Consider the following 144,179-nt stretch of genomic DNA (forward strand, 5'->3'; position numbering starts at 1 on the left):
AACCCATTTCCTGGGCATCTTCCCATGAAGGAACATGGTTTCTCACCAACTCAATGAGTGGTGCTACAAGTATAGAAAAATATGGGACAAACCTTTTGTAAAAGTTTGTTAAGTCATGGAAGCCCGAAATTTTTCTTATACTTGGTGGAGTGGGCCACTCAGGAATAACCTTTATTCTCTTAGGGTTCATGGGAACCCCTTGATCACTATTTGAAAAATTAAGAAAAGTATCGCAATAAAACATACCTTTTTCTGTATTTTCATATTGATTATTCCTACCAAAAAGTATGACAAACCTAAGGTGTCCCATATGAGTACCTAAGTTTGTATTGAAACTAAAAATAAGAACAAACCTACCTAATGGGTCCCTATGTACACACACCATAAAGATGTTAGGTGTACGAGTGATTTTACAAAAGAGGGTTGCACCACTTAAAACATTCATCATACCACCTATTTTAGGGACTTGGTGCCTAATAATACCTATTTTGGGCACCAACAAAGCACAAAGATTTAAGCTCTTGCGAACCAAACCCTCATCCAACAACTTCTTTACTTGAGGAATAAACTCAAGCCCGAGAGGTGTGGCTATGCTAGCAAGTGCCTTTTTACAAAAGAGAAAATGTGGAGGTTGTCTAAGAGGGAAAGTTTCTTTATTGTTTGTCTTTATTGTAATATGAGTTTCCTTCTTAGCTAAACTCTTGGAGGAGACACTTACCTCCTTACACTTCTCTTTAACCACTAATGGTTGTCCTTCTTCTTGGGGGTAGATTTCTTCACTAGATTCTTCCCCTTTTGCTTTTTCACTTTCACTAGAGGAAGGTGAAGTAGTAGCCTCATCTTGGCTACTATAAATGTCTTGGCCCCTCATAATCATGGTTTTTGTGGTGGGGCATTGAGTAGTAATGTGTCCTCTTCCAAGACATTTAAATCACTTTATAGAACTAGTTTTCTCTTGCATACTAGCCTTAGGTGCTTGCTTTTCTATTGTCTTTCCCTTATCATCTTTGGGCTTAGAAGGTGTCACCCCTAAGATGCCTTGACCTTGGTCTTTCTTTGGATAAGAGTGAGAGCCTTAAGATTTTGAAGTAGACTTCTTTTTAAGTTGTTGCTCTACCCTTATTTCCCAATCTAAGTTAGCCTCTACATTGTCCTTCCCATGGAAGTATGAGAGGTTAATGTTAGCCTCTTGAGGCTTTCTTTCCTTTTCTCTTCTATGGGAGTGAGGTCTAAGATGTGACCTATGCCTTCCTTCGTAATAGTCACGAAGTTCTTCACTTAGGCTCTTGCAAGAGTTATTACTACTATAGGAGGCATGCTTTTCTCTTTTCATTTCTTTCATTATTTTTCTTCTTTCTTCCTCTCTTATTTTCTTTCTTTCATCTTGACTTATTTCTTCTACTCTTTTTTTTCCTTTTTCTTTTCTCTCTTGTTTTTCTTTTCATAACTTGAGGGAACTTAACTCATCTAAGATTCTAGATAAAGGGTCTTTATGACTAGTACCCTCGCCATTAACACTAGATGGATGATGACTCATGTTGGTTCCTAAGTTGTGGTTCTTTCTTGTTGGAGGTTTGAAAACAAAAGGTAAAAGAAACTATAGTTGAAACTAGCCAAAATAAACACTAAAAGAGGTGTGAAAGATAAGGTAAAAAAAACTAATTGGTAAAAGGAAAGCTATCTAGGCGGTTTGACAATGAAAGGTAAAGGAAATAAACTATGAAAGTAAGCAAGAAATGTAAACTAGGCGAATTCTAAGAGTGTTTGGATGGCCACATTCAAGGTTCCCAACAAAAAACTCACTATCCTAAGGAAAAATTGCCTAAAATTATTACACACAAATGGAAGTTTGGTAACCTATTGGAGGCTCCCAACACACTTCCAATGAAAGGCCTTTTTGTTACAAAACTTGAAAGCAATGAAGGTAAGTAAATTGCAAATTACAAAATTACAAAACGGTCCTCAATTTTGGTGGTTGTTCTCTCTTTGGTGATTCACTCAATTTGGAGTGTTTCTTAGTCCAATAGCTCTTAAGGTGGTTGGCCCATTTCTTCTTGACTCAAATTCTTCAAGGGATGGCACCAATCCTCCTTCCAATTCCCTATATGGCAACCCACAACCAAGGAAACAAAGAGACAAGCAATAACCAAAGACCAAAAAAAATGAAATGAAATCTAAACCAATGAAGTTTTAACAAGATAATTTTTCAAGGATTATTCAACAATTAAAGCAATGAAACGGACATAGAAGCAAGCTAGGACTCAAAGAGAAACTTAGAATGGCTCTAGAGTAGAGAAAAAAACTATAAAAAAAAAATGACTCAACAAACCTCTAGCTTTGGCACTTGTTTTCACAGTAATTTTCAATTGAAATTTCGGAACTAAGATTGGTATAACATAGGCACCAATTATAGAATAAATTTTGAGCCAAAACAACAAGCACACTTCCCTTTCACTTTTTTTTTTCCTGGATACTGATTTTTTTGCCAACTTGTGTGATTTTTAGTATTTTTTATTTTTATCCAAATCACTTGGTTCTTTTTTTATAACTTTTTTCCAGATGTCTATCAAATTCAGTAAAAATTTCAGCTCAAAATTCGAAGTAACCAATTCTCAGTAATTTTTACAATTTTGTATGTCCAAGCTGCCAGCACCAGCGATTTTTTTTTAAGCATGGTATATTGATTGCCTTGGGCTTACTTTCAACCTTCCTATGTATGTTGAACTCACTAGGATTGTTTAACACAGTTTTAGGAGTTCAATATTCACTTAGGATCAACATTTCAGCCAGCAATTCAATCACCAAAACTCAAATTCACAATAGACACAATCATAAGGAAACCTAAAAGTTCAAGAAAAGGTTCACAATGAAAGACTCTCTAAGAATTTTGCATGAACATGTTAAGGACTAATTAACATGAAAGATTTGACTCAAATCAAATAATAGGCTAAAATAATTTCATACACTCATGAACAAATGAGTTAGACAAAGAAACAAGAAAATAAAATTCAGCACAACATAAGAAATCTTATGTGACAAGTTTCATGACTAGACATGACTTCTATGACAAAACTACAATAGGTGAACAAGTCACTCTAGATTTTTGAGGTTTTCTTCTACTTTAATATTTTTTAAGAATTTTATGGTTTAGGTTTCAGCCACAAAAAATAACAAGACAAAACTCAAAGGAACCTAAACTCAACACAATTCATGGTTCAAGAACAAGAACAAGAAATTTGAACCATAGAAAATCAAATCTAGCTTCTATAGCATGTTTAATCAGTGGAAACTCTAAAGAATCATGTTAAAAACATTTATCACAAGACATGTGAGGAGATACATGGAGAAAAAATGAAGAAACAACAATGGAAGAGAAGGTAAAGCAAAAAATATTAATGGAGGTTTAAGGAGCACCTACTTGAAGCTCTTGTGCTCTGATACCACTTGATGGAAGCTTGCTTGTGGGGCTTCTATGGAGGCTGGATCTTAGAGCTTCAATGAGGTCCTTTAATGGTGATTTTCCACCATGGAGATGCAGCGGAAGACAAAGGAGAAGAGGTGAGAGGAGGCGCCATCCACTAGGGAATAAGCCATGGAAGAAGGAGCTTCACCACCAAGATGAGCCTTGGATAAGATGCTTGGAAGGATGCTTCAATGGAGGAAAAGAAAGAGGGAGAGAAAGAGAGAGGGGGGAGCACAAAATTGAAGGAAAAATAGGGAGAGAAGTTGAACTTTGAGTTGTGTCTCACAAGACTCTCATTCATCAAAGTTACAACTAGTGTTACACATGCTTCTATTTATAGACTAGGTAGCTTCCTTGAGAAGCTTTCTTGAGAAAACTTCCTTGAGAAGCTTCTTTGAGAAAAATTCCTTGAGAAGCTAGAGCTTAGCTACACACACCCCTCTCATAACTAAGCTCACCTCCTTGAGAAGCTTCCTTAAGAAGATTCCTAAAGAAGCTAGAGATTAGCTACACATACCTCTCTAATAGCTAAGCTCACCTCCTTGAGATGAAAAGCTATAGCTTAGCTACACAACCCCTATAATAGCTAAGCTCACCCCCATGACAAAAAAACATGAAAATACAAAAAAAGTCTTTACTACAAAGACTACTCAAAATGCCCCGAAATACAAGGCTAAAACCCTATACTACTAGAATGGCCAAAATGCAAGGCCCAAACGAAGGAAAAACCTATTCTAATATTTATAAAGGTAAGCGGACTCATACTTAGCCCACGGGCTCAAAATATACCATAAGGCTCATGAGAACCCTAGGGCCTTCCCTTGGATCTCTAGCCCAATCTACTTGGAGTCTTCTACCCAATGCCCTTGCGGGATAGGATTACATCAAAGTAGTCCCCTTGTACTTGTCAAAGTCCGACACCTTGAACTTGGGAATAACCATGTTCGGGTACTAGGAACAACTCTTTTAGGTTAGCAAAGGCATAATCTTCGCCTCCTTCAATGTCCTTGAGCCTTTCCTCTATATGATCCAACTTTCCCTTTTCAGCCATAGCAGGAGGGGCTCTTCCCACCGTAAAATGCAAGGGTTGTGGTTGTGGGCGAAACTAAGGGCCCTCCAAAGTGTTTGGCATGAGTATACCACCAACTGTTTGCCCTTCAGTGGCATATCCGAGGCAAGGCTCAAAGTCCGCTAGATTGTGGTGGGAAATTTCATGTGTCTCCCCCATGGTTTGAGAGACATGTGCATGATCGTATGAGGTTGTCGGCTTTCAATGAGTATGGGAGTGGAGTTATTGACATTCTCTCTGGGAGTGTATGCCACATTGGGTGGTGTATAGTTGGGAGGCAAGCCATATGTTGGGAAGGCATGCTTGTTTTGAATTTGCGCATAATGGGGGACCGCCCGTACTTCCCAAATCTTTGCCTACCATATCTGAGGTTGGATGATTCATTTGGTTAAGGCCAGATGGGGGCATCGGGTTCTCCTTAGCAATAGCGCTGGTAGCGGCAATTGTAACCGCATTGGCTTCCATTATCTTCTTCATGCTCATCATGGCCTCCATCATTGTGGCCATTTGCTCTTTCATGGCCTCCATGTCGGCCTTCATCTGCTCTTGCGCCTCCTCGACTTTACCCATTACTCTAGCTCTAGCACAGGTTCGGTAAGGGCACCGTAAAGCGTGTTCTTTTCTTTTTGATAACAATGATTAAGTTCATTTTTATTTTATTTTATTATATATTTTTTTTCCAAGGAAAGAATGCAATGAGCAATGCAACCAATGAAAAGCATGGATGTATGAGAATGATACACAGTTGAAGTATTGCGAATTTTTACGCAGGACATGGGGTTGAACAAATTTAGATTATCAACATGGTCCATGACATCTTTGTCAAGGTGAAACTGGAAGTAACAAGGACATCAATAGTCCTAAATGTGTTTGGCAGTAGACGAAACAGTGATGTAACTCGATTCATCTTTTGCCCCAATTTTTGCAAGATGGTTACTTCCATACTTCAACTTGACTTGATGAACTTTTTTCAAAAAAACATGAGCTTAGTTCAACCCTATAATCCAAGGAATGGCAATTCTGATCGCCAATACTTCAACAACCTTTCATATGGATGAATGACTCGGGCATACTTTAAGCTATGCATGGAAAATGCAATTATGAAATTGAAATGCCCGAAGAAACATCATTTCCTAGTTAACCATGCATTAGGTACCATGTTCACTCATTTTGTTTTTAAGTGAAACGGGTTTATGATCCCAACATGGTTGGCTCATGGTACCGAATATATGCAACCAAGAATGTATCATGAATTTTCATGCTTCCCTTTTTGTTTTTGTTTTGTAGAGGAAAATGCAAGGATCACGCACGAGCGAACATGAAAACAAAAGGTATGCAGTTTGTAGAACAAAAAGTATGTTGAACGCATATGCATGATGATGCAATGACTCATGCAAAATGTGATGTTGGAATATGATAACGGACAAATGCAGGAACGATATGTTCATTATGATGCCATGAAGAGATGCTTATGTGATGCATGATATGAATGCATGCTAGAGATAAAATGCGCGAGTGATTTGATTCGCACTGATCTTTGGAGTAAAAATGCGGGATAAACTCATTTTATTCAGAAAGTTTAACTAGTCAAGATCTGAGTGATAATACAAACTTCCTAGCGGTTTCTAATTATATGGGCCATTAAGTCTATCATATGCTGATAATAGCTGAGAAGTCCGTTGATGCAATCCTACCCCGCAAGGGCATTGGATAGAAAACTCCAAGTAGATTGGGCCAGAGATGCAAGAGAAGGCCCTAGGGTTCTTATGAGCCTTAGGGTAGATTTCGGGCCCATGGGCTAAGTACGAGCCCACTTATCTTTGTAAATATTAGATTAAGGTTTCATTATTTTTGGGCCTTGTATTTAGGGCTCCATAATGTAGGTAGGGTACCCTAGAAATATAGGATTTTTCAGCCCTTGTATTTTAGGGCACCTAGACTAGTTTTTGTATTAGGGGTAGTTTTGTAATTTCACATACACTAAGTGGATATTTGATGTGTGTGGTTGGAAATAAATTTAATTGAATTGGTAGAAGCCCAATCCAATTAAATTTTAGAGGGGGAGGTGAGCATTTGCTTACTACACCCCATTGCCACATCATATAGTCACACTTTGTGCATGTCCTTCATGCTTTTCATGCCTCATGACACCTAAGCACACTTAGTGGAGAATCTTGGAATTGATCTTGGATTAGTGGGCTGAACCATAACTAAAATTCACTAATCATAATTAGTGAAATTTTGGCTCCAAAGTTTGGCTCCACAAATTCAATTTCAAATTCAAGTGAAATTTGAATTTCCCTCCAATTTTGTGTGACACTTAGGCTATAAATAGAGGTCATGTGTGTGCATTTTTTTCAACTTTGATCATTTGAATATTAAACTTCAGATTTCAAATCTCATTTAGAGCACAAAATTTCGTGCTCTTCTCTCCCTCTCCCTTCATTCATCTCCTTCTTCCTCCAAGCTCTTATCCATGGCCTCCTATGGTGGTGAGCTTCTTCTAGACTCATCTTCTCCTTGAAGTGGCGTCTCCTCTCTCTCTCCCTTTCTCCATTCCACTGTCATTCATCTTCCAAGAAGCAAAGGAATCCATTGATGAAGAAGATCCTAGGCCTACAAGCTCCAATGGAGCTTGCATCATGTGGTATCAAGAGCATCTTCATCTAGGTGATGTTCTTTTGCTTCCTCTATCTTTTTGTTCGGTGAATTCTCTTTAATTCCTTGTTCTTCATCTTATTCTCCATGTATATCCTCCATTGTCTTGTGGTTTGGTGCTGTTTAGAGTAGATTAAAAAAAAATAAACCGATTAAATCTTAGATCTACACTTGTTCTTGCATTTCTATGGTTCAAAATTTGTAGATCTACTCTTGAATCTTGTTTTTGTGTTGATTTTAGGTTCTATCAATTTTCATTCATAATATTCTTGTGCTGAACCTTTAGATCTAAATTTTGTTCCAAAATATTGATTAGAAAAAAAAAACACAAAAATCTAAGTGTAAATCACTTAATCCATGTTGTCTTAGAGTCATGTTTAGTCATAGTAATTGTCACATTATGTTCTAAGTTTGTGTTGAATTTTATTTTGTTGATTGAATTCTAGATACATTTGTTCATGTATTCTTGTCATTCTTAGCCTATCTTTTGAATTTTGAGTCTAATTCATGCATGTTATTTAGTTCATAACATGTTCTAAATCAATTCCTAGAAGTAGTCTTGTTCTTGAACTTTTTTTTTTTGCTTTCTAAGTTTCCTACATGATGCCTATGATGAAGTTGAGTTGTGGTGCTGAGTTGTGGCTGGATTTGTGAATCAAAATAAGTCTTAAGCTCTCTTTAATTGTGTTATTCAAGATAATTGAGCATAAGCAAACACAAATTGTAACTATCCAAGCCTTAAGCAACATAAACACTACTCTTGATTTCTAGGTTGAAATCGCTGGTGCTGGCAGCTTGAACATACGAACTTGTATAAATTACTGGGAATTGGTCACTACGTTTTTTCAGCCGACACTTTTACTGAATTTTCTAGACATCTGGACCAAAATTATAAAAAAAGAACCAAGCGATTTGGATTAAAGGAAAAAATAAGAAAAATCTCACAAGTTGGCAGAAAAATCAGTGTCCAGGGAAAAAAAAAAGAAAAGTGAAAGGAAAGTGTGCTTGTTGTTTTGGCTCAAAATTTGTTCTATAATTGGTGCCTATTTTATACCAATCCTAGTTCTGAAATTTCAATTGAAAATTATTGTGAAAACAAGTGCCAAAACTAGAGGTTTCTTGAGTCTTTTTTTTTAGAGTTTTTCTACTCTACTCTAGAGCCATTCTAGGTTTCTCTTTGAGTCCTAGCTTGCTTTTTTGGGCTTTTCATTGCTTTAATTGTTGAATAATCCTTGGAAATTTGTCTTGTTAAAACTCTATTGGTTTAGCTTTCATTTCATTTTTTTTTTGTCTTTGGTTATTGCTTGTCTCTTTGTTTCCTTGCTTGTGAGTTGCCATATAGGGAATTGGAAAGGAGGATTGGTGCCATATCTTGAAGAATTTGAGTCAAGAAGCAAGGGGCCAACCACCTTAAGAGCTATTGGACTAAGAAGCACTCCAAATTGAGTGAAACACTAAAGAGAGAATAGCCACCACAATTGAGGACTTTTTTCTTTGTAATTTTGTAATTGGCAATTTGCTTTGCTTTCAAATTTTGTAACAAAAAGGCCTTTCATTGGAAGTAAGTTGGGAGCCTCCGCTAGGTCACCCTACTTTCATTTGTGTGTAATAATTTTAGGCAATTTTCCCTTAGGATAGTGAGTGTTTTGTTGGGAACCTTAAATGAGGTCATCCAAACACTCTTAGGATCCGCCTAGTTTGCATTTCTTGCACTTTAATTTCTTGCTTACATTCATAGCTTATTTCCTTTACCCTCCATTGTCAAACCGCCTAGATAGCTTTCCTTTTACCAATTAGTTTTTACCTTATCTTTCACACCTTTTTTAGTGTTTATTTTGGCTAGTTTCAACCATAGTTTCTTTTACCTTTTTTTCAAACCCCCAACAAGAAAGAACCATAACTTAGGAACCAACATGAGTCTTCATTCTTCATCTAGTGTTAATGGTGAGGGTTCTACTCCTAAGGACCCCTTGTATAAGATATTAGATGAGTTGAGATCCCTTAAGTTGTGGAAAGAAAAACAAGAGAGAAAAGATAAAGGTAAAAAAAGAGTGGAAGAAATAAGTCAAGATGAAAGAGAGAAAATAAGAGAGGAAGAAAGAAGAAAAATAATGAAAGAAATGAAAAGAGAAAAACATGTCTCCTATAGTAGTCATAACTCTTGCAAGAGCCTAAGTGAAGAATTTCGTGACTATTATGAAGGAAGGCATAGGTCACATCTTATACCTCACTCCCATAGGAGAGAAAATGAAAGAAAGCCTCAAGAGGTTAACATTAAACTCCCATACTTCCATGGGAAGGACAATGTAGAGGCTAATATAGATTGGGAAATAAGGGTAGAGCAACAACTTAAAAGGAAGTCTACTTCAAAATCTTATGGCTCTCACTCTTATCAAAAGAAAGACCAAGGTCAAGGAATCTTAGGGGTGAGACCTTCTAAGCCCAAAGATGATAAGGGGAAGACAATAGAAAAGCAACCCCTTAAGGCTAGTATGCAAGAGAAGACTAGCTCCATGAAGTGCTTTAAATGTCTTGGAAGAGGACACATTACTTCTCAATGCCCCACCAAGAAAACCATGATTATGAGGGGCCAAGACATTTATAGTAGCCAAGATGAGGCTACTACTTCACCTTCCTCTAGTAAAAGTGAAGAAGCAAAAGGGGAAGAATCTAGTGAAGAGATCTACCCCCAAGAAGAAGGACAACCTTTAATGGTTAAGGAGGAGTGTAAGGAGGTAAGTGTCTCCTCCAAGAGGTTAGCTAAGAAGGAAAGACATTTTGAAATAAAGACAAATATTAAAGAAATTTCCCTTCTTAGACAACCTCCACATTTTCTCCTTTGTAAAAAGACACTTGTTAGCATTGCCACATCTCTTAGGCTTGAGTTTAATCCTCAAGTAAAGGAGTTGTTGGATGAGGGTTTGGTTCGCAAGAGATTAAATCCTTGTGCTTTGTTGGTGCCCAAAATAGGTATTATTAGGCACCAAATCCCTAAAATAGGTGGTGTGATGAATGTTTTGGGTGGTGCAACACTCTTTTGTAAAATTACTCGTGCACCCAACATCTTCATGATTTGTGTACATAGGGACTCATTAGGTAGGTTTGTTCTTATTTTTAGTTTCAATACAAACTTAGGCACTCATATGGGACACCTTAGGTTTGTCATACTTTTTGGTAGGAATAATCAACATGAAAATACAGAAAAAGGTATGTTCTATTGCTTTACTTTGCTTAATTTTTTAAATTGTGATCAAGGGGTTCCCATGAACCCTAAGAGAATAAAGGTCATTCCTGAGTGGCCCGCTCCACCAAGTGTAAGAAAAAATTGGGGCTTCCAAGACTTAACAAGCTTTTACAAAAGGTTTGCCCCATATTTTTCTATACTTGTAGCACCACTCATTGAGTTGGTGAGGAACCATGTTCCTTCATGGGAAGATGCCCAGGAAATGAGTTTTCAGACCTTACCTTGCTTCAACATACTAAACACCACTAATACATATGTTTTTGTTCTTTTTACAGGTGTTGAGGAAAAAAGCCCAGCGTTTCAAGAACCTCGGGATTTGAGGTCAAATCCTTTTCAAGGGGGAGGGAATGATGCAATCCTACCCTGCAAGGGCATTGGATAGAAAACTCCAAGTAGATTGAGCCAGAGATGCAAGTGAAGGCCCTAGGGTTCTTATGAGCCTTAGGGTAGATTTCGGGCCCATGGGCTAAGTACGAGCCCACTTATCTTTGTTAATATTAGATTAAGGTTTCATTATTTTTGGGCCTTGTATTTAGGGCTCCATAATGTAGGTAGGGTACCCTAGAAATATAGGATTTTTCAGCCCTTGTATTTTAGGGCACCTAGACTAGTTTTTGTATTAGGGGTAGTTTTGTAATTTCACATACACTAAGTGGATATTTGATGTGTGTGGTTGGAAATAAATTTAATTGAATTGGTAGAAGCCCAATCCAATTAAATTTTAGAGGGGGAGGTGAGCATTTGCTTACTACACCCCATTGCCACATCATATAGTCACACTTTGTGCATGTCCTTCATGCTTTTCATGCCTCATGACACCTAAGCACACTTAGTGGAGAATCTTGGAATTGATCTTGGATTAGTGGGCTGAACCATAACTAAAATTCACTAATCATAATTAGTGAAATTTTGGCTCCAAAGTTTGGCTCCACAAATTCAATTTCAAATTCAAGTGAAATTTGAATTTCCCTCCAATTTTGTGTGACACTTAGGCTATAAATAGAGGTCATGTGTGTGCATTTTTTTCAACTTTGATCATTTGAGTATTAAACTTCAGATTTCAAAGCTCATTTAGAGCACAAAATTTCGTGCTCTTCTCTCCCTCTCCCTTCATTCATCTCCTTCTTCCTCCAAGCTCTTATCCATGGCCTCCTATGGTGGTGAGCTTCTTCTAGACTCATCTTCTCCTTGAAGTGGCATCTCCTCTCTCTCTCCCTTTCTCCATTCCACTGTCATTCATCTTCCAAGAAGCAAAGGAATCCATTGATGAAGAAGATCCTAGGCCTACAAGCTCCAATGGAGCTTGCATCATCCGTGGATCTCCTCGGGGGCGGAGTAGGTGTCCGCCATTGCTTTGGCCTTGGCTAGCCATCGGGGAAGTTCTTGACTCCCGTTCAAGGTAAGAGCAAACCGGTCCATCCACATCACTGCCTCTTGATGTAACGAGTTGATCACCCTTCCTCTAGCCTCCTTCTCCACGTACATTTGGGCATACTCGTCTGCCACTCTATGCTCATGGGTTGTAGCTAGATTTAGTTCTTCTCGGTACTTGCTGATGATAGCTAACATGTTGGTCTCTGTTTCGCATAACCGCTGAGACAAGTTTCTTTTGGACCTTGAGCAAACCTTCAACTCATCTTTCAAGATCAAGCTGTCTACTCGTGATTGGTCCCTTTCCCTCGAATCTTGTTCCGGCCGTGCTCTTCCCTACGAGCCCTCTTGGTCTCTTGTTCCAAAGCCTTAGTGGTAGCTATATTTATATCTCTCAGTTCGGCATTCTCCTTTCGGATCTTTAGAACGACTGATCATAATACTGGGCGAGGGAGGCAATGGCCTCTGTGGAGACTTCTACCATGGCTAGGTCCCAGATTTTACCATAAGCTTTGCGAAAAGCTTGCCGTTGGAGCTGACCCATTAACTGCCCTAACTCTTTTAGACTGGTGGTCCCTAGGCTCTTGACCTTGACTTGATAGAACCTCTTTTTAAGTGAAGGCATTTGACATGATCCCATGTTTTACTAAAGTGAACAAAAATCGGTGCGAATCAAAACCCACACATCTATCATGGGTGGAATGGAAGAATGCATGAAGAAATGCATATGGCACAGATGCAATTTATGAATACAGGAGCCCAGGAAATTGTTTCCTTCTTAGATACAACGTCTTGGGGTAGCAAAGTGCCCGACGTATGTATTTAAGAAGGTGGCACAGACCCTCCGTTGGTTTGCCTAAGAGAGGGAATGTACATAGTATGACAATATTCACAAAATACAAGCAAAAGGGTACATGACACTTATGCATGGCAGTGTGAAAAAATGGCACGCAGTGTGTCCGCTTCGTGCCCTTATTCAAGGGACCTATATGGGGGAGAGCTAAAAGGGTTTTAGTGATAATCCCCAAGGTCGTCATATCTCTCTTGATGGTCTCTAGAGGTATCATCCTCTTCGAAGAACATATTGCAGCAGTAGGAACTACTGGCAACAATATGTTATCAAAGAGAAAAACTCTAGATGAGGGTTCACTGTAATCAAGCAAGTCGGAGACCTAGCATGATCACAGATTCACCTCCACTCCTTATGTTCCCACGAGCCTGGGTATAGGGCCCTCTTTCAACTCACCGTGTGTGCAAATAGTGTTGGTGTTTGTGTGCATCAAATGAATAAATATTTACCTTATGCATACGTTTTGAAACACACTAAAAGCATCAAAGAGTTATATACACAAGAATATAAGGAAAATAAAGGGAAACCAACAAAGGAGGATGTCATGATAAAACATTGCACAAGATTAAATGGCCTAACTCTCAAAAAATAGTCCTCAGTGGAGTCGCCAACTGTCGCAACCTACCCTTCGGCGGGAGCGCGACATGTGACTCGCGAGTGCGTCTTCCAAGAAAGGAATACGCGCGGAGTCGCCACAAACGTTTATTTGAGGAAAACGTCGGAAAAGACGTGATCTACGAACTTTAACTGAAAGGTTTGGGAGTTGTATTTACCCACGGGGAAGGTATTAGCACCCCACACGTCCGTCACAAGAGACGATAGCCTTTAATCAAATATACAAATATGACTTCAATTTATGTTATCTTCCTTTTTTACATTCTTATGTCTTTTTTATGCCTTTTTATATTTTTATCTTTTTGTGGTCGACAAGGGCATTTCCCTTTGCTCCTACGTATTCCTCAATTGTGATGAGAAAATCAAACCTACGTAGTTCTTTTGTGAACAAAGCGTTTTGGTTAAGTTATTTTTTATCCTTTTTTGCAAGATATGTTTTTATTGAATGAAAGGTCATTTAAGGCGTTGGACCATTAGATAATCTTTTGATTCTTTTAAAAAGTGAGAAAACATTAAGGCATTGGACCATTAATGATTTCTTTATTTTTGAAAGAGATAACAAAGTTACATATTGATTTTAGGCTTTTTAGAAATCTACATTTAACCAATAAAAGCGGAAAAGACCATTTCAAGGCGTTGGACCTTTAAAAATGGCTTTTTTAAGCGTTTACAAAAAGTTTGGTTTATGAATTGATTTTAGCCTTAGTTTCACTTTGGTTATTTGTCAATTCAATTAAGAAAGAAAAATCCCAAAGAGAAACGTCCGATTGATTTTTTTGTTTTACTAAAAGATATTATATTATTATTTTACCTCTTTTTGGTTTCCAACGTGGTTACGGCATGACCGAACGGTTGGATTTCATTTTAACAGAAATTAACAGATATTACAATTCAAATGATCGGTGGAAATTTATTTTATTTTTTGATTAGGCGAGAAAATGACTTAAGTAAATTACTAAAGCACGTCAAAAGGGGGTACGGAAAGTAAATGAAACGAGAATAAAAGTACGCGAAACAAATGGGGACCACCAAGGGTACATAGAATGAATTGAAAAGTTCGATTTCGAGAACTTACCGGTTGAAGACCAAAGAACGAATGACGAACGACGAAGAACGGTTGAAAATCTTCGCGAAATCACCCACGGAAACATTACGGAAGCGCCTCGGCTTGGATTTTCTTCATGGAAACAATTTTTTTCACTAATTTCAAGTGATCTCGAAATACCAGGAGGGCTGAACATTTTTCTCCTTCACTCCTCCCCCTATTTATAGGAAAATAGGGGAGGAGCTTGCCCCCCAGCTCGCCCAGGCGAGCTAGGTTGCTTCCTCCAGAAGCAACCGCCTTCTGGAGGAACATCCTGGAAGGCCCAAGTGGGCCCGATTTCTATTTGAACCCCCATTTTTACTAAATACACCCTTGCCCTTTTTTGGTGATTCTTTTTCCATAAAGTTACGAATTTCGTAACGATACTTGTTTTCTTTTTGTAATGTTGCGGAACCTTACGGATTACGTAATCATCCCCTTTTTTGCCTTCCGGAACGTTACGGAACTTTACAGATTGTGCACTAACACTTCCTTTTAATTTCCGGCGTGTCACGAAACTTCACGGATTGTGCTACAACGCTTTTCTTTTGGCTTCCGGCATGTCTCGGAACTTCACAAATTGCCTAACGATGGGTGCCAAATACCTCGAAGTGGTCAAACAAGGGTCGCATCCCAACAACGGATGGTCTCCGAACAAAATTAGGGTATGACACTAACCCAAACTCAAGCATACACTTGGTTTAAGCCTCATCAAAATCACCATTTAGTCTCAAATCCACGACACCAGTTATGTTTTCCTTGAAATGATGCTCCCAAACCCAGTCCACAATGTCGTTGCAACATCTTAGGTCCAGTTTGTATTCAGGCTTTCTTCTGCCGCTGCACACAACTTCCAACATCAGAACACCAAATGCATAGACATCGGTTTCAACCAAAGCCCTTCGGGTGTAGAAGCTTTCCAGCGCCATGTACCCTGGTGTTCCAACAATTTCTCTTGTTGAGTGGTGAGTTTTTTTGCTGAGATGAACTGTGCGAGCCAAGCCAAAGTCTCCAAGCTGAGCATTGAAGTCCGAATCCAGCATCACATTGCTTGGTTTTATGTCTCTATGTAGCACTCTTTTGTCACATCCATTGTGAAGATAATCCAGTCCTGTAGAAACTCCACATATAACATTGAGCCTCATTTCCCAACTCAAAATTGAATCCCCTCCAAATGTTGAAAAAATGAATTTGTACAAGCTACCATTTTGCATTAACTCATACACAAGGATGATCTCACCCTTTTCATAGCACCACCTTATTAACTTCACTAGATTTTTGTGATTGAGATTCCATATGGTTGTGATTTCTACCATAAAATCTTGCTTACTATGACGTGAGTTCCTCAAAATCCTCTTCGCAGCAACATCTTTACCATTCAATGTGCTTTTGTAAACCATGCAAAATCCTTCTTTCCCTAGTTTGTTTGATGAGTGGAAATTCCTTGTGGCAGATACAAGTTCCTTCAGCCGAAACTTATGAGGAGCATTATATGAGCTTTTAATTTCAAGCTCTATGTTGAGATCTTCCTCCACCCCTTGTTCCTTTTTGTGTTTTTTTCTCCAATAGTACGCACCAGCAAATGCTCCTCCAACCACAATTGTTGGAATCAGGATCCATAACCACAATAAATTTATTGGATTCTTCTCAAAATACTCTCAACTAGAGAAATTCCATGATCTTTTTGTGTTGACCTGGGTATATACCCCTGTGGAAGCTGAAAATCCCACAAAAACATCTTTTGGAAGCAGTTTAGAGAGATCAAGATCCACTACAAGCAATGGTTTTTTCAACCTCAAATCTGATGTAGAAACAAAAATGCTCATTTTCCCATCTTTAGCATCAAAGTAAACAGTAGCAACAACGTCAATGCCACTAGAAAGATTAACACTATGTGGTCCAAGAGGTTGTTGCTGGATGGAATAGATGCTCTTTACATCCAACCCCGCATGGTTGTCATCAATGTCTTCATCATAGTTTTTCCTTGTATCAAACTCCACTACAACTATGTTGCTTACCCGTATGCTTGTTGAGTTGACATTACCAAGCCATTGGCCTGCACTGCTGCTTGGAAGAGAAGTGTTAGATGCTAGTATGAAAGCAAATCCCTCACCACTAGGAGAGGTTATTGGATGAATATTGAAAACAAAAGTTGAATTGAATGAGGCTTTCATGCCTCTTTGACTCTCCCACAGCTTCAGCTGTTCACTATAGAATACCCTACTAGAAAGGTTTGAGGTCTCTGACCCTGATGCTTCTATGGGGACTTGAATGGTCCCTTAGTGTATGGTTGAATTTGTAGACATGCTGAAATCAGTCATGTTTTCATTGTAGAAAGTTGGATAGCTGAAATTCAAACACTTTACATGAACTACATATCCACAAATGAGACTTGCAACAATAAGAAGCCTTAGAAATTTTTTGGAAAGGATTTGAAAATTAGAAGATAGAGAATGCACATGGTGAAATGTAGCAGGATGGAAATGATTCCAAGCAACAATTTCAACTACATCCAAAATTGAAGTAGCAAATGGAAAGAAAGTCAAGTTGTATCGTTTGATGGAGAAGAAGAGAATATGAAGATCCAGTCCAGAGTAGTAGAACGAAAAATATGGTGGTGGATAACTTGTACTAGGTGTCTATTAATTGGATTTGAAACAAATTTTCATTTTATTTTATATTTTTTGGTGTTCGAAACAAGTTTTTTGTTACTAAATTATTTGGAAAGTTTCATGTGCTGAAAGGATGAAATTATAGGAAGAAAATGCAAAAATATGTAGTTATAAGAAGCAAATGCAAAATACTAACTCATCATTTGAACATACATAACTTAAAAAAAAAACACTTTCTACATTGTTTATTTGATTCTTTCCATGATCATTTTTAGTTGTCTTCAAAACTGTCGTCGTGGAAATTAGGGTCCAAGAAAACCAAGGAAAAGACCCTTTTGTCCCCTTTTTTTTGGTATTTTTCGCATTCTTGATCAAAACACTGAATGATTATCTGTTTCGTACTGTAACTAGAGTTCAACACCGTAAGTTGACTAGCAAGGATCAAAAGATCAAGGAACGATAGTCCCCGGACGAAATTAGGGTGTGACAGTTGTCCCTCTTTACTTATCTTTTATTGGAAATAAAAGGGAAGTAAAGATAAGGACACTAATTTCGTTCGAGCGACCTTGCTATTCGACCGGGCAACTGACGAAAACCAAGGAAGTGAAACCGAAAAAAACAAGAGGACATTGAAGTTTTTTTTTCAAAGCATAGAAGCAGAGGATATTGAGTCCTAAGAAGCACAAAGACAAGGATATTGAGTCCTATAAAAGACAGAAGACGTTGAAGTATTATAAAGTGTAAAAGACATAAGACATTGAAGTCTTGTAAAATGTAAAAGACAGAAGACATTAAAGATATTGAAGTCTTTGAAATATAAATGAAGACATTGTAGTCTTTGAAAGCGTAAATGACTGAAGACATTGATGTCTTTGAAATGTAAATGAAGACATTGTAGTCTTTTGAAACCGTAAATGACTAAAGACATTGAAGTCTTTGAAATGTAAATGAAGACATTGTAGTCTTTTGAAAGCGTAAATGGCTAAAGACATTGAAGTCTTTGAAATGTAAATGAAGACATTGTAGTCTTTTGAAAGCGTAAATGATTGAAGACATTGAAGTCTTTGAAATGTAAATGAAGATATTGTAGTCTTTTGAAAGCGTAAATGGCTGAAGACATTGAAGTCTTTGAAATGTAAATGAAGGCATTGTAGTCTTTTAAAAGCGTAAATGACTGAAGACATTGAAGTCTTTGAGATGTAAATGAAGACATTATAGTCTTTGAAAGTGTAAATGACTGAAGACATTGAAATCTTTGAAATGTAAATGACAGAGGACTTTGAGTCCTATGAAAGACAAAGGTGAGGATTTGAGTCCTATGAAAGATAAAAGTGAGGACTTTGAGTCTTATGAAGGATAAAGGCAAGGACTTTGAGTCCTATGAAAGATAAAGGCGAGGACTTTGAATCCTATGAAAGATGAAATCAAGGACTTTGAGTCTTATGAAAGATAAAAGCGAGTACTTTGAGTCCTATGAAAGAAGCCAATAGGTACTAGTATCAAATGGCTCAACCTTATGAGAAAGAAAAAGGTTGATTCTTTGAGAGGGCCTCTCATCCTAAACTCAAAAGATAGGACATTAGATTTGGGAAATTGGTATATAAAGAGAAATTTATGCACTTATAGCCTAATATGAACATGATTTTTGGGAAGCAGATGCATGCAACCTTCATCTTGAAATGCTAGTAATGCAAAAGGTTTTGAATCATGAAAACTGTGTAATGCTCATGACATTATTTTCCATTTTTTGATTTTGATTTTGATTTGATTTGCTTTTTTTTTCTTTTTGTGGAAAACACCAATTGACTATCTCTTTCTGAAATACGTGATAACTCATGAGGCCTCATCCTATCTTTTTGCAAATCTCTTCGAGGACTCCCTCAGAGTGTATGTTTTGTTTGATTTGGTCACTTGACAATTTTGGAGTGACGGTAATGGAGCCATTTGACATTTAATCAATCAACCGAGTTATTGATCCTAGGGTTTTCCCCTTTCATTTTAAAAACTTCAATTATTTTGCACAGCAAGAAAACATAAGGCTTTGGGATCAATCGTGTGCCCCATTGAAGGATGGCAATGGATTGTCACACTTTGCTATGTGACCAAGTGAAACTTTCCCAATTTAAGATCGTAGAGTGATGCCAAGGGTTTGTCGATCCTGCTGAAACTTGATGACATGGGCTAATCCCGAAAGAATTTATACGACAAAGGCCGCCCTTGGATTCAAAAGGAATCCCAAGGAGTCTGCATGAGCGACTAACATTAAATGTACCCTACTATCACAATTGTCTTTGGGAATTTTCCATGAGCTCCTGGTTGAATGAGTTTTCTTCTCAAATGTGCAAGTGAAAAACCTCAAGGATTCTCCTTTTTATATATATATACATTTTGTTTCAATAATCAAAAGCGTGTGAGGGTTTCATTCCAGAATCCTAACTCAAAAGAAAAATTAGTCATTCCTTGATCCACATTGGCTTTATTAGGCTTGTAATGTGGTTAGGGGTAAGAGGACTATGAAAGAAAGGATTGGAGAGGCTCAAAGAGTGTTTGAGGTTTATATTGAGTAAGAACCTTGAGAGTCTTGTTTGTACTTTTGTTCCTTTCAACTCTTGGGTCGGGCTTTATTCCTTTTGTCTTATACATTAATCCTTATTGCACTTTTGTGTCTTCCTTGTAAAATTGGGAGATATTTAGTCTCTCTTTTTCAACACTCGCCTTTGGCGGATTTTATTTTATTTTTCCTTTCATTGTTGCCCAACTTCATGCATGTGTTGTTTGCATTGCTCTTCCCGCCGATTGAGTGGTGGTTCCTACTCATGGTTCCTATTTTGTTTTTGTTGTTTTTTTAGAAAACAAATATGCTTTGGCTCGGAGGGGGTAGCAAGGGAGAAGTTAGTGTTGGGATGTTGAAACACGACCATGCGTCATTTCAAATCTTGACTAGATACTTTTGTAGTTTGGATTTTGGGACCAAACCTCTGATAAACACACTTCTGATTGTTTTTTCTTTTTATTATTTATTTATTTTTTTATTAACCCTAACTTTTGCCTAGGTCGCCCTTTCGGGTTTTCGACCTACCGGGTGAGAACTTCTGATTTGCCCCTAGGTTCACTTGAGGTTCATGCATGGTGCCTCTCATTGCCCCAGTGTAGGGCTCTGAGGTATCTATTGTTGTCTTTTGTCATGACCTTGTAGCAAGGAAAAATGAAAGAAACTGTGCAAGTTTTCAAAAATGAATTTCCAAGGACGAGAGATATTTACAGGATTTTCAATTGACAAATTAAGTCGAATGACTCTTGTTCTTGATGACTCATTTTCTCTCAAAAAGACAACTTTTAAGAATGATGAAATGAGGTCACATGAATGTCCGTACTTCTTATTTTTGATTTGAAACACAGTCAATCAAATGTTTTTTTTTACTCGTGGAGAACGAGCAATTTCCGATTGAATAGACTTGGAGTTCAACTCAGGAGCGCAGGTCACTTGAGCAAACCGACGACTTTTATTCACATTCCAGTGAAAGTTAAATAAGCAAAGATTCATTGTGATTGTTGTTTACAGTAATGGCATAAACCTGAAAATCCTAATGATTCATTGGAGACATCTAATAACAACCTTCAAATTGCCCCAAGCATCATACATAGTATCGCTTGACAACATCAGAATTCACGAGCGATTCTCCTCCTCGAATCTCAGCTAGCCTGCATCAATCAGACTTTGCACCCTATGTTTCAGGGTCATACAATGCTCAATGGAATGCCCCAAAACTCCTCCATGATAAGCACATGTTGCATTCGAGTTGTATCCTCGGGAAAATGGAGGTTGAGGAATCTTTGTTGGGATTATGGCTACCATTGCATTATTGATTAGATATGAGAGTAAATTAGCATACGACACCAGAATTGGGGTGAATTATACAGTCTTATTTTCTGGAAAATTCCTTCCCAGGTTGGTGTTTTGGTTCGTGTTAAGGGTGGTGTTTGGTATCGGATGTGCAGCAAGCGGGTTTTGTGGTTGATTTAGGGGTGACCTTTGTGGATGATTGGGTGTTCTTGTCTGATAGGGTGGTGGGTAATAAGAAGGGCTAATATTGGCTGAGTATTGATATTATTGAGCTGGTGGGAAATTTGGCCACGTAGGAATGACAGTCACAACATGGGTTCCTCCCTCCTTCTTATTCTCTCCATTTACCCCAGGCTTCCTATTCATCAAAGTAGGATAATCAAATTTGCCTTTTCTCAGACCCACTTCGATCCTTTCGCCGGCAAAAACTAAATCGGCAAAGCTTAAAGGCGTGTAACCCACCATCTTCTCATAGTAGAACACCAGTAACGTGTCTACTATCATTGTTATCATCTCCCTCTCCATCATTGAAGGCGCTACTTGAGTTACCAGATCCCTTTACCTTTGGGCATATTCTTTGAAAGATTCATGCTCCTTCTTACACATGTTTTGTAATTGCATTCTATCTGGAGCCATATCAAAATTGTACTGATACTGCCCAATGAAGGAAACCATTAGGTCCTTCCAAGAATGGACTCGAGAAGGTTCTAGGTTAGTATATCAGGTGACGGTTGCCCCAGTAAGACTTTCTTGGAAGAAATGCATCAACAATTTTTCATCTTTTGCATATGCCCCCATTTTCCTGCAGTACATCTTCAAGTGATTCTTGGGGCAAGTAGTCCCCTTGTACTTATCGAAGCCCGACACCTTGAACTTCAGAGGAATGACCACGACGAGCACTAGGCATAACTTTGCCATGTCAGCAAAGGCATAATTTTTGCCTCCTTCAATGACCCTCAACCTTTCTTCTATATGATCCAATTTCTCCCTTTCCACCATAGCAAGAGGAACTCTTCCCACCGCAAAATGCAAGGGTTGTGATTATGGGTGATACTGAGGGCCCCTCAGAGTGTTTGGCAGGGGTATACCACCAAATGCTTGCCCCTCAGTAGCACATTCGAAACAAGGCTCGAAGTCGGCTAGAGTGTGGTCTCGGGGTACTTCATGTGTCTCCCCCATGGGTTGAGGGACTTGTGCCTGACAATATTGGGGTTGTTGGCTCTCAATGAGTATGGGAGTGGAGTTATTGACATTCTCATCAGGAGCGTGTGCAACATTGGGTGGTGTATAGTTGGGAGGCAAGCCATATGGTGGGAAGGAATGCTTGTTCTGAACTTGCACAAAATGGGGGCCGCCCGTACATCTTAACGCTTCGCCTCCCTACCCTACCATATCCGAGACTAAAGGATTTACTTGATTGAGGCTAGATGGGGGAGTCGGGTCCACCTCAATGGCAGTACTTTCGGCAACGACTGTAGTCGTGTTAACCTCCATCATTTTTCTCATACTCATCATGGCTTCCATCATTGTGGTCATTTGTTCTTTCATGGCCTCCATGTCAGCCTTCATCTGCTCTTGCACCTCCTCTATTTCACTCATTACTCTAACTCTGGCACGTGTTCGGTAAGGGTGCCGTAAAGCGCGTTCTTTCCTTATGATTACAATGATTACGATTTTGATTTCAAGGAAAGAATGCAATGAGAATGCATCCAAATGTGAATGATATATTGCAAGTTTTACACAGGACATTTAGTAGAACATAGGGTCGAATCAATTCAAATTTTCATTAAAGCAACATGGTTCATCACATCTTGTCAGAGTCAAAGTGAAACTTGAAATAAAACATGGACATCAACAATCCTCAATTTTGTAAATCATTTAGCTCAATCATGTGTTGGTAGTAGCCAAAGAAGCTATGTAAACTTGATCCATCTTCTGCCCCAACTTTTTAAGCTGGTTACTTCCATACTTGACCTTGACTTGATGAAACCATTTTCTTAAAAGCATGTGCTTGGTTGGACCCATAATCCAAGGAATAGAAATTTTGACTGTCAATACTTTGACAACATATCTTAGAGATGAATGACTTGGGCATACTTATGCTATGCATGACAAATGTAATTATGAGATCGCCCTGAGACGCCCGAAGAACCATCATTTCTTGGTTAACAATGCATTAGGTACCATGTTCATATGATTTTCAATCATTTTTTAAAAGAAATGAGTGTATAATCCCAACATGGTTTGTTTATAGCTATCATCATGGTACCCAACACATGTAACTGTGGTGTAAACTTCATTCTTCATTGTGGCTTTCTTTTTGTTCTTTTTTTTTGTGTTTTTTTGTTTTTGCAGAGGCAAATGCAAGGATCATGTATGACTGAACATAACATGCGAACGATGAAAATAGAATGTATGTAGTTGGTAGAACAAAAGCATGCTAAATGAAGATGTATGATAATGCAATGACTCATGCAAATGCAATGCATGAATATGATAAATGATAAATGCAGGAATGATATGTCCATTATGATGCCATGAAGAGATGCATGATGCGATCAAGGAACAAGCCAAAGTGAGTTTGCTATGTGCCCCCCTAATTTAGGAACCTAATGGAAAGGATCCAAAAGTCCCCTTCTAGTGACAACTCCCAAGGGTGGTTTCATGTAACTTTATTGGCTTCTAGAGATATCATCCTCTTAGGTAATACATTGTGGCGATAGGGACTATCAGCGACAATGCATCACAAAAAGAGGAAAACTCCAGATGGGGCTTCACCATTATCAAGCGAGTCGGAGACTCAGCATGACCATAGATCGACCTCCACTCATTATGGCTCACATAGACCTAGGTATAGGGCCTAATATCTCAATGTGTGTGCAAAGGTGTAGGTGTCATGTGTGCATAGAACAAAAATATTTCTAACTACGAATGTAATAGATAGACAGACACACACCAAACACAATAACATAGCAAAGTTTATACACAAATATGGATAAAACAAAAGATAAAAGAGAAGAGGAAAAATAAAGAAGTCACGATAAACATTACACACTGATCGAATGACTTAACTATCTAAAAGTCCCCAGTGGAGTAGCCATCTGTCGCAACCTACCCTACGGTGAGAGTGCGGGCAAAAAGCCAAAGGTGCGTCTTCTCGTGAAGAAAACGCGTGGAATCGTCACCAACGTTTATTTGAGTGAAAATGTTAGAAAAACAAAAAAGGGGTCTGCAAATTTTGAAAATAAAGGTTCGAGAGTTGTTTACGCATGGGGAAAGTATTAGCAGTCCACACACCCATCACAAGGGACAACATCCTTTAATCGAGTGTGTGTAACGTGACTTCAAAATTATGTATTTTCCCTTTTTATGTTTCTTTATTTTTTGGGGTCAACAAGGGTGTTGCCCTTGCTCCTATGTATCCTTAGGTGCGATGAGGAATTCAGACCTACATAGTTCTTTAAGTCTGAATGTTTGTGTGTTAAATTGATTTTATGTTTTTGAAAGATTTATTTTAATTGCAAACAAAAAGATGTTTAAGGCATTGAACCATGAAACGATGTTTTAAATTTTGAAAAGCGGAGAGAATCGTTAAGGCATTGGACCTTGAAAGGATCTTTTAAATTTTGAAAAGCGGAGAGAATCGTTAAGGCATTGGACCTTGAAACGATCTTAAGTGATATTTGATAAAAAAAAAAAAGAAGTTAGTTATGAGTTGGCTTTATCTTGGTTTTGTTTATTAACTTTTGATCTCTTTAAAGACAACCTTGCAACACTAGTGATCGGTTAAGATTGAACTTTACAAAGAAAAACAAGATCGCCGATGATAGATGGAGAAGATGAATGTGCACATAATAACAAGGGGGGCCTTAAGGGTGCATAGATCACATTCAAATCTTAAAAATAAAACTAACCGACAATCGCACGATTTGACAGCACCTCAGCTTTGTTTCCTCTTCTTTCTTCGTCTTCTTTATCTCTTCTCTCAATTCCCTCAACTTCTGAACCCCTTAAAACACCCCCTAGGATGCCTACTTATAGGCAAGGGGTCACTTTGGGGCAGCTGCAGCTCGTCCAGGCGAGCTGATTTCTTTACCATGAAGCTATTTGGTGGCCCAGGCAAGCTAGAGGCTAGCCTGGGCAAGCTAGTGATGCAAGCTCCATTGGAGTTTGTAGGCCTAGGATCTTCTTCATCAATGGATTCCTTTGCTTCTTGGAAGATAAATGGCAGCGGAATGGAGAAGGAAGAGAGAGAGGAGACGCCACTTCAAGGAGAAGATGAGTCTAGAAGAAGCTCACCACCATAGGAGGCCATGGATAAGAGCTTGGAGGAAGAAGGAGATGAATGAAGGGAGAGGGAGAGAAGAGCACGAAATTTTGTGCTCAAAAGGAGCTCTGAAATCTGAAGTTAATATTCAAATGATCAAAGTTTAAAAAAATACACACACATGACCTCTATTTATAGCCTAAGTGTCACACAAAATTGGAGGGTAATTCAAATTTCACTTGAATTTGAAATTGAATTTGTGGAGCCAAACTTTGGAGCCAAAATTTCACTAATTATGATTAGTGAATTTTAGTTATGGTTCAGCCCACTAATCCAAGATCAATTCCAAGATTCTCCACTAAGTGTGCTTAGGTGTCATGAGGCATGAAAAGCATGAAGGACATGCACAAAGTGTGACTATATGATGTGGCAATGGGGTGTAGTAAGCAAATGCTCACCTCCCCCTCTAAAATTTAATTGGATTGGGCTTCTACCAATTCAATTAAATTTATTTCCAGCCACACACATCAAATATCCACTTAGTGCATGTGAAATTACAAAACTACCCCTAATACAAAAACTAGTCTAGGTGCCCAAAAATACAAGGGCTGAAAAATCCTATATTTCTAGGGTACCCTACCTATAATATGGAGCCCTATATACAAGGACCAAATATAATGACATCCTAGTCTAATATGTACAAAGATAATTGGACCCAACCTTGGCCCATGGGCTCAGAAATCTACCCTAAGGTTCATGAGAACCCTAGGGCCTTCTTCAGCAGCTCTAGCCCAATCTTCTTGGAGCCTCTTGCTCATGGTTCTAGTGATTGGTCCCTTCCTAGGGAGGATTGCATCATCCCCTTCCCCTTGAAGAGGATTTGACCTCAAATCTGTTAGTTCCTCCTCCTCAATATCAGCTCCACCTGCAAAAGGAGTTAAATCAGAAATGTTAAAAGTGGTGCTGACTCCATACACTTCTGGGAGGTCCAACCTATAGGCATTGTTATTGATCCTCTCCAAAACCTGAAAAGGTCCATCCCCTCTAGGGCTAAGCTTGGATTTCCTTTTAGTAGGGAATCTATCCTTCCTAAGATGGAGCCAAACCCAGTCACCCTCATTAAGAACTAGCTCTTTTCTTCCTCTATTGCCTTTAGTTGAATACACCTTTGTTTGGTTCTCTATTTGGTTCTTAACCCTCTCATGCATCTTCTTTACAAATTCTGACCTAGATTCCCCTTCTTTATGTATAAAAGAAGTGTCCAGTGGGAGGGGAATGAGGTCTAACGGTGTTAGGGGATTGAACCCATAGACAACCTCAAAAGGGGACTGCTTGGTGGTTCTATGAACCCCCCTGTTGTAGGCAAATTCTACATGAGGAAGATACTCATCCCAAGACTTATGGTTGCCTTTCAGAAGAGCCCTTAAAAGGGTGGATAAAGACCTATTCACTACCTCTGTTTGCCCATTAGTTTGTGGATGACAAGTGGTAGAGAAAAGAAGTTTAGTTCCTAACTTAGCCCATAAGGTTTTCCAGAAGTGACTAAGGAACTTAGCATCTCTATCTGACACAATGGTCCTAGGCAAACCATGGAGTCTCACAACTTCCTTGAAAAAGAGTTTTGAGATGTGGGAAGCATCATCCACCTTGTGGCATGGTATAAAGTGTGCCATCTTGCTAAACCTATCCACCACCACAAAGATAGAGTCTACACCTCTTTGGGTTCTAGGAAGCCCAAGGACAAAGTCCATACTAATGTCTACCCAAGGTGCAGATGGGATGGGTAAGGGTGTGTATAGCCCATGAGGCATCACCCTAGACTTGGCTTGTAAACAAGCCACACACCTAGTGCAATGCTTATGGACATCTTTCTTCATATGGGGCCAATAAAACTTTTCTTTGAGGAAGACAAGGGTCTTGTCTATCCCAAAGTGGCCCATGAGCCCACCCTCATGGCTCTCTTTCACAAGTAATTTCCTAATGGATCCTTGGGGTATGCAAAGCTTTCCCTCTTTGAACAAATACCCTTCAGCCAAATAGAATCCATCTTGGGCCTTTTTCCCACAACTCTCATAAATGGGAGAGAAATGTTCATCTAAAGCATACAAGTCCCTAATATTATCAAATCCTAAAATTTGAGCTCCTAGGGAGCAAAACAATGTGTGTCTCCTAGAGAGGGCATCAGCTACCACATTTGTTTTTCCCTTTTTGTATTTGATAACATATGGAAATTGCTCTAGGTACTCTACCCATTTTGCATGCCTCTTGTTTAACTTGCTTTGCCCTCTAATGTACTTAAGTGATTGATGATCACTATGAATGACAAATTCCTTGGAAACAAGGTAATGTTCCCAAGTTTGGAGGGCTCTTATTAAGGCATAAAGCTCTTTATCATAGGTGGGGTAGTTGAGGGTGGCACTATGAAGTTTTTCACTAAAATAAGCAATAGGGTGCCCACCTTGTAACAATACAGCTCCAACTCCCACTCCAGAGGCATCACATTCTAGCTCAAAAGTTTTAGAAAAGTCAGGAAGAGCTAGAACATGTGCCTTAGTAAGCTTTTCTTTGAGCAAAGCAAAGGCTTGCTCTTGTTTTTCACCCCAGGTAAATGCCACATTCTTCTTCACCAGCTCATTGAGAGGTGATGCAATTGTAGAGAAATTAGGAACGAACCTTCTATAGAAGCTTGCTAACCCATGGAAGCTCCTAATATCTCCCACACTTTTTGGGGTGGGCCATTCTTGGATGGCCTTGATTTTCTCAGGGTCCACTTGGACCCCATTTCTACCAACTACAAAACCTAAGAAAACTATATTATCTACACAAAAGGTACACTTCTCTATATTTGCATAGAGGGTGTTTTTCCTAAGGACTGAAAGAACTTGTCTGAGATGTCCTAAGTGATCATCTAGCCTCCTACTATACACTAAAATATCATCAAAATAAACAACTACAAATCTACCTATGAAATCCCTTAAGACATGATGCATAAGCCTCATAAAGGTGCTTGGTGCATTAGTGAGCCCAAAAGGCATCACTAGCCATTCATACAAACCAAACTTGGTCTTGAAAGCAGTTTTCCACTCATCACCCTTTTTCATCCTGATTTGGTGATAACCACTTTTAAGATCAATTTTTGAAAAGATATTGGCACCATGCAACTCATCAAGCAAATCATCAAGTCTAGGAATGGGGTGCCTATACTTTACAGTGATGTTGTTGATGGCCCTGCAATCTGTACACATTCTCCACGTACCATCCTTTTTGGGCACCAACAACACTGGCACAGCACATGGGCTTAGGCTCTCTTGGACCCAGCCCTTCTCCAACAATTCTTTAACCTGAGACTCTATCTCCTTAGTCTCCTGAGGGTTAGTCCTATAGGCTGGCCTATTAGGAAGGCTTGCTCCTGGGACTAAATCTATTTGGTGTTCTATTCCCCTTAAAGGAGGTAGCCCAGGGGGTATCTCTTTGGGAAATATATCACCAAATTCATGTAAGAGTTCTTGGACCTTTGGGGGTAAGGTCTCAAATGTAGGAATTGTGGCAGTGCTAAGGGATGTTTCCCTTGATAGGAGAAGGTAGAAAGATTGTTTAAGAAGGAGTGCTCTTTTAATATCACCTTTTGTTGCAAAATGATTTTCCTTCTTAACAATCTTCTTGGAGGAATCCTTTCCCTCTTTTTCCTTCCCCCTGGCCTTTGAAGACAAGGCCTTACTATCCTTCTTTTTCTTTTGTTTTTCTAATTTTTCTTCCTCATCCCTCTTATCTTTCATAGTTAGTTGATCTTTGGCCACCTGTGAAGGTGTTTGAGGATGCAACACAAATTTAGTGCCAAGATGGGTGAGGGTAATCTCATTAGTTAGGCCATTATAAATGATCTTCCTATCAAATTGCCACGGCCTTCCTAAAAGAATATGTCCTGCCTCCATGGGAACTATATCACAATGAACTTCATCCTTATATGTCCCAATGGAGAAAGGTACCTTCACTTGTTGGTTAACTATCATTTCCCCTTGCTCATTGAGCCATTGAAGTTTATAAGGTTTTGGGTGGGGAATGATAGTGAGGTTCAACTTGGAAACTAATCTTGTGCTACAACAATTGCAACAAGATCCACTATCCACAATGAGAGAACAAGTTTTATCTAAAATTTTGCATCTTGTATGAAAGATGTTCTCTCTTTGGGATTGAGATAGATCACAAGATTGACCTCCAAGGAGCCTTCTAACCATTAAGAGGTCACCTTCTTCATGGGGGTAGACTTCCTCACTAGACTCTTCACCCCTTACTTCATCTTCACTTCCACTAGAGGAAGGGCAAGAAGTAGTCTCCTCTTGACTACTATAAATGTCTTGACCCCTCATGATCATGGTTTTCTTTGTGGGGCATTGAGAGGCAATGTGACCTCTCCCAAGACATTTGAAACATTTAATGTTGCTAGTCCTTTCTTGGGAACTAGTCTTAGGGGTGTATTTCTCTATGGTCTTACCCTTATCTTCCTTGGGTTTTGAAGGTGCAGCCCCTAAAATTCCATGGGCTTGGTCCTTCCTTGGATAAGAGTGAGAGCCATAAGATTTTGAAGAAGGCTTTCTTTTAAGTTGTTGCTCCACTCTTATACAAAGTTGGACTAGCTCATCTAGGTCCCTATATGGAAGGAGTTCAACCTTGTCCCTCACTTCCATATTGAGCCCACTAAGGAACCTAGCTATGCTTGTTCTTTCCTCCTCCCTAAGTCCAGCTCTTAAAAGGAGTAGTTCCATTTGTTGTCTATATTCTTCAACACTCATACTCCCTTGTCTAAGCCTTTGGAGCTTGTCCATAAGCTCCCTTTCATAGTAGGAGGGAATGTGCCTCTTCCTAAGGGAACTCTTAAGATCATTCCAATACTCTACTGGAGGATCCCCATGAATCCTTCGTTCTTTAACAAGGGAAGTCCACCAATAGAGGGCATACCCTTGAAAGCTAAGGGTAGCCAATGGAACTTTTCTCTCTTCACTAATATGATGGCAAGCAAAGAGTTGTTCAACCTTCATTTCCCAATCTAAGTAGGCCTCAACATTATCTTTTCCGTGGAAATATGGGAGGCTAATGTTAACCTCTTGAGGCCTTCTATCCTTTTCTCTTCTTTGGGAGTGATGTTTAGTATGTGAACTATGACGCCCTCTATAATAGTCGCTAAGTTCTTCACTTAAACTCTTGCAAGAGTCATGACTACTATAGGAGGCATGTTTTTCTCTTTTCATTTCTTTCATTATTTTTCTTCTTTCTTCCTCTCTTATTTTCTCTCTTTCATCTTGACATATTTCTTCCACTTTTTTTTTACCTTTTTCTTTTCTCTCTTGTTTTTCTTTCCACAACTTAAGGGATCTCAACTCATCTAATATCTTATACAAGGGGTCCTTAGGAGTAGAACCCTCACCATTAACACTAGATGAAGAATGAAGACTCATGTTGGTTCCTAAGTTATGGTTCTTTCTTGTTGGGGGTTTGAAAACAAAAAGGTAAAAGAAACTATGGTTGAAACTAGCCAAAATAAACACTAAAAGAGGTGTGAAAGATAAGGTAAAAACTAATTGGTAAAAGGCAAGCTATCTAGGTGGTTTGACAATGGAGGGTAAAAGAAATAAGCTATGAAAGTAAGCAAGAAATTAAAGTGCAAGAAATGCAAACTAGGCGGATCCTAAGAGTGTTTGGATGACCTCATTTAAGGTTCCCAACAAAACACTCACTATCCTAAGGGAAAATTGCCTAAAATTATTACACACAAATGGAAGTAGGGTGACCTATTGGAGGCTCCCAACTTACTTCCAATGAAAGGCCTTTTTGTTACAAAATTTGAAAGCAAAACAAATTGCCAATTACAAAATTACAAAAAAAAAGTCCTCAATTGTGGTTGCTATTCTCTCTTTAGTATTTCACTCAATTTGTAGTGCTTCTTAGTCCAATAGCTCTTAAGATGGTTGGTCCCTTTCTTCTTGACTCAAATTCTTCAAGATATGGCACCAATCCTCCTTTCCAATTCCCTATATGGCAACTCACAAGCAAGGAAACAAAGAGACAAGCAACAACCAAAGACCAAAAAAAATGAAATGAAAGCTAAACCAATAGAGTTTTAACAAGACAAATTTCCAAAGATTATTCAACAATTAAAGCAATGAAAAGCACTAAAAAGCAAGCTAGGACTCAAAGAGAAACCTAGAATGGCTCTAGAGTAGAGTAGAAAAACTCTAAAAAAAAAAAAAGACTCAAGAAACCTCTAGTTTTGGCACTTGTTTTCACAATAATTTTCAATTGAAATTTCAGAACTAGGATTGGTATAAAATAGGCACCAATTATAGAACAAATTTTGAGCCAAAACAGCAAGCACACTTTCCTTTCACTTTTCCTTTTTTTTCTTGGACACTGATTTTTCTGCCAACTTGTGTGATTTTTATTATTTTTTCCTTTAATCCAAATCGCTTGGTTCTTTTTCTATAATTTTTTTCCAGATGTCTAGAAAATTCAGTAAAACTTTCAGCTCAAAAATCGTTGTGACCAATTCCCAGTAATTTATACAATTTTGTATGTTCAAGCTGCCAGCACCAGCGATTTCAACCTAGAAATCAAGAGTAGTGTTTATGTTGCTTAAGGCTTGGATAGTTACAATTTGTGTTTGCTTATGCTCAATTATGTTGAATAACACAATTCAAGAGAGCTTAAGACTTATTTGATTCACAAATCCAGCCACAACTCAGCACCACAACTCAACTTCATCATAGGCATCATGTAGGAATCTTAGAAAACAAAAAAGAGTTCAAGAACAAGACTACTTCTAAGAATTGATTTAGAACATGTTATGAACTAAATAACATGCATGAATTAGACTCAAAATTCAAAAGATAGGCTAAGAATGACAAGAATACATGAACAAATGTATCTAGAATTCAATCAACAAAATAAAATTCAACACAAACTTAGAACATAATGTGACAATTACTATGACTAAACATGACTCTAAGACAACATGGATTAAGTGATTTACACTTAGATTTTTGTGTTTTTTTTTTTAAATCAATATTTTGGAAGAAAATTTAGATCTAAGGTTCATCACAAGAATATTATGAATGAAAAATGATAGAACCTAAAATCAACACAAAAACAAGATTCAAGAGTAGATCTACAAAATTTGAACCATAGAAATGCAAGAACAAGTGTAGATCTAAGATTTAATCGGTTTATTTTTTTTTGAATCTACTCTAAACAGCACCAAACCACAAGACAATGGAGGATATACATGGAGAATAAGATGAAGAACAAGGAATTAAAGAGAATTCACCGAACAAAAAGATAGAGGAAGCAAAAGAACATCACCTAGATGAAGATGCTCTTGATACCACATGATGCAAGCTCCATTGGAGCTTGTAGGCCTAGGATCTTCTTCATCAATGGATTCCTTTGCTTCTTGGAAGATAAATGGCAGCGGAATGGAGAAGGAAGAGAGAGAGGAGACGCCACTTCAAGGAGAAGATGAGTCTAGAAGAAGCTCACCACCATAGGAGGCCATGGATAAGAGCTTGGAGGAAGAAGGAGATGAATGAAGGGAGAGGGAGAGAAGAGCACGAAATTTTGTGCTCAAAAGGAGCTCTGAAATCTGAAGTTAATATTCAAATGATCAAAGTTTAAAAAAATACACACACATGACCTCTATTTATAGCCTAAGTGTCACACAAAATTGGAGGGAAATTCAAATTTCACTTGAATTTGAAATTGAATTTGTGGAGCCAAACTTTGGAGCCAAAATTTCACTAATTATGATTAGTGAATTTTAGTTATGGTTCAGCCCACTAATCCAAGATCAATTCCAAGATTCTCCACTAAGTGTGCTTAGGTGTCATGAGGCATGAAAAGCATGAAGGACATGCACAAAGTGTGACTATATGATGTGGCAATGGGGTGTAGTAAGCAAATGCTCACCTCCCCCTCTAAAATTTAATTGGATTGGGCTTCTACCAATTCAATTAAATTTATTTCCAGCCACACACATCAAATATCCACTTAGTGCATGTGAAATTACAAAACTACCCCTAATACAAAAACTAGTCTAGGTGCCCAAAAATATAAGGGCTGAAAAATCCTATATTTCTAGGGTACCCTACCTATAATATGGAGCCCTATATACAAGGACCAAATATAATGACATCCTAGTCTAATATGTACAAAGATAATTGGACCCAACCTTGGCCCATGGGCTCAGAAATCTACCCTAAGGTTCATGAGAACCCTAGGGCCTTGTTTAGCAGCTCTAGCCCAATCTTCTTGGAGCCTCTTGCTCATGGTTCTAGTGATTGGTCCCTTCCTAGGGAGGATTGCATCAGCTAGGGTCCAGGAAAACCAAGGAAAAGATATTTTTGCCCCCATTTTTTTGGTATTTTTCGCATTCTTGATCAAAACACTGAATGATCAACGAACGATAATCCCCGGATGAAATTAGGGTATGACATATACATACCACAGTGATCAGACAAAGTGTAAGCAAAAGCTCCGGAAGCAATATCATAGAGGCGAACTTGGACATCCTCAGTCGTAGCACCAATAAGCATGTGAGTTGTTGACAAATTGGACATTATAACCCTATGAACCTTTCCAAGCATTTTGAAATTCACTACCGCCTGCACAATTCAAGTGTAAAGTGTCAACCAATTAAATCCAACTTTTAAAATGAGGCAAATGCTAATTAGTATTTGTTCTTTTTAGTCTTTACGATGAATTTATTGCCTAACTTTTATAATGAGGCGAATGCTAATCACCATGGTACATTAAGCAGAAATTAATGAAAAATTGTTGTAGTTAAGATAAAACCCAAGCAAATAAAAGAATGGTCATGATTGGCTACCTTTTGTTTTGATCTTTCTTGGGCTTGGGAGTGGGGCTATGTGAAGGAGAACGAGAGGAAGAGGTTCCAACCATATTAGTATACAGATAAGCACACACAATAAGGAACTCTACTATTTTTTTAACCTTATTGCTCATAAAAATAAGTTTTTCCTTATGATAATTCTTCCAAGAAACAATCTACCCTCTATAAAGAAGCACCTAAAATCATATATTTCAAACAATTGAGATCTATTAAGTGAAATTACCACTTCCATGTCAGATCAATATTGTTAAGCCATGACTAATTTCATTTTAAAATTATATTCATGTTGGTCCAGTAGTGTTGGATACAAAAATTTACAAGTTATGAAAATAACAAGGATTATATCACTGCCTAAAATTCTAACACAAAGTGCATAGGTATAAGATTTGTTGTGTCTTTAAGCATTTCATAATAAGCTTTGTAATTTTACAAAGATTGTTTGTTTTTTTAGTTTATGTTCTTGATTTCTTTTATTTGATATTTTTCAATGACCTGCACTTCATGTATGTCTAGTAAACCATTTACAAATTGTAAACATTTGGTAGGATTCTGCTAATTTTACAGAAAAATTGAAGGCTACTGCTAACCAAATTACAACTCTTGATAGAGCAAGTTCTTTCAAACCTTGTAACCCATGCTTCTTGGTTGTCATGCATCCATCATATGTTGGTTCACATTTTGTTCTGGTAAGTTGCAAAATAAATTTGGCTCAAAGATCATGAGTTGAAAAAAAAAATTGTTTCTCTTTTCCATGACAAAATTTACCAAGACAATTTTATAGGAGACAACTTTGATTTGCACGAGCAACAAAGACTTATCAAACTTCGGGTGTTAAATGGGAATGTTTGGCTTGCAAAGTTCCAGAATATTTTCTTTCTTTACTTTTCCCTCACAGATTGCTTCATTTAAGGCTTTGCCCAGTGCTGGCTCAGAACAACAAAATACAAAAGAAGAATCACCTTCAGAACACAACGAAGCATGTATATCCATGAAGAAAAACTACATAGGAGTAGAAATTTTTATTATCTCTCACTCTTTAAAAAATGTTCCCTTTGTATATACTAAATTGTGACAAAAAATTGAACAGTCAAACTTAGGGTGGCATACACACTCTGCACACAGGCACAAATGGATGCTTTCTTTTTATCTAGTCCTTAAAGGATAAAGAAATGCAACTAGACATGATGATAAGAAGAAACATTGAAAGAAAACCATAGAGTTTTGGAATTAATTGATTATTTATCATTCTACCCATTTCTCAGCAACAGAATGGAATCTATATTCCATTCCACACCACCCAAGCAACCAAATAACATATTATAATATTTCACAAGAAGGAATGAGAATCATGCATAAAAACAGTTTCGAAAAGAAATTATGTGTTTATATTTTCCTAACAAGCCAATGATAAATGTTCATTTCCAAACACAATGATTCAATACCACTAGAAGTAAATAGTAATTTTCATAAATGTCACTATGTAACATCCCATTTTTCGTAAAATAAATTAAAAATGATTTTATTCAAAAATAAATAGTTTTAGGAAAATAATGAGATTTTGTAATTAAATAAATAAAGGGAAATAGTTTTATTATTTAAAATAATGGTTTTAAGGTAAATAAAATAAATATATGTTCTTAGAAAATAAAAATGATATTTTATTTATTCATTTGATAGGAAGCAAAATAAAATTTTTGTTTATAAAATAATAAAATAAAGAAAAAATAGAGTAAATAATATACTGGATACCCTAGCTAAAAATAGGGACGTATTAGGTTAGTTTTTATATATGCGATTTCTCTTCTCTCAAATCCGTTTTCCCTTCTTCCTTTTCCAAAATCCTATCCTTTTCCCACATACATTCAGATCTATGCCAGTAAAACTACGATTCCAGACTTGTTTTCGCACATGTTCGGAACTCATTTTTGCATACATTCAAATTGTCGAGAAATTTGAACGCCATGTTCGGAACTCATTTTCACACATCCCCACCATTGGGATTTGCGAAATAATGTCTGAGATGAGACAAATGTCCCTCGAATCATAGATTTCTTTTTTTCGCATACACCTAAACCCCTTCTAGTAAAAATATGATCCCAAATTCGTTAACGGTTGGATCATCATGAAATTTAAACACTAGGTTCAAAACTCAATTTGGCACACGTCCACCGTTGGGATTTGTGAAAAAATATCCCTGGAGAGAGCAAGGTCCCTCACACGGAGATAGTAAAATGGAGGCTTCAATCCCTTCTCCTTTTTCTAATGCTTGGAAACCCTAGCAGAGCAACCAGAGGAAAATCCTGAGGAATCTTAGACAATCACTAGAGATGCCACTATCGCTATCAGACTAGACACGTGAGCTCGCTTAGAGGTAAGGGATGAGTTTATCGCAATTGGGGTTAGAATGAACATGTGTAGGGATCCTTAGAGGATTAAATTGGATTTATTTTGGGATGTTTATTGAGTTATAATTTTTCCTTTAAGATTATAAATACGATATTGTTGTGTTTGATGGACCAATTGATGTCCTGATGTGAATTGGTTGATAAAATTGAGTACTCTTGATGTTTTCATGTTTTTGAACTATGATTTTGATTCATTGATTTTGATATGATTGTGTGAAATTGTTTGAGGGGTTTTACTCTCCATGTTGTGAGAAGCATTTTTGTATAAATTGTTTGTACTTTGGACAAGATTTGTTAGATTGGCATGATAAATTTTTATATTGAGATTATGAAATTGTGATTCAAATTGTGAGTAAATAACAAATTAAACATGTGATGAATGATGAAATACATGTGTATTGAGATGTTGTGTGTATTGAATTGTGAGCTATGAATTGTGCAATCAAACAATTGTAAGACCCTTTAAGGGCAACGAGTTTTTGCGCGACGAGTATTGTGATGGGATTCACTGTGAGAACCCGAAGAGTTGAATCACTTTGAGGCACGACGAGTTAAAATGATTTTGAAAATAATTGAGTAGTTGTGTGTATTGCATAGTTCATATGTAAAGTGTATATGATTCATGAGGTGTGATAACATGTTACTTTGGGATTATACCATTGTGATTTAGACCAAGTGTATGTGATAAATTGAGTATGTATTGACTTGTAATATATATGAGCATTGAGATGTTGTGTGCATTGAGTTTTGAGCTATGAATCGTACAATCACACGACTATAAGACCCTTTAAGGGCGACGAGTTAATGCATGACAAGTATTATGATGCGAACCACTATGGGGACCCGACGAGTGACACACCGGAAATCAAAAGGAAGCATCGTTGCACAAATAGTGAGGTTCCGTAACATTTCGTAAGTCAAAAAGGGGATGATTATGTAATCCGCAAGGTTCCGTAACATTACAGAAAGAAAAGAAGTATCGTTACGAAATTCGTAAGTATCCGTAACTTTACGAAAAAAAGAATCACCAAAAAAAGGGCAGGGGTGTATTTAGTAAAAATGGGGGTGCAAATAGCAACCAGGCCCACTTGGGCCTTCCAGAAGGTTGTTGCTTCTGGAGGAAGCAACCTTGCTCGCCTGGGCGAGCTGGGTGGCAAGCTTCTACCCCAATTTTCTATAAATATGGGGAGAAGTGAAGTAGAAAAGGGTTCAGCCCCTTAGGCACTTCTCTCTTTCTCGAAATAACTGAGGAAAATTAGTTCCGTGAAGAAAATTCAAGCCGAGGCGCTTCCGTAACGTTTCCGTGAGTGATTTCGCGAAGGTTTTCGACCGTTCTTCGGCGTTCTTCATTCGTTCTTCAGTCTTCAACGGGTAAGTACCTCAAACCAAGCTTTTTAATTCATTCTATGTACCCGTGGTGGTCCACATTTGGTTTCATGTATTTTTATTCTTGTTTTCATTTACTTTTTATACCCCCTTTTGACGTGCTTAAGCCATTTATTTAAGTCATTTCTCGCTTAATCTAAAAATAAAATAAATTTCCACCGATCGTTTGAATTGTAATATCCGTTAGTTTCGATTAAAATGAATTCCGACCGTTCGGTCGTGCCGTAACCATGTTGGAAATCAAAAAAAGAGGTAAAATAATAATATAATAATAAAAAAATATCTTTTAGTAAAATAAAGCGGAAAATCAATCGGACGTTTTCTCTTTGGGATTTCTCATTCTTAATTGAATTGACTAATAACTAAAGTGAAACTAAGGCTAAAATCAACTCGCCTAGTCAAGCTCGTCCACAAAAAATAGGATTTTGAAAGTTTATCATTTCAGTTTCTTACCAAGTAAAATGGATCATTTTTAAGGTCCAATGCCTTAAAATTATCACCTTCCAAGTAAAAAGAATCACTTGATTCACGCATAAAAAAGAATTACGTAGGTCTGATTTTCTCATCCCAATTGAGGAATACGTAGGAGCAAAGAGAAATACCCTTGTCGACCACAAAAAGAGAAAAAATATAAAAAGGATATAAAAGATATAAGGACATAAAAGGGGACGTAAAAATCAAAGTCATGTTTTCACATTCGATTAAAGGCTTCCGTCCCTTGTGACGGGCGTGTGGGGTGCTAATACCTTCCCCGCGCGTAAATACAACTCCTGAGCCTTTCACTTAAAAGTTCGTAGATCGCGTCTTTTCCGGTTTTTCCGACGTTTTCCTCAAATAAACGTTGGTGGCGACTCCGCGCGTATTCCTTTCATGGAACACGCATCCCGCGAGTCTCGCGTCGCCCTCCCGCCGAAGGGTAGGTTGCGACAGTTGGCGACTCCACTGGGGACTGTTTTTAGAGAGTTAGGCCATTTAATCTTGTGCAATGTTTTACCATGACTTACCCCTTTGTTGGTTTCCCTTCATTATGTTCTTGTATATATAACTCTTTGATGCTTTTAGTGCATTTTTTGTATCCTTGAGGTAAATATTTATTCATTTGATGCACACAAACACTAACACTATTTGCACACACGGTGAGTTGAAAAAAAGGGGGCCCTATACTTGGGTTCGTGGGAACATAAGGAGTGGAGGTGAATCTGTGATCATGCTAGGTCTCCGACTTGCTTGATTACAGTGAACCCTCATCTAGAGTTTTTCTCTTTGAAAACATATTGTTGCTAGTAGTCCCTACTGCTGCAGTATGTTCTTCGAAGGGGATGATACCTCTAGAAACCATCAAGAGAGATATGACTACCTTGGGGGTTATCACTAAAAGCCTAGTTAGCTCTCTCCCTTATAGGTCCCTTAAATAGGGGCACGGAGCAAACACGCTGCATGCCATTTTTCACACTGCCATGCATAAGTATCATATACCCTTTTGCTTATATTTGTTTGTGAATATTGTCGTACTATGTTCATCCCCATGTTGTGCCTTTCGCATATGCATCATGCGTGGGTTTCGTCTTTGATCCCCTCACTTTAGCAAACCGACGGAGGGTCCGTGTCGCCTTCTTAAAAACATACGTTGGGTGCCATGCTGCCCAAACGTTGTATCCAAGAAGGAAACAATTTCTCGGGCTCCCGTATTCGTAAATTGCATCTGTGTCATATGCATTTCTTCATGCATTCATCCATTCCACCCATGATAGATGTCGGAGTTTTGATTCGCACTAGATTTTATTTCACTTTAGTAAAACATGGGATCAAGTCAGAAACCTTCGCTTAAAAAGAGGTTCTATCAAGTCAAAATCAAGAGCTTAGAGGTCACTAGTTTATGAGAGTTGGGGCAATTAATGGGTCAACTTCAATGGCAAGCCTTCCGCAAAGCCTATGGTAAGATTTGGGACCTAGCTAGGGTAGAAGTCTCCATGGAACCGATTGCATCCCTTTCCCAGTATTATGACCAGCCCCTAAGGTGCTTCACATTCGAGGACTTCCAGCTAGTGCCGACTGTGAAAGAGTTTGAAGAAATCCTGGGATGCCCACTAGGAGGAAGGAAGCCATATCTTTTCTCTAGGTTCTATCCTTCCACGACAAGAGTTGCCAAGGTAGTGAAAATCTCAGCACAAGAGTTGGACCGAGTAAAGCAAAACAGGAATAGGGTAGTCGGAGTACCAAGGAAGTGTTTGGAGGAAAGGGCAAAGGCCTTGGAAAATCAAGGCAAATGGGCTTTCTTTTATTGACATCTTCGCACTATTGATTTTCGAGGGAGTCCTCTTTCCAAATGTGGATGGGTTGGTGGACCTGGCAGCGATCGACGTTTTTCTCGCCTATCATAACCACAAGGAAAGTCCAGTTGTCGCTATGCTAGCCGACCTATATGACACCTTCGACCGAAGATGTGAAGAAAGCAATGCAAGGATTGTTTGCTGTACTCCAGCTCTTTATGTATGGTTAGTTTCACACCTTTTTCGCCAAGAGGTGAGGCATGCTTGCCCATTAGAAAGCCACCGTTCATGCACAGAGAAAGGAAGGGCGAATTGGGATCAACTCTTAGCAAGCAAAGAAGGAGCATCTGTCAACTGGTTCCCTCGATGGAAAGAAGGAGGAACCGGAGTTCTTATTTCATGTGGAGGATTTCCGAATGTTCCCTTGATGGGGACGAGGGGTTGCATCAGCTTCAATCCCGTTCTTGCAATAAGACAACTTGGCTACCCTATGAGAGGGGCGCCACTAGAGGATGAGCTCGCGCCTGTCATTTCATGAGGCTTCAATAAGACCAACGTGGAGACGCTTCAGAAGGTCCGCAAGGCATGGGGGGTGGTACAAAAGAAGGACAAAGAGCTCAGAGACAATGGACCCATTGGTGGCTACCGTGAGTGGTTGAAAGCCCACGTGCAAGGTTTGGATTGGCTCCCAAGTCTGAGAACCGCTAAGAGGGAGGAAGATGAGGCACCAGAGGAAGACGAAGAGGTGCAGGCCCTTAGGACGGAACTCAAGCAAGCTCAAATAGTCAAAGAAAGCAGCTCTTAAAATCCGAAAGGAGAATGCCGAACTGAGAGATATAAATATAGCTACCACCAAGGCTTTGGAACAAGAGACCAAGAGGGCTCGTAGGGAAGAGCACGGCTGGAACAAGTTCCGAGGGGCTCTGTGGGGTTGTAACAACGAGCTTAAACTCCGGAGGGAGGAAAGGGACCAATCGCGAGTAGACAGTTTGATCTTGAAAGATGAATTGAAGGCTTGCTCGAGGTCCAAAAGAAGTTTGTCTTAGCGGTTATGCGAGACAGAGACCAACATGCTAGCTATCATCGCCAAGTACCAAGAAGAGTTAAGTCTAGCCACGGCCCATGAGCATAGGGTCGCAGACGAGTATGCCCAAGTATACGCGGAAAAAGAGGCTAGAGGAAGGGTGATCGACTCTTTACACCAAGAGGCAACCATGTGGATGGATCGGTTTGCTCTTACCTTGAACGGGAGTCAAGAAATTCCCCGATTGTTAGCCAAGGCCAAGGCAATGGCGGACACCTACTCCACCCCCGAAGAAATTCATGGGCTTCTCGGCTATTGTTAGCATATGATAGACTTAATGGCCCATATAATTAGAAACCGCTAGGAAACTTATATGGTCTCTCAGATCTTGACCAGATACGACTTTCCGAAATAAAATGAGTTGGTCCCATGTTTCTATTCCAAAAAAGCTTGTGCGAATCAAAACACTCCTGCATTTTATCTCTAGCATGCATTTTTTTCTTTTTTTACCCACTCCTCACGTTTGGTTTTTTTAGGGAAAAACACCATAACTAAACGCGCCACAAGGCATCCCTATCGCACCAGATCCAAATCTAGAACGATGGGTGATCAAGAGGAGACACAGGAACAGATGAAAGCCGACATGTCGGCTCTGAAAGAACAGATGGCTTCCATGATGGAGGCCATGTTAGGAATGAGGCAGCTCATGGAGAAAAACGTGGCCACCGCTGCCGCTGTCAGTTCGGCTGCCGAAGCAGACCCAACTCTCTTGGCTACCGCGCGCCATCCTCCCTCAAACATAGTAGAACGAGGAAGGAACACACTGGGGCATGACGACAACCCTCATCTGGGACACAACCGAGCGGCTTACCCTTATGGATTGCCGCCCAACTACTCACCACCCGTCCTGCAAGACGATGCGGGCCATTTTGCTTCCCCCGTCCTTGAAGGGGAGCCTCCTCAACAACCCGACGAGGTCCACGAAAACCCTCAAGACTATGCCCGAAGGGATGTTGAGTTCTATCCCCCGATCCCCGAAGGGCCGGCACCCAACGCGTTGCCTCAACCCAACCTCACAGCACAACCAATAGTTTTGTCCATGGAAGGACCGCCCCCGGCAACTGAGGAGAGGAGGAAGCTCGATCTCCTCGAGGAGAGATTGAGGGTCGTAGAAGGATTTGGTGACTATCCGTTCGCAGACATGACGGATCTCTGCTTAGTACCCGATGTTGTTATCCCCCCGAAGTTCAAAGTACCGGACTTCGACAAGTATAAAGGGACAACTTGTCCCAAGAACCATCTCAAGATGTACTGTCGCAAGATGGGCGCACACTCTAAGGATGAGAAGCTATTAATACACTTTTTCCAAGATAGCTTGGCCGGAGCCGCAGTAGTTTAGTACACTAATTTGGAAGCTTCCTGTATCCGTACTTGGAAGGATCTGATTACTGCCTTCCTAAGGCAATATCAATATAATTCCGATATGGCTCCCGATCGCACCCAGCTGCAGAATATGTTCAAGAAAGAGGGCGAAACTTTTAAAGAATACGCTCAGCGGTGGAGAGACCTGGCAGCACAAGTGGCTCCTCCCATGGTCGAGAGAGAGATGATCACTATGATGGTAGACACTTTGCCAGTGTTCTACTATGAGAAGCTAGTAGGTTACATGTCGTCCAGCTTCACGGACCTAGTGTTCGCCGGGGAAAGAATCGAGGTAGGATTGAAAAGAGGAAAGTTCGATTACGTTTCCTCCACGAGTGCGAATGCCAAAAGAATCGGGACAACGGGGGCAAAAAGGAAGGAAGGAGATGCCCATGCTGTCTCTTCAACGCCCGCGTGGGTCAAACCCCCGCAGCCACCTCATGGTACCCATCAGTACGCGCAATATCACCCGAGCTTCTCGACTCACACCGGGAACGCCTCTAGTTCAGCACCTGTGCAGCCTAAGGCACCCACCCAGAGGGAAGCTCCCCAAGTTCCAACTCCAAACACGACTCGCCCGGCCGGCAATTCCAACGCAATGAGGAACTTCCCTCCGAGGCCATTTCAAGAATTCACCCCACTCCCAATGACGTATGAAGACCTCTTGCCGTCCCTCATCCCCAACCAATTGGCCGTGGTAACTCCCGGAAAGGTCTTCCAACCCCCTTTCCCAAAGTGGTATGACCCTAACGCGACTTGCAAGTACCATGGGGGTGCCCCGGGGCATTCCATTGAAAAATGCTTGGCTTTTAAACACAAGGTCCAACATTTGATAGATGCTGGATGGCTGACTTTCCAAGAGGATCGGCCCAATGTGAAAACCAACCCGCTCGCCAATCATGGAAGGGGAGCGGTTAATGTCGTTGAGTCCGATAGGCCACGCAGGTCTAAACCTTTAAGGGATGTGGCAACCCTTAGGAGGTTTATCTTTGAGGCCCTACAAAAGGGAGGTGTGATTCCCCATAGTGAGCGTAAGGAGGATTCCTGTTTGTTGCATTCCGGCGAGCTACATGACATGGAAACGTGTTTGGGAGTAGAGGAATTGTTACAGCAGATGATAGATCAAGGTCAACTGGAAGTTGGCAGTGAAGGAAGAGAGGAGCAGCACATATGCATGCAGTCCACGGATGGGAGCACTGTTGTAAAGCCCAAACCCTTGGTGATATACTTCACCAAGGGCACAGCTTCGCAAAAGCCCGGACACCCCTTGGCAGCTAAACCTGTCCCTTTCCCGTACCAAAATAGCCACGCAGTCCCATGGAGATATACACCTCCGAGGGGGAAGGAAGAAGAAGCCACCGACGTCAGCTCGTTGTCGGCTAAAGTAACAAATATCACGGGACCGAGTGGTGTGACCCGAAGCGGTCGTGTGTTTGCGCCCCCGGACCTACCAGTCCAACCCGCGAACGTCAAGGGGAAAGCAAAAGTGGTGGAGGAACAAGATGATGAAGCACCCCTCACTTCGAATAAAGATATTCCGGCGAAAGGTCTTCCGGAGAAAAAGGATGGTAAAAAGGAGGTGTCACTAGAGGAAGCCAGCGAGTTCCTCCGTATAATTCAGCAGAGCGAATTCAAGGTTATCGAACAGCTCAACAAAACCCCGGCCAGGGTCTCGCTGTTGGAGTTACTCATGAGCTCCGAGCCTCATCGGGCTCTGCTAGTGAAGGTTTTGAACGAGGCCCACGTGGCCCAAGACATCTCGGTAGAAGGTTTCGGAGGGCTGGTCAATAATATCACTGCCAACAACTATCTCGCCTTTGCCGAAGAAGAAATCCCCGCCGAGGGGAGAGGGCATAACAAAGCTTTGCATGTATCAGTCAAGTGTATGGACCATATCATAGCCAAGGTGCTCATCGATAATGGTTCCAGTTTAAACGTGATGCCTAAGAGCACTTTGGAGAAATTACCATTCAATGCCTCCCACCTAAAGCCGAGTTCAATGGTGGTTCGTGCCTTCGACGGCTCCCACCGAGAGGTTAGGGGAGAGATCGACCTCCCAGTACAGATAGGCCCTCACACATGCCAAGTTACCTTCCAAATAATGGATATTAACCCCCCCTACAGCTGTCTGTTAGGGCGTCCGTGGATCCACTCAGTGGGAGTTGTTCCCTCTAAACTCCACCAAAAGTTGAAATTCGTAGTGGAAGGGCATCTGGTCATCGTATCAGGCGTGGAAGACATCTTGGTGAGCTGCCCATCCTCTATGCCTTATGTGAAGGCCGCAGAGGAGTCATTAGAGACCGCTTTCCAGTCTTTCGAGGTGGTAAGCATTTCCTCCGTGGATTCCTTCTCTGGGCAAGCTTGCCTGTCCGATGCAGCAGTAATGATAGCCCGAGTTATGTTGGGGAACGGTTACGAACCCGGAATGGGTTTAGGCAAAGACAACGGCGTCATAACTAGCCTGATAAATGCCAAAGGAAATCGTGGGAAGTATGGGTTAGGCTATAAGCCCACTCAGGCAGATATAAAGAGAAACATCGCGGGAAGGAAGAGCGGTAGTCAAAGCTCGCGGTTGAGACAAGAAGGTGAAGGAAGCCCACCCTGCCACATAAGTAGGAGCTTTATAAGCACGGGTCTGGGGGACGAAGGTCAAGTGGTCGCGATATACGAAGAGGATGTTCCGAGTACATTGGATTTGGTATGACCATGCCCTCCTGATTTCCAGCTGGGAAATTGGCGAGTGGAAGAACGCCCCGGCATTTACGCGACGAGCATAATGTAAACCTTTACGGTTTTAAAAGCTCTATAGTTGGGCCGAGGCTTTAGAGTTTTTCTTTTGTTAAGGCTTTGTGTCTTTTGTTTTTGAATTTATAATACAAGGATCTTTCTTCATCTGTTCCTACGTCTCTACCTATTCTCATCCATTTGCATGTTTACTTCTTTATTTTTAAAACGGCAGATCCGATGACGAGTCCCTCGAAGGTAGGGACCCGCCTATCAACTTCGAGCAAGAAACGAATCAAACGGAAGATGAAGGGAATGAGGATGTGAGACTTCCCCCAGAATTAGAAAGGATAGTCGTCCATGAGGACCAAGAAATGGGGCCTCATCAAGAAGAAATAGAACTAGTAGACTTGGGAATTGGCAGTGGAAAAAGGGAAGTAAAGATAGGCACAGGTATTACCGCACCTATCCGTGAAGAATTAATAACCCTGCTAAGAGACTACCAAGACATCTTTGCTTGGTCGTACCAAGATATGCCCGGTTTGAGTTCTGACATTGTACAACACCGATTACCTCTAAATCCCGAGTGTTACCCGGTAAAGCAGAAACTGAGAAGGATGAAGCCCGAAACATCTTTGAAGATAAAAGAAGAAGTGAAGAAGCAATTTGACGCTGGTTTTCTGGCCGTCGCTCGGTACCCAGAATGGGTCGCCAACATTGTACCGGTCCCTAAGAAGGATGGGAAAGTACGAATGTGTGTGGATTATCGGGACCTGAATCGGACCAGTCCCAAGGACAATTTTCCTTTACCACACATTGACATCCTCGTAGATAATACGGCCAATTTCGCTTTATTTTCCTTCATGGATGGTTTCTCCGGTTACAATCAGATAAAGATGGTGCCAGAGGATATGGAAAAGACTACCTTCGTCACCCTGTGGGGAACATTCTGTTACAAGGTGATGTCCTTTGGACTCAAGAATGCCGGGGCAACTTATCAATGGGCCATGGTAGCTTTGTTCCATGATATGATGCACCAAGAGATCGAGGTCTACGTGGACGACATAATTGCTAAATCTAAATCCGAGGAAGAACACCTTGTCAACCTGCGGAAGTTGTTCGAAAGGCTTAAGAAATATCAATTAAGGTTGAACCCCGCCAAGTGTACCTTTGGGGTCAAATCAGGGAAATTGCTTGGTTTCATTGTAAGCCAGAAAGGGATAGAGGTAGACCCCGAAAAGGTGAAGGCTATCCTTGAGATGCCAGAACCCCGTACAGAGAGGCAAGTCCGAGGTTTCCTGGGACGCTTGAATTATATTGCCAGATTCATACCGCAGCTCACCGCCATTTGTGAGCCATTGTTCAAACTCTTACGCAAAAACCAAACCGACCGCTGGAATGAGGGTTGCCAAGAGGCTTTCGGAAGGATCAAGAAGTGCCTCATGAATCCCACTGTGCTTATGCCACCAGTACCTGGAAGGCCTCTCATCTTGTACATGACAATCTTGGACGAGTCAATGGGGTGTATGCTGGGGCAACATGACGAATCCGGAAAGAAAGAACGCGTTGTCTATTACCTGAGTAAGAAGTTCACGGCCTGTGAAATGAATTACTCTTTGCTCGAGAGAACGTGTTGTGCTTTAGTATGGGCATCCCATCGCCTAAGACAGTACATGCTGAGCCATACTACCTGGTTGATATCCAAGATGGACCCGGTCAAGTACATCTTTGAAAAGCCAGCTCTCACAGGACGAATCACCCGGTGGAAAGTCCTGCTATCCAAGTTTGATATAGTTTACGTCACCCAAAAAGCGATAAAAGGAAGCGCCTTGGCAGATTATTTGGCTCAGCAGCCTCTTAACGACTATCAGCCCATGCATCCCGAATTCCCGAATGAGGACATCATGGCCCTGTTTGAGGAAAAATTGGACGAAGATTGGGACAAATGGACCGTATGGTTTGACGGAGGGTCAAATGTTCTAGGCCATGGCATTGGAGCAGTATTGGTCTCTCCGGACAATCAATGCGTACCTTTCACAGCCAGATTAGGATTCGACTGCACCAACAACATGGCCGAATATGAAGCATGTGCCCTGGCCGTCCAGGCAGCGATTGACTCTAATGTCAAACTACTCAAGGTGTACGGCGACTCAGCATTGGTAATCCATCAGCTGAGAGGGGAATGGGAAACTAGAGATCCTAAGCTGATACCCTACAAAGCCTATATCAAGGAATTGGCTAAGACCTTTGATGAGATCTCCTTCCATCATGTTCCCCGCGAGGAAAATCAAATGGCGGATGCGCTTGCTACTTTGGCGTCTATGTTCCAGCTAACACCGCACGGGGACCTACCATACATTGAATTTTGGTGTCGTGGCAAACCCGCGCATTGTTGCCAAGTAGAAAAGGAACGGGACGGTAAGCCTTGGTATTTCGACATCAAGCAATATATCGTAAGCAAAGAATATCCACCAGAGATTGCCGACAATGATAAAAGGACATTGAGAAGATTGGAGGCCGGGTTCTTCATGAGCGGAAGCATACTATATAAGAGAAACCACGACATGACACTCCTGCGGTGCGTGGATGCCAAAGAGGCGAACCACATGATCGAGGAAGTCCATGAGGGCTCGTTTGGAACGCACGCCAACGGGCATGCTATGGCCAGAAAGATCCTAAGGGTAGGTTATTACTGGCTTACCATGGAAAGTGATTGTTGTGTCCACGTAAGGAAATGCCACAAATGTCAAGCATTCGCAGACAATGTCAATGCCCCACCGCATCCTCTGAATGTCATGTCCGCCCCTTGGCCTTTCTCCATGTGGGGAATAGATGTCATCGGGGCCATTGAGCCCAAGGCCTCGAATGGTCATCGCTTCATCCTCGTAGCGATAGATTATTTCACCAAGTAGGTTGAGGCGGCTTCCTACACCAATGTCACGAGGGGTGTAGTGGTCAGGTTCATTAAGAGGGAGATCATCTGCCGGTATGGTTTGCCAAGGAAGATTATCACGGACAATGGCACCAACCTGAATAACAAGATGATGGGGGAAATGTGCGAGGAGTTTAAAATCCAGCATCACAATTCCACACCCTACCAACCAAAGATGAATGGAGCCGTGGAAGCGGCCAATAAAAATATCAAAAAGATTATCCAAAAGATGACCGTGTCATACAAAGATTGGCACGAGATGCTCTCATTCGCGTTACACAGTTACCGAACTTCAGTACGAACATCAACTGGGGCAACGCCGTTCTCATTGGTATATGGAATGGAGGTTGTGCTACCGTTTGAGGTAGAAGTCCCATCATTAAGGATCTTGGCGGAATCCGGATTAAAGGAATCAGAGTGGGCTCAAACGCGCTATGACCAGCTCAACCTCATTGAAGGAAAGCGTTTAACGGCCATGAGTCATGGGCGCTTGTACCAGCAAAGAATGAAGAATGCATTCGACAAGAAGGTACGCTTGCGCAAGTTCCATGAGGGAGACCTTGTGTTAAAGAAAATGTCCCATACTGTCAAGGACAATTGAGGAAAATGGGCCCCAAACTACGAAGGGCCTTTTGTTGTGAAGAGGGCTTTTTCCATAGGAGCCCTGGTGCTTACTAACATGGATGGCGAAGAGCTACCTTCACCTGTGAACTCTGATGTCGTCAAGCAATATTATGCTTAGAATCTGGGGCAATTAAAGATGCCGCTGCATGTTCTTTATCTTTATGTGTTTTCTGGGTTTCCCCCAGGGATTCCCCGTCTACTGTATCTCTTGTTACAATCTTTCAAAGAAGTAAACGTGGGTTCGAGGCTTTAGTCCTCACATTGGTTTTAAACTTTGCGTTAATTTGTGATCACCTGAGCCCTTCCGCTCAATTCATGGGATGCCCCAAGCGCTTAATTAAAATTGAACCTAAATCAACTTTCACTAAAATTTGCTGCATTTGAAAACATTCATGCATACGCATACGCATGCATATTGTTGTGGTAAAACAGGGGCAGATTAGAAGTTCTCACCCAATAGGTTCCTTGCTACAAGGTCATGACGAAAGATAACAATTGGTACCTCAAAGCCTTACACTAGGGCAATGAGGGGCATCGTGCATGAGCCTCAAGTGAACCTAGGGGCAAATCAAAAGTTCTCACCCATCGATGTTTTTTTTAAAAAATAAAAAAAATAATAATAAAAAAAGGGGACAAACCCTGGAATTTCGATGGATTGGTTAAACATCAAATGGCTCCATTGTCGTCGCTCCAAAATGGTCAAGTGACTAAATCAAAAAGAACATACACTCTGAGGGAGTTCCCGAAGAGATTTGCAAAAAGATAGGATGAGGTTGCATGAATTATCACCTTTTTCAAAAGGACAGTCAATCTGTGTTTTCCAAAAAAAAAAATCAAATCAAAATCAAAATCACAAAATAGGGAAAGAATGTCATGAACATTGTACAACTTTCCATTACATTGCATTGTTTCATATAAAGTCCGCATTTACCCAAATTTCACAACAAAGGTTGCATGCATTTGCATCCCTCAAAATCATGTTAACTACATAGATTCCCTACATCTAAATGTCCAAATCTTTTGAATTTGGGATGACCGGCTCTCTCGATGAGTCGATCTCTTGCTTTCTCATAAGGATGGACCCTCGGGTACTAGTACCCTTGTCTTCAGAGGACTACACGTCCTCGCCAACAGAGGGCTGCACGCCCTCACCTTCAGAGGACTGCGTGTCCTCACTTTCAGAGGATGGCATGTCCTCACCTTCAGAGGGCTACACGCCCTCGCCATCAGAGGACTGCATGTCCTCACCTTCGTAGGGCTACACGCCCTCACTTTCAGAGGACTGCATGTCCTCACCTTCAGAGGGCTACACGCCCTCGCCATTAGAGGACTACATGTCCTCACCTTCAGAGGACTGCATGTCCTTACCTTCGTAGGGCTACACGCCCTCACCTTTAGAAGACCACACGTCCTCACCTTCAGAGGGCTACACGCCCTCGCCATCAGAGGACTGCATGTCCTCACCTTCAGAGGGCTACACGCCCTCGCCATCAGAGGACTACATGTCCTCACCTTCAGAGGGCTACAAGCCCTCGCCATCAGAGGACTGCATGTCCTCACCTTCGTAGGGCTACATGCCCTCACCTTTAGAGGACCACACGTCTTCACCTTCAGAGGGCTACACGCCCTCACCTTGAGAGGACTACACATCCTCGCCAACAGAGGGCTGCACGCCCTCACCTTGAGAGGACTACACGTCCTCGTCAACAGAGGGCTACACGCCCTCACCTTGAAGAGGACTACACGTCCTCGCCAACAGAGGGCTGCACGCCCTCACCTTTAGAGGGCTACGTGTCCTCATTTTCAGTGTGCTCCACATCCGCACCTTAAGAGAATTTAAGGTCCTCTGTCCTTAAATGCTTAACCGAGACTTGCACTCCCGATTAAGGGACCAGTAGTTTCCTTTTAACGGTTCCTGGGCCACCCCCTGATATTGGAGGAGGGCCAACTGTGCGAGTACAACCAGAGAGGGAGGCTATCACACAGCTACTATGCATACCGGGGCAAGATTTCACCCGTGCCGCTGCAAAGAGACGAGTGCGGATCATGCGCACCAACATGACCACTCTTACACAGATATAGATGACATTGCTACTTAGCAACATTCTGCCCAGCGACTGCAATGCCAATCTCCCCCTACAAAAGTATCAGTTGGTCTGTGTCATCCCGACATGGGTAAGTATGCATATGGTTCAATTGATTTCTGATACCATCTATTGTTTGCAGGGATCGCACCCACAAAGACACCCAGTGGACCTGAAGAAGTCCAACAGGGCCCTGGGGTTTCCAGCTCTAGTTACAGGCCTCTGTCGGCCCTACAGGGCGCCCATTCCCCCTAGCAAGTTCATGTCATCGTGGCATAGGTAAGTATGCACCTCCCCCAACTGATTTCTGATGTCATCTATTGTTTGCAGGGATTGTGCCCGCAAGACACCTAGTGGACCCGAAGAAGGCCAACAGGGTCTTGGAGTTGCCAGCTCTAAATACGGGTCTCTGTCAGTTCTAGGGAGTGCCTGTCGCCCCCAGCAAAGTCATTAGGCCCCCCTACCAATCGAGCTTTCATCAAGAAGTATTGCGCCCCCAGGCAGGCGCAGGGCGAAACACCACAGCAGCATTGGGATGGCCGGTAGCGGGCAATAGACACACCGCCACCACCTCTGGAGTTCACCTCAGCTCATCCACAAAAAGGTTAGAGCGTTGCCTACGACACATGGCCGACCAGCAGGCTACCAAGTCCAAAGCCAAAGGTAAGCAAAGTACTAGGTCAGTGACCGACAAGTCATAAGGTGTCCAACTCAAGACGTTAAAGAAGCGCTACTAGGAGGCAACCTAGTACCTTTTAAATTTCTGCTTGCTATTTGATCACCTTTTGTTTCTCAAGTCATATTGGGACACACCTAGTTGCTCATGATCCTAAGAATTTAAATAAAACGAGCACAAGCTCAGAAGGTAGTCATACCTCACAAAATATATGTATGCGTGTTTAGGTAGTGAAAAATACCTTAGATATGCATGTATGTAATTTAGGTAGCAAACAACTACCTCACAAAATATATATATGTATGTTTAGGTAGCAAAATACCTTAGATATGCATGTATGTAATTTAGGTAGCAAACAACTACCTCACAAAATATATATATGTATGTTTAGGTAGCAAGATACCTTAGATATGCATGTATATAGCAAAAATACCTCACAAAAATATACACATGTTTAGGTAGCAAAATACCTCATGAAAAAAAAAACAAACAAAAACAAACAAGAAAAATAAATAAACAAATGAAAAAAAAAAGAGAAAAAAGAAAAGTAAATTGTCTAGCTGAAAAACCAACATGCTTTTGAAAAGAGATGACTTCCAACTTTTCTTTGAAAAAATTCACTGATCATAACTAGTTTTTGAAAAAAAATGTGTATACACTTGAAGGGTGAATGCTGTGAAAATTTTCCCGAACGCCCGAAATGGACTCGAATGAATGCACAAATTGATAAAAGAACATATTTTGGAAACATTGGGTTGACTAAAAATAGAGGAAATGAATCATGAGCCCTAGCATCACATGACCATAAAAATTTGACACTTGAGTGTCCGCATAGGTGCATGCATGACCAGTTTTGCATAAAATTTCCAAATCATCATTTTTGCATTTGTGTCATGGAAATAATGTGGGGCATCCCTTTTATCCTTGAACCAAACCAAACCCTGACATGTATCATGTCTAGCCATTCTACAAGTCTTGAGCCGAAATCCTGACTCACCATAAACCTTGACCCAGGGTGAGAATGTCAATCCTTACCCTCGAAAGCAAAAAAAAGGAAAGAAGGAAAATTTCCAATCAAAGAGAAAGCAAAAAAGAAAAGAAAGGAGATTCCCAATCAAAGAGTGGGAGAAAGAAAAAAGAAAAGAAAGAAAATTCCCAATCAAAGAATGGGAGAAAGAAAGAAAAAGAAAAGGAAGAAGAAGAAGGAAAGAAAGCTCCTGATCAAGGATTGAAAGAAAACAGAAGAAATGTGCAGAAAGGTCTTTGGACCGGACAATATCTGAACCATACAGAATTGTCACCAAATGAACAAAAAGAAGGAAAGGAAACCATGACCTAAAGTGGTCTTCTCCCTTTAATTACCAACCAAAATCATGTGCGCTAGCGACTTCTTCACCCCGCACTAAACAAAAATAGAAAAGGAAAAAAGCCAAAAAAAAAAAATCAAAATCCGAAAAACCCACCAAAAGAACCCGTTTCCAAGGGAAGTCCTATTGATCCATGATCACGCATGTAATCTTTGATTTGATAGGAAATGATTTGTAAAATCAAGTCATGACATATCTATGGTTCGGAATTAGGATAAAAAACTTACCTGTGCGAGATTGATACACTTTGAGTGGATTTCTTCTATTTTTGTCGAACCCAGTGTTTTCTCTAAATGGTCATTTAGAAACGAAATGCTAAACATCCAAAATCTCATTTGTGGTTATGAGAAAATTTCATCAGCATACTCTCCTTCCCCGGTAGACACATTGTTTTTGGTCCGAAAAGCATATGTTGATCTGATTAGTTGGAAGTTTTGTCTCTTTACTAAAGCATGTTCGCGTTTTAGTGGAGAAAACACCGAGACTTTTTCAAGTCTCACAAGTTATCCAGAACTACGTAGGTCTGAGTTCCTCATTGGAGGATACGTAGGAGCAAGAGTCTCGCTTTTGTCGACCACACCACCTTTTGTTACCATGACCCAAGAGCTGGTAGCCCGCGGAGATACCCAAGTGGTTGTCCGCACTTTCAAAACTTTCTGTGCTATCTGTAAGACGAAAAACCTGATAGCACGCAGAGACTAACATCGTCTTCTGCGCCCTTCGTCAATCGCGGCCGACAAGCCCGTTGACACACGGAGATTTACGTCATCTTCCGCGCTCACAAGATCTGTCATACTGAATTTTGAGTCACGCTGACGGGCGAAAATACCCGAGTGGTTATCCGTATAAACATTCTTTTTTGCTGTCTGTAAGACGAAAAGCCTGACAGCACGCAGAGACTAACGTCATCTTCTGCGCCCTTCGTCAATCGCGGCCGACAAGCCCGTTGACACGCGGAGATTTACGTCATCTTTCGCGCTCACAAGATCTGTCATACTGACTTTTGAGTCACGTTGACGGGCGGAAATACCCGAGTGGTTATCCGTATAAACATTCTTTTTGCTATCTGTAAGACGAAAAGCCTGATAGCATGCAGAGACTAACGTCGTCTTCTGTGCCCTTCGTCAATCGCGGCCGACAAGCCCGTTGACACGCGGAGATTTACGTCATCTTCCGCGCTCACAAGATCTGTCATACTGACTTTTGAGTCACACTGACGGGCGGAAATACCCGAGTGGTTATCCGTATAAACATTCTTTTTGCTATCTGTAAGACGAAAAGCCTGATAGCACGCAGAGACTAACGTCGTCTTCTGCGCCCTTGGTCAATCGCGGCCGACAAGCCCGTTGACACGCGGAGATTTACGTCACCTTCCGCGCTCACAAGATCTGTCATACTGACTTTTAAGTCACGCTGACAGGCGGAAATACCCGAGTGGTTATCCGTATAAACTTTCCTTTTGCTATCTGTAAGACGACAAGCCTGATAGCATGCAGAGACTGACATCGTCTTCTGCACCCTTTGTTCCCCCGGGGACAACAAGTCATTTGGATGCGGAGATTTTATGGTCACCCGCGACTCTCGTCAACCGAGAGGAACGAAATTAGTGTCTTATCTTTACTTCCCTTTTATCTCCAATAAAAGACAAGTAAAGAGGGGCAACTGTCATACCCTAATTTCGTCCTGGGACCTTTGCTTGGTGGCATGCAACTTGTGTTTGGTCATTTTGAGGTGCTTGGCACCCATCATTAGGCAATTTGTGAAATTCCGTGACGCGCCGGAAATCAAAAGAAAATATTGATGCACAATCCGTAAGGTTCCGTGACACACAGGAAATCAAAAGAAAGCATCGTTGCACAAATAGTGAGGTTCTGAAACATTCCGTAAGTCAAAAAGGGGATGATTATGTAATCCGCAAGGCTCCGTAACATTACGGAAAGAAAAGAAGTATCGTTACGAAATTCGTAAGTTTCCGTAACTTTACGAAAAAAAGAATCACCAAAAAAAGGGCAGGGGGTGTATTTAGTAAAAATTGGGGTGCAAATAGCAACCAGGCCCACTTGGACCCTCTATTGCTTCTGGAGGAAGCAACCTTGCTCGCCTGGGCGAGCTGGGTGGCAAGCTTCTCCCCCAATTTTCTATAAATAAGGGGAGAAGTGAAGTAGAAAAGGGTTCAGCCCCTTAGGCACTTCTCTCTTTCTCGAAATAACTGAGGAAAATTAGTTCCGTGAAGAAAATCCAAGCCGAGGCGCTTCCGTAACGTTTCCGTGAGTGATTTCGCAAAGGTTTTCGACCGTTCTTCAACGTTCTTCATTCGTTCTTCATCGTTCTTCAGTCTTCAACGGGTAAGTACCTCAAACCAAGCTTTTTAATTCATTCTATGTACCCGTGGTGGTCCACATTTGGTTTCATGTATTTTTATTCTCATTTTCATTTACTTTTTATACCCCCTTTTGACGTGCTTAAGCCATTTATTTAAGTCATTTCTCGCTTAATCTAAAAATAAAATAAATTTCCACCGATCGTTTGAATTGTAATATCCGTTAGTTTCGATTAAAATGAATTCCGACCGTTCGGCCGTGCCGTAACCATTTTGGAAATAAAAAAAAGAGGTAAAATAATAATATAATAATCAAAAAATATCTTTTAGTAAAATAAAGCGGAAAATCAATCGGACGTTTTCTCTTTGGGATTTCTCATTCTTAATTGAATTGACTAATAACTAAAGTGAAACTAAGGCTAAAATCAACTCGCCTAGTCAAGCTCGTCCACAAAAAATAGGATTTTGAAAGTTTATCATTTCAGTTTCTTACCAAGTAAAATGGATCATTTTTAAGGTCCAATGCCTTAAAATGATCACCTTCCAAGTAAAAAGAATCACTTGATTCACACATAAAAAAGAATTACGTAGGTCTGATTTTCTCATCCCAATTGAGGAATACGTAGGAGCAAAGGGAAATACCCTTGTCGACCACAAAAAGAGAAAAAATATAAAAAGGATATAAAAGATATAAGGACATAAAAGGGGACGTAAAAATCAAAGTCATGTTTGCACATTCAATTAAAGGCTGTCGTCCCTTGTGACGGGCGTGTGGGGTGTTAATACCTTCCCCGCGCGTAATACAACTCCCGAGCCTTTCACTTAAAAGTTCGTAGATCGCGTCTTTTCCGGTTTTTCCGACGTTTTCCTCAAATAAACGTTGGTGGCGACTCCGCGCATATTCCTTTCATGGAACACGCATCCCGCGAGTCTCGCGTCGCCCTCCCGCCGAAGGGTAGGTTGCGACAGTTAGGAATGTGATAACTCACTCTCCGTGTTCTATTTGTATTTGGATCCTGTGATGATCTTGAACTTTGTGTTTGTGGGAGCAAATGGTTTGGTGGATGGCTATGGAAAACCTCATGCTAGAGGATATTGGAGCCTAATGTTCTAATAGGATATGACAATAGGGCATAGGTTTCTATATTAATTGCATGAAGTCTTGGATGACCTTGTTTTGAGTTGAGATGATTTTATTGTTTATTTGAACAAATTCTATTATGATGTTAGAAAAGTGAATGTGAGCCTTTCACCCTTTTGAAATGTTTTTATTTAAATGTGTTTTAAAACTTTTAATTAATTTCGCATTTCTATTCCTTTTATTATTAGTACATATATGTGCGGGGAAGAGGATGTCACAAACTATGATATAAATCCATAAATTGGCACAAAATAATTATAATGCCCAAACACCTACCTTAACATTAGATACATTAGGTGCATCTGAACTTTGCCCAAGGTAGAACTTATAAAATCTCATTCTCAAATGCAGCTCTACCTTCCTCACTTATTTCTTGAATGGCTTTTTTTCGAGCTTCCCTTGTCTAAGGGAGACAAAGTAAGTAAAAATGCATAAAGTAACAACACAATTTAGGCAGAACCAAAAGTAAAAGTACCTCTCTATTAGCTTTCTTTGCTTCATGTAATTTTTCTTTGACAAATTCTTGAAACAATAAAATGATCACCTTAATTGCTACTTGAAAGAGTTGGTATACTTGAATCGATTATTGATTTCCAATTACTCAATACCTTAAAGGTGTCTTTTTTATTTTCCGATAACTTCTCCTCCTCTATGAGCTTATCAGTGTACTCCTGTGGAACATAGAATAATTTTATAAATGAGAACTTTGTCAACTATTATATATTATATTCTTTTTAGATATTCTTTACTTTATCATCTCTATTAGGAGGTTCAGTGTGAAGAAACAATATAACACGGATAAAGTATTGGCACCCCCCACCCCCCTCCCCCCTCTTTGTGTTCTTACAATCCCCATCACTCAATGGAGATATGTCTAGATTCTTAAGAATTCAATAACATGTCTGCTTACTGAAAGCAGACAATGGTAAATGGACAATGACAAACCAAAGAAACAATAAAGTTCTTGAAAAAGAATGCCAAGCTTGATAGTAATTTTTAGTGTATCATTTTAACTTATAAGTACTATACTAATTAAATTTTAAAATAAAACTAAATAAAATTGTCGCAACCTACCCTTTGGCGGGAGGGCGACGTGTGACTCGCGGGAGCATCTTCCAAGGAAGGAAAACGCGCGGAGTCGCCACCAACGTTTATTTGAGGAAAACGTCAGAAAAATCGGAAAAGACGTGGTCTACGAACTTTAAGTGAAAGGTTCGGGAGTTGTATTTACGCACGGGGAAGGTATTAGCACCCCACACGTATGTCACAAGAGACGGCAGCCTTTAATCAAATGTGCAAATATGACTTCAATTTATGTTATCTTCCCCTTTTTTATGTCATTTTGTGTTTTTATGCTTTTTGTGCTTTTTGTATTTTTTATCTTTTTGTGGTCGACGAGGGTGTTTCCCTTGCTCCTACGTATTCCTCAATTGTGATAAAGAAATCAGACCTACGTAGTTCTTTGAGAACCAAACGTCGGTTAAATTGTTTTTATCTTTTTTTGCAAAATATGTTTTTATTGAATGAAAGGTCATTTAAGGCGTTGGACCATTAAATAATCTTTCAATTCTTTTGAAAGGAGAGAAAACATTAAGGTATTGGACCATTAATGATCTCTTGTTATTTTTGAAAGAGGTAATAAAACTACGTGTTGATTTTAGGCTTTTTAGAAATCTATGTTCAAACAATAAAGGCGGAAAAAACCATTTTAAGGCGTTGGACCTTAAAAATGGCTTTTTAGGTGATGACAAAAGTTTGATTTATGAATTGATTTTAGCCTTAGTTTCACTTTGGTTATTAGTCAACTCGATTAAGAAAGAAAAATCCCAAAGAAAAACGTCTGATTGATTTTTTTGATTATTTTACTAAAAGAAATTTTTTTATTATTATATTATTATTTTGCCTCTTTTTTGGTTTTAAATGTGGTTACGGCATGACCGAACGGTCGGATTTCATTTTAACAGAAATTAAAAGATGTTACAATACGAATGATCGGTGGAAATTTATTTTATTTTTTATTAGGCGAGAAAATTACTTAAATAAATGACTAAGGGTACATAGAATGAATTGAAAAGTTCGATTTCGGAAACTTACCGGTTGAAGACCGAAGAACGACGAAGAACGGTGGAAAATCTTCGTGAAATCACCCACGGAAACGCCTCGGAAGCGCCTCGGCTTGGATTTTCTTCACGGAGAATAGTTTTCTCACTAATTTTAAGTGATTCTCAGATACCTGGAGGGTTGAACATTTTTGTTCTTCCCTCCTTCCCTTATTTATAGGGAAAAGAGGGAGAAGCTTGCCACCCAACTTGCCCAGGCGAGCTAGGTTGCTTCCTCTAGAAGGCACCGCGGAACTTCCTGGAAGGCCCAAGTGGGTCTGGTTGCTATTTGCACCCCCTTATTTACTAAATACACCCCTACCTTTTTTTTGCTGATTTTTTTTCCGTAACGTTACGGAACTTTACAAATTTCACAACGATACTCGTTTTCTTTCCGTAATGTTATGGAACCTTACGAATTACGTAATCATCCCTTTTTTTGGCTTCCGGAATGTTACGAAACTTCACGAATTGTGCATTAACACTTTCTTTTGACTTCCGGCATGTCACGGAACTTTACAGATTGTGCAACAATGCTTTCTTTTGACTTCCGGCATGTCACGGAACTTCACGGATTTCCTAATGATGGGTGCCAAGTATCTCGAAGTGGTGAAACGAGGGTCGCATCCCAACAAACAGATGGTCCCCGAACAAAATTAGGGTATGACAGTTGCCCCTATTTACTTGTCTTTTATTGGAGATAAAAGGGAAGTAAAGATAAGACACTAATTTCGTTCGAGCGAAACACCATTCGGCCGGTGAATCTCCCCGCCAGCGGAACCTGCAAAAATTTTGAAAGTGATAAGTACCGACACATCATCCTTGTGGAAGCAAAGCTTCATGATGAATCAACAATGATTCAAAGGTGTTTTGATGATAACAATGATGACAACAAAAGATGATGACAAAGGTGATAAACAAAAAGCTCAAAAGATCAAAGAACAACTCAAGTGAATCAAAGAACATCTCAAGTAAATCAAGAACAAGTCAAGAGTTCAAGAATCAAGGAGAATTCAAGACTCAAGAAGAAAGCCTAGAATCAAGAATCAAGACTCAAGATCTCAAGAATCAAGATCAACATTCAAGACTCAAGATTCAAGAATGAAGAAAAGACTCAATCAAGATAAGTATTAAAAAGTTTTTTCAAAACTTTGAATAGCACATGAGTTTTTGACAAAACCTTTACCAAAGAGATTTTTACTCTCTAGTAATCGATTACCATATTGTTGTAATCGATTACCAGTAGCAAAATGAGTTTGAAAAAGTTTTCAAACTGAATTTACAACGTTCCAAATATTTTCAAAAGGTTGTAATCGATTACAATGTTTTGGTAATCAATTACCAATGCCCTTGAACGTTGAAATTCAAATTTAAATGTGAAGAGTCACATCCTTTCACTCAAAATCTTTGTGTAATCGATTACCAGTGACTGTTTCTGAAAAATCTAAAGATGTAACTCTTCAAAAAGGTTTTGACTTTTTCAAATGGGTTTTAAGTTTTTCTAAAAGTTATAACTCTTCTGAATGGCCTTCTTGACCAGACATGAAGAGTCTATAAAAGCAAGGCTTTGTTTTGCTTTTTCAATAAATATTTCTAACAACAATCTTGAATACTTTTGCTTTTCCAATCAATCCTTTGCAATCCTTGAAATCTCTTTGAAGTTCTTCTTCTTCTTCTTTGTACCAAAAGCTTTCTGAAGTTTTCTGGTTTTCTAAACCTTGAAAACTTGTGTTATTCATCTTTTCATTATCTTCTCCCTTTGCCAAAAAGAATTCGCCAAGGACTAACCGCGTGAATTCTTTATGTGTCTCTCTTCTCTCTTTTCCAAAAGAACAAGGGACTAACCGCCTAAATTCTTTTATGTCTCCCTTCTCCCTTGTCAAAGAATTCAAAACGACACAGTCTGAGAATTCTTTTGATTCTTCCCATTCCCTAATATAAAAGCGTTCAAAGGTTTAACCGCCTGAGAATTCTTTTGTATCCCCATTCACAAAGTATCAAAGGTGTAACAGCCTGAGATCTTTGTCTTAACACATTGGAGGGTACATCCTTTGTGGTACAAGTAGAGGGTACATTTACTTGGGTTTGACTGAGAACAAGAGAGGGTACATCTCTTGTGGATCAGTTCTAGTGGAGGGTACATGCACTAGGGTTTCAAAGAGAACAAGGGAGGGTACATCCCTTGTGGATCTTTGCTTGTAAAAGGATTTTTACAAGGTTGAAAGAAATCCCAAGGACCACAGGTCGCTTGGGGACTGGAGGTAGGCACGGGTTGTTGTCGAACCAGTATAAAAACTCTTGTGTGTTTGTTTCCTTCTTCCCTACTCTTTTACTTTTCGTTGTGCATTTAATTTCTGCTTTTACTTTCTGTTAAGTTTCTCTTCTACTCCTCATTCTCTTAACAATTTAGTGAAAGCCTTAAAAGAGTAATTTTTTAATTAGTAAAGGTTTAGTAATAATTAATTCAACCCCCCATTCTTAATTATTCTGAGGCCACTCGATCCAACAATCCTGATACTGTCAAATTCGTTCCTCTTGGTTGACACATGGCGCAAAATGACCATAAGTTCTCTTTGCGCGTTTATCACTCGACTTGCGAAATCTGAATGACAAAGGGCGTAGAATGACCATAATTTGTCTCTGTGTGTTTATCACTCGACTCGCTGCTCCTGAATGACAAAGGGCGCAGAATGACCATAATCTGTCTCTGTGCGTTTATCACTCATCGAGTCTTACAGATAGCAAAAGCGTGCGGATGACCATAGTTTGTCTCCGCATGTCATCGGGCCCGCCGCCTCTTGATGACAAAGGTAAAAAAGTGCAGGACCAAATGGTTCCCTGCATGTCATCGGGTCCGCCGCCTCTGTATGACAAAGGTGAAAAAGTGCGGGACCAAATGGTTCCCAGTATGTCATCGAGCCCACCGCCTCTGGACGACAAAAGGTGAAAAAGTGCGGGACCAAATGGTTCCCTGCATGTCATCGGGCCCGCCGCCTCTGGATGACAAAGGTAAAAAAAGCGCAGGACCAAATGGTTCCCCGCATGTCATCGGTCCCGCTGCCTCTGGATGACAAAGGTGAAAAAAGTGCGGGACCAAATGGTTCCCCGCATGTCATCAGGCCCACCGCCTCTAGATGACAAAGGTGAAAAATGTGTGGGACCAAATGATTTCCCGCATGTCATCGGGTCCGCCGCCTCTGGATGACAAAGGTGCAGATGACCGTAATTGTCTTTACGTGCCATCGGACACGACTGTGTCTGAATGGCGAAAAGGTGAGCGGAATGACCATAATTTGTCTCCGCATGTCATCGGGACCACCGCCTCTGGATGACAAAAGACGCAGAATGACCATAATTTGTCTCTGTGTGCCATCAGACACGACTGTGTCTGAATGGCAAAAGGTGAGCGGAATGACCATAATTTGTCTCCGCATGTCATCGGGCCCGCCGCCTCTGGATGACAAAAGACGTAGAATGACCATAATTTGTCTCTGCATGCCATCAGACACGACTGTGTCTGAATGGCGAAAAGGTGAGCGGAATGACCATAATTTGTCTTCGCATGTCACATGACCCCAGGGTCAGTATGACAGAGATTGTGGGGCGGCCGACAAAAGCGAGGCTCTTGCTCCTACGTATCCTCAATGAGGAACTCATACCTACATAGTTCTGGATAACTTGTAAGACTAAAATAGTCTCGGTGTTTTCTTTACTAAAATGCGAACATGCTTTAGTAAAGAGACAAAACTTCCAACTAATCAGAGCAACATATGCTTTTTGGATGAAAAACAATGTGTCTACCGGGGAAGGAGAGTATGCTGATGAAATCTTCTCATATCCATAAATGAGATTTTGGATGTTAGCATTTCGTTTCTAAATGACCATTTAGAGGAAAGACTGGGCTCAACAAAAATTGAAGAAAATCACTCAAAGTGTATCAATCTCACACAGGTAAGTATTTCATCCTAATTCCGAACCATAGATATGTCATGACTTTATTTTGCAAATCATTTCCTATCAAATCAAAGATTACATGCATGATCATGGATCAATAGGACTTTTTCTTAGGAATGGTTTGTTTTCTTGTGGGCAATGCGGCTTTGAGTGTTCTTACCTTTTCCTTTCCTGTTTTTGTTTAGTGCGGGGCGAGAAAGTCGCTAGCGCACAGGATTTTGGTTGACAATCAAAGGGAAAGGACCACTTTAAGTCGTGGTTTCCTTTCTTTTTCTTGTTTATTTGGTGACAATTCTGTATTGTTAAGATATTGTTTGGTCCAAAGACCTTTTTGTATATTTCTTTTGTTTTCTTCCGATGTTTGATCGGGAATTTTCTTTCCTTTTTTTGCTTTCTCCCCCTCTTTTGATTGGGAATTTTCTTTCTTTGTTTTCTTCCGAGGGCAAGGATTGACATTCTCATCCTGGATCGAGGCTTATGATAAGTTGGGATTTTGGGCTCAAGGCTTGTAGAAAGACTGGACATGATAAATGTCAGGGTGTGGGTTTGGCCAGCGGTCCAGGGATAAAAGGGATGTCCCACATTATTTCCATGATACACATGCAACAATGATGATTAGGAAATTTTATGCAAAATTGGTCATGCATGCACCTACGTGGACACTCAAGCATCAAACTTTTATGGTCATGTGATACTAGGGCTCATGATTCATTTTCTCTATTTTAGTCTGTTGGACAAGTGGCCTCAAATATCTTAAAAAGGGGGGGTTGAATTAAGATATTACAACTTATTTCCCCAATTAAAATTCTATTTCACTTTCTATTCAAGTTATAAATTCCCTTAATAATGAATTTCTTAAATATTGATTCAAATAGAACAATTTGAATATGAATATAAAGCAATAATAAATAAAGGAGTTTAAGGGAAGAGAAAATGCAAACTCAGATTTATACTGGTTCGGCCACACCCTTATGCCTACGTTTAGTCCCCAAGCAACCCGCTTGAGAGTTCCACTATCTAGTAAATTCCTTTTACAAGTTCTAAACACACAAGGACAACCCTTCCTTTGTGTTTAGAATTCTTTCACAACAAAAGACCCTCGGTCTCTTAATCCCTTTTCAGAATGAAGAAGAAGAGAAGAAGAAATCTCTCTTGAAAGAGATAGATTTGAACAATTTGAGCACTCAAATAATTCCATATTGAATCACAAGTAATTTGGCCAAGGAATTTGTAAGAGGATAAAACGATTTTGCTTTATAAGAGGATAAGACCTTTTTGTTCTGAAAAAATCTTAGCAAATTCGTGTCTCAAGTCACATATATATAGGCCTTTGATAGCCATTCAAGAACCACATAAAAAGATGTCACTGTTGAGAATATTTTCTGAAAAACTTCTCTGGTAATCGATTACAGTATGTGTGTAATCGATTACAAGCTTTAAAATTTGAATTAAAAACGTTCAATAACTGCTGGTAATCGATTACCATATATGTGTAATCGATTACACAGTACAAATTTTGAATTCAAATTTAATAGCTGTTGTAAATCGTTTTTGGCCACTGGTAATCGATTACATCCTCTGGTAATCGATTACCAGAGAGTAAATCTATTGAAAAAACCTTTTTAACTTAGATTTCTTGGCCAAACCTTTTGCGACTTCAATTGGAATTCCCTTCCTATTTAATATACCCTTCCTAAGACTCTAGAGACTGTCTTGATCATTTATCTTGAATATCTTTGTCTTGAATAAATCCTTGAGAAGCATGTGATTCATGTAATCCTTTGGCATCATCAAAGCATTCAGCTTGATCCTTTGTCAACAATCTCCCCCTTTTTGATGATGACAATACCTGAAATCAAGACAAGTTATATACAAGATGATAGCACGTTCACACAACCCTTACTCCCCCTATCTTTTGGCATGTATGCCTAACTTTTGTTATTGATAAATTTCTAATAAATTTCTAATTGATTTCTAACCCATATGTGCTCTCCCAAGTTCTCTCCCCCTTTGGCAACATCAAAAAGAACTAGAGCAAAACAATCAATATCCAAACATTAACACAATAAATATCCAAACAAAGCCAACCATTAAATCAAAATAAATCCATACAGCGTCATAATTAACCAAAACAAAAGCGAGAATTATAATAATAGTGCAAGACTACGATAACTAGAACAAAAAGCCAAATATATGGCGATAAAACAAAGTACTAATAATACTTAACCACTAATAAAACTAAGTTAGAATAATAACATATAATCTAAGAGGATGAAGGAGGCGGTGGTGGTGGATCAAAGCAAGTTCGGATGAAGGAGACATCTTCTTCAACTCTGGTGATCCTTGATTCCATAGCATCGAACCGCATGTCAACTTGCAATTCCATAGCATCAAACTTGTCACCAACAAAAGTCTGAAGTCCATCAAACTTGTCCATAAGCCTTTGAAGAAGAGTGGAATTATCTTCAACTGGTAGGTGGCCTTGATCATCAGTGGGTGGAACGCCCTTTTTGACCCAAGACCATCACTCTCTTTCCGGTAACCAAAAGAAGCAATCACAGCAGCACCAATTAAAAAGGATCTCTTGATTGGAATATAAGATTCAGAATCAAGAGGAATTCCAAAATGACGAAGAAAGAGAGTAACAAGCTGTGGATATCGTAGTGGAGCATTTAATCGCAATGCCTTATGCATGCGATATCTGACTAAGTGTGCCCAGTCAAGTTGACGCCCTGTATGAAAGGCCCACATGATAATTAGATCTTCCTCAGAAACCTGGGCAAGGTTGGAAGACCGTGGAAGCAGAATACGCACAATTAAATAGTGAAGGATGCGGCTTTCAAAAGCCAATGACCCGGCAAGAAGACGTCCGGTCATATCCGCATTATTGGTGCAAACCAATTGGCAGGCATCATGTGCAGAGAAATCAAATTTCCAGTCGTCATTCAGTGTACCTTCAAATGGTACACCGTCACTGGTTAATTTGGTTAAGTCATGGAAAAGGGGCTGGTCAATGACCATTTTTATCCCAAAAACCTCAGAAATCAGAGTGCAGTCTTGAATTTCAAGATTACAATAAAAAGCTTTAACCAATTCAGGATAAATAGGCAATTGTAATGACATAAAAGGTATAAGACCTAAGTTCTGAATGGCTTGAATGCAATCAAAGGTTTCATCAGAAAAGAATTCCATATCAATAAACTTAGGGTCGATAATGGAACGAGATGAGAAAAGATTTGAGTATCGTTTCTGCTGTTCTTCGGAAGAAAACAATGGGGAAGAGGACAATGAGGGTGGAATTGGTGCTGTGGATGCGCTAGTGGCTCCGGAACGATGAGCTCTTGAAGTCGAAGCGGAGGCGGAAGAACCCTTTTGTTTCTTTGACGATTCTGCCATTTGAAGGAGTTTTTGCAGATTTCAATCGGTGAAATCAAAAGAAAAATGAAAAAGAAGAAGATTTCAATTTACGGGAGTTGATTTGATGAAGAAATGAGTGAGATACGAAGGTTTGGAGGTTTGGGAATGGAGGAACGTCGCAAGAGAAAAGGGGCTGCACAGGGATGTCTGGAAAATGTGATATTTATATAGCAGGACGCGTGGTAATCGATTACAAGTAATGGTAATCGATTACAGGAGGAGGCAGCCTACTGGTAATCGATTACATGAATATTGTAATCGATTACAGGCCATCTGTTCTAGTGTAATCGATTACAGTATTCATGTAATCGATTACCAGAACAAAAAATAGCCTTTTCCTAAAAGAAAAACTTATTTCTAAGTCTAAAAACTTATACTATCTTAATAATTAATTATACTAACAAAAAGTAAATTAAATTAAACAACACAAACGTCATACTCAATCAAAAACACAATCAATCATTCATAAAAAAAAATTACCTATCCAAATCACTAAGGTCTAAAAGGCCTAATTCTCTTCTTATTGAAAAGAATATTTCTTTTGGGAGAGGTTTTGTAAAGATATCAGCAAGCAGATTCATTGTATCAACAAACTCTAATATACAATCTCCCTTTAGGACATGATCTCTAAGAAAATGGTGCCTAATTTCTATATGTTTGGTTCTAGAGTGTTGAACAGGGTTTTTGGATAGATTTATGGCACTAGTATTATCACACCTAATTGGTATACGATTAAGAAGGATGCCATAGTCAGATAATTGTTGCTTCATCCATAAAATCTATGCACAACAACTGCCGGTAGAAATATATTCCGCTTCAGCAGTGGATAAAGCAACACTGTTTTGTTTCTTACTATGCCATGAGACAAGAGCGGATCCAATGAATTGACAAGTTCCACTTGTACTTTTTCTATCAGTTTTAGATCCGGCAAAGTCAGAATCAGAATATCCTATTAAGTTACATGTTGAGTTCTTAGGATACCATAATCCTAAATTTATTGTACCTAATAGATATCTCATGATTCTCTTAACTCCACTCAAATGTGATTGTTTGGGGTTGGATTGAAACCTAGCACACATGCTGTCGCAACCTACCCTTCGGCGGGAGGGCGACGCGTGACTCGCGGGATGCGTGTTCCACGAAAGGAATACGCGCGGAGTCGCCACCAACGTTTATTTGAGGAAAACGTCGGAAAAATCGGAAAAGACGTGATCTACGAACTTTTTAGTGAAAGGTTCGGGAGTTGTATTTACGCACGGGGAAGGTATTAGCACCCCACACGTCCGTCCCAAGGGACGGCAGCCTTTAATCGAATGTGCAAACATGACTTTGATTTTTATGTTCCCTTTTATATCCTTATATCCTTTATACCCTTTTTATATTTTTCCTTTTTTGTGGTCGACAAGGGTGTTTCCCTTTGCTCCTACGTATTCCCCAATTGCGATGAAGAAATCAGACCTACGTAGTTCTTTCGGAACAAAGTGTTTGGTTAAGTTGTTTTTGTCTTTTTTTGCAAAATATGTTTTTATTGAACAAAAGGTCATTTAAGGTGTTGGACCATTAAACGGTCTTTTGATTTTGAAAGGAGAGAAACGTTAAGGCGTTGGACCATTAACGATCTCTTGTTTTTGAAAGGAGAGAAACGTTAAGGCATTGGACCATTAACGATCTCTTGGGGTGGTCGACAAAAGCGGGGCTTTTGCTCCTACGTATCCTTAATTGCGATGAGAAAATCAGACCTACGTAGTTCTTTTTTATCAAGTGATCCTTTTTTACTTAAGAGGTGATCATTTTAAGGCGTTGGACCTTGAAAATGATCCATTTTACTTAGTAAGAAATTGAAATGACAAACTTCAAAAACCTATTTTTGGTGGACGAGCTTGACTAGGCGAGTTTGATTTTAGCCTTAGTTTCACCTTAGTTATTAGTCAATTCGATTAAGAATGAGAAATCCCAAAGAGAAAACGTCCGATTGATTTTCCGCTTTATTTTACTAAAAAAGATGTTTTTTGATTATTATATTATTTTTTACCTCTTTTTTATTTCCAACGTGGTTACGGCACGACCGAACGGTCGGAATTCATTTTAACCAAAGTTTACGGATCAAACAATTCAAACGTTCGGTGGAAATTTATTTTATTTTTAAGTTAAGCGAGAAATGACTTAAGTAAAATGGCTTAAGCACGTCAACAGGGGGTATAAAAAGTAAACAAAACGAGAATAAAAATGCACGAAACACAATGTAGACCACTATGGGTACATAGAATGAATCGAAAAGCTTGGTTCAAGGTACTTACCCGTTAAAGATCGAAGAACGATGAAGAACGAATGAAGAACGTCGAAGAACGGTTGAAACCTTTGCGAAATTCCTCACGGAAAAACGTTACGGAAACGTTTCGGAAGCGCCTCGGCTTAGATTTTCTTCACGGAAACAATTTTTCCAAGCAAATTGGAAAGAGAGAGAAATGCCTAAGGGGCTGAACCCTTTTCTTCTTCACTTCCTCCCCTATTTATAGCAAAATAGGAGAGGTGGTTGTCGCCCAGCTCGCCCAGGCGAGCTCAGCTCGCCCAGGCGAGCCAGGTTGCTTCCTCCAGAAGCAACAGCCTTTTGGAGGAATATTCTGGAGGGCCCAAGTGGGCCTGGGTGCTATTTGCACCCCCATTTTTAATAAGTACACCCCCCTCTGCTTTTTTTGGTGATTCTTTTTTCGTAAAGTTACGGAAACTTACGAATTTCGTAACGATACTCGTTTTCTTTCCGTAATGTTACGGAACCTTGCGGATTACATAATCATCCCCTTTTTGACTTACGGAATGTTACGGAACCTCACTTAATTATGCAACGATGCTTCCATTTGATTTCCGGTGTGTCACGGAAACTTACGGATTGTGCATCAATATTTTTTTTGGTTTTTCGGCATGTCCTGGAATTTTCACAAATTGCATAAATCTTTAAGAGAATGTCTAGTTGTTACCCCTTTTGATATATCACCAATAATGTTGTCGAGGGGATGATCTCTTGAGGCTTTCCATTCTCTTGGAAGTTCATTATTTCCTCTAGCCCCATTATCTTGAGAATCCTCATTGCTTCCTTCATCTTTTTCTTTAGAGTCATTTCCATGAATATGTGTATCTTCTAAGGAATCTGAAATATCATCTAAAAAATCCTTCCTTGGAAGAATGGCATTAGACTCATCAAAGGAAACATGTATAGACTCTTCAATTGTCATTGTTCTTTTATTATATATTCTATAAGCTTTACTATGCAGAGAATATCCAAGGAAAATACCTTCATCTGACTTAGCATCAAATTTTCCTAAGTTATCTTTTCCATTATTCAATACAAAACATTTACAACCAAAGATATGAAGATGTGAGATGTTTGGTTTTCTGCCATTGAACAATTCATATGGAGTTTTCTTTAAAATGGGTCTTATTAAAGCCCTATTTAAAATGTAGCATGCAGTGTTAACGGCTTCAGCCCAAAAGTATTTTGGAAGAAGAGTATCATTTAATAAAGTTCTAGCAATCTCTTCCAAAGATCTATTTTTCCTTTCAACAACACCATTTTGTTGAGGGGTTCTTGGTGCAGAAAAGTTATGCTCAATCCCATGCTTATCACAAAATAATTCAAATTTTTTATTTTCAAACTCACCCCCATGATCACTCCTAATAGATATAATCTTTAGATTTTTCTTATTTTGAATGATTTTTGCAAGTTTTCTAAATGCTTGAAATGCATCATTCTTATGAGTGATAAAAAGAGTCCATGTGTATCTAGAATAATCATCAACTATAACAAGAGCATAGTAACTTCCTCCAAAACTCATGATTCTGGAAGGACCAAACAAATCTATATGAAGTAATTGTAAGGGTTGAGTAGTTGAAACAATGTTTTTAGATTTGAAAGAAACTCTAGTTTGTTTTCCCTTTTGGCATGCATCACATAGCCTATCTTTTTCAAATCTTAGTTTTGGCAAACCAACAACTAAATCTTTTGATATTAATCTATTTAAGTGTTCCATGTTTATATGTGCAATCCGTTTATGCCACAACCATGGATCATCATCTTTACTAAGAAAACATTTATTATTATCTAGTTTTTGACTTAAGTCTATCATGTAAACATTGTTGACTCTAAACCCTATATATTTTATATTCATATCATGTTTATGTTCAATGACACACTTTTGAGAATCAAATGATACCAGATAGCCTTTGTCACATAATTGACTCACACTAAGCAGACTATGTTTAAGACCTTCAACAAGTAGAACATTTTCAATGGAGGTTGAAGCATTTGTACCTATTTTTCCAACTCCAAAAATTCTACCTTTGTTGTTGTCACCATAAGTTACATGTCCGCTTTTCTTGGGAGAGATATGTATGAATTTTGATTTGTCTCCCGTCATATGTTTTGAGCATCCGCTATCTATGTACCACTTTTTCCTCAAGGGTTCCTACAAAATCAAGGTTGTAACTTAGGTACCCAAACTTTATTGGGTCCTTGTGTGTTAATATGAATAAAGGATCCTTTTGGGACCCAAATCATTTTAATATTGTTACAATTCCTTCTAAAATAGCATGTAGATGTTCCATGCCCTTTTCTTCCACAGTAAAAACATGTGATAGAACTAGAATTATATTTTTGTGTGGAAGTAGAGAAGTTTTTATGAAATTTTTGTTGTTTTTCAGATTTATATCCTAGTCCAGCCTTATTAGAGACATGTCTTTGTTTTCCTAATATGACATCTAAATTATTTTTACTATAAGTAAATTTTACAAGTGAATTTTTCAACTCTTTGATTTCTTTTTCATACTTTTCAAAACAACTACAAGAATCTGACATTTTCTTGTTAGAAATAGTAGAGATATGAACTTTTTCATTTGGTTTAGAAATTGAGACTTCATTTCTAAGATGATATAATTCTTTGTTTAATTTTAAAATTTCATTTTCTAAATTTGAAATTGTTTTCTTTGAAGATGAAACTAACTTTGCAAGTTTAATTGACTCTTTATGCAAATCAGCAAATGCATCTTGCAATTCATCAAAAGAAATAGATAAATTGTTTGAAGATGTTACCTCTTCATCACTTTCATAACTTTTTGCCATAAGGCAGAGGTTTATTTCTTCATTTTCTGAATCTTCAGAAGATTCCATATCGTTTTCATCCCATGTGATGTATGCTTTCTTCAATTTCTTTTCATTAATATTTTTCTTTTCAAACTTCTCCATCTTTTTCTTGAAGATGGGACAATCAACCCTCAGATGTCTAGGTTGATTGCACTCAAAGCATTTTAGAGTAGAGGATGAAGTTTCTGTCCTTCTTTTAGGTTTAAAATTGGGTCGCTTTTGATTTCCTCTGACTCTCAGAAACTTGTTGAATCTTTTTACAAACAGACTAATATCTTCATCATTATCCAAGTCAATTGAATCTTCTTTATCACTGTCTTCTTGGATTGCAGATGAGGCTTTAAGAGCAATTCCTTTCTTCTTCTTATCAGTTTCTTCATGCTGATTTAATCTTAGTAATTCCATTTCATGCTCCTGCAATTTTCCAAATAATGTAGCAAGAGACATACTAGATAAATCTTGAGATTCTGTGATGGCTGTTACTTTTGGTTGCCATTCTCTATTAAGACATCTTAAGACTTTATTTACTAGATCTTCATTTTGAAAAGTTTTTCCTAGAGATGCAAGATGATTAACTATGTGTGTGAACCTCTTTTGCATGTCTTGTATACTTTCATTTACATTCATCCTAAAAAGTTCATACTCACGAGTTAAAGTGTTTATCCTAGATCTTTTAACATCTGTTGTTCCTTCATGTGTTACTTGTAGTGTATCCCACATATCCTTAGCACTTTTACAATTTGAAACCCTAAAGTATTCATTTATTCCTAAGGCAGATGTAATAATATTTTTGGCCTTTAAATTATATTGTACTAATCTTCTTTCTTCCTCAGTCCAATCTGCTCTAGGTTTTTCTATTGTTGCACTTCCGGCTATTATAGAGGGAACATAAGGTCCTTGTTCTATGGCTTCCCAAATATTTAAATCTATTGCCTCTATAAAGATTTGTATGCGGGTTTTCCAGTAGTGGTAACCCACTCCATTAAAGATGGGAGGTCTATTTATAGAATTTCCCTCGGGAAACAAGTAGTTTGATGAGGCCATAATTCTTGAAGCTTCTAAACTTTATACAAGAATGAAGCTCTGATACCACTTGTTGGACAAGTGGCCTCAGATATCTTAAGAAGGGGGGGGTTGAATTAAGATATTACAACTTATTTCCCCAATTAAAATTCTATTTCACTTTCTATTCAAGTTATAAATTTCCTTAATAATGAATTTCTTAAATATTGATTCAAATAGAAAAATTTGAATATGAATATAAAGCAATAATAAATAAAGGAGTTTAAGGGAAGAGAAAATGCAAACTCAGATTTATACTGGTTCGGCCACACCCTTGTGCCTACGTCCAGTCCCCAAGCAACCCGCTTGAGAGTTCCACTATCTTGTAAATTCCTTTTACAAGTTCTAAACACACAAGGACAACCCTTCCTTTGTGTTTAGAATTCTTTCACAACAAGAGACCCTCGGTCTCTTAATCCCTTTTCAGAATGAAGAAGAAGAGAAGAAGAAATCTCTCTTGAAAGAGATAGATTTGAACAATTTGAGCACTCAAATAATTCCTTATTGAATCACAAGTAATTTGGCCAAGGAATTTGTAAGAGGATAAAACGATTTTTCTTTATAAGAGGATAAGACCTTTTTGTTCTGAAAAACTCTTAGCAAATTCATGTCTCAAGTCACATATATATAGGCCTTTGATAGCCATTCAAGAACCACATAAAAAGATGTGACTGTTGAGAATATTTTATGAAAAACTTCTCTGGTAATCAATTACAGTATGTGTGTAATCGATTACAAGCTTTAAAATTTGAATTAAAAATGTTCAATAACTGCTGGTAATCGATTACCATATATGTGTAATTGATTACACAGTACAAATTTTGAATTCAAATTTAATAGTTGTTGTAAATAGTTTTTGGCCACTGGTAATCGATTACATCCTCTGGTAATCGATTACCAGAGAGTAAATCTGTTGAAAAAACCTTTTTAACTTAGATTTCTTGGCCAAACCTTTTGCGACTTCAATTGGAATTCCCTTCCTATTTAATATACCCTTCCTAAGACTCTAGAGACTGTCTTGATCATTTATCTTGAATATCTTTGTCTTGAATAAATCCTTGAGAAGCATGTGATTCATGTAATCCTTTGGCATCATCAAAACATTCAGCTTGATCCTTTGTCTACATAGTCAACCCAGTGTTTCCAAAATATGTTCTTTTATCAATTTGTGCATTCATCCGAGTCTATTTTTGGGTGTTCAGGAAAATTCTCACAACGTTCACCCTTTAGGTGTATACACATTTTTTTCAAAAACTGGTTATGATCAGTGAATTTTTTTCAAAGAAAACTTGGAAGTTATCTCTCTTCACAGGCATGTTGTTTTTTAGCTAGACAACTTTTTATTTTTATCTATTTTCTTTTTTTTTCTTCCTTCTTTTTCTTTTCTTACTTGCTCTCTTTTCCTTTTCCTCTTTTTTTCTTTTTTAAGTTATTTATCATTTGTTCATTTCCTCTCTCTTTTTTTTCTTTTTTCTCTTTTTCTCTCTGAAAAGGTCGTGCGAACGAGGGCACACACTACCTACTTACGTCTAACCACAAGGTAAACGAAAAACGCACGAAATAGTAAGTCGCAAAAACGGTGACGAAATAACTGAGAGCCATAACGCCAAAAATTTCTAACAGAGACGAACAATAATGATAGTAATGTTAGTAACCATATGAACAAAAACATAAAATAGTAATGTCAACAGCAATATAGACAATAACAAAAAACGTCAATGGCAAACTAACAAAAAAATGTCAATAAAAAGGTGCGATGACCTCGGTCACGTGGCTCCGTTTCTTCCTAAGAAACCGAGCAAGTTCGTCATCTCCTCATCCATACGGGCCTCCTCTGCATCGCCGGGGGATCCTACAGGCACCTCCCCTGCCTGGGCCTCGGGCCAATCTCCGGGCCATGCGACCTCAGCCCTAAACTGCTCTGGAGTAGGGCACGCAAAAGGAGCAAAACCCTACCCATGCTGACTGAGGCTGAGCTAGTAGAGGCACTCATGTATCTGCACCTGCCCCCGGTGGTTGGCCGCCTGCAGGCAAACCAAGTGCTGTAGATAACGCTCCATGCCTAGTGACCCAGCGGGATCAGCTTGATGAGGTGGTAGCGGTGCGTCTGCGGCCTGAGGTGCATCACCCTACGCCTGCCTAGGCATGCAATACTTCTCAATGAAGGCCAGGGTGATCGGCGGTCGGATCACCTTACTAGGGGTGACGGGAACCCCAAATGACTGGCAGAGGCCCATGATCAATTCCTGAAACCCCAGGGCCCTGTTAGACTTATTCGGGTCTAGAGGGTGCCTGGTGGGTGGCATACCTGCAAATAAATAGATGGTGTCAGCAATCAACTGAGCCACGTGGACGCTCATCCGTGTTAGGATGGCATACACTAGCTGACACTTTGGCAGAGGGAGATCAGAGTTATGATCACTAGGAAAGACATTGTTGAGCAGCAATGTCATCCACATCTGGGTCAAGATGGTCATGCTGGTGCACATGATCCGCACCCGCCTCCCTGCAGCGGTCCAGGCGAAATCATGCCTCGGTGTGCATAACAGCTGGGCAATGGCCTCCTCGTCGAACCCATCGGCCCTATTCCTCCTCTGACTGAACTCGCACTCCTGGCCTTCCTCCAACATTAGCAGATCACCCAGGAACTGGCTGAGGGCATCCGCGTCAAAGGGAATCCACTGACCCCTCACCCATGACCGCATGTCTCACACTCCCTCTTCTGTGGGCCAAGCATTAGCATAAAACTCCAGGACTATCTCAGGGTCAAACTTAGCCATGGGAGTCACCAACGACGTCCAATGCCGGTGAGCTATCTCTTCCTAAAAATCCGTGTACTCATCCTCCCTGAGCTGGACGCGTCTCTCTCTTTGGAACGACCATCCTTTGATGGCCTCGAAGCGTTGTTGGTGCTCGGCGCTCCTGAAATGGTGGCTATCAAACTCGGGGGCGGCACTGGTCCCTTCAGCCGCGACGTCCCTCCTAGATCTCTTCGCGGAAAGCTTTTTCGGAGCCATTTCCTACGAGGACAAACATTTGGAAAGTTAATTTACAAGGAAATACCAATTGTCATACCCTAATTTCGTCCGGGGACCTTTGCTTGATGACATGCGACCTTTCTTTGGTCCTTGTGAGGTGCTTGGCACCCATCATTAGGCAATTTGTGAAATTCCAGGACATGCCGAAAAACCAAAAAAATATTGATGCACAATCCGTAAGTTTCGGTGACACACCGGAAATCAAATGGAAGCATCGTTGCATAATTAAGTGAGGTTCCGTAACATTCCGTAAGTCAAAAAGGGGATGATTATGTAATCCGCAAGGTTCCGTAACATTACGGAAAGAAAACAAGTATCGTTACGAAATTCGTAAGTTTCCGTAACTTTACGAAAAAAGAATCACCAAAAAAAAGCAGAGGGGGGTGTACTTAGTAAAAATGGGGGTGCAAATAGCACCCAGGCCCACTTGGGCCCTCCAGAATATTCCTCCAGAAGGCTGTTGCTTCTGGAGGAAGCAACCTGGCTCGCCTGGGCGAGCTGGGCGGCAACCACCTCCCCTATTTTGCTATAAATAGGGGAGGAAGTGAAGAAGAAAAGGGTTCAGCCCCTTAGGCACTTCTCTCTCTTTCGAATTTGCTTGGGAAAATTGTTTCCGTGAAGAAAATCTAAGCCGAGGTGCTTCCGAAACGTTTCCGTAACGTTTTCCGTGAGGAATTTCGCGAAGGTTTTCGACCGTTCTTCGACGTTCTTCATTCGTTCTTCATTGTTCTTCGATCTTCAACGGGTAAGTACCTCGAACCAAGCTTTTCGATTCATTCTATGTACCCGTAGTGGTCCACATTGTGTTTCGTGCATTTTTATTCTCGTTTTGTTTACTTTTTATACCCCCTGTTGACGTGCTTAAGCCATTTTACTTAAGTCATTTCTCGCTTAACTTAAAAATAAAATCAATTTCCCCCGAACGTTTGAATTGTATTATCCGTTAACTTCGGTTAAAATAAATTCTGACCGTTCGGTCGTGCCGTAACCACGTTGGAAATCAAAAAGAGGTAAAAAATAATATAATAATAAAAAAAAACATCTTTTAGTAAAGTAAAGCGAAAAATCAATCGGACGTTTTCTCTTTGGGATTTCTCATTCTTAATCGAATTGACTAAAAACTAAAGTGAAATTAAGGCTAAAATCAACTCGCCTAGTCAAGCTCGTCCACAAAAATAGGCTTTTGAAGTTTGTCATTTCAATTTCTCACTAAGTAAAATGGATCATTTTTAAGGTCCAACGCCTTAAAATGATCACCTCTTAAAGTAAAAAGAATCACTTAATGAAGAAAGAACTACGTAGGTCTGATTTTCTCATCCCAAAATTGAGGAATACGTAGGAGCAAAGGGAAACACCCTTGTCGACCACGAAAAAAGAAAAAATATAAAAAGGATATAAGGACATAAAAGGGAACGTAAAAATCAAAGTCATGTTTGCACATTCGATTAAAGGCTGCCGTCCCTTGTGACGGACGTATGGGGTGCTAACACCTTCCCCGTGCGTAAATACAACTCCCGAACCTTTCACTTAAAAAGTTCGTAGATCGCGTCTTTTCCGGTTTTTCCGACGTTTTCCTCAAATAAACGTTGGTGGCGACTCCGCGCGTATTCCTTTCGTGGAACACGCATCCCGCGAGTCACGCGTCGCCCTCCCGCCGAAGGGTAGGTTGCGACACCAATCACTACAAACAAGAGCCAAACAACACTTATATGGTGCGAGTGTCAACATGCACTTTACAAAACAATCATATTGGGGCATGTGTTATTTTATGACACATACCTATATACATGCATTTACACACACACACACATAATTTTTTTGGTGAAAGGCATTTTATGACACATATCCACGTATGTTTTTGACAAGCATTTTCATGCTACATCCCACATACATGCACATTTCTTTTGAAAGGCTCCTTATGCTACCTACTCACAAATATACATATTTTGAAAGGCATTTTTACACTATCTATCCAACATATACACATTTTGAAAGGCATTTTTTGCTATATATTCACACACTTTGCAAGGCATTTTCATGCTATATATTCAACATATATACATACTATTGAAAGGTATTTTTTGCTTTATATTCACACACTTTGCAAGGCATTTTCATGCTATATATTCAACAAATATATACATACTATTGAAAGGTATTTTTCATGCTACCTAGGTGCAAGGTACTCCTCATGAGGCAGCAAATTCAAATTCTAGTCAAAAACCTCACAAACATGTTCTAATATTCATGCATCTTTTACATTCAAAACCAAAAACTTAGATTCCTAGGCGTAAGTCATGCTTTTGGCGCTTTAGTCTAGCTTCTACAAAACTGCCCACACACTCACAATGGCAGCCATATGTGCATAATTCGTTCCACAAGCTAAGTTTCACAAAATCATGCGCAAATGCCATTGAGGCATTTCACCGAACACTTGGTGGGCGGATGTTTGGACATGAAAAAATTAGGCACGGGGGCAATGCAACATGCCCATGCATTTCAGAATATAGAATAGGCCTACAGCCATCCCCTACGACCCCCCAATTCAAGCAAACAATCATGGATTCACATATGAATTGCTTCACGAATTTTGCAAAAAATGAGCAACTAAAGCACTAAAACACATCAATGGAGAGCCAAATAATCAAGGGAAAGTGCACTTACTTGTAGGGAGTGAGCAAGAGTGCAAAAATGGAAGCAAAAATGCAAACATGGTGACTTAGGGCTGCAAAACTCGTGAATCCCATAGCTTTCATTTTTTTGAATGAGGGGGGAGATTTTTTAGGTGCAGAAAACTTCCCCCTCCCCCTTTTTAACCACCCTCGTGCAGGGGTTGCTCGCCCAGGCGAGCTAACTTGCATTTTTTTTTAGGGAAGAAATAAGTACGGCTTCCCACGGGTCGGCGTTCGCTTACTCGAACCCCCTTAGGGTAGACCAGGCATCCAATATTTACTTTAAAGATACAACAGTAATAACTACTGGGAATTTAAAGGATACTAGGCTGCCTCCCAACGGCGCTTTCCGTTTGTCCAAAGCCGAGCAAGGGACGACGATCTATCAGTCGTGACCCTAGCCTCTACTTGCGTCCGTCCCTAAGTACCTGAAAGCAGGAAACGACATTACACGGCAAACTGTGGTCGCGTCACCATTTTACCTTGATTGGTTTCTACCTTTAGCCCCATCCCGGCATTTGAACACTGCCTAAGACGATTCTGCTCCTGTTATAAGATAACAAAATATGCATGTATATGCATATGCATGAATTTTTTTCAAATGCAACAATCTTTTTAGTGAAAGCTGGTCAGGTTCAGTTTTAATTAAGCGCTTGGGGCATCCCATGAACTGAGCAAAAAGGCTCAGGTTATCACAAACTGCACATGGTTTAAAGCACAAAGTGAGGACTGAAGCCTCAATCTCATGTTCTCCTCTTTTAAAACACTGTGACGAGAAAATTACAGCGGATAGGAATCCCTGGGGGAAACCAAGAAGAACACACAAAAATAAAATAACATGCAGCGATATCCTCAATTGCCCCAGATCCTAAGAGTAGTATCGCTTGACAACATCGGAGTTCATGGGTGAAGGTAGCTCCTCGCCATCCATGTTGGTGAGCACCAGGGCCCCTCCGGAAAAAGCCCTTTTCACAACGAAAGGCCCTTCGTAGTCGGGGCCAACTTCCCTCGATTATCTTTAACAGCGTGGGACATCTTTATCAGCACAAGGTCCCCCTCATGGAACTTGCGCAAACGCACCTTCTTGTCGAACGCGTTCTTCATTCTTTGTTGATACAGGCGCCCATGGCTCATGGCCATCAAGCACTTACCTTCAATAATGTTTAGTTGGTCGTAGCGTGTTTGAGCCCGCTCTGATTCTTCTAAGCTTGATTCTGCTAGTATCCTCTAGGAAGGGACCTCTACCTCAAACGGGAGTACCGCTTCCATTCCATAAACCAAGGAATACGGTGTTGCCCCAGTAGAAGTTCATACAGAATTTCGGTATCCATGCAGGGCAAAAGGCAACATCTCATGCCAATCTTTGTATGACACTATCATCTTCTGAATAATTTTCTTAATATTCTTATTGGCTGCTTCCACGGCTCCATTCATCTTTGGTCGGTAGGGCATGGAATTGTGATGCTGGATTTTGAAATCCGCGCACATTTCCTGCATCATTTTGTTATTCAGATTAGTGCCATTGTCAGTAATGATCTTCCTAGGGAGTCCGTACTGACAAATCAACTCCCTCTTTATGAATCTAACCACTACACTCCTCGTGACATTGGTGTAGGAAGCCACTTCGACCCATTTGGTGAAATAATCTATTGCCACGAGAATGATGCGATGACCATTCGAAGCCTTGGGTTCGATGGCCCCTATGACTTCTATCCCCCACATGGATAAAGGCCAAGGGGTGAACATGACATTCAAAGGATGTGGCAGAGCATTGACATTGTCTGTGAACGCTTGACATTTATGGCATTTCCTTACATGGGTGCAACAATCACTTTCCATGGTGAGCCAGTAATAACCTGCTCTCAGGATCTTCCTAGCCATAGCATGCCCATTGGCGTGCGTTCCAAACGAACCCTCGTGGACTTCCTCGATCATGTGGTTCGCCTCTTTGGCATCCACGCATCGCAGGAGGGTCATGTCATGGTTTTTCTTATATAGTATGCTCCCGCTCATGAAGAAACCGACCGCCAATCTCCTCAATGTCCTTTTTTCATTATCGGAAGCCCCCGGTGGGTACTTTTTGCTTTCAACGAATCGCTTGATATCGAAATACCAAGGCTTACCGTCCCGTTCCTCTTCCACCTGACAACAATGTGCAAGTCTGCCACGACACCAGAACTCAATGTATGGTAGGTCCCCGTGCGGTGTTAGCTGAAACATGGACGCCAAAGTAGCAAGCGCGACCCCATTTGATTTTCCTCTCGGGGAACGAGATGGAAGGAGATCTCATCAAAGGAATCAGCCAACTCCTTGTAATAGGCTTGGTAGGGTATCAGCTTGGGGTCTCTAGTTTCCCATTCCCCTCTCAGCTGGTGAATCACTAGCACTGAGTCCCCGTACACTTTGAGCAGTTTGACATTAGAGTCAATTGCCGCCTGGACGGCCAGGGCACACGCTTCATACTCAGCCATATCGTTGGTGCAGTCAAACCCCAGCTTGGCTGTGAAAGGTATACATTAATTGTCTGGAGAGACCAATACCGCTCTAATGCCATGGCCTAGAATGTTTGACGCTCCATCAAACCACACGGTCCACTTGTCCCGGTCCTCGTCTAGTTTTTCCTCAAACAAGGCCATGATGTCCTCATCCGGGAACTCGGGATGCATGGCCTAATAGTCGTTGAGAGGCTGTTGAGCCAAATAATCTGCCAAGGTGCTTCCTTTTATCGCCTTTTGGGTGACGTAAACTATATCAAACTCGGATAGCAAGACTTGCCACCGGGCGATCCGTCCTGTGAGAGCAGACTTCTCAAAGATGTACTTAACCGGGTCCATCTCGGATCCGAAGAAAAGATACGGTTTCCTTCCCCCAAGAGGACATCCTAGAATCTCAAATTCTTCAACAGTCGGTACTAATTGGAAGTCTCCAAACGTGAAGCATCTCAAGGGCTGGTCATAGTATTGGGTGAGTGATACAATGGCTTCTGTGGATATCTCTGCTATGGTCAAATCTAAGATCTTTCCATACACCTTGCGAAAGGCTTGCATTTGGAGAGGTCCCATCAACCCCCCCAACTCCTTAATGCTGGTGATATCTAGGCCCTTAATCTTGACTTGATAAAACCTTTTTCCAGTTTGATTTGTTCCTATGTTTACTAAAGTGAAACAAAAACTCAGTGCGAATCAAAACGCCGACATCTATCATGGGTGGAATGGATGAATGCATGAAGAAATGCATATGACACAGATGCAATTTATGAGTACAGGGGCCCGGGAAATTGTCTCCTTTTTAGATACAACGTCTCGGGGTAGCATGATGCCCGATGTATGTATTTAAGAAGGTGACACAGACCCTCCGTTTGTTTGCCAAAGAGAGGGGATCAAGACGAAACTCGTGCATGATGCATATGCGAAAGGCACAACATGGGGATGTACATAGTACGACAATATTCACAAACAAATATAATCAAAGGGGTACACGACATTTGACTACATGCATGGCAGTGTGAAAAAATGGCACGCAGCGTGTTTGCTTCATGCTCCTATTTTAGGGACCTACATGGGAGGGAGCTAAAAGGGCTTTTAGTGAAAATTTCCAAGGTGGTCATATCTCTCTTGATGGTCTCTAGAGGTATCATCCCCTTCGAAGAACATATTGCAGCAGTAGGAACTACTAGCAACAATATGTTATCAAAGAGAAAAACTCTAGATGAGGGTTCTCTGTAATCAAGCAAGTCGGAGACCTAGCATAATCACAGATTCAGCCTCACTCCTTATGTTCCCATGAACCCTGGTATAGGGCCCTTTTTCAACTTACCGTGTGTGCAAATAGTGTTGGTGTTTGTGTGCATCAAATGAATAAATATTTACCTCATGCATACATTTTAAAACGCACTAAAAGCATCAAAGAGTTATATATACAAAAACATAAGAAAAATAAAGGGAAACCAACAAAGGAGAAAGTCATGATAAAACATTGCACAAGATTAAATGGCCTAACTCTCTAAAAATAGTCCCCAGTGGAGTCGCCAACTGTCGCAACCTACCTTTTGGCGGGAGGGCGACGCGTGACTCGCGGGAGCATCTTCCAAGGAAGGAAAACGCGCGGAGTCGCCACCAACGTTTATTTGAGGAAAACGTCGAAAAAATCGGAAAAGACGTGGTCTATGAACTTTAAGTGAAAGGTTCGGGAGTTGTATTTACGCACGGGGAAGGTATTAGCACCCCACACATCTGTCACAAGAGACGGCAGCCTTTAATCAAATGTGCAAATATGACTTCAATTTATGTTATCTACCCCTTTTTATGTCATTTTGTGTTTTTATGCTTTTTGTGCTTTTTGTATTTTTTTTATCTTTTTGTGGTCGACGAGGGTGTTTCCCTTGCTCATACGTATTCCTCAATTGTGATAAGGAAATCAGACCTACGTAGTTCTTTGAGAACCAAACGTCGATTAAATTCTTTTTGTCCTTTTTTGCAAAATATGTTTTTATTGAATGAAAGGTCATTTAAGGCGTTGAACCATTAAAAAAACTTTCGATTCTTTTGAAAGGAGAGAAAACATTAAGGTATTGAACCATTAATGATCTCTTGTTATTTTTTAAAGAGGTAATAAAACTATGTGTTGATTTTAGGCTTTTTAGAAATTTATGTTCAAACAATAAAGGCGGAAAAGACCATTTTAAGGCGTTGGACCTTAAAAATGGATTTTTGGGTGATGACAAAAGTTTGATTTATGAATTGATTTTAGCCTTAGTTTTACTTTGTTTATTATTCAATTTGATTAACAAAGAAAAATCTCAAAGAAAAACGTCCGATTGATTTTTTTGATTATTTTACTAAAAGATATTTTTTTGATTATTATATTATCATTTTGCCTCTTTTTTGGTTTTAAACGTGGTTACAGCATGATCGAACGATCGGATTTCATTTTAACAGAAATTAAAAGATGTTACAATACGAATGATCGGTGGAAATTTATTTTATTTTTTATTAGGCGAGAAAATGATTTAAATAAATGACTAAAGCACGTCAAAAGGGGGTACGGAAAATAAATAAAATGAAAATAAAAGCACGCGAAACAAATGAGGACCACTAAGGGTACATAGAATGAATTGAAAAGTTCGATTTCGGGAACTTACCGGTTGAAGACCGAAGAACGACGAAGAACGAACGAAGAACGGTGGAAAATCTTCACGAAATCACCCACGGAAACGTCTCAGAAGCGTTACGGAAGCGCCTCGGCTTGGATGTTCTTCACGGAAATAATATTTCTCACTAATTTTAAGTGATTCTCAGATACCAGGAGGGTTGAACATTTTTGTTCTTTCCTCATTCCCCTATTTATAGGGAAAAGAGGGAGAAGCTTGCCACCCAGCTCGCCCAGGCGAGCTAGGTTGCTTCCTCTAGAAGGCACCGCCTTCTGGAGGAATTTCCTGGAAGGCCCAAGTGAGCCTGGTTGCTATTTGCACCCTCCCCCCCTTGTTTACTAAATACACCCCCTGCCTTTTTTTGCTGATTCTTTTTCCGTAACATTACGGAACTTTATGAATTTTGCAACGATACTCGTTTTCTTTCCGTAATGTTACGGAACCTTATGGATTACGTAATCATCCATTTTTTTGGCTTCCGGAATGTTACGAAATTTCACGAATTGTGCATTAACACTTCCTTTTGACTTCCGGCATGTCACAGAACTTCACGGATTGCCTGATGATGGGTGCCAAGTATCTCGAAGTGGTCAAACGAGGGTCGCATCCCAACAAACAGATGGTCCCTGGACGAAATTAGGGTATCACAAAAATCATTCTTCCTAATTTTCACAAAATACAACCTGGCAAGCTTTATCTAACATCCGAAACATTAGAGAAATAATTCAATACTTCAAGTTCATCGAATTCCCAATCAAACTCATAGAAAACCTATAGGAAAAAAGAAAAAAGTGATAAAAAAAAAAAAGTAAGCATCTAGAAAACCTGATATGGTACTAACCTACCTTACTTGTATGTAAACATGTCATATAAAAAACTATCCGAAGCAATCCAAAATTGGGGACATCTTTGCAAAACTTTTCTCAATCATAATTACCGGCTTTGGCTCTGCTAGAAATATTATTTGAACTTCAGTGCTCTGTTCAAATTCATCTTCCTTGAACGGCTGGTAGAAGTCTATTACAAAAATAACAATTAAAGGATATAACAAAGCAAATCATAACGTTAAAAAAATAATGTTAGAAACTCACAAGGCAACCAACACTTGTATTTTTTTACACAATCCAACTTCAGATACTTCAATGCAGCCTAGTATTGCATAGATTAATTAATATCACAAGATAAAAAGTCATTCATGAACATTCTACGTTAAAGATCAAGAGTATATGGATCAAAAGTTTCAACATGCAGTTACGAATAGCTCTTACAGTAAAGGGTCAACCCATCAAGTTGCATATATATATAAATCCTGAAATTGGCACAAAATATCAAAGCAAGACAAGCTGATGTGTAATAAAGTACATGGTTAAAAAATATTTAAACAGGCTCGCTAATATAATCTATCTTACTTAGAAGAAGATCCAAAATCTGATAAGGAATTGTTCTCTCGTGACCTGTTACCGTATGATGACTGCTTTGTGTAGCTTCTAATCGTACTAGAGCTACCAGAAGAAAATATAGAATGGTGATAACTTTTGCAAGAGATAATAGAATGCTCAATGTCTTCAACACTATGACAATCTGCTATCGGCACAAACTTTGACAAAGAATATACACATTTTGTTTTTGTGATCTTTGTCTCATGTACATAATGTGATCTTGGTCTCATGTCCATAATGAGATCTTCAGATATCCAAAAAAAGAGTCATCTTTAACCAATGCAACATTGCATCTTGTCAAGGTGGTACCTCAGGTCTCATCGAAGATATTTGATCAAATTTACCCAATAAAGTTGAAAATCATAAGAAGAAAATAAATAGGACACAAAGAAAAATGAGATTTTATTATTTGGAAAACAAAATTGAAACAAAGTTTCATATATCCACTACTAGATATTCCTATTGCCATATTAGGATAAGAAAAATTTATTTGGCAATATCCTTATTAGAGGACTAACTAATGGAAATTAATCATGTGTCACATGCAAGAGATAATATGGTTATTCACAAGCGGAGAGATAGTAATACATGTCAAGTATTACCCAAGATGTATTATAGTTTGTAACCTCTTGTAAAAAAGCCTGTTTAATTGAAAATCCTACAATGACTTTAACTTCAATAACAACTTGCACATGAACATAGCTATTAGAAAATATAATAGCACCTGAAAACATTCTCTAAGGTTATGTAGTATTTATAGCCATGTTTTGGAAACAAGACTAGACTAACCACCCAATGTCTAGGCCTAATAAACCACAGACCTAATCTTAAGAAGAATTGGTTAAAAAAATTGGTCAAAAGCTAGTCAAAATCAACAAAAACCTAGTTCAGAACCAAAAACAATCTTATCCTTTTCCTCTGGTTTGCAGTTGAACCAAAATGAAAATATTGGTTCTTTAAGAAGACCTTGGTCAACCATGTTGTACTTTTGATAGGTAAAATCAGATAAACACATAGGGATTCAATAAATTTTTAAAAACAATAACAAGGGCAGCCTAGTTCTATAAGATTCTCACTATAGGAAGAGTTAGACCCAGTAGGGTCAGTAGTAAGCACTAACAAAATTCAATAAATTCGGGGAAATCAAAATTAGGTCAGAAAATGAAAAAATAGGTTAGAGAAATTGAAATTGAGTGAGAATGTGAGAAGGAGGAACCGGTGTAGTGGCCTTTGGCGAAGTTGTTGGCGGCATCTTCCTTGTTTGCGGTGGAAGAGTTGATGGTAGGTGCTGCAGTGGACTTCGTTGATGACGATGGGTTCGAGATCGATAAAGACGATGCGCAGGATGTGCTTGTTGAATCTGGTTTCACTAAAGAAGGTGTTGAAGGCATCATGGGCTACATCCAAGGTGGAAGAGTTGATGGTAGGTGATGCGCATGTGAAGATTGCACCGCTCTGCTCTCACAACTCTCAATATCACGCAAAATATGAAAGTGTGGATTTCTGGTCATGGGTGGGAGAAAACAAGAAGAACACAAAATATGAAGGCCCTTTACAACAACAGTTTTAACAAAAACCGTCTTTGAATAGATGTTTCAAAGACAATTTTTACAAAATCATCTTTGAAAAGTTGTAATTATTTGCAAAAATGCCACCCCATTTTTTATGACATCGATTTTGTAAAAACCATCTTTAATCCATTGTCTTAGAATAACATTTTTATAGTAGTGACATCTGACAACATATGTGACATGTTGACATGTCAACTTAACGGACAAGTTAGTACTAAATAGACAAAAGCTAACAATAATGACGACCTATGACAAAAAAATTCAAATATCAAAAACATGCAAAAGAATAATTTATCAAGAAACAAATGAAAAATTCATGTATATATCAAGAAGCACAAATATATTTTAATTGAGTTTAATTTTCCGAGCTTATTTATTTGATGATGTATTTTAATTTAAAGCTATTTAATGGTGCATTTGATTCATATTAATATACAATACATTATAAGTACCCGAGTCACCAAATGACTTTTTGTGTTTGTATGTTATTTTGTAATTTATATAGAACTCAAGCAATTTTGTGTTTATATATAAAACAATAATCCATTTTTATGTGTGAATTACCCTTTTGTACTCATCCATTTTTATATTTTGTGTGTGAATGTAGAGACATAATCGGGTTAGGGTTGAGTAAACCAAGTGAATATATATTTTGTGTTAGAAAAAGGAAGTCTCACATTTGTGAGTAATGAACAAAAATACGTCAATATGAAGAAAAGCTGTGTCAATTTCAATTTGCGTAGATATTTTGGGTGGTCAAATGAACCGTCTCTGAGAGTTGATTTCAGCATTGCAATGTCCTTCTAACATTCTTTCTAGATGACCGTATATAATTCCCAAAACTTAGTATAGTTTTTTTTATCATCCCCCTCAGAAAAGAATATAGTATAGTGTCAGTATGTGTGATGGAAAAATGAAGTGCCACGTGTTTAATGAGCGAAAATAAGTAAAAATGAAGCAACACGAGTGTCACCTTTTATTTGCATAGATATTTTGGTCAAATTAAATGACCCCTCTTAAGTTGATTTCATGAGAATTGAAATATCCCTTTAAACATTCTTTCTTGAATAGGTTTAAATGTATTTTGATTCTTAAAAAAAATTATATTTGGTCTTTAACATTTTTTTTATTTGTACTAATACTCCTCTTTAAGATTTTTATAATATTTTTTCAAAGCTATTCTTTATTACGAAAGCAATGAAAGCACAACCTCCGACTCCAATACCAAATTGTACCAATTGGAAGCTAGTTTTTATGCATAATCGCTTTGAATCTCCTTGCAATCACGTCCACTACCTCAACCTGAATCCTTGATGAGGTACTAGAAGAACTTCTCGTGTTTATTCAGTGTCCCACCTCTTTTGTGAGTTGTGACTGCATCCCTGCTGCAGTAGTCAATGGTGTTGATTATTGAACAGCACCACACAGTCACACTCATTTCTCGTGATCGAAATTTTGGAGGCTTTAACCGTAGCCAGAAGAGTGGTGCCTGGCGTTGTTACGAATCCGGCTTCGAGCGCTTAAGATCCATTTGCTAAACCCAATATCACTACTAAAAAAAGGCCTTCTACATCGGTTCTAATGGCCTTTCTACATCGGTTATGACACGTGCTGATAACCCAGTGTCGTTGAATAACAACATCGGTTGAAGGACCGTCTTTGAAGGGCGATTGTTCTACATCGGTTGTGTAGCAACAACCGATGCAGAATGTGAGTTTTCTACATCGATTCTAAGGATGAAACCGATGTTGAATGAGTAGAAATGAGAAGGTTTCTACATCGGTTATCAGTCAACCGATGTAGAATGGGTACGAATGTGAAGGTTTCTACATCGGTTATCAGTCAACCGATGTAGAATTGGAAGGGTTTTTACATCATTTATCACTCGACTGATGTAGAATGAGGAGATTTTCTACATCATTTATCATTCAAGCGATGCAGAATAAAGATTTTTTTTATATTATTTTTGCGAAATTTATAAACCCAAGTCAAATTTCAGCCCATACCCATTGACCCAAAACATCTAAAAGTGCTATTAACAATTCAACACAATCCCCTAACTACCCACCACACATAATTCTACACAAATATGCCCTCTTTTCTAGATTCTTCAAACCATAGCCAAATTCAGTTTTACAAACTTCAAAGAACAAAAGTTGCACAAGTATAATCAATGGCTATGCTTATGGTTATCAACTACCCACCACACATAAGTTAAATGAAAAATTAATCAATGGCTAAATGATCAAGCATGCCAAGAAAAAAAATACAATTTTCGTGTTAAATGATCAAGCATGCCAAGAAAATTAGGTGGGAGTTTAGGTGATCAGTTTTAGCTCACAAATACAATTTAACATCACAGAAGACAAGTTATTGTTTTATGATTTGAACTTCCTCATTTTTGTTTTTAGAAAAACTTTTGGATTATTTTATAGGGCATAAAACCAGAGGGATCAGCTTTTGGCTCAACACAATATGGGGCTAAGGATTTGGAGAGTCTACAGAGGAAAGAGAAGAAGAGGGACACATGGCAGAGGAGGCAGTTATGCAAAGTGGAGATTCTGTTGCAGCTGAAGCTATGATTGAAAAAGGAATATTTGGGAGGGGGGATATTCAGAAATTGTGAGTAAATGGCCTGGGGCCTGGCACCTGAGAGGTATATCACTTGAGATCCTAATCTTTATTCTACAATCTCTCTTTCTTTTGGAGTGTGCATTGTGAATTGATAATTTCTCTATGTTATGTGAATTGCTGTGAGATCTAGTAGTTTGGTTTAACTCTAGAGATAGAGGGTCAGAGGGGTGCATGTGTTGATAATTCCATCATTATCAAACTGCTTCTCTTTTACCCTCTTCAGCACAATGATCAATGAACAATCTTGCTAAAAAAAATGTGCAGGCTGACAAAAGTCATAATTTTAGAAAAATCCCAACACATTTCAAAGGAAAATCAAAAAGGACCTTCCTGCATCCAACAGGAAATACAAACCGAATGAGAATCAAGCGCTTACTTACCTTCAATGCTACCAACACATGCTTTAAGAAAAGTTTATTTTCATTTCCATTAAGCCTCTGTCTGGCAACGGAGATGAGAGACGAAAACCATGAAAATAAAGAACAATGCTTCACTAGATGACGGGTAATTTTATGCAATTTAACAGATTTATTTATCACCTGCAAAGTAAATAAAATAGCCCAATGTTATATTGGTAGAGGAAAAAGGAGTAGTCACAGTGAGAATCACACATAGGAAAAAAGCATGTTTCATCAACATCTCAAACCATTGGGTTCAAAATCAGAAACTCCTTGACATGGATGTCATCACAGCTATGAAACATTCAAGCTTATAAGAGAACAATAAGTTAAAGTACTATGATAGACAGAAAAAAATAAAAACAAATTTTAAGTATGTGTAATTACCTCAATAATCAGGTTCTTAGACTCAATCTGAAAGAGGAGAGACGTAAAAACTCATTAGCTTCTCAAGGATAGAGTTCCTGATATATATCGCAACATCATCATCTGAGTTCATCCCTGCATATACTAGGCAAAGCATCCAAGACCTCTCTGCTTTGAAATTGACAGAGGTACTCCAAAAAAAGTTATCAAACATAACCTACAAAATTGAAGCAAATGGATTTTTCAATAAAAAGCAAAAAATTCCATTAAAAAAAGTCAACAAATTGTGAAAGAAATTTCAAGGCCATAGATATATACCCTCATATTCAACTTAGATGAATGTATAAAAAATGTACTTATAGCTGCATAATGATCATGTGCCGGATCTAACAATACACAAGATGCCTCTGCAGCAAATAAAGCAATAACTGATGGGATTCTTTGCCATGGCTCTTCTATGCTGTTTTGAACAGAATTTAATAGAAGCCGAAGTCCCATTACATCCTTCCTCTTTTGGCACTTCTGTAAGACATTTTGATTGCTAATCAAACATAATCTTTGAACAAGGAATAATATGTATATACACAAAAACAGAAAGGCAGTCATTAATATGATATAATATTTGAATTCCATAGAATCCTATCCAATACACTATTATATTCTCTAATAATGCCTCATTCAGAGAGCGCTAACCCCTACAAATCAGCCCCTGGAAAAAGTCCAAGCCCAAAAATTCAACAAATATTCACTTTGGCCCTGGCTTGCAAACGGTTTTAGAGGCTTCCACAACCTTACAGTCTCATAAGATTCTCTAGCTGAACTTTCCCAGCAGGCACTTTCTGGACAAAAAAAAAAAAAAAAACAGCAAAGTTGTCTAATCTCTTTCCATATCAATAATAAAAGTTTTCCCACTATAACATGAGCAAAACAACAAAGAGACACTATAAACACAACTCAATCCCAAAGCAGATGAAAGAGAAATAAAACACCCATAAAAGTACTGACATTTTTATCTAACCAATTTACCAAATTACAGTAATACTATAAAAAATTAACAAAAAAACATACTGGCAGATATTTAGCATTCTTTTTCTTGCTAAAACATCTGAAATGAATCATGAGAAACGGCCCCATGGAAAATGACCAATTGAACAGTCAACATACAAAATACAGTATTACACAAAAGACCTCACAAAAACATCCTTGTTTTTTCCAAAACATCTGAAAAGAAGCATGAGAAACTGCCTCAGGGAAAACGAACAGCCAACATACCCATTTTCACAAACCCAAATCAGATTATTCCATAAAAAAAAAAAAAAAAGTAGCTCTCCATATGGGAATAAAAAAAGTATCAACAATATAGAAATAAATAAATAAATTTTGAGTTATGGAAAATAATCTGGCATTTCCAAAATGAAATTTTATATGATAAAAAAATAAACATAAACTGATACACATGTTACCAACCTCTACTGCATTCTTAAATTTATCAAGAGTGCCATACGCTAATCTTCTTATCCCTTGGTCTGGGGAAGACAAGCTAACAAATGCAATCGCAAGCAACCCTGAACCAGCAAACTCCACAGGCGCTACATAAGCCTTTGAGAGACTATGAATTGAAAATCGCAATATAAATACAGGATCATAACGTTCTTTATTAACTGTTGAGATAATGATATACTTTAAACTTTAAAGAGAAAATTTAATGATGTTAAATTGAATTTTTTTAATCCATATGAATCTCACTTTAAAGTTTAAACGAATACTTCTAACACCATGCCAGATCAAATCACAGACCTTGTTTATAAAAATAATTTAATTGCATGAGGTTTCAACTAATATAATCTAATTTAATAGGAACATTTTAGCAGGAGAATAAACAAAATATGTAGCATAGATTAAAATTAAAGTAAATTAAATTCGGTGGAAGTACGAGTGTTTTCTTTCATGGGTAAATCATAAATGTGAAATCAAACGGACTTAATTAATGTGGATGGAATTGTTTGACAGTTTGGATCAAACTCAATTAGACTTATTTAGACATTAATTACAAATAACGATTATGTTTTTAAAATTTGTGATGCAATCTAATCCATAACATTTAATTAAATTTATTATATATAGATTAAATTATTAAATATAAAATATTATAGTTTTTTAATATAATTTATTAAATTAATCCATTCTTGCTTTTTTATTTTATTTTTTTGTTAATTTTTTAATATTTTTTAGTGTTAATATAATATTTTGTTTTTATCAAAATTAAAATATTCTAATAACATTGAGTTATTCTATTAATCAAATGTTATAAAAATTGGTCTTTTTTAATATATTTAGTCATTATATATTTATAATATTTTACATAAAAATAAATTATTGTTTTAAAAAATAAAAATAATTTTAAAATTGTCAGTTTCAAATGAATCAACTCGTTTATAATTGAGATGACTTAGTTTAAATTTGACAATAAAAATTCACAAATCCAATTAAGTCACAAATGTTTTATAAGCTTGAATAGCGAGGTTAGTTAAATTTTATTAATATAATACATTTCTATTTTAAAGTTGAGGTTTAAAAGAATAACTGGTGAGATCATACTTGATAATGTGAAGTTTTTTTTTTCACTAAAGGGTCTGTTTCTGCTCAACTCAATAACAAGGTCTAAAAACTTAGATTGAATTTAATCTCCAGCAGAGAGGCATACCAGCTTATTCTCAACAAATACCAATGCATGGCAAGAAGCCAGGATTTCTACTGTTCGCAGAGGCACTTTACTCGTATCAGATTCCAAATCTGTAGTTCCATTCAACCCAACAATTCCAGAAAATTCCTACAAAGTAGGAACTAAAATGTTACACCACAAACTATGGTCTTAAATGAAAAATCAATATCATGACAGGTATGGACATACCATGTCATCAGAAGTAAGTGTCCCTGTCTTGTCAAAACAACATATATCAACATGTAGGGCAAGGTATGTACAATAAGTTACATAAAAACCAATTTCATATGATCTAATATATCTAACAAAGTAAAGGATGTACAACAGTATAAACATAGTGACAGGCCTCCAGGTACCTTTCTGTTGGGAAAACTCGGACTTTCCCGCTTCGTGAAGTTAAGATAGACACTTAGTAATTAAAGGTAGTAATGGGAGCACACGATTATAATTCTCCAATATGGAGATTCTTCCACTATACAAAGTGATAGTAGGGTTACAAGGATGTGTTTACAAAATTGTCTCAGTCTATGGTGGCTCACTCAAGCTTGAGGATAGAGACTTCCCAAGCTATTTATCTCTACTTGGATCTATTAGGAATGAATGCTCCTACCCTTATTTATACTACTCCATCTCCACAATGAATGGTGGAGATTACTTGTATCCTAGGGTGGAGATTAATTCTCTAGAATGCTCCACACATTCTAGGAGTCTCTACACTCTTCTACTCTTTTTCATATCCTTCCATAAGGTTCCAGAAGGTTCCACACATCTCTAGAATATTCCAGAGGTTTCCACATTCTTTCACAAGCTTCTAGAGAGTTTTACACTACTCTAGAGTTCTCCAGGACGTTCTAGAAAATTCTACACTTTTCCAGAAAGCTCCAGAATTTTCTAGAACCTCTCCAATTAAGGAGGGATCCCAACAAATCTCCCTCTCCTGACTTAATTGGGGGGTAGTAGCAAACTGGCACCTTGGATACCTTATGTCAATGTGCTTTGGTCATCATGCAAGGATTGCTTCTCTTCTTGCATGGCTCTTCTCCACTCCACCAATTCATAGGTGTTACTCTCATGCAAGGATTTCATCTCTTCTTGCATGGCTATTCTCCACTCCGGTGTTATTCTCATGCAAGGATTTCATCTCTTCTTGCATGGCTATTCTCCACTCCACCAATTCATAGGTTTTATTCTCATGCAAGGATTGCATATCTTCTTGCATGGCTCTTCTCCACCACCAATTCATAAGTGTTATTCTCATGCAAGGATTTCATCTCTTCTTGCATGGCTATTCTCCACTCCACCAATTCATAGGTGTTATTCTCATGCAAGGATTGCATCTCTTCTTGCATGGCTCTTCTCCATTCTTCAATTTTGTAAACACATCCTTGAACATGTCTCCATCATGAGCGACATTATCCTCTATCTTGAACTGCACGAGCTAATGACGGCTCCGGATGAACCTGATTCTTGATACCACTATTGGGAAAAACTCGATGGGAGGAAATATCGGGGAGATTCTTTTACCCGATGTGGGACTTCATCTCACACTTGTATTCTAACACATCTCCCCCTCAAGTGTGAGTCTCTTCCACATGGAAGCCTCCCCCTTCAAGCGAAAGTCATCATCCACGAGTATAACCATTAGAGCCTTCATGCTCTAGCTACCTGCGGTACTTGCACCGCCGCTCCATCTGCGGGACACGCTGCCTGGACTCACCGCTTGGAAGACTTTCGATACAAGGGATCCCCAAAGCTGAGATCCATCACCGCCATCTTACTCGTCTGAGCCGATCACCAAGTCGAACAACCTGGCTCTAATACCACTGTTGGGAAAAACTCGATGGGAGGAAATATCGGGGAGATTCTTTTACCCGATGTGGGACTTCATCTCACACTTGTACTCTAACACATCTCCCCCTCAAGTGTGAGTCTCTTCCACATGGAAGCCTCCCCCTTCAAGCGAAAGTCATCATCCACGAGTATAACCATTAGAGCCTTCATGCTCTAGCTACCTGCGGTACTTGCACCGCCGCTCCATCTGCGGGACACGCTGCCTGGACTCACTGCTTGGAAGACTTTCGATACAAGGGATCCCCAAGGCTGAGATCCATCACCGCCATTTTACTCGTCTGAGCCGGTCACCAAGTCGAACCATCTGGCTCTGATACCACTGTTGGGAAAACTCGGACTTTCCCGCTTCGTGAAGTTAAGATAGGCACTTAGTAATTAAAGGTAGTAATGGGAGCACACGATTATAATTTTCCAATATGGAGATTCTTCCACTATACAAAGTGATAGTATGGTTACAAGGATGTGTTTACAAAATTGTCTCAGTCTATGGTGGCTCACTCAAGCTTGAGGATAGAGACTTCCCAAGCTATTTATCTCTACTTGGATCTATTAGGAATGAAGGCTCCTACCCTTATTTATACTACTCCACCTCCACAATGAATGGTGGAGATTACATGTATCCTAGGGTGGAGATTAATTCTCTAGAATGCTCCACACATTCTAGGAGTCTCTACACTCTTCTACTCTTTTTCATATCCTTCCATAAGGTTCCAGAAGGTTCCACACATCTCTAGAATATTCCAGAGGTTTCCACATTCTTTCACAAGCTTCTAGAGAGTTTTACACTACTCTAGAGTTCTCCAGGACGTTCTAGAAAATTCTACACTTTTCCAGAAAGCTCCAAAATTTTCTAGAACCTCTCGAATTAAGGAGGGATCCCAACACTTTCCAGCAAATGGTATTCGAAAAGGCTCTGTGCAAAAAATGCCACGCCATGCCAGTGCAATCAGGGAAGTATTAGCAGCTATTGATAATTCCATTGGTAACTCAGGAGGAATCACAGAAGTAACAATAAGTGAACAACTTAGTATAAGTTTATACTTGCTCCTTGTGGGATCTTCTAGCCCCTGTAAGCATAAAAATTAACAATTTACCAAGCCATATCACAATTTACCATTAAGACCAAACCATATCAATGTTCACCATGCAATTGTAGGGAAACATTACCTTAACAAGCACATAACCAGCAGCAATAAGAGCAAATACAACCAGGAATAAAATGAAGAATCCACTTTCCCAGCTATTAGCAGTCACCTATAATATGTCAATTGAGAAACCAGGAAAAAATCATCAAAACGACACTGAAATCACAAACTCGGGTTCAGTAAGGTCTGGATCACTTTACCCTTTCCGTAGAGAATAAGATTGTTCGCATCAACTTTCCTTGACTTGTTTCAAACCCCGTTCTCAAGATAACAACCAAGCAGCCACCATCAGGTGTTTTTAGAGGAAAACTCTTGACTCCAACAAAATTTAAAAAAAAATGAGAAGCATGAACACTAGCTCAACATCAAACGAAAATATATAATTTCTCAGCCGGAAATAACCTTATCTGGAGTGTGCTGCAATATTTTTGTTCCACCAAATAACACATGGTTTTTATCTTGCCTTGCTGACAATGTCTCCTCCATCCCCCTACCCGCAATTGAAATCTAAAAGGATGGTCATATCTAAATAAGAGTCGTGCAAGAGAACATGACAAATAAAAAAGCTCTGGTTTCCATAGGCTTCTCAGATATTCAGATATACCAACCAACCATAAGATTGAAGATGTCATATCCCAACCATATTTATTTTTCACGTGAAAAACAATGAATTCATATTATCATATACATACATAATTACATAAACAAGTAAACATGGAGGCTTGGACATGCATAAACATTTAAATTTTGGAAAGAACAAACTTAAGTATTGAATGCTCTATATAAATATAAACCATAATATAGTCAATCATCAATACAGTAGTTATATAGTAAATAAATAAAGACAGGAGGGAAAACTCAGTGTGGCAACACTATAGCTCAATAGTGAGCAAATGACAAACTAACTAAATATTAACAGAAGATCTCATCATGTCAATAATCTGTCTGAACAAGTTGTTCAGCTTCCTGGGTGAAATCAAATATCATTACTTTTAGATATTCAAGACATAAAACCAACATAGAAGTATGTCGAGAGATACTTAAGACATAATTACTGCCAACAATGTCCACACAAGCAAACAAATGATGCAATTTTGGCAATCAGACATAGTCATCTACATAAAAGTTTAAGAAAGTGTGATCCCCTCCCCCACAAAAGCAACTTATACTTTTGAGCATATCATATATCCATCAATGATCAAACAAATATATTAGTGTGAGTAGTTCGGAAAAGAGTAACACCTTCCATTGAGGGGTAGACTCGCCTGTTAGAATAGCTTCATTCACAATCACACTTCCAGCCAATAGAAGCATGTCTGCTGGTACAGACTTCTCCTCCCCATTCTGACCAGAAGAGCGACCTATGGAGACAACATCCTCAGGCAAAAGCTCTGTACCAGAGACTTTTACCCACCTATAGAATCCAAACAATATGCATGCAAGTATGAAAATTTTATTCCTTTAAACCCAAATATTGATTATTGGTTATTAAGAATTAAGAATGAGATAGCATACTTGCCATAGCGATGTACCATTAGGATCTGACTATCCACTCTAACACGTCTTAACTCAGTTAGAGTTTTCAACCGACTTTTTGCCATGGTTGACTCAAACATAAACAGCATAAATAGAGTGAACAAACTATAATACCAATATTCATCCAAACACCAGAGACCCACACAGAAAACCTGATCATAATATAAGCAAGAACCACCACGGGTAAGGATTCATCCCCAATAACCATGATATAAAAAAAAAAAGTCTCACTGTTCCTTCACTCAAAAATCGTGATATTAACCACCTTTTTTTTTCAACCACCAACCCACACGAACCTACACCTGCAAGCACAGATGATGGTGATGCACTCTCGCACGTGTGTAGAAGAACCACCATTGTTCTCCGTCTTCATCGCCGTGTCGTGTCTTTCTCATGAAGAGCATACGCAGCAGAATAAGAAAAGGTGGAAGCATAGCTGGAGGTAATAGGAATTTCCGACATCGAAATTGGCAGAAACAAAACGAAGAAGAAGAAGAACAAAAAGAAGTGAAGATGAAGCACGTTACATGTATGGTATGATGGCATCGGCGATGACGGCTAAGGAACCTTAGAGGAGGAAGAGCATCGAGGAGGGCAATAGCGATGACGGCGGAACCCTAGAAGCGGAGTCGAAGAATGAGAGGGAAGTTGAAGAGTGAGAACGCGAGAGGCTGGAGAGAGAAAATGAAATATTAAAAAATGTAGAGTCATATTCTAAGGTGGTTTTTATAAAAACCATCTTAGAATTACGGTCTTTTAAAGGCGTTTTCCCAAAAACCGTAATAGAGGTGTTGCATTTATTTACCAAAATGCCATTATGTTCTTTCTAAGCCGGTTTTCCATCAACCGGCCTAAAATGCCTGTCGTAAAATCCCACTTTTCTAGTAGTGTATGTCAACTCCTCTAAACAATGTCACTGCCCATAACAACAGCATGGCGGAATTTTCAACAATAAACCTCCTTTCCTCGCCGAATTGAATTGTGTCTGGGTGAACCATAGTGAACGTGTTCAACAATAGATAATATATCCTCTGAATAATTTAAATCCAACCAATTGGATGTCCCACTTGGCTTAATGGCTGCAAAACAATTTCATGGACAGAGGGAGGGTCATCGATTGTGGTTTCCTGGTGACAAACATGAACTAGCTCGCAAAGTGCTAATTGTGCATAAAACACAAAGAAAGCCCTACTTACATTACAAACAACATAAAAAAGATAATACATGATAAAATATAATTTAAGTGGAGAAAAGGGGGAAATCCCTCTGATCCTTTTGTTGGATATGATTTTAAAGTAAACCATAAAAATTAACAATCTCGTCATATAATAATTATGAGTGTAACAAAATTTTACATTTTCTATTTTTCTATGCATACTAATTAAATTCTAAAATATTATACAAATAATATTTCCTCGATATGCTAAAATTATTTGATAAAATTATTTATTGAAATAACTAAAAAGTATAAAATAACATGAAAATAATAAAATTATGATTTATTTTAAAAAGATAATAAACAAATTAAAGAAATATATTAAACATAAAAATGGAAGAACATAAAAAAACTAGAAAGTTAATAACGTCTAAAAACACTAAAAATTACAATAAAAAATATTAATAAAAATTTATTTACGGAACAATTTTTTAACTAATAAAAAAAATTAAAAACTATGACAAATACCTTGTCCAACTTAAAATTGACTTCTCCAAATCCTAAACTGGTGGTATATTAAGCAACGAATAAGTATACTTTTTTTTAGGAAAGAATAAGTACAAACTTACCAACTCTAGAAACCAATGAAACCCTGAATTTGATTCGGGACATGAAAGCCTCGATCTCAACATCAACGAAAGATTTTATCAAAGCTTTGGGCAGCCCTACTCCAGGTGAGAGCGACCCGTATCGTACGTGTACAGAATCAAACAATTAGCATAGCCACTTCTTCACATAAAATGGTGAGTTCAGCAAAGTAGCAACTTATTGTCTAAGCCATGAACCTTCTTCAATACGTGTTTCTCTCACCCAGAGCAGAAGTGACCACAGAAAAATGAAAGGAAATTAAGGAAAAATGGGTTTCTTCTTGGTTGGCTTCAATTTATTAGTGTTTTCAGCCTTGTCCACTAGTGACTTCAGTGCTTATCTCTTGTGAAGTGTGAACTTGTCTAGCATGTGGACTTTTATTATATTTATGTATTAAAAGAGGGTTGGGGATGAGAATCCTGAAATTGGCTAAATACATGCTAAAGGCCTAAGTGGAGAAGGACGAAAGCCCAAGTCGAGAAGGATAAAGCCCTTGAGTGGAGAAGGATGAAGGCCCAAGTGGAGAAGGATGAAGACCCAGAGGCAGAGACACTATCAAAATTATTAATTGTTGTTGAAGGTCCAAACTAATTTAAAGGCCCAAGTTAAATATGTTTTTAGTTATAATTTTTATTTATTGTAATTTTGGCTCAAACTGTTTAGAAGGCTCATGTCTATTTTATCTTTTTGTTCAAATACACTATAAGTATTGGTTTTTATTTTCAATAAAGAGGACTTTTGGCATTTGATAAAATTTGGTGAGAGTTTCTCTCTGAGTTCCTTATTGAACCAATTATCAGACTTATCAAGGTAATCCTTGTGGCATCTATCCTGACTTATCTTCCTTCACCGGAAGTGGCGTCTACCCTAACTTATCTTCCTTCACTGGAAGTGGCGTCATCCAAAAAACTCTACAGCCTGTATCAAACGATCCGCTCCTAATTAGGTTCACATCATCTGGTATCAGAGCTTTGGCTCTTGATACAGGTTCTATTCTATCCTATTTTTTTTTCTTTGTAATTTTTTCAGGTTCGTGTTTTGTCCTTGTTCTGTTATTTGCATTTTTGTTTACATCTTGTTTCGTTTTTGTTTGTGTCTTGTGTTCTGTTATTTGCGTTTTTGTTTTTGTTCTTGTTTCTTGTGTCTTTCAGACTTTGTGTAAAAAAAATCTGTTTAAGTTCTGTTTCAAGTAAAAAAAAAAAAAAAGTTGCAGAAATATTTAAAAAAAAAGAGAGAAGAAAAGAAGAAAAAAAAAGTGGATGTTTGATCTTTGAACACGAAATTGAGGCAGTTAGAGGCTTTTTTTTACTGAAAATCGTGTACCAAATCCCCTTTATCTAGATTCTCCTCTGAATTTTGAGCATTTTGATATATAGTGGGTCTCAAACAGACAACCGTAGCAAAAATTATGAGCATTTGAAGTTTACTTGTCATATCTGTTTATCTTATTTGTTATCATATCTGTTATCCAACTTAAATCTAATTTGTTATCCAAATCTAATCTGTTATCCAAATCAAATCAAAATTTGTTATCCAAATCAAATCAAATCTAATTTGTTATCCAAATCAAATCCAAGCTATCCAAATCAAGTCTAATTTGTTATCCAAATCAAATCCAATTTGTTATCTAAATCAAGTCTAATCTATTATCCAAATCAAATCTAAATCCAAGTCAAGTCTAATCTATTAACCAAAATCAAATATGATTTGTTATCCAAATTAAATCTGCTACACAGTTTGTGATAATTAAACTGTCTTTCCTGTTATATACCTTGTGTGTCTAATTTGATTCATCCAGGAACTTAAGAGGGAGTGAGTGGTAAAAGGCAAGAGTGAAAACATCACACAAAAGCCTATATTGAGAGCATCAAACACGAGTGAACTACCATCAAAGAGAGAAACACGTGAGTAGAGTGTGATGAGGTCCTGAATTTTTTTTTTAATTTACTGCAAAATTCTTTGTTCCTTAATCATGGCAAGAGTTGGTGACAATGGTGGTGTATATCATCAATTGGACGGATCTCAGCGCTTATTTCTGGACGCGATGACTACACAAATGCAATGTTTGTTGAACCGTAACAAAGAAGAACTATTCTACAGACGAATAGTCAAATCTTCCTTGTTTACTCTTAAACCTCTATCCCCTAGAGAAGTGTGTGATGACCAAATCAGAATGAGAGAAAAGAGAGAACAAGAGAAAGAAAATAGGGAGACACCACAAAGGAATATGAAAAAGAAGAGTGATACACCCGAGGAAAAGAGTGATACACATAAGAAATAGTGATACACATGAGAGAAAATTTAATTATTTTGCAGAGGCGAGTGAAATGAGGAAAGTGTTACCTGCTCATGAACCACTCAATCTACAGTATTGCAAAGACAGTAAAATTTCTACTGATAATTCTAATGAGTTTATTATTTTTATTTCTCCTAGTGTTCAACCCTTATTGCAGGAATTTAAAAATGTCTTTCCTAAGGAGATTCCTCATGGACTACCACCTTCAAGAGGCATAGAACATCAAGTTGATCTCCTCCTCGAAGCTTCATTACCTAACAGGCCAACTTACAAAAGCAATCCCCAAGAGACTCAACGTAAGGATGCACATGCCAAAGTTGAGTATGTGAAAAGATATTATGACCAGGTGAATGTGCAAATTGCAAAGAAGAATGAAAGTTATAGCAAGCAAGCCAACAAGAAAAGGAAGGAAGTGGTACTTGAACCCGATGATGATCTTGGACATTTGAGGGCAAATGTTTTTCAAGAAGGAGGGAATGATTAGAATCCTGAAACTAGCCAAATACAGACTAAAGGTCCAAGTGGAGAAGGACAAAGGCCCAAGTGGAGAAGGATAAAGCCCCCGAGTGGAGAAGGATGAAGGCCCAAGTGGAGAAGGATGAAGGCCGAGAGGCAGAGACACTATCAAGACTATTAATTGTTGTTGAAGGCCCAAACTAATTTAAAGGCTCAAGTTAAATATGTTTTTAGTTATAATTTTTATTTATTGTAATTTTGGCCCAACTGTTTAGAAGGCTCATGTCTATTTTTATCTTTTTGTTCAGATACACTATAAGTATTGGTTTTTATTTTCAATAAAGAGGACTTTTGACATTTGATAAAATTTGGTGAGTTTCTCTCTGAGTTCCTTGTTGAACCAATTATCAGACTTATCAAGGTCATCCTTGTAGCGCCTACCCTGACTTATCTTCCTTCATCGAAAGTGGCGCCTACCCTGACTTATTTTCCTTCATTGGAAGTGGCGTCATCCAAAAAACTCTACAGCTTGTATCAAACGATCCACTCCTACTCAGGTTCACATCAGTTGGAGATTTAGTAAAGGTGAAAATATAATAATATGTTGTTCCCAAAATAATAGTTGTCCTAGATTATCTTATACAAATTAAGAAAGAATATGATAAATAAATGAAAGAGACTTATAATTTTATAAATTAATCTTATATTATCATTAATTTATTTATAAATTTTATTATCTCATTATTAATATTATAAGAAATATAAGTAAAAAAATAATAATTAATGTTACATTGAAAAATTAAAATGACAATTATGTTGTGATATTCTTTTTTATGACAATTATAATAAAAAAAGAAAAATGTATAAATAAAAGATAATTCTCATTTTATAAATCTTTTTATAAAGTTAAGTTATTCTCACACCTAAATTTATAAGATGGTAATAAAATCTGTTTTAACTATTGTTATTATGGTTATTAGACCATTATTAAACTACTCATAGAAATATCCAATAAATTTTATGTTCAAGATATCTAATCTTTCACATGATAATGATAAGTTGAAATCCTATAGATAAGTGATATAACTAAAATATAATATATTATATTCATTGTTCTTCTTTACTTATTTACTCTCCTTTTCTAAGTAAATAGGGGAGTACTTTTTTAAAAATAAATTAAAAAGGAAAGTAAATAAATGGATATAGCAACCGCCGAAAACAACTCTCACATTATGGGTCTTGTAAGATTAAGATGAACTCAAAATCACGTTCTAAGAAAAACAAAGGATGCAATAATCATGTATCGATAAAAAAAAAAAAAAAGATGCAATCATTCATCGACTACGCCGAGAGTTAGCCGACACCATTGACTTCAGTTTCGACTCGTTCCAAAAGTACATTGATAAGATGGCTATTGTCTTTAGTAAACATTGATCAGTACTGAGTGGTCTATAACAGCTGCGTCTTCTAATGAAATGCACAATTCAATACGACATGAACATTATTGGGCAAGTTGAGAATGAGATCAGCAATATGACATAAGCACTACATGCTTATGTACGTCCTTGCTCCAACTGTCGCATGCCTTCAATATTTCCTTTTGTACGTTAATTTTCTATACCATCTATTTGGTTTAAGGATTTGTAGTTTATCACTCAGTTGCATATATATATATATATATATATATATATATATATATATATATATATATATATATATATATATATATATATATATATATATATATATATATATAGTAATGGTATGATAGATTTTCGTTATGTACGTGTGTATTTTCTATCAGAGTAAATTATTTTAAATATAAATAAATTAAATATTATATAAAATCAATTATTAAAATAATTTATGTCCGGTTTATTCAGTATATACCCTGGTTAAGTGACTGGGCTAGTAAGGAGTTTACTTATATTTAGTAATCAGTAATTAACTTCTTTAAAATTAATTATTCAGATATATTGGGACCAAGGTTGTCTTGTTATATATATGTCATTTAATTACTTATTGTTAATTATCGAATTTGTGGATCAACTAGCAAATGATTGCTTAAACTTAATTAGAAGTTTTGAATTTGAGATTTGAATATACAATTATATGAAATACTTGAATAGAAAATTTTATTGTCTAATAGTAATCTTACATGATTCCAGCAAAATTATCTCCAATAAAAAATACTTATAATTATAAAAAAAAATACTATTGGTTAGTTCTCCGATGCTAGCTCGTTTAAATATATACTACAGATATATAATTCGGCTACCAAAATTCAGCAATGCATCTATAGTTCTTGACCACGAAATGACTCAATTAAATGAGTTCATCATCTGTGCAAGTTGCTCATTCATTGGCATATGTATAATTTAGGTTGCATGGTAAAAGCAAGAACATTGTCTTCCATTTGTGTTGTACCTTCTCATATCAACGTTTCACTCTCACAGGCTGAGGCTTCATAAGTATTATCTCCCCATGCCGTGTCTCTGCGTGCTGAAGTTCTTTCATTATTCTTTTTCTCTTCTCTTTTTTACGCTATATGCATTGTTGGGTACCTGTAGTTAAATATAACTGATCGACTTGGTCAGTGGTTTAACAAGCTTAGTAAGACCGGTTTCATATATAATTGAAGTCAATATATATGTGTCTCCTAGTAGATTTGTTTCAACTTAAGATTATGGTCTGGGTAAGTTTCTCTATAAATACTTTTAAAAGAAAAAGATAAAATTAATATCTCCAAAGTTAAAATGATCTATCCATTAACTACTCATAACTAATTTATAAATGTTTTTTTTTCATTTTTTTAGAAAAGTTATATGAAAAAAATTTTATAAATTAATTAATGAAAAATCCATTTTAGTTTATGAAAAAGTTCATATTATTTTTTTTCTTGAAAGTTCTTTTAAACAAACTTATCCAAACGAACCTTTTGTCTTCTTTGAACTTTGAATATATTATTCAGTAAAAGATGCATGTAATCTCTTATTTGAAAAAAAAATGATCATATGAAAAGTCTCATTAGCTTTTCATAGTAATTTGGGTCTAGGTCCAACTTAGATGAGTGTTTGAGTTTAATAGTTGGTTGTAAGAGTGAGATGATTAAGGGGTTGATATTCTCACCCCTTACTTTCTTTTATGAATTTTATAAAAATACCTATTTGCTCCTACTAGCATTTACCCCACAGCCCCTCCCCTCCTCCTTCTCTTTGTGCTGCCTGCTATTTGTCTCTCCTTCTCCACTTTTCTTCACACCACACATAATTCTTCATGTTTTTATTTATTTTTTAACTCAAATTTTACTAAAGGTTTGTGTAGATATGTTTTAGTTTAAATTGTTTAAAATTAGGTGATATATATATATATATATATATATATATATATATATATATTATATTTATTCATTAGGCAAGTTATTTAAATTTTTATGTTCTATATATTGTTATAAAATTAATATTTTTTTTAGATTATATGTTTCTGCTAATTTAAATTTTGAAGTTTTCTCTATATTTGTTAATTTTTTTCCTAAATATGGACTTTTTATTTAATGTTTATAAAATAATTTTTTTATTAAATTATGTTTTATCATTTTATTTTTTAATTTTGTATATAATTAGATTTTTAAGCTTCAACATGGTTATTGAAATTTAAATTTAAATTTTTAATATCATATTTATTAAAAGTAACTTTCAAAAGCCTAAGAATTTAAACTAATCTACTAAAAAAACTTCAAAAGAAAAATATTATTAAAATAATACAATGAAAATATGATTATGTTTAATAATATACAAAAAAAGTATGATTTAATTGTCCATGTGTATAACAAAAACTTACTTTCATTGTAATGTAAGGGGTGAAAAAAATGCAAGGTAAGTATGATTTCATTTTACACATGTATAACAAAAACATACTTCTAGTGCAATGTAAGGAGTGAGAAAGAAAAAATGCAACGAAAGTATGATTTTGTGATTCTGTTGTACATGTGTATAATAGAATCACACTTATGTTGCATAGATTTTTTTCCCCCCACGTCATACATTGCAACAAAAGTATGTTTTCATTGTACGCATATACAACAGAATCATACTTCCATAGGAAAGGTCTATTTTAAAAAGTTAAAATATGTTTTTGATCCTCATAAAATTGGAAAAGTTATGTTTTGGTCCCTATGAATTTTTTGGTATGTTTTTAGTCTTCTTAAAATTGAAATATATTATTTTTTTGGCATGAAACTAGGCTCGATTGATTATTATACCTACGTGGCTAACCTAACGACAAGTTACCGACATGTGTCATTTGGCTCCCTTCTTCTTCTGCCCTTGTCCTTCTCTGTCCATTAGGACCTCTTCCTCCCATGTCACGAGCCCAAATGTAGTCTTGATTTTGGTTGAAAGTACCTTAAATTTGTTTCATTCGATATGAGTCGTGCCCTCAGCAACATGTCCTTCCACAATGTTAAGGATGAGTTTGTCTCGGTACATCAACTTCCTTAACGGGACACGTCTCAAAATCAAATTTACACAGCTCCAATGAGAAAACCCTAAATTCGAAAAGGGGAAACCATAGATCTAGTACAATTTGTAGATGTCCTCCTCCGATATGCCATTAGAGAAAAAGTGAGGGGGGCTTTGGATTGAAATGGATCTCAATTTCATGCGCCATTAGGTTCAATGGGTTCAATGTGTACAAGGTCTATCAAGTGCCTTTCAATTTGTAGCTTGTATGAGAAAGAGCTTTCAAAGCTTTTGAGTGTCATAGCACAAACCATATCCGAATACATAGATACCATTGGAATCGTCTCCCATGTTGTCGGTCATGGGAGTCTTGTGTGATTATAAATATATGGCCAAGAAGCCCAACATTCATCAACCAACAATACTAATTACTTGTGTTGGGTGTTATTATCCATGATTAAATCCATTCTAAAATTGGAATCTTATTGTAAACACATAATTCATTATTTGTTATTGATTTGATATTTTCTTTTGGTTGGGGTACATGCATAGGTCATTTTGAATTGTCATGGGTGAGCAATGGTGTGTGTGTGTGTTTGTTGAAATTAAATTCATACTAAGGGAAGAATCTGGGTGTTGTTTCAAAGCAAATCAAGTTACATGAGTCAGGTGGTAAACTTTAATTTTTTTTCTTTGCTTTGCTCTGTGTTCAATTGATGTTGCTTCTGAAACTTTAATTTCTTTCATTACTTTGCTTTGTGTTTGATTGATGTTATCATATGGATGGGTGGGGTCATGAGGAGGAGGAGGAGAGCGGGAATAGGAGATTGAAGTGGTGCTAAGGTGCCATGCTTTAATTTTCAAAATGGGTGGGGTGGGTTCACGACGAGGAGTATGAGGAGACCAGAAGAAAAAGGGTACAGGAAGAAAGGAGTGAAATGACATGTGTTAGTGCTCTTTCATTAGGTTAGTCACATAGGTATGAATAGAAGTGGAACTAGGAGATTTTGTTAAGGGGGACAAAAACTTATCAAATTCTATGAATAATAAAAAATACTACTTTTTACTATTAGTAATTTCCTAAAATTTAGTTTAATAATAAATAATATTCCATATATCTTATAAGAGTAAATATAATAATAAATCAGAATCATTTATTTCTTTCTTCTTAAAAAGTCATTCATCAAGTTTACAAGAATTTCTTAAATTTATGATATTAGAGGAGCCTAAGATATATCAAAATTATTGACTTCTTTATTCTTGAGAAATCAATAAAGAGTTTTTTAAAATGTCATACGTTAGCTATATTATAAGAATTAATTTATTGTAGTTAGAATTAATTTAGAATATTTATAAAATAAAATATATAAACTACATATAGTACAAGAAAAATAGTAAAAGATAATATTTAAAGAAGTCATACTACAAACAAACACTAACTAGAAAAAGAAATCAAGTTATTTAAGTCAGCATTTGATTTCACGTTAAAGAATTAATTATGAATTTATAATTAATTTTAGATAAATTTTTATATATTTAATTTCAAGCTAAAGAAGAATTAAAACTTGATTTCAGATCTAAAAATGATTTTGATTAATTAAAATAATTTTGTATAACTTTTACATTAAATAAAAAAAATTGTATTAAATTTCACTCATAATTTTATTTATAATAATAAACCAAACATAAATCACATATTTAGAAATGAACTTTATTTAAAATTAATGTTTAATATTTATCGAAACACACATTAAAGAAGATACCACGCTGTGGATCCAAGCAGGAAGTTTAGGAGGAGTCACCGTCAATCACGTAAGAAGTGACCTCAGCCTTCAGATCCTATGTTTGACACACACAAGAGACGAATCTTGCCGATGGATGCGAGTCGGCATTGTACCCCGGAATAGTCACCTTGGTGTGACTTAGCTGGCTTGTAGGAATTCATTCTTTTTTTTTTTTTTTTTCTCTTTTTTTACTGTTTAATTTTTTATTTTCTAGTTATTTCGATATTCGGAGACATCAGCTCCTTATGAAATCACATTGATATTCTCCACTCGTGTTTCTTTGCCTCCAATGTTTTTGAAGATTAAGAAAAGGAAACAATTTTAATGACGCAAAACTGAAGTAAAAGAAAAAAAAAGAATGCAATATTTAATAACACTACTCAATTAGCTTCCTATTTATGCCTATGGTTAAAATTTATTATATATTGAGTTTTTTATTAGACGAGACATAAAACATATAAAATAATTGTACTAATACTAATGATTTTTTTGTAAAGATAAAACACTACAATTGTAAAATAGTAGTGCAGTACTTACAAGGTAGACGGGGGCGGCAACGTTGAAATTGAGAAGGGTAAATATAATATTATACAAGTGTATTAATATATATGCTGAGTTAGTTAGGGGCAGCGGCTGCCACTGTTGGGCTATACACGGTTCCGTCCTTGGGTAAGAGAATCAACTGAGTGTAACTCCAGATCAAAGTAATATATTTTAATTTTAGAAGTAAAAAAATATATAAAAAATTTGGTAGGGAACAAAATCGATTTTTTTTTCTAATTTTATGAAAATCAAAAATATATTTTAGTCTTTAGGGGGAATTGGGTAAAAAGCAACCCATAAGGGTTGTGATAATAACAATTTTGGGAGTAAGAATAACAACTCTTGGATTAATCATTATAGAGAAATGGGCTAATTGCTAGGTTGGTGGAGGATAAACCTTTAAACCCTACATTATAACTAGGGAGTTATTATTGGTCCCATGATAATTACTCTTGGTTCCTATCAAGTGATTGAGACTTTCTTTTATTCCAAACACATCCTTCCTATGAAATCAATATTTCCTTATACAAAACAAACAACAAAATTGTGATTTTGTTACAAATCAACTTCAGCCTCTCCCCTTATACCCAATGAAATCACAATTTCCCTTGTATTTTTTTTCACCTCAAACATAACAACAAAATCATAATTTTGTTGTTATATTTTGCAACACCCTCCTAACAAAACAAAATCACGATCCTGTTGTGAATAATTTTTTTACCAAAGTGGAATTATGATATATTGCATTGTGATAAAAAAATTATTCACAACAGAATCATGATTCTATTGGGGTAAAAAAATATCCCCAATGATATCTTGATTTCATTGTGGTGTTTTTTTAAAGAACATGTTTGTGTGAAGCTTAAATGTATTTTTTTATTGAACACTACAACATTGCATTTATTGTCCATTTATTAACTGAAATTGAGATTGCTTTTTTTCTGAAACGTATTGACTAAGCACCACTTTTTCCAAGATGTATTTACTGAACAATCATTTTTCTTGATATGCATACCAATTGTATTTAATATAGATGCAATCTAAATCATTTATGTTTTTTTTATGTCATCTCAATCGTTGATATGGTATGGGTTACGAGAGACTAGTATATCATCTAATATAAATAATAATAGGGGTTTGATGCAACTCAACACTTTTGGTTGATATTCATCATATTGTTTAAAACATGAAGAGTATATATGATCTTCTGTATTGTGATGGTGACATGATTTCATCATCTAAAGGAAGACTATTTGAATGTCCTAGTGGTCCTCAAGTCGTCACAAGAAGTGACCACATGTCACTTCACTACTACAAAAAAGACAAACGGCGACGATGGAAAACAACATACAAAGACAGTGCAACATCGTCTTTGAAGCTAACATCGTTGAAAGTTAAGATTTTCGACGACGGTTCTACAAAATCCGTTTTAGAAAAACGTTATCTTCTAAGCGGTGATTAGCTAAGCAATGTCTTAGAAAGACAACTTCCTAAGACGGTCCTGTAGAAGCAAGTTTCATGATGATGATTCAAGTATGAATCAAGTAGTTTTGATGATGGCAAAAAGCCAAAAAGAATGATTTCAAGATTGAGTCAACAAGTTCTAGATCAAGGTTAATTTCAAGATTTAAGATTCAAGATTCAAGAATAATCAAGATCAAGATTCAAGACTCAAAGATTCAAGAATCAAGAGAAGACTTAATCAAGATAAGTATTAAAAAGTTTTTCAAAATATTGAGTAGCACAAGAAGTTTTCACAAAATCATTACCAAAGAGTTTTACTCTCTGGTAATCGATTACCAGAATGTAATAATCGATTACCAATGTTTTAAAACGTTAAGATTTTCAAAATTCAAAATGAAGAGTCACATCTGTTAATGTGTAATCGATTACACCTTAATGGTAATCGATTACCATTGACTGTTTTAAAAAAATACATTTCCAAAAGTCACAATTCTTCAAGTGACTTGTTTCTAAAGATTTTTTTCAAAAGTTACAACTTTTAAGTGACTAGTTTTTCACAAGAGTCGTGACTCTTAAAGTGACTAGTTTTTGAAGAAATTGTCAAGAGTCACAAACTTTAACTTGAGTCATCAAGAGATTATAAATATGTGACCATGACATGAATTTCACAACAATCTCTTTCAATCAATCTTTCAATATCTTTCTACAGAATTTTCTGATTCATTTCTCTTCATCTTTCTAAAAGTTTTTGTTCAACACTTTCTCTTCCAAGAAAAGTTCTTTGATCAAAAACTTGTGCTATTCATCTTTTTCATTCTCTTTTCCCTTTGCCAAAAAGAATTCAACAAGGACTAATCGCCTGAATTCTTTTTGTGTCTCTCTTCTCCCTTTTCCAAAAGAATGAAGGACTAACCGCCTGAATTCTTTTCTGTTTCCCTTCTCTTTTTCAAGAGAATTCAAAAGGACACAGTCTGAGAATTCTTTTGATTCTTTCCTTTCCCATAAACAAAAGATTTCAAAGGACTAACCGCCTGATATATCTTTTGTTTCCCCTTACAAAGATTCAAAGGACTAACTGCCTGAAAATTCTTTGTCTTAACACATTGGAGGGTACATCCTTTGTGGTACAAGTAGAGGGTACATCTACTTGGGTTGTTGTAACTGAGAACAAGAGAGGGTACATCTCTTGTGGATCAGTTCAAGTGGAAGGTACATCCACTTGGTTGTTTAAAAAGAACAAGGGAGGGTACATTCCTTGTGGATCTTTGCTTGTAAAGGTTTTTACAAGGTTGAAAGAAATCTCAAGAACCGGTGGTTGCTTGGGGACTGAATGTAGGCACGGGTTGTTGTCGAACCAGTATAAAATTATTGTGTTTGTTTTCTTCTTCCCTACACATTTTAATTTTCGCTGTGTACTTTACTTTTACGCTTTATTTTTGTTTAAGTTACATAACTTAGTAGTAAAGCTTAATTGAATCTAGTAACATTAAGAAGGATAAGTTTTAATTAGTCAAGGTACATTAATAATTAATTCAACTCCCCCTTCTTAATTATTCCGAGGCCACTTGATCCAACAGGTCCTTAGCTAACCACCGTCTTAGAATGTTATTTTTTTAAAAAAATTAATTAATTTAAAATAATAAAAGCATTATTATGAAATGACAAAAACAACATTAAAATAATAAAAACAATTTTGTTAGTTAGCCGAAGTTCTGTCTATAAATACATAAATGTACTATCAAAGTCAGAGCCAAATAATATCATTCATTCTTGATTAAATTACTTTTCTATTTCACCACCTAAAATAAGTAAAAAAGGTAGAAATCCAAAAGCAATGATTGATCAATACCCGCAACAGTCAAAAAACAATCTTCATTGGTCAGCTTCTTAACCAACTGATACATGTTTTCTCATTGAAAGTAATAACGAGTCAAAAGTAATTAGAGAATTCTATTATTTGTGATATATATTTCAAGGTAACTATTGATTATTTGTGATGTTTATTCAAACATGGTGCAACACCCTTTCACTAGTTGAAGGAGAAGATAAATTGTTAATCACCAAGAATATAATGAGAAGGGAAGACATATTTTATTGAATTGAATGGAAACAGAAAATAGGAGAGAGTAATCAATAATCATAGTGCAATTTGTTCACCTGAAATTCTTGGGTCTGAAACTCTGGTGAGAGGGCTTGAAAAAGAGCTTAGTTCCAATAAGGGAAGATCCAACAAGGCCCTTGATAGTAGATGGTTGAACAATAGCTAAGCTTGCTAAAGAAGCCATGGCTTTCTGTATGACCAATTGCTACTAATACTTTGGTTTTGATATGTTGCTTGAATCCCATCTTCATTGCCACGTGACCAACTTCATTTATTTGTACAAATTTTACAATTCATTCATGTCATGCCACATGGTTTCAAGATGGATAAGTCTATCCACTTAGTTGCATCTCTTTGTAAAGATAACATACTACGTGTGCTGATTGAGCTCTAAGGTATGAGAAGATGCATTATTTTTATACAGAGGGTTAGCTTATACGACTTAAGTAAATTAATTTACAGGTTAATTTGATATATTGCCAGTTACAGATTTTTATACTATCAATTAATTAATTTAACTTTTAAAGCAATTATTGTAAAAAAAAATTAATAATATAAGAATTTATAAAACAGTAACGTAGGTCAATGAAATTTATTCATTTATAAATTATTACTGTTTTATAATAATTTATAAAATAGTAATAATTTATAAAACTTTTTAATACTTTGCCCAATATATAATCTTAGACAATATATATTTGTAATAATAATAAAATAGTCTAGTAATATATATATATATATATATATATATATATATATAAATTAGGGGTCAAACTATAGCATAGCAAATAAATTTAAAAAAACATTAAATTGGCTTTCCACCGTACAAGTTTAAATAATATAGAGTAGACTAATACGACAAAGAATGGAATGCATACTTGCGGAATAAACCAGGCCATATAGAGTAGACTATAGACTTTGTCGCCTCGAAAATATTACATGTGATAGGAATTAGGATCGACTAGTTAAGGAATAAAATACAAATGATGACTTTATTAATATGGTTTTTCTTTAATCTTGACGCATCCTAATAATATAGTATATACTAAATTCCCTGTCAATGACTCAATGAACAAGTTGCGTGGGCCTGCGTCTTCCTTCTCAACACAATCACGTTGGGAAGTTTCGCTTTGTTGCCGTGTCTGCAATTTGTCATTGGACCTTAAATTTAAATCTTTAGACGATTTTCTTAATATTTTCTGCCAATTGGAATACTCTTATTAGATTTATTTTTTCTTACTAAAAAAAATGAGAGAATAAAAAGACACTTTCAATATTACTGGCAAGATGCTAATGACATGTTGACGGTGCTAGCAAAGTCCACCCAATTACAACTACTCCACTAACCCCTAGGTGATAAGGAATCTCCATAAGGAGGGTTATCCACCAAGCAAAACAAATTACTTAAGAGGGATTTAAACCCACACCCATGGAAAAGGTAAAAATTTGTTCCAAATCCTTAATCACTTATATCAATCCGCATTAGCATTGGAATTAAATATTTGTTACAATAGTTATTGATATTTTTTTTTATCAGCCAAGAAAAAATATAGTATTAAAGGAATATAGGAGTAACCAATCCAGAAAAGGCTACTAACCCAATAAACATCATAAATTTGCCTCAAAATGAGCAAGCTATAACTAACAGAATAACACAATTGTTGCCTGACTTGCCTTCCCTGCATGAACTAGGATAACAGATTACATGATTGTTGCCCTCCCTGCACAAACCATAATTTGACGCCACGGCATAAGTCACGTGCTTTGTAATTTGGCAACATATTTAACCCACCTTTATATACTTCTCAAGTATGATACAAGGCCATGTCCAATCCCATGTACCATTACCTGACAATCATTGTATTTTAACACCAATAAACATTCGCATCATTAGCAGTTACATTATTAAAGATACTATCATTCCTATGTAGCCATAACGTCCAAATTGCTTCGAACCATACTACCTTCTATCTCACATTAGATTCTTTCCCTATCCATCCACAATGGTGCTGCAGTAGATGAAACTTTGGATCTTTCCCTATCCGACTTGTTTAGTTATATTTTAATTTTTTCAGATTTTATTTCGTTTGATGTAAATGTATTATTTTCTCTAAATTGATAGTGTTTTCAACACCTTCTAATTTACACGGGTATTAGAAATATAGATTACTAGCAATATTAGTTAATTTTAGTTAGTTATTAATTTAATTAATTACAAGTTAGTTACCTTTATAACCACTTATGTAACAACTTATTAGCATTAGTTATATAAGGTATAATGTATTCATGTAAAGGTGATTTTTGTTCATTTGAGCTCTATCTCAATATTAATCAGTTTTTTCTTTTCTCCATTTTTTTCTTCAACTAATTGTTTCCCATGACCTTGAACTTTATTCTTCTGCAAACTTTGCATTCATTCATTCATGACAGACATGAGATTTATGGCAGTACATTTTGTAACCCCATCCATCCATAGCAATAATTCCAGATGCCAAAGGAGAATTGGCACGCGAAAAATAAGTGACTTGCAGTTTACTCCTCTAACCTGCAAAAAGGGCAAAGGTAATCATGTGCATGCTGCTAGACATTCCTCCTTTTCATATTGCTCTTGGTTTGCACCATATCTTGCTCCACCCGCCACGCAAAAGCTGCAACATTAAAGGGGATTGGAGAACCCTAGATGACCTTAAACACATGAGCAGAATCTACTGAAATACCTTGGTATAACAATAAATTATATGCTTCTTTAACATAGTAAGATCCTGTCTAATTGGTTTTCCAAATCCAGATATCCTTTTCATTTTCCTTCAAAATAACCAAAATAACATCTGCCAAAAAACTCATCCACCATATTTTTTTCCCACTCAAACCTTTCTTTTCCACTCAAAATCCCAAGTCCACCTCCCCGTATCCCGTATCTTACTATGTTTTTGTAGTGAATTAGAGTATATAGCCTTGATACTTACGAAGCAAGGGTTGTTCTCCTATCCACTTATGATGTCACATTTCCACTTTCCTCCCGTCCCCTACTTTTCATGTCATATTCTTTTTTTTTTTTTACAAGGGGAAACTTATGTAGATTCATTCATAATAATTGCAGCAATACAATGAGGAGTAGAAAAATAAAATATGGAGAAGCGTTGTTTGCAGCAGCCATTGCAAGAGTGTGGGCAACCACATTAGCTTGTCTCCCTATAAACTTAACATAGAAGTTTGGAAATAACATCCAGGATTGCTTTACAGTCTTTGGTGATAGCACCAATATCAGATACATCTTGGTTAGACCTCTCAATTCTGTCTACGACACCTTTGCAATCAAGCTCAGTAATAGCGTGCATGATCTCCAACTCCACCAACCAACACGACTTCACCTTCCAACACAGAAAGAGTTGAGTTCTTCCACTCAGGTTTTGCCTGAACAAATGTTGGTTCTTTGTTACCAAACAAGCAGAAAGAAACAGAAACTACCAAGAAAATAGAGCAAAAAACCAAAAACAAAGAAATCTAGAATGTCCTACAATCAAGAAAATGGAAAACCCGAAAGCAAGAACATAAAATAAAGAGAACACAACACAATTACATGGTTCAGCCAATTTGGCTTACATCCACGGAAAGATCAACTCTATTGTGAATCCAGAATTGAGACGGGATACAACAGAGAACCCCTTCAGTTCTTGCCCCTTACATTCATGAAGAACTTTCAGTAAAAACTCAAGCCTCACATTCTGTTTTTCCTCACTTTGCGTCTTCTCTCTTAGTTGTCACTCAAAAATCACAGTGCCACTATCGTAATGATTTCACCACACACCCATAAAGGTTCCCATGCCCTTTATTTATGGGCCGCAAGTCACTAAGACTTAACAACATAAGACTGATTAGAAAACATTAAACAGACATGTGTAACAGTCAAATGAAACAAGTTGTTTCATATGCTGCAATGTGTTCCTTGCGCCTCAATCTAAGCTTTTCAATCGCCTTCTTGAGGACCTCATCTTCAAATTTAAATTTAAATATCCAAAATCTTTTCCCAATGCTCACCATCCCTGAAAAGCTCAAAAGCTATCCTTCACATTAATGTAACAATTGCACGATAAGAGAATTGGATGAGTAATTGTGTATGGTGGCAAGTTTTGTGCACGGAAACTAATTTTCCTTTTAAATAGTTGGGATTCATATGCGTAGGAATGGTGAAATAAATGAAATAGCAAAAAACAAAATTGTTGTGATTAAAATGCTTGGGTACTTGTTGATGACCAATTGAAGTATTTTTTAAGTCAGCCTAGACCACAACCTCTTCGATTTCATCTTTTCAAGATGAGATTATTGAATGATAAATTGAATGCACATATCATAGTACCATAGTATATATAAATAAATGGAATCCTTGATTTGTTTGTTTTGACAGCCTGGATTGACTGTGCCAAGGCCTATGGTGCCAGAGTTTAATTCAAGCGAAAACCCAGATCAACCAAGTCCAATCCCAATGTTACAACCTCCAATTGAAGATTATTATAAAATAATGCATCAAATTAGTCCTTGGAGTGTGGTGACCAGGGTAATAATGCTTAGGCCTTTCCTCTTTCTTTATCAATTTAAGTTCTTATTAGATTTTATATACCTTATTTTAAATCTTAATCACTTTTGTTTTATTATTAGTTGAGTGCCATTTGTTCTACATGTATAGGACCACAGGTGCCACTGAAGTTCAATTTAATTGACTAATCACCACATATAGAATCAATAACAAGGACCCTGTCATGGGATGATTCTAGTGCAGAAGTGGATTAAAACCCTTAATGGTTTCTTCCTTGGACTCCAAGCTAGAAGATCAAGGGCGACTTCTCTTGGTCCAGAAACTACTATCAGTAGTTGGACTTGGTGATCAACAGCAACACGACTTGTCTTACACTAGATTGTATTCCCTTGAGAGCCCATTGGACCCATCATTATATGCCAATCTAAATTAGAAAGAGCCTCAACCAATGTATGAGGACAGAAGAAGGAAGATGAGATCTATATTGTCCGGGATCCACAAATGACGTGGCTGATGACATAGCTTTAAAAATATACATGTCAGTCATCCTCGTCAGCCCTAGTACGAGAGCACAAACATTACTCGTTTAGCAATCAACTGGTTGGGAAGATATATTTGAATTTTAATGATAATGATATTATCACCTTATCAAATTAATGTAGGTATCCGCTTATCTAGTATCCACCCATGAATTATCTGTAAGAGTTGTTACGTTATTGTAACAGCCCTGACAATCAAGGACCCAAGGCTCCCGTCCAACATTATAAATATCAAGTTCTACCTTCACTTTTCCATCCCATTTTGACTCACTCACATATTTACTTGAGCGTTGGAGTCCCTTTTGCAGGTACCCTTCTCATTCCTCTGGTGGAGGACACATGCGGATTTGACATAAGAGATCTTGGAGTCTCCTTGCTTAGCAGTCAACTCAAGCTTAGCTCGAATCCCGTGCTAAGCACGTGATCACTGCCATATCTGCTAAGCCCAAAAGGCCCGCATAGGAAGCAAAGGAGAAAGACACATCGAGACTCAGAGCTCTCTAATGAATACATCCAAATCCTAAGCATCTCTAATAGGGGAAACCCTCTTTCTATAGTCATTCCCCCCTTCTCTTTCATTATCCATCCATCTTCTCCCATTCACATCAGTCCCTATAATGTGAAGTCTCTCATGACAATGAGAGGCTAAACCCCCATTGTTGGGAGCCTAGCAGTCAAATGCCCTTGTAATGTAATCTTTCCTTACTATCTATTTAATACAATGCCAATTTTTATTGTTTCTTTCCTGTGCTTTATTGTTATTGTATGGTTTGATCATCCATGCTTCTGTTTAAGGATTAGGCATTGGGAAGTGTTTAATTTCTAAAGAACTGTGAAAAAACATCTAAACAAATCATTGCTAGGGATATGGTGATATTGTTTAGCCTATGCATACATCTTTAAATTTCATGCAATTTACTATTTTATCTCTCCAAAGGGAATTGAGACAGAGAATAGATAAATTAGGCTATTCATCGGGAGGATCAATGTTGAGTATCATAGTAGATATGAATGGAAATTGGAATAGTATTAAATAGTGAAACACATTAACATTGCATCAAGGGTAGTTAGGCATGATAGGTTCCAAGATATTTTAAATTTTGAATTTTCCTTTAATCATTCAAATTCATTATCATCATCTTTATCTTCTATCTTTATCATCTTTAACTTTAAATTTTTATCTTATTTTCTACCTCTCTTTATCTTCTATTTTAAATTCCTTATCTTTCTTATTCTTGACTTTCTCCAAATTTTACATTTACAATTCTTCATTTCTTCTACCCTTCTCTTGCTCAAAAGTTAGGATATACATCAAAGCAAGTATAAACAAAGTCTTTGTGGATTTGACACTAGGACTTTTAAGTACTTTACTACTTGAGACAAATTTGTGCACTTGCCAATGAGTTAAAAATTTCACTTTAACCTAAGTTAGCTTTGGCTAATCACCTAAAACTTAGTTATTTAGGTAGTAAACTCTTTTCCAAGTACATCCCTATGCAATTGTTGGACCAATTGGGTGAATAACTCCCATTTATCATATAAATTGATGCCCAATTCATGTCTTTGGATCCAAACGATCATCCCAGAGATTTAGCTGAGGTCTTTGTCGAGTTAAGAAAACACAACATATGACTCAACCCAGAGATGTGCACCTTCGGAGTTGGAGGGGGAAAATTTCTAGGTTTCATGCTCACATACAAAGTTATTGAGGGCAATCCATATAAATGTGAGGCTATAATTATTATGAGAAGTTCAAAAATTTGAAGGAGGTTCAAAAGCTGATAGGTAGACTGGCATCACTATCTTGTTTCTTATTGAAAATGGTAGAAAAAGGCCAAACCTTTTTTTTTCAAATTATTGAAACAACCAAAGGATTTTAATGGGATGAGTAATGTGAAAGAATGTTCACTGAGTACAAAGAATTTCTAATAACTCTACCAATTCTTACTCGACCAACTCTTGGAGTTGAGTTATTACTCGACAATTAGTTCAACACTTTTGCAAACATTGCTCATTTACATGTTTTTGGATGTAAATGTTTTGTCCTAAACAATGTTAAAGAAAGCCTAGGTAAATTTGATGCTAAGGCGAATGAGGGCATCTTCCTTGGTTATTCCCTACATAGCAAAGCCTTTAGGATATACAACAAAAGAACCATGACAATTGAGGAATCAATACATGTTACTTTTGATGAAACTAATATTACCTCTCTCAGAAAGGAATTTCTTGATGATATTGCAGATTCTTTCGAAGATATTCACAATCAAGAAAGGAATCTAAAAAGGAAGAGAAATGAAGAAAACAAGGATGTTCAAGACGACATAGCCCAAGAAAATGATGATCTTCCCAAAGAATGGATGATTGAGGCCGTACCCGAATCAAATAAACATTAAAATGTAGTAACTAGGAAGTGATCCTAGGTCGTTTCCCAATGAGCAATGATAAACCAAATGTTCATAATATACTTGCAGTAACAGTAACAATGGGGGGGGGTTGTTTATTGTGTGAATTAAAGAACAACCGAACTGGAATACGAAATTAATAATAGTAAAAACGTGTTGTTTCCTCTGATTCATAAGTCATTCTCTTGTCCTAGGTTATTAAGAATTCATCCCTAACAGTTAACCACTTAATCCAACCCTATTTTAATTTACTAAGCGAAAATCAATTTAGGGTTATCAATATGTGATTAAGCAACACATACACCAATTTATCCTTCGTTCATTAAGCACGAACATAAGTTAAGCACAGAGGCAATTAATTGAACACTAAGCGTGCATAGATTAACATTAACGAATGTGGGTTAATTGGTGAAGGGAAAACTGCCAGGAAACTACATTATAAACAGAACCTCGAAGAGAGTTTAGCTTCATCCTCAGAAGGAAACAACATCAGAAATTTAGCCTTCCATAATTTCAACCAAAAATAGAAAACACAATTGAAACTAAAGACAGAAACGTAAATGAAACTGGAAATAGAAACGAGAATAAAACTAAAGCAGAAACGTAAATGAAACTAAATGCAGAAGAAGAAATAAAGACGAAATTGCAATTAGAAGTAAAAAATGGAAAAGTGCATTACGTGAACAGTAACAATAAGCTCCAAAAACGTAAAACCCTAAACCATGTGCTCTGAATAATAGCCTAACATAATAGCCTTTACACGAATCCCAAGGCTACTATTTATAAGGGTCACTCAGAGTCACTGGGCCCTATTACATTATTCTGGCCCAAAATGAAATAAACACTGAACAACATAAAATAAAATTGCAATCTCCTAATTAAAAATTAACTAAGGTAAACATTGCTTTATTTGCCCTCTTTAAGTCCATGACCGAAATCCGGATTAAGCCCAATGCTTCATTAATTCCTGAAATTAGATTGAAAACATCCAATTAGCTGAATGAGCCCAAGTAATAAAACTACTTAATTAATTTGACAATTGAGACTAATCAGTAATCAGTAATTAAAATGATGCAAAAAGGGGTTAAGAAATAGGAAAAAATAATGGCACATCAATGGAAAACCTCAAGAAATCATCCTCTTGACAATATCATCGGAGATATCTCAAAAGGGGTAACAACTAGACACTCTCTTAAAGATTTATGCAATAACATGACATTTGTTTCTATGATAGAACCTAAAAACTTTAAAGAAGCCATAATAGATGATTAATGGATAGTTGCTATGCAAGAAGAGTTAAATCAATTTGAGAGAAATAATGTTTGGGAACTAGTTGAGAAACCACATAACTACCCCATTATAGGAACTAAGTGGGTATTTAGAAATAAACTAGATGAAAATGGTATAGTAATTAGAAATAAAGCTAGACTAGTTGCAAAAGGATACAACCAAGAAGAAGGAATAGACTATGAAGAAACCTTTGCACCCGTAACGAGATTAGAAGCCATTAGGATGCTTTTAGCTTATGCATCTATTATGAACTTTAAACTATCTCAAATGGATGTCAAGAGTGCCTTCTTAAATGGTCTAATTCAAGAGGAAGTATATGTAGAACAACCTCCCGGGTTTGAAGACTCACAAAAATTAGATCATGTCTATAGGTTAAAGAAAGCACTTTATGGGTTAAAACAAGCACCTAGGGCTTGGTATGAAAGATTAAGTAAATTCCTATTAGAAAAGAATTTCATTCGAGGAAAGGTAGATACCACCTTATTCATAAAGAAGAAGGATAATGATATCTTATTGATACAAATTTATGTTGATGATATAATATTTGGATCTACTAATGAATCTTTATGCAAGGAGTTTTCTATTGACATGCAAAGTGAGTTTGAGATGTCCATGATGAGTGAGTTAAATTACTTTCTTGGATTACAAATCAAACAAACAAATGATGAGATCTTTGTCAACCAAGCAAAATATTGTAAAGAACTCATCAAGAAATTCGGAATGGAGAACTCAAAACACTTGGATACTCCTATGAGCACTGGTTGCTACCTTGATAAAGATGAGTCCGGTCAACCCGTTGATGAAAAGCAATATAGAGGTATGATTGGATCTCTACTTTACTTATCTGCAAGTAGGCCAGATATTATGTTTAATGTGTGCATGTGTGCAAGATTTCAATCAAATCCAAATTTTTCACATCTAACTGCAGTAAAAAGGATCATAAGATATCTCTTAGGAACAGTTAACTTAGGATTATGGTACCCTAAAAATTCTGTATGCAATTTAGTAGGATACTTAGATTCAGATTTTGCTGGATCCAAAACAGATAGGAAGAATACTAGTGGCACATGTCAATTCATAGGATCTACTCTTGTCTCTTGGCACAACAAGAAGCAAAATAGTGTAGCATTATCCACAGCCGAAGTAGAATACATCTCTGCTGGTAGTTGTTGTGCATAAATCCTGTGGATGAAACAACAACTATCTAATTATGGGATTGTATTTATTAGACCATGTCCCCATAAAATGTGACAACACAAGTGCCATAAATATATCTAAGAACTCAGTTCTCCACTCTAGAACCAAGCATATAGAAATTAAGCATCATTTTCTTAGAGATCATGTCCTAAAAGGTGACTGTGTTCTAGAATTTGCAGATACCAAAAATCAACTCGCAGATATCTTCACAAAACCACTACCCAAAGATTCCTTCTACACCATTAGAAGAGAATTAGGACTTCTAGATGCCAATGACTTAGACAAATGATTTGTTTTATGTTATGATGACTTGTTTAATACACATGCGTGTATTATGTTCTGTGAATGATTTATGACATTATGTTATTTATTCTCTGAACATAGGTTATGTGTTAAGTATTTGGTACTTAGTTAATTATGACTGAACTTGATGTTTTTATGTATTTTGCACTTAGATGTTTATGTTTTATGCTTAGACTTGATTATTTTGATGATATATGACTGAGTGGTATATATTCAATTTGGTTTTATTCAACTTATGCTTTATGTATGTTTTTAAATTATTCATGATTTACGCACTTTGGCCTTTTTGATGTTGGCAAAGGGGGAGAGAAAATGGGTATTTTAGAAATCAAGATATTATATTTTTTCAAAGCTTTAAAATTAAGCATAAATTCAAAAAGAAAGGGGGAGAAAGAGATGAGTGAACGGTAGAACAAAACTTGTATGTATCTTCTTGATTTCAGGATTGTCATCATAAAAAAGGGGGAGATTGTGGAAGCTATGCCTTCCAAGATTATTTTGATGATGCCAAAGAATCAAGAGTTAAGCAAATTAGAAAGATTCAAGAATCAAGTTTCAAGAATCAAGATTCAAGAACAATCAAGATCAAGATTCAAGACTCAAGATTCAAGAATCAAGAGAAGACTCAATCAAGATAAGTACTAAAAAGTTTTTCAAAACATTGAGTAGCACAAGAATTTTTCACAAAATATTTTACCAAAGAGTTTTACTCTCTGGTAATCGATTACCAAAAGGTAGTAATCGATTACTAGTAGCCATCATTGTTTTCAAAACTGATTTATAAAGTTGTAATCGATTACCATAATCATGCAATCGATTACCAATGCTTTAAAACGTTAGATTTCAAATTTCAAGAGTCACAACTAGTGATAAAATATTTTCAAATCATTTTAAACTTGTGTAATCGATTACACAATACTTGTAATCGATTACCAGAGTTTCTAAACATTTTGATTTTCAAAATTTAAACATGAAGAGTCACATCTGTTGATGTGTAATCGATTACACCTTGATGATAATCGATTACCAGTAATTGATTTCGAAAAATAAATTTCCAAAAGTCACAATTCTTAAAGTGACTTGTTTCTGAATATTTTTTCAAAAGTCACAACTTTTTAAGTGACTAGCTTTCAAAGGAGTCATAATTTTTTAAAAGGTGACTAGTTTTAAAAAAATCGCCAAGAGTCACAAACTTTAAAATTTGAGTCATCAAGTGATTATAAATATGTGACCATGACATGAATTTCATAATAAGTTTCATAACAAGTTTTTTACAGAAATTGCTGATTCATTTCTCAACTTCTTTCTAAGAGTTTTTGTTCAATACTTTTTCTTCCAAGAAAAGTTCATTGTTCAAAAACTTGTGCTATTCATTTTCTTCATTCACTTCTCCCTTTGCCAAAAGAATAGAAGGACTAACCGTCTGAATTCTTTTGTGTTTCTCTTCTCCCTTTGCGAAAAGAATAGAAGGACTAACTGCCTGAATTCTTTTGTGTCTCCCTTCTCTCTTCCAAGAGGATTCAAAGGACTAACTACCTGAGAATTCTTTTGATTCTTCCCTTCCCCTTAAACAAAAGATCTCAAAGGACTAACCGCCTGAGATATCTTTTGTTTCCCCTTACCAAGATTCAAAGGACTAACCGCCTGAGAATTCTTTGTCCTAACACATTGGAGGGTACATCCTTTGTGGTACAAGTAGAGGTAAATCTACTTGGGGGTTGTTATATTGAGAACAAGAGAGGGTACATCTCTTGTGGATCAGTTCAAGTGGAGGGTACATCCAGTTAGTTATTCAAAGAGAACAAGGGAGGGTACATCCCTTGTGGATCTTTGGCTTGTAAAGGATTTTACAAGGTTGAAAGAAATCTCAAGAACCGTTAGTTGCTTGGGGACTGGATGTAGGCACGGGTTGTTGCCGAACCAGTATAAATCTTGTATTTGTCTTCTTCTTCCCTACACTTTTTAATTTCTGTTGTGTACTTTTAATTGTCGCTTTTACTTTTGGTTAAGTTTTTGTTTCTGTTCTTTACTTTCTTAACTTTTTAGTAAAAGCCTAGTTGAATCTAGTAACATTAAAAAGGATGATGTTTTAACTAGTCTAGACACATTAATAATTAATTCAATCCCCCCCCCCTTCTTAATTATTCTGAGGCCACTTGATCCAACACTCATGCAGAAGGGGTGAGTGCAAGAAAGCTTGAGTCTGTGTGTCGTCCCAGCTATTCTAGTGCCAAAGAAAGACAAAACTTGTTGGATGTGCACAGACTGCAGGGCCATCAACAACATCACAGTAAAGTATAGACATCTCTTTCCTGGGTTAGATGATATGTTGGATGAATTGCATGGAGCTTGTGTTTTCTCTAAAATTGATTTGAAAAGTGGGTACCATCAAATTAGGATTAGAGAAAGGGATGAATGGAAGACAACTTTCAAAACTAAGTATGGGTTGTATGAATGGTTGGTTATGCCCTTTGGGTTGACCAATGCTCCTAGATCTTTCATGAGATTAATGAACCATGTGTTAAGGGAATTTCGAGGAAAATTTGTTATGGTTTATTTTGATGATATCTTGATTTACAGCAAATTCCATTATGAACATCTTGTGCATCTGAGACAAGTTTTAGAGGCCCTTAGGCGTCAGAGCTTGTATGCTAACATAGATAAATGTGTGTTCTGTATGGACCATGTAGTTTTCCTTGGTTTTGTTGTTAGTTCACAGGGAGTACAGGTTGATCAAGAAAATGTGAAAGCCATTCAAGAATGGCCAACCCCCAAAACTGTTGGTGAGGAGTTGTACGCATTGGTAAGGGCATTTTTTACCCAAAAAATTTGTCATACATAGTGACTATGAATCCTTGAAGCATCTTAACTAAGGGTCAAGGAAAACTGAGCAAGAGACATGCCAGGTTCTAAAAAATGACACATTTCATACCCTGTAAGAAGAATGATGATGCATGCCATGTTGCTGATTTATTTTTCAAGAAAGTGGTGCGTCTCCATGAACTACCAAGAAGCATCATTTTAGACCGAGACACCAAGTTCCTTAGTCACTTTTGGAGAACATTATGGGTAAGGTTGGAACAAAGCTTCTTTTTTACACCACATGTCATCCTCAAATTGATGGCCAAACTGAGGTAGTAAATCGAACTTTGTCTTCTTTTCTTAGAGTTGTGATTAAAAAGAATATAAAGATTTGGGAAGAATGTCTGCCTCATGTTGAATTTGGATACAATAAGGTTGTACATAGCACTACACAACACTTTCCATTCGAAGTAGTGTATGGTTTTAATCCCATGACTCTTCTTGATTTGTTACCATTGCCTAACATTTCTGATTTTAAGAATAAGGATGCACATGCTAAAGTTGAGTATGTGAAAAGATTGCATGAGCAGGTGAAGGCTCAAATTGCAAAGTAGAATAAAAGTTATGCCAAGCAAGCCAACAAGAACAGGAAGGAAGTGGTACTTGAACCAGGTGATTGGGTTTGGGTACACATGAGGAAGGAGAGGTTTCCTAAACAAAGGAAGTCCAAACTTCAACCTAGAGGAGACGGATCTTTCCAAGTACTAGAGAGAATCGATGACAATGCTTACAAGATCGATATTCCCAGTGAGTATGGAGTAAGTTCTTCATTTAATGTTGCTGAATTGAGTTCATTTGTTGCAGGTAATGATTCTGAACATTTGAGGGCAAATGCTTTCCCAGAAGGAGGGAATGATGAGAATCCTAAAACTACCCAAATACAGGGACCTATGACTAGGAGTAGGACCAAACAATCAGTGGATACCCTTCAACAAATGGTAGCAGACATACTTAACAAGGCCCAAGTGGAGAGAAGATTATTTAGAGTACAATTCAAGTTTTTTTTAATAAAGTGGAATTGATGCGTGTGGTGTTAAATATCAAAAGTGTAGTGGTACAAGACATAAAAATCCATGTAAGATTTTGGTTTGATTTGAAAGTTTGTTTTAATATAACGTTACAATACTTTTTTTAATCTACCACAATATGCAAAACAAACACAAATGGATTTTTTTTACCATTTATTCTTTATTACAGTATGCTAGATTCAAATATGAACACATAACTCAAATTAACTAGTACTTCCTTATACTAATCAATGTTGTTAATGGCGGATGGCGGTTCATGGCGGAAAGTCAAAAATCCGCCATAAAAATATGGCGGATGGCGTAGTGGAAAATGGCGGATGTCATGGCGGAAAAAAAAAACATATATATAAACTCATTGAAATTGAAAAAAACAAAGGATTGCATTCAAATAAACTAAAAAAGTTTCATGAGTTCATACAATAATCAAGTACTAACACCAAATAAACTCATTAAAGAGTTCAAAATAAGACAATGATAAAAACATAATGCAAAGTGCAAAGTGAAGGTTGAGGCTCTAATCATCTTCTCCAATCCCAACATAATCATCTTCGTTGTTATCATATGGTAATGGAGCATCTCCCTCTCCCTCTTCCCCATCAGACGCCTCAAAATTGACCATGATTTCTTCTTCTTCAGATTCAACATCAATATTCTCCTCAACATCTAGATCCTCATCATTTTCTTGGACTGCTTTTTGCTTCCTTGATGAAGATCCAACAATCATTGCCTGTTTTTTAGAAGTTTGGGCAGCAGCAACACTTGTTTTTTGCTTTTTCCGCCTAGTATACATCCTACACTCTCCAACCCCCGAAGCCTGATACACAGTTGCCCAATTTAGAGCATCATCATCTTCAAATACCAAATCATTTCCAGCATCATTATCATCATCTTGATCCATCTCTCCCACGAGCCATTCATTGCATACATCAATATCATTAAGAGAAATTGGATCAATTTCATCTCTTGCATTATATCTTTGCTTCAATTGTTGGTTGTATTTGACAAACACCAAATCATGCAACCTCTTATGCTCAAGCCTATTTCTTTTTTTGGAATGAATCTACAACATAACAAATAAATGTTGATTTCAATCTCAAATATACTCCAAATAAAACTTGATCATCAAAATTAAATAAAATTAAAAAGTATAGTTAGAGTTTTTTCACAATTACTTGCTCAAACACACTCCAATTTCTTTCACATCCTGAAGCACTGCAAGTCAAACTCAAAATCTTAATAGCTAGCTTCTGCAAATTTGGAGTTTGTGACCCAAACATTCGCCACCAATATGCTGCAATACCAATTACCAACCAAGAGCATAACTTAGAATTCTGAATTATAAAACTAATACATAAAAAAAATAGTATGATAAAATTTTCTTACTAGGAGAATGGGTTTTCCTTTGAGCCATTGCAAAGTCGGAACCAAAGTGGTCAGCACCAATCTTGTAAAGATGCAACTCGGTTAGAATTTTCTGTTGCACATCAAATTGTGGAATCAACTTCTTAATGCACTCAAACAAACCATTGGTGACCTCAAAATCAAACTCCAAGTCAGTGTTGTCATAAAAGAACTCTGGATTTAAGAAGTGGGCAGCTGCATGCAATGGCCTATGAAGCTGACAATTCCATCTTTTATCAATGATTGCAAACACATCTTTGTACTTGCTTTCATTGTTGTTGAAAGACTTGATAATTGTTTCTTTTGCCTTGTCCATTGCTTCATAAATATAGCCCATGGCTGGTTTCCTTTCACCATCCACAAGACGAAACACTTTCACAAGTGGAGCCATGACTTTAAGAGTGTAAACCACACTATTCCAAAAAGAAGGCATGAGCACTACCTTTGCAGCTTCTTTTCCCTTAGGCTCCTTAGATAGCTTGTTCAAGGTCCATTCATCAGAAGTAAACATTTTTCTAATATTGGCTTTCTCTTTGTGAAGCCTTTCCAAGGTTAGATAAGAAGTGGCAAATCTAGTAATAGCATGTCTCACCAATTCCCTCTTCTTTGTAAAATTTCTCAACAAACTTAAGGTACTAGAATGGGCATAGATAAACCCAACTAGATTAATTGCCCTTCTAATTGTCTTCCTTATCAAGGAAAGCTTCCCAATATCTTCAAGCATCAAATCAATACAATGAGCTGCACAAGGAGTCCAATAAATATGTTTCCTTTTCTCCTCCAACAACTTACCCGCTAAAACATAGTTGCTCCCATTATCGGTTACAACTTGAACAACATTCTCTTCTCCAACTTCCTCCACAATGACATCAAGCAACTCAAAAAGCTTTTCACTTGTCTTTACAAAATCAGAGCCATCAACAGACTTCAAAAACATGGTACCAGCTTGAGAGTTAATCAAAAAATTAATGATGCATCTTTGTTTCCGATCAGTCCAAGCATTGGACATAATAGTACAACCATACTTGACCCATTGCTCCCTATGGCCTTTCATCAAATTTTCAGTATATTCAACTTCCTTCTTCAAGAGTGGAACTCTGATGTCATGATAGCTAGGAATGGGCAAATGTGGCCCATATTGACCAATGGCTGCAACCATGTTCTCAAAGCTTTTCAATTTAATGAGGTTGAATGACAAACCTGCTTGGTACCAAAAGCGAGCAATATGTTGATGCACCTTCAATACTTCATTCTTATCCATTGACTCTCTTATGTTCATTTGCCTCAGCATCTCCATTTTTCTCCGATTGATTGCATTTTCTGGATTCTTACAAAATTTGTCCATTGGTCCTTTTTTAGTCCCACACTTTGTCTTTGCACTTGCAGCAGCATTACAAGAGTCCGCAAACTCATCTTCTTCACTTCCATCATATCCAATCGGTTCACCAAATTCAAAGTCTCTTATATTTGCCATATTACCACTGCCAGAAGTACTGTAAGTGGTCCCACTTTTTTTTGTAGCCATATATTCCTTCAACTCTTCGACTACATTTGGGGGAGTTTTCTTGCAAGCTACAACATTGCCCGACTTCCCAATCAGGTGTTGTTTGGCTCAGGTTATTCCTCCCTTAGTGATTTTTCCACAGAAATTACAAACAATGGTGTTTGTATCTCCTTCCACTAGTGAATGGCAATATTTCCAGCCTGGGTCTACCTTATTTTTCCTCGTTGCACTTGCAGTAGCAGCATTGGATGATGGTTCAGCCATTTAAAAGAGGTCTGAACAGAAAAAAAAAATTGTGGTGTCAAATACGAAAAAAAAGGGACTGTTAACAGTAAAAAAAGGTGTGAAATAGCAAAAGGAAAAAAAAAGCTGTAGACAGAAAAATGGGGTGTCAAACAGCAAAAAGCCCAAAACAAAATTAAAAAAAAAGAGCAGGTCTGACCCGCGTCTTCTTCTTCTTCTTCTTCGTGACTTCGTCTTCTTCCTTCGCGCGTCTTGTTCATGCGTTGCCGGGGCTCGTCGCCGCCGTTTGTGCTTGCCGGGGCTCGTCGCGATGCGTGCGCGTGCGAACTGCGGGAAGGGGTGGTGTCGCGGCGGCGACTGGGTGCGGCGGGGTGCGGGAGTTACGCAGGCAGAGAAGGTTTTGAAGGTAAGCTTTTGGAGGGACGCAGGTAGGCTGAAGGCAAGCTTTTGGAGTCTTTTATTTAATGAATAACCGGGTAGGGTTGGGTTGGGTCGGGTGGCCCAACTCCTACCGCGGACAAAAACCCACCAAATTCCGCCATTTCCGCCATTTTCGCCACCCCGCCACGACCGCCATGGCGCCGCCATCCCAAACCCGCAACGCCACCGCTATTCGGTGGCATTTTTTCGAAAATCCGCCACAGAAAACCGCCATGGCGCTGCCATGGCCGCCATTTAACAACACTGATACTAATCATTGGTTTCATCAATTCATGCTAATTAGAAGGAAAAAAAACTCAATTTCTAGGGTTCACACTTAACACAAGAACACATCAATTTCACAACAATTTTGCATTGGGACATCAATTGGTTTGTCAAACATAGTCAATTCGTGATTAAAAGCATATGAACATAATTGAATTTCATAAAACAACCTAAAATAACCCAAAATTGATCCTCTAGGGATCCCTACACATGTTCATTCTAAGCCCCATCGGTGAGTAACTCATCATTTACCTCGATGTAGTCGCTCAAGCATTTTTTTTGTTAACAATGGCATTTTCGGTGCTGTCTAGAGCTCCTCCTTTGGTTGCTCTATTAGGATTCTTGAGCGCCAGAGAAAAGGAGAGAAACTCAAAGAAGCATAGAAATGTTTTGTAAAAACTATTTTGATGGCTAAAAGAGTTATTTATATCCATAGGTACTCTGAGCCTATTATTTGTTCTATTTTTTTCCCTTATTTTATTATTTTATAAAACTACTCTATTTTACTCTGATAACTAAATAATTAAATAAACATCCCTTTTTTTTCTAAAACACTCTTTTTAATTAAACATAAGGCAGATAAATATTTCTTTATTTTCTTAAGGCAGGTTTGGACACATTGTTGTCTAGATTTGAAATATCCACCCAAAGGTAGCATTGCACTCCATGCTCCTCACCTTACAGCCAAGTAAGTTTGTGGATTGTCTATGCAACAAACCGCTTAGTAACATTGACAAGTTGCACAAATAAGTCAAAGGCTACATCCAGATGGAGGAGATGTCCAAGTTCAAAAATAAGGTCCGACAAGTCGAACAGAGGTACCAAGACTGACTCACACAAGTTGGACAAGAGACATAAGTCAGATAAATGTCAGCCTCTCCCAAAAGGGCCCAGGTATGAGCGCTACACACCCTTAACAGCAAATCACATTAGAATCCTTGAGGAAGCCTTCAATGCAGAGGTACCCATAAAACTAAAAAAGATGATGGAACTCACAAACTGAAAAGGGGTTGAATTGGTTTCTAACTCAAATCAAACTTTAAAAAACCAAATATAAAATTTCTTTTCCAAGGATCGTATCACAAACTTTTGATAAACCAATATTTAATCAATCACCCTTAATACAAAAATCTTTTGTTCAAGTTGTTTCACAAAAATATATTTTATTTAACCTTCAGTAAATTGATCAAGACTATAATGAGAAAGAAAAATAAGATCAAGAGAAGATGTACACCAATTTTTATATTGGTTCACTCTCTCTTTCTAGAGAAGCTAATCCAATTATCTAATCTAAACTAAATTAGATTTTCACTAAGCATATAGAATCCTTACAAGCAATGTCAGTCAATCTCAGTTCTTACCCTAGAAAAAGAGACTAAGCTACCCAACCCTAGGGTCCTTTGTGAATAAGAGCCTAAGAGAAACATACCCTTAGTCCAAACTAGAAAAACCTATTCTAGCATGCCTTCAAAAATTCATGCATATACTAACAACATGTAAAACACACAAAAAATTGAGTCAAGGAAAGATACAACCTAATCAATCATATGCAAGAACCTTTGCTTGAGTGAATAAGTGTCTTCTTGAACTTAAGAGAAATTCACAACTCACTTTTTACCATGAGGGCTTTAGAAAAACTAAGTCTAGAAATTGTGAGTCGCATACTTATTCTATGCACTTTTTCTTCTCATTTTCTTCTTCTATCTGTTGTTGTTAAAGTAAGAACATAATGTGGTTATTTATAGAGAAAACAGTTATAATCGCCTGTAAGAACACAATGTCGATAGGCCGAAACCTGATGATGATCCCATATATCATATGACATTGATGATCCCACAACTTTTCCTCAAGCATATGCATGTGTCGTGGGATGCAACTATGTGTTGGGGTGTGCAATGATGACGTCCCCTTGTACGTACATAAAGCATGACGATCTTGGGGAAATAGCAGACAGTGCTCAATGTCTGAACATCATTGTTAAACAATTATGGACTATGTAAGTAAATTTAAATTACAATCCATTACCTAATTGATTGTTTTAAATTGGTGCATAATTTAATTTATTTTAACAACAATAGTCATATGAATGAGTTAAGTCTACGATCGGGGAATGCCTCTGTGTATGGATTCCTTGAGTCATAGTTCATACAAAGATCTGGGCAATCGCCGTTTGAATTTGAGGATCATATTAAGAAATGGATGCAGTCGACGTTGCAGTCTACCTAGGAGCCTACTTGAATGGGTAAGTAAAACTGAATGAATCTATTTAAATAATGTATTCATTATAATAACTTAATGTTCTTCAATGCAATTGGTGTTGGCAACTGGTGATAATATCTTCTAAGGACAATTTTTGTCGCATGGTTATGTTCCTTGCAAAATAAGTCTGACAACTACTTGAAAGAAATGTTTAACAAGTTAGTTCTAATTAATTTGTAACACATTTACTTTATCATTAGTATTTGACATCAATATTTTAATTGTACAATATACGTGCATGTTACTCTTAACCAATGCTTTGAAGGGATTCAACGATAATCACATAAGTAAATCCAAGGCAACTGCTAATTGGATTCTAGTTAAAGTAAATCATTTAAACAATGCTTGATCTCTTCAAAATGACATTTTATTACTTTGTACACTAATTTTTGGATAAATTTGAACATCTTATTGAATTTAGTGTAATAAGCAAAGAGGAAGCATCGAGTGTGGCTATTACGTCATGCATTGGATGTCAACCATAGTCCTAAGAGGTTTCAAGGATAATTGGGAAATGGTAATTGTTTAGTTCAAAACTAATTTCGTTTGTTATAGTTGTTATTATTTACACTTATTAAGTTATATTTTATTATATCATACAATATCTTACTTATCCAACACTATTGGAACCAGAGAGAATAAAGACAATTCGCATTCAGTGGGCAAGATGTTTAAGAGTTAAAATTGAAACACTAAGTAGTGTTTAAGAAATTTTGCAAATGTTATACTTATGTAAATCTTAAGTTATAGATAATATTTATATATTGACATTATTGTATTTATTAGTATTTATTCAATAATAATTTGAATATAATATATACAGTCTGGATTGATTTGGTTTTGGTCTGGATTGGTTCTGTGTTTAATTTGTAGGCTTGGGTTCATTTAATAAATAAACAAAATATTAACAATATTTTAAAAAAAAAAACATTGGTTCTCCGCAAAACTGATGTTTTATTGTGCTTTACAACTATACAACATCGGTTTTGGCAGAACTAATGTTGTTTATGCTTTTGTTTTTGCTATTTGTTACTATTATACCATATTGGTTTTGGGGAGAATTGATCTTGTATAGTGAATTTCAACATCGATTTTTATGATTGATGTTAAAAATGACCTACTTTTAACAATGATCATTTCAACATTGATTCAAAACATTAGTAGGTGGTGGTAATGTGAAACATAATAATAGCATCCCCCATAAGGGCATATCTAAAAACTAGTCAAGCTCAGTTTAAAGTAGGCACAAAAGGTTAACGCTAGTGGAGTAAAGAATATGGGGAAAATCCTACTTTAGTTACCTGTACAAAGGGGAAGAGAGAGGATTTTCTTAATGCAACTAATCTGGTGGATTTGTTGTCCTATAGATGATTGCACTTTTCAATCTAGAACATAAGATGGTAGCACCTTTCAATGTTGCTACATTGTCCCAATCTGGATTGCACCTAAAATCATAAGTTCATAGGATCATAGTACCCAACACATACAGCCCCTCACATATCACCCTCCTCACCTAGCATAAACAAAAACACCGTCACCTACACGCCACAAACCAAAGCATCATCAACTCCACCATCATACTTGTAAACCACCACAACATGCCAACACCAACACTCCAACTCGTGTTGTTCACCAGACCAATAAGCTACTATGACGAGCCAAAAGCAGTGTAGCCAACCAGAATGAGGCACCAAACCAAGCCTAAAACGGCACCAGTGAGCCACAATAGCACCGCAATCCCCTGGTTCTACCTTTCAACTTTCAAAAGCTAAAGCATTTTGTGTCTTCGTCTCTTACATTTTGTTGTTATTACGTTTTATTATTTTTAGTTTTGTTTCTTACTGCTTTATGTGCTTTGTTCATATAATTTCTAAACTATCTGATGCATGTGTCTTTCGTGCCATCTAGTTTTCCTTTTATTATTGTCTTGTGATGTTTAAATATGTGGCTTGATTGTATATTTTACCACCAAATTTTTATAATTACGTAAATTTTACCATTCAAGTTTTAATTTTACAAATGTTATCAATTTTCTAAAATTTTACCACTTCGTTAAAGTTTTTCCAGTATCTCCATCTTTCGTACGTTAAGGCTTGTCTTCTTTCATGTCACATTTTGCTTTCTTCTCCTTTTTTTCCTGTGGTTAATGGATCCCCCTTGTTGAGAAGCATCATGTTCTTCTACATGATTGTTAGTGTTCGTCGTCCTTGTTAAAGGCACCTGGTTTTAAATCCCAAAATCATTTTTTTTCTTCTCAGAACTTGTTTAATCGTCTTTTTTTTACAAATTTTTTAATTATAAAATATCACTGCCTCAATAAAGTTTATAGATTCTAACATAATTTTTTAAAAACTGAGTTCGCTGTAACATCAAATACAAACAAAAGATAGGGTCACAGGCAATTTTCATACAACTGCAGCAACAAAAAATTGTAATTACCATAAAAAAGTATAAAATTGACTCAACATTCTACCAAATATATGGGTCTGTAACGATTTCATGATTTAGCACTTAATTACCTTTAATTTTGGAGGGAAACTAACGAAGTTGTAAAATTTGTGAAAATTGAATAATACAATGATAAAATTCATAAAATTGAAACTTCGATGATAAAATTTACAAAATTATAAAAGTTCGGTTGTTAAATGTGTAATTAAAAAAAATAATTTTTTTTAATTACTAAACAATGTGATTTTCTTGCTAGTTTTTTTTTTTATTCATTCTATTGGTCTTTAGTTTATTGCCTTTGGTTGAGTCGAATTCTAACTTAAATATATTTCAGTTAATAAGTTTCGTTTGCTGATAATAATAATAATAATAATAATAATAATAATAATAATAATAATAATAATAATAATAATAATAATAAAGGTTTAGTAGTTAAAAATATAAATATAATAACCATTTTTTTCAATAGCAACTTTAGATGCATTTTAATTTGTTTATTGTGAAAGCTAATGACAATCACTTTGGATGTAATTCGGATTTGATTGTCATCAAAACTTTTAAAATAAAATAAATTTAAAAAGATAAAAAATATTATACACAAAATACATTTGATTCTTCATTACACCTGCAGATAGGTTAGAGTAGGAGATTACCTTTGTTGTGCTAAAAAGGTAAAAAAATATAAAGTAGAAAGATAAAAAGACATATTAATAATCCTCTTTTACATAATAATAAGTTTCTTTTTAATAATAAAAAATTTCTCATGTTAAAAAAATAATAACAGCAATAAATTAAAATATCTAAAAAAAATTATTTCCTTCTTTCTTTTTGAGTGGTAAAATAAATTATTTTAAAGTTCTTAAAATTTGCATATTTAATTTGAGGTAACTGTCATAGGACGAACGTTGTAGCATACTAATATCTTTCCTATGAATAATTGACTTCTAAACCCAAATTATGGTTTGTAGACTATTTTCTTTAAAAAGTTTACATAACATTCCTTAATGAATCATGGTGACGACTCCTCTCATATTTAACATATTTTTTCGGTTCCACCACAACCCCACATCAGCATATTTTTAGATTCCCTGGGCCTTGGTACTATCTAAAATTATATACTATAATTTGGAGTTTGGGTATAGGGTAAAATATGAAACGGTAAACACTAGTTCAGAGGAATGTATAAAAAGACTTGAATGCTCATTCTGTTTGCATTAAAACAAAATCAAAGTTAAATATCTAAAACCAACCTTGACTAGACAATACAAATCAGTTTCAAGTAAGCATAAGGACAATTAGTTACAATGTTCTCATTTATCTTTGTCGACACTGTTGAACTTGATTGAATCCTCTTTCACATTATTATCCAATTATTCATTGCTGGAGCAACAAGAAATGAAAAACACTAGTGCCCAGTTCCGCATGCATGACAAAACACCCATATGTTGTTGTTGTTGCACAAATCATGTCTTTGCAACTTCCATGTTCATTAATCTTTGCTTTTTCGGCAACGGTTGGTTTTGTGATTGTGAATCATTGAAATCATCATTTAATCTTCTATCTCCACACGGATTGGTGAATTGAATATCCTCCATGTTTCTTTGTTATTTCAATACACGGATTCCTCATTTTATATAGACTAGGACAAAATGCAAACCCATTCATGTAAAGTCTACATGGTTCCATTCATTTTCTAAAAGTGTTTCATCTAAATAATCTTTGAGTTTTGTCTATCGTGGACGCTTCCATACATTTTTTAAAAGTTTTTCATCTGAATAATCTGAGTTCTATCTGCCGTGAATCAAAAAGACTTGTATACAATATCTTTGAGTTCTAAACAAATTGTCACACACTTCTTCATTGCCATTGATGATCAAGATGGGTTTAAAATAATAACAATATATCTGTTTCTAGGCCGGTCCCATGACAAGACAAATAGCTACTGCTGGAAATTTGTTGCGGAACCAGAAAGAAATTGATGGTGCCTAAGTCTGGAACTCAAACCACTCTAGAATCATAGAGTCTGGCAAATAAAAGAAGGTGTTTCCAGCCTCATGCAGCTCCTATTAGTAGCAAATAATTCATCAAAGTTAGATAGTAGAACTTCTATAAACAAATCAACTTCTAAATTCTAAAAGTTAAACTACCTGATTCAGTAATATGCTTCTACATGAGGAAGTCAGGGATACACAACGATTTGCAAAGAAATATTTCAAATTTGGAGGAATCCTTCTAATTTCTTGAAGATGAATACAATAATCCAAACTCAACTTAGTTAAGAAACGGCATTCTTTGATGCATTCAGGAATAACTGAAATTGTTATATGTTAGGTCTAACTCCTTCACATTAGCAAAACATGGGAGAAATATTGAAAAAAATTCATCTAACAAGTTGCAGTTTATAAGACAAAGACGTTGAACGTTGGAAGACACAATTAAGCTCACTTTTTCTGAACCCTCATCCTCCTTAGGTAACACCCACCCTTCCCGTTTAATAGCTACAATCTCAGCCAGTTCTATCATTATGAAAATGACTAATGTGACACCATCTACCCCATACATATATGTACTAATAAAAGGAAAAGTAATCATAATTAATTAAATTTTTTTAAAATATATTTAAATAAAATCTTTTCTACAAGGTAAAAGACTTACATTCACTTTCTTTTACATCACATTCAAACTTGTCCAAATAAATAATTAAGTCATCTCGGCTCAAACAAGGTCGCTTAAGACTTTATATAATTAATATAAAAACTTATACCCCAATGTCACATTCTATCAGAGCATTGTGTCCCGACATCCTTCAGCACAAAGTTCCTTAAAACAATTCACCTAGTCATCTGCTCTCCCAAACACAAAGTTCAAGATCATCACAGGATCCAAACACAAACAACACACAGGGAGTAAGTTATTACATTCCTAACTAATAGAGAAACAAGACAACTAGATATACATATCATATAAATGAGATACAACTTACTTAAACATAACTCACGTAATTCCACCACTTTGTCATTTAAAATTCATTTTTCAATTATCAATCACATTACACATGAATCACACACTCCGATCAAGACATAATAACACATCAATTTCATAATAAACAATTAGCAAGTGTATGCAACAGTTATGCTAAGACTCAAGCCTATATGCAATGTGGTACCATGTCAGTGAAAAACTATCCTAGGGCACTTAGGATTACATAACAAGACACACCACAACATGGGTATGTTAGGTTACTCTCACTAAGTAAAATCATAGGGAGATCAGTCAGGGTCACGTTGTTTTGCGGGAATGCTCCAACCATGTGGGATTGGCAAAGGCTTAAAGGAACACTCAAACCGGGTGTATTTACCCTCAAGGCCTACACTTCGAAGAGTTCGTTAGGGTCTCTCCCTCCTGATTCAGGTCCAACCCCTAAAATAATTTTTGCATGCAGACACTGCTCATGAATTATACAATACTCATGACCTCACACTCGTGTTTTAAACACGTTTAACACATTGCGCTATAATTTAACATTGGTTTCTAAATAAGAAACATACACTTTCTCTTTAAAAGTGGTTCCTAAATAGGAAACCTACACTTTTTTTTAACACTACGCATCAACATTTTTCTCAAGATAACACTGATCGGGTTATTGTATGATTCACTGCTCACAACACAAGTAATATCACATCAAGTGTTAACCACACACTTATTCACAACTAAAACTTGTTCACAATTTCACATCTCATAATGTCACAATCCACCATCACATGTTTACATGTATATCACAGATTAACACATGTTCAACTTTGCACTTATACTCAATCTCAATAACAATATTATAATCTCAAAGCAACATGTTATTCTACAATTCATCAAAAATTTAATTTATAGACACTGCTCATGAATTATACAATACTCACGACCTCACACTCGTGTTTTAAACACGTTCAACACATTACGCTACAATTTAACATTGGTTCCTAAATAGGAAACCTACACTTTCTCTTTAACACTACGCATAAACATTTTCTCAATATTAACACTGGTCAGGTTATTGTATAATTCACAGCTCACAACATAATTATTGTCACATAAGTGTTAAACACACACACTTATTCACAACCAAATATCATACTCACAATTTAACATCTCATAATGTCACAATCAATCATCTTATGTTTACATGTATATTGTAAATTGACACATTCCACTTTGTACTACTTAATCTCCATAATATTATAATATCATTATAATAATTTATTACACCTCATAACTCATATACACATCACATAGTAATCATATTTGCATGACACAAAACATATATATATATATATATATATATATATATATATAGTAAATCAAGCTACATTATTTTTTAATCAAAAGAGTTTTTATAACAATAATTTAATATTACATCAAAAGAAATTATCACTAGGCATTAACCTTACAATTTTCTTTAATTTATTATTTTAGTATTACAATAAATATACACATAACATGTTGACCATTGTCACGGAAAAAATTAGAACAAGATTATAATTTGTATAAAATAAGTCATTGAATAAGATTATTTAGAATATAATTCACGTTAATATAAAGAGCTCAATTTTTTAAGAGTTCACACTTAACACAAGAACACATCAATTTCACAGCAATTTCTCATTGGAACATCAACTGGTTCATCAAACATATATAATTCATAGTTATAATTATAAGGATAAAATAAAAAAATACAGAAATATCTCAAAACTCATTCCAATTGATACTCTAAGGATTCCTACACATGTTCTCACTAATCTCCAATTGTGAATAATTTCATCCCTTACCTCGATGTGTTCTCCGTTATCAATTGTGGCGTTTATGGTGTTCTCTAGAGCTCCTCCTCCAGTTGCTCTGTTAGGGTTCCCAAACGTTAGAGAGAAGGAGAAGGAATTGAAGCCTCCATTCCATGGTCCTACGTAGGATGCATCTTTCTCCTTTCACAGACATTTTTTTGTAAATCCCAACGGTGAAGTTGTGTGGAGTTAAATAATGAACTGCATATAAAAATTTCACGACAATCCAACAGTTAACGAGTTTTGGATTGTAGTTTTACCGAGACAGTTCTGGGTTTTTACGGGAAAGAAAAAGTTACAATGCGAAGGATATTTCTGTCAGCTTCGACATCTTTTCGTAATTCCCAACGACGAAAAGGCTTGGAATTGAGTTGTGAACCTGGTGCATAAATTTCACAACGATCCAAGTGAATGAGTCTGAGATCTTCATTTTCTTGAGATAGGTTTGGTGGTATGCGAGAAAAGAGAGGATTTTGGGAGGAGGAGAGGGAAAAACGAAATTGAGAGTAAGAGGAGGCATCATCAGTGTGAAAACTGACCTAATACGTCTCTATTTATAGTTAAGATACTTACAACTTATTATTTACTCTATTTATTTATTTTTATTATTTTATAAAAAAGAACTCTATCTTATTCCCTATCAAATGAATAAATAAAATATTTTTTTAAACCATTATTTTAATTAATAAAATTATTTCTCCTTATTTATTTAATTACAAAAGTCTCATTATATTTTTTAAAACTCTATTTATTTATAAATAACAATTTTTTAAAAATTAATTTACGAAAAATGGGATGTTACAACCAGGGCCAGACTTTCAACAAGGCAACTAAGGTCATGGCCTAGAGCTCCCAAATTTATAAGACCCCTAATTTTTTTATAGTATTATTAATACAAATTATTTTTTAAAAGTCCATAGTCCATTTTTTAGTTTTTATAAATGAAAAGTCACTCAAGAATGACTCAATAAATTTCTTAGCAGTTGAGCATATAATTTTTATTGGCTACTTGTACGGTTCCAACGTTAATGCAATTCAATTTTCTTTTGAAAAAGAAACATCATTTTTGGATAAACCTCTATGTTTCCTCTCTAGTCTCTCTCATTCTCATTCTCTCTATTCTCAATTATCTACTACTACATTCTAGCAATTATTTGACTTTTTGACTTTCATATAATCATATTCTAATTGGTGAATTGGTATACCCCATACCAAGTGACCAACTCTAATACTCCATATCCAAGTGACGAGAAGAGAATACTCACAAATGTTGCTAGCATCTCAAATTCTCAACTGGTTTGATCATTTCACTCATTTGTTTTTGCATTTTAATTTATAAAGCAATTGATTGAATTGAATGAACATTAACAAATTACAATTGTTACATCTCATTTTTTTATTGTTTATCGTTGTAGGTGCAAGCAAAGTGATTGTCACTATCGTTTGGATTTTGGATACTCGTAGATGTGACAGAGCATAATCATAGCTTAAAGAAATTTTCATTCACGAATTTAATTTTTTACTTTCCAGGTTTTATTGTTTCATTATTATCTTCTTTAAATTTTAAAATAATTTTGCTTGTTATTTTTATTTTAGTCTATCAGTAAAATATGTCAAATAGAAAGTATGCATCTGGTTTTGAAAAATTGAAAAAAAAGAAGAATTGAATAATTGATTCAATCTCAACAAGATGTTCTTCATAAATTTGTTATTATTCATAAAAAGGATGTTACAACTAACATACAAATATGACAGAAAATTCTCCTCTAGAAATTCCAAATAATATTAATACGGTAGAACAAAATATTGATAATGAAAACATTCAAGAGGTAGAAAATCTTAACAATATAAATAGTCCTAATCCTAGTCAAGAACAAGAGGATAATGAAAATTTACAAGAAGATAGTTTAGAAACAAATAAGGAGCTCAATAGTACATCAAATGAAGTTCTTAAAAATATTTATGATCCAAGACAATGGAAAAATATTGATGAAAACTTTAGAGATTTAATTGTTGACAATGGTCCAATTAGATATAATGATATGCAGTATCCAAAAGATGAAAACAATAGACATTTTTCTTCATTTTACTACCAAAAAGTAATGCCAAATGAAGAAAAATATGATTGAAGATGGATAGTGTATTCAAAGGATTTAGATAAAGTGTATTGTTTTTGCTACAAGTTGTTTTGCTCAAAAAGTAGTGTTTGTATTGCTAATCAATTAGTTAATGAAGGTACTAGAGATTGAAAAAATATTGGTTCCAAGCTTAAGAGTCACGAAACAAGTGATGAACATGTAACTAATATGGATAAATGGATCGAATTAGAAACAAGATTGAGAAAGAAAAATACAATTGATAAGGAAATCCAAGAATAAATTAATAAGGAGAAGGAACATTGGGAGAAGGTTTTGATAAGGACTAGAACTATAATTAAATATATTTCTAAAAACAATTTAGCTTTTCGTGGAACAAATGAAAAATATACCAAAAAGGCAATGGAAACTTTTTGAGTTTGATTGAGTTGTTAAGCGTGTTAGCGGAATTTGATCCAGTTACACAAGAGCATGTTAAGTGTATAAAAAACAGTGACCTTCATAATCATTACTTGAGTAAGACTATACATAATGAACTTATAGAATTATTAGCTTCTCAAATAAAAAATATTGCACTAAAAAAAGTTAAAGATGCAAAATATTTTTCTATCATTCTTGAGGTGTGTTGATACTTTCAGTTGTTCCATCAAAATAGAAGAATACTTTTTAGAGTTTTTACAAGTCAATGAAACAACATGAAAAGGTCTTTTTAGGAACTTACTCGGGCATTAAAAAAATATGACATTGATATTAATGATATAAGGGGTCAAGGGTATGATAACGGGTCTAATATGAAAGATAAAAATCAATGAGTACAAAAGAGATTACTAGACATAAACCCTAGAGCATATTATACCCCTTGCGATTGTCATAATTTGAATTTAGTTCTAGGTGATATGGACAATTCATGTACAAGAGTTGTTTCTTTTTTTTTTTTGAGTTTTGCAACGCCTTTATTCTTTGTTTGCTTTTTTGACCAAACAGTGGAAAATCTTACAAGAAAATATATCTAAGTTTTCAGTTAAATCACTATCTCAAACTAGATGGGAATGTAGAATTGAAAGTGTCAAAGCCATAAAGTTTCAAACACCAAAAATAAGGATGCACTTGTTCAATTATCAAAAACTAGTGAAGATCCTAAGATAAAGAGTGAAGGCATATGTTTAGCAACTTATGAGATGGAGAATTTTGAATTTTTATTGGGAATGAATATTTGGTATGACATAGTTTTTGTTGTGAATTTTGTAAGTAAGATCATGAAATCTAAATATATGCATATAGATGTTACTATAGATCACTTAAGAGGCCTTATAACTTATTTGAAAAATTATAGGGAAAATGGTTTTCCACTTGCATTAGAATCCACCAAAGAAATAACTATTGAAATGGATATAGAGTCCAAGTTCAATGAAAAACATAAGATTCATAAGAAAAAAACATTTTGATGACCTTGTTAGTGATAAGATAGCTCATTCTGTTGAAGATTCTTTTTGCGTTGATTATTTTTTGTATATATTAGATCAGTTTATGTCTTCTATTGAGAGTCGATTTGAATAATTTTTAGAATATGAAAACATGTTTATATTTTTATTTGATTCAAATAAATTTAAAACTTTGAGTGAAGATGAATTAATTGAAAAAATATTACATCAATCTTGAAAAGATTTTGAGTTTTGAGGATCATTCTGATGATGGTCTTGATTTGTTTTCAGAATTAAAGTTATTGAAAGAAGTTTTAACAAATGAAATTAACGCACCATTAAAAATATTGAACAATATAAAAAGGTTAGGTTTTTTCCAAATACATACATTACTTATAGGATACTATTAACATTACATGTAACTGTTGCGACTGCTAAAAGAAGATTTTTAAAATTAAAATTAATTAAATCATATTTGATATCAACCATGCTACAAGATAGATTGAATGAACTAGCTATGTTATCTATTGAGAATAAGGTATTAGAGTTACTTGATTATAAAACTTTAATAAATAATTTTGTAGCTCAAAAATTAAGAAAAATAACATAAAAATTATTAGTCTATATTAATATTATAACATAGCCCCTGTTTTTTTTTTTTTAAAAAAAAAGTCTTCTGTCTTAATTTCCACCTAAGACCCCGAAATTTCTAGATACGGTCCTGGAAATGACCCGGATCAAAATGGAAGCATAAGGCAAATTGTCTGCAATCTAAGAGAAACACCCTGACTTAATTCTTTAAGCCGAGTAAGATTTTGAAATGAAAGTGGGAATTCTCCTATAGAAGTTCCTGACAACGTGAGTTCTGTTATATTTTCCATCTTTTCTAATATTTATAGAAAACTCTCAAGACTGACACAGTTCCAAAGTTTGAGTTGTTCAACAGAGGTCAATTGGAGGGGTGGAAGACTCTTCAGCTTGTGGGATTCAGAGGCGTCCAAGATTTTAAGTTTTTCCAAGAGCTCGGCAGAATAGTGGATTGTAGATAAATTCTTACACTCTCGAAATGATAATTTTCCCAAATGTCGGAGATAAGATACATTAGGTATATGTGTTATATACTTGTCACATTCACCAACTTTTGCAACGTTAAAAAAACAAGGAAAAAGGGGCAGATTGACAAAGAGATTACCGCCCAAGACATTTATAAAACATGTTGAAAGTATGAGCATTATTGTTATTGATGATCATTAAGTGTAATTTATCTTATGCATTTTAGTGACACTCTAAACTCAATTATTATATGTTTCTGGTTACTTGTTCTCTATGTTTGCATGCATATTTTTGTTAGAGTAATGTTAAGAGGTTTTGTCTTGAATAAAGACATTATGTTGGACCAATTATGTACTATTAACTAATGGTCATATTAAGGAGAAGACCAGTACATGGAAGGGATTATGTCGATTAAGTGATGTACAACCGCCATGACTCGAATTGATTCTATTCTTAATCACGAAATTATGATGTATCCAATGTATAGAACTATTTAGTCATTTTAATGCGCATTATGTTAATTTAATCTATTTATTTATTTAGTCCATAATATTTAATAATGTCCCATGAGCCAAGTGGAAAAATGAGAATTAATGTCTCATGTGAGAAGCATGTGACT

At 37.0% G+C, this 144,179-nt stretch overlaps 3 protein-coding genes and 1 pseudogene across 3 annotated transcripts; all 4 read right to left on the minus strand.

The window, feature by feature from the left end:
- Window positions 1-15,055: 15,055 nt before the first annotated feature.
- Window positions 15,056-16,528, minus strand: LOC114374599 (probable L-type lectin-domain containing receptor kinase S.5). Its single transcript, XM_028332264.1, has 2 exons — window positions 16,061-16,528; window positions 15,056-15,898 (listed from the first exon to the last, which is right to left on the minus strand). The coding sequence occupies exons 1-2, from the start codon at window positions 16,526-16,528 to the stop codon at window positions 15,056-15,058; spliced, it is 1,311 nt and encodes a 436-aa protein (XP_028188065.1).
- Window positions 16,529-33,503: 16,975 nt separating this feature from the next.
- Window positions 33,504-85,567, minus strand: LOC114374608 (annotated as a pseudogene).
- Window positions 85,568-89,863: 4,296 nt separating this feature from the next.
- Window positions 89,864-97,790, minus strand: LOC114392111 (probable manganese-transporting ATPase PDR2). The gene is made up of 9 exons (XM_028353150.1): window positions 96,518-97,790; window positions 96,245-96,416; window positions 95,405-95,509; window positions 95,203-95,313; window positions 95,025-95,111; window positions 92,196-94,924; window positions 91,989-92,114; window positions 90,752-90,893; window positions 89,864-90,123 (listed from the first exon to the last, which is right to left on the minus strand). The coding sequence occupies exons 1-6, from the start codon at window positions 96,625-96,627 to the stop codon at window positions 94,643-94,645; spliced, it is 867 nt and encodes a 288-aa protein (XP_028208951.1). The 5' UTR covers window positions 96,628-97,790; the 3' UTR covers window positions 89,864-90,123; window positions 90,752-90,893; window positions 91,989-92,114; window positions 92,196-94,642.
- A 28,166-nt stretch (window positions 97,791-125,956) lies between these two features.
- On the minus strand, window positions 125,957-128,425 carry LOC114392121. Its single transcript, XM_028353160.1, has 3 exons — window positions 126,985-128,425; window positions 126,774-126,892; window positions 125,957-126,661 (listed from the first exon to the last, which is right to left on the minus strand). The coding sequence occupies exons 1-3, from the start codon at window positions 128,345-128,347 to the stop codon at window positions 126,116-126,118; spliced, it is 2,028 nt and encodes a 675-aa protein (XP_028208961.1). The 5' UTR covers window positions 128,348-128,425; the 3' UTR covers window positions 125,957-126,115.
- Window positions 128,426-144,179: the final 15,754 nt, after the last annotated feature.

This window comes from Glycine soja, chromosome 2, assembly GCF_004193775.1.
Source record: "Glycine soja cultivar W05 chromosome 2, ASM419377v2, whole genome shotgun sequence".
NCBI lineage: Eukaryota > Viridiplantae > Streptophyta > Magnoliopsida > Fabales > Fabaceae > Glycine > Glycine soja.

Bases quoted from the DNA above. Each gene is read 5' to 3' on its own strand.
- LOC114374599 (XM_028332264.1), bottom strand. From the start codon at position 16,528: ATGAAAGCCTCATTCAATTCAACTTTTGTTTTCAATATTCATCCAATA. The intron at 15,899-16,060 runs GTATATACCCAG...AAACACAAAAAG, and splicing joins GATTTTCAGCTTCCACAGGG to GAACAAGGGGTGGAGGAAGA.
- LOC114392111 (XM_028353150.1), bottom strand. From the start codon at position 96,627: ATGCTGTTTATGTTTGAGTCAACCATGGCAAAAAGTCGGTTGAAAACT. The intron at 95,314-95,404 runs GTTATTTCCGGC...GTTGGAGTCAAG, and splicing joins TGCAGCACACTCCAGATAAG to AGTTTTCCTCTAAAAACACC. The intron at 94,925-95,024 runs GTAATGTTTCCC...TTATGCTTACAG, and splicing joins CTGGTTATGTGCTTGTTAAG to GGGCTAGAAGATCCCACAAG.
- LOC114392121 (XM_028353160.1), bottom strand. From the start codon at position 128,347: ATGGACAAATTTTGTAAGAATCCAGAAAATGCAATCAATCGGAGAAAA. The intron at 126,893-126,984 runs GTAAGAAAATTT...TTGGTATTGCAG, and splicing joins AAGGAAAACCCATTCTCCTA to CATATTGGTGGCGAATGTTT. The intron at 126,662-126,773 runs GTAATTGTGAAA...GTTATGTTGTAG, and splicing joins ATTGGAGTGTGTTTGAGCAA to ATTCATTCCAAAAAAAGAAA.